At 40.9% G+C, this 144179-nt stretch overlaps 3 protein-coding genes and 1 long non-coding RNA gene across 5 annotated transcripts in view; 2 read left to right on the top strand and 2 right to left on the bottom strand.

Annotated features, from left to right (window-relative positions):
- Window positions 1–23433, top strand: part of LOC128695599 (uncharacterized) — a 108871-nt gene extending 85438 nt beyond the window's left edge. Inside the window, exons 2-3 of the mRNA XM_070084868.1 lie at window positions 21218–21874; window positions 22287–23433. Coding sequence (XP_069940969.1) covers window positions 21703–21874; window positions 22287–22594 — 480 coding nt within the window. The 5' untranslated portion in view covers window positions 21218–21702 and the 3' untranslated portion in view covers window positions 22595–23433. The remainder of the gene's footprint in view (window positions 1–21217; window positions 21875–22286) is intronic.
- A 9802-nt stretch (window positions 23434–33235) lies between these two features.
- On the top strand, window positions 33236–35609 carry LOC138852679 (uncharacterized). Its single transcript, XM_070084865.1, has 2 exons — window positions 33236–33889; window positions 34307–35609. The coding sequence occupies exons 1-2, from the start codon at window positions 33718–33720 to the stop codon at window positions 34612–34614; spliced, it is 480 nt and encodes a 159-aa protein (XP_069940966.1). The 5' UTR covers window positions 33236–33717; the 3' UTR covers window positions 34615–35609.
- Window positions 35610–40104: 4495 nt separating this feature from the next.
- LOC128698738 (nucleolar protein 11) lies at window positions 40105–112124 on the bottom strand. 2 transcript variants are annotated; one of them, XM_053791069.2, is made up of 11 exons: window positions 111947–112124; window positions 110381–110551; window positions 100283–100483; window positions 99395–99530; window positions 99006–99173; window positions 94221–94415; window positions 90928–91096; window positions 72589–72797; window positions 59850–60010; window positions 47222–47383; window positions 40105–40503 (listed from the first exon to the last, which is right to left on the bottom strand). In XM_053791069.2, the coding sequence occupies exons 1-11, from the start codon at window positions 112070–112072 to the stop codon at window positions 40378–40380; spliced, it is 1824 nt and encodes a 607-aa protein (XP_053647044.2). In that variant the 5' UTR covers window positions 112073–112124; the 3' UTR covers window positions 40105–40377. The 2 variants fall into 2 exon arrangements, with proteins under 2 accessions (XP_053647044.2, XP_069940967.1); XM_070084866.1 differs by lacking the exon at window positions 100283–100483 and having other exon boundaries at window positions 40235–40503.
- Window positions 112125–141908: 29784 nt separating this feature from the next.
- Window positions 141909–143122, bottom strand: LOC138852706 (uncharacterized). The gene is made up of 2 exons (XR_011392017.1): window positions 143075–143122; window positions 141909–142400 (listed from the first exon to the last, which is right to left on the bottom strand). It is a non-coding gene; the product is annotated as an uncharacterized lncRNA (long non-coding RNA).
- Between the last annotated feature and the right edge of the window lie 1057 nt (window positions 143123–144179).

Here is a 144179-nt window from a genome sequence, read left to right as displayed (position 1 = left end):
ACAGACTAGAATTACTGCCACAACATTGTTATTGTTGGATCTCTTCATCTTGCAAGCAGAGACGCAATAGATGTGTTAACGGGACCGTAACTCTTTGAACACGGACACGGACGCGCGCACACACGCACAGTTCTTGAGAGGCGAAGATAAGTATCCAAATTTTAGAAAGCAGAGGACGGAAGTTAATATTATTCTTATTGAAATTATCACAAAACTCACGGAGATCAACAGAACAGCGAGCGATCACACGTGAACAATAAGAGGACGGAACATTATGGAAATAATAGTGCCAAGAGTCAAGTCAGAATCAAAATTCTACTGACGTTTTGCATGTGACGTCTTGGGAATACTTGTCGGCCATATTGGACGTCAAGCTGTAGTGACTACCACGTAAACTTACCTCGCATATATGAGATATCTCTCGTATTTTTAAGCCTCTACGATGGTTGTTGCTTTTTGTAATGTTGCACGTAGTAATCGGCAGGGTAAGTCAAAATCAAACATCTGGCTCCAAGAATTTTGAATCCAGAAATGTCCTGCATCACTAGGAACTTTTTCACAACGTATGAAATAAATGTTGCCCAACTTTATAACACTTATGTGTATTTTAAAAATTAAATTCGTTGTTTGAAAGACAAGAACGAAGTATTTCTGCGGTGAGGCAGCAAGACTAGGAGCCAACACAAACATTACTTAACGTTTATGCTTGTGAAGAGATCTTGATCCAGAGATTTAGAGCTACTCTCCCCTTTCCTCGGATCAAACTTGATTACCTCGTAGTCTCCATGCCCTCTACGTTATCTACGGATTTAGTTCTTAATTAATATGTAAAAAAATAATGTTAATATTAAGTATGACTATTATTACGCAGCTGTGTATAACCCGTGCGGGTTTATTCAAATTTTATGTAGTATTATTATTACATTCATGGAGAAAGCACTAAACCCACAGGGGCGCTACAGCGGCTGGGAAATAGGAAGTAATCAGATTTGACTCAAGGGACGGCAGCTCCAATTCCTTAGATCAAGAGCCTTTCACTTGAACACTGAGTGAAGGAAAAACGTAGTGAGCATTTAATAGGAATATTCTAGATCATCATACCACCTTTTGTTATATTTACCATTGTCATCACATTGTCACCAGTTGCTTATAAAGGTGGATGATATAAATGATAAAAAGATTACACTCACCATATAAGTGTATTTTAAACTACATACTGTTATCCTTGACTTGCATACTGAGGTAACAGTGGCAGAACACCAGCGAGTCAGGGACGACAACCAGCATGGGTCTAGCAAATTTAAATCTCAGAAACGCACTTGAGTTTTACCAGAGTAAGCGAGTCTAAGCTAGAAAAGATTATTTTTTTATTAATTTCATAGGGGCCCCTTCAAAGGTAGGGCGGAAAGAGATACAAGATGAATTGACCTCATACTTTCTGGTATTGTAAGAAAGTGTCTGGCCTGGCGAACAACAGCCAGTGAGCTTCGATGGCCCAAGCAATATCTTAGGGACAGAAAACAGTAGACCTGCGTATCTGTTGGTTTACCTGTCTATGTAACCCATGCTGACATCATGATTAATAATACATACGTCGAATTAAACGTTTCATCCTACTGCTCAGTCACTGTGTGATGAATATATATTGAATATTTATTATGCAAAGAGGCATTCATCACAAGCGCAGTGCCAGACATGTCGCGGTATTTCTTTTATAAATTTGCTTAACTGGGGTTAAATATAAACATTTCACAATACATGTAGCTTAATAAAGTAAATTTTAACTGAAACAAAAAAAAATTGTATTAGTAAGTTTATAACGAGAGTAAGATATTGACAATGAACATTAAAGACAGGTTGGTTTATTTATGCTTGATTGCTTTGAGTGCTCCCTGCCAGCACCTTCCCGCTACACACCTCAGTCTTACACAGCACTAGAATTAACTTGGCCGAGTGACACGCCCCCAGGGCGTGTCGTCCCGCTCTAGTAAACAGAGCACAATAAATTATGTGACAGTTGCGAAGTCGAGTGCCAGAGCCAATGAAGCGAAAATCGAAAAAAAATAAGAAGTGGTTGAAGAAGCAAGGGAAGAAAAATAAGCAAATTAATTAGAAGCAGCAGCAGCTTTTGAAGAAAACTGTTGGTCTGTGTTAGAGGGATTAAGAGCCCAGCTGAGAACATGGTTCTCCCCGCCCCCGCCCCCCAAAAAAGGGTTTAAAACACTTCAAGTCAAACTAGAGACCCTCGACCATGCATCAAGATCAGAGTTCTGGAATAAAACAGCCTTGTAGCGACAACCTCGCCTGCTAACAAGGACCTCGTTAGGCATCAGCACACAGATATTCATCAGCTGTACCTTGGCTACCTTACCAAAAAGAAAATAACTGAGAACGCGGCGGAGCAATATCAGCACTGCTATTACATTACACTGCCAGACAGCCATTAATACACTGCCTGATAGACTCCCAGGTGACACTACCAAGTCGCCTGCTACTCCCATAATCATGGCACCGAGAGCCTACCAAAACTGCTATTTCGCTGGCATTCCTGATGTTAGATGATCTAAGGACACCGATGCCCATCATAACTGCTTATCTACCCCTTAAAAAAAAGCGGGATTTGTGTTTAGTCAATGAGCAGAGATACACACCGTCTCAGTAGCTACACACCGGTGCCGAAAAGAGCCAAGTGCCCTACTACGGACACTATGACTTGAGTTTTTAAAAACGTAAGTAAGTATTGATACGGTTTTCAAGATGCTCAAGTCATATATATTTACAACATAGGACTGCTGGCTAATACTTGGCCCACGCATCCCAGATCCACATGAAAACTAATGAAAACTGGGTCTCTACTATTGATGTTACTTATACAACACATTGTTGGTTTCATATTACAGAACAGAAATAAGATGAGCTGGAGAACTTACAGTGAAGTATGACAGAATTAATCCTCTGTATGAGTAACGTTTCCTGATCCTACACTCTGGAAAAACGTAGAATTACGATAACTGAATTGACTTATGCAGCTGGAAAATAAGAAACCAGTATTATGGAAATAAAATGGCAGGTAAGTGAAACAAGCTGCAAAGTGGTGTCACTGAAGTGAGCAATTTAAGCCACTTTAGAAATAGATTAGCCTAGTATTGTACGAAAGCTAGACTTGTTGGCTGAGCATGACCTGCTTAGCATGAGCCAGTACGTATATTGCAATGCTCCTTTAGTCTTTAGTTTCTACACAAGGTGGCTACATTAGAAGACAATATGACTAACCCTTCACTCTGGGCCTGTCAATACTCACTGTCCAAAAAGCTTTATCAACTATGAAATCAGAAGGAATGAGCTTAAAAATTTAGAGATGATAATAAAATACATGGATGGCCATTGTCACAAAATTTTAACACATGACAGAGGACGGAGTGTTGAGCTGAATCCCAGGTCATTTGTGTTTAAGTAGAGTAAAAGTATATCATGAATAAGAAGTCTCACTCACACGGTAGGCGTTTTTTATATAAAGATATCCTGCTGTTGCACCATGTCTTATTAGCCACTGTGTTCTTGTACTGTATCAGGATGTGGCACCGCAGCCTTTTGACAATAATGTAAACAGTACTCAATGGTTGGCGGCGTGCCACAGGGCATTATCCTTCGTCATTTTGTCACAGAATACCCATTTTAACCACCTATTAAACACAATGAAGAATAAGGTCACAGAACCATTAATGAAATAAATCACACAAAAAAAGTGTAAATAAACCTGGCCGATGTTTAGGTATGTCCTGGACCATGAACAAATCACGGGTAAAGAAAAGGAAAAACCAGAGGTTAGGCCAAGACAGTGAGATATAAGAAGAGTCATCTGTGGTCTGAAAAAAATGAGCATTAAACAAGGAATTGGAAGAGGTAAGCATCTTTAAATGTAAGTAGGGTTAAGAGGCACGTAATGGATGTTGGATGTAAGGGCAGATTCACAATAAGGCAGCTGTGAAGGCTCCGAGAGTCAAAAATACTTTTGGAAGTCGACCAGTTTATGGGCCTATATATGGTATCTAACATGGCAGAAAAGGAATTCGGGTTTTGTGTTTTAACTCTTTTGTAAAGGTTGTTGCTAATTTCACTAATTTCTGGAGAGAGCAAAAAGAGAATAAACATCCCAGGTACGAGCATTGGCTACAGGACAGGTATGAACCACGTGATGTTAAAACTGCGTAAATCAGAAACGGAGGGACAGTAAGTTACAAGTGTTTTCACTGGAAAAGTGAATTTTAGGACAGGCGAAAGTACTTTTAGCACGCGAGTAGTCGAAATTTGTGAAATTAAGGAAAATCTTGTACATCACAAGTAACTGAATAATATTATACAGAAACAGAGATACTTGCTTCCTTGAGGTTCGTCAATCACCAGCGTCCAGCTACATCGTCTTGGGACAGTTGATGAACGGTTATATTTCTTCAAGAGATAATACGAATGATGATCACAGACAGCAAGATCTAACTACTGAGACTTGTATGAAGATGAATGGAAGAAACACTAAGCACTCTGAGGTCGGGGATAAATTTGATAAAGCGGAGGTTATGAAAAAGAAACACATTCTGAACCTTGCAAGTAAGGCGACCAAGGAACTTACATTTTTAAAGTGCCTCACTTAACAGCTTGATAAATGGAGAAACTTTATTTCTATAAAGAACGGTTTATTAATGGTACAAAAAATATGATGCTGACATACATTACAGAGCATTACGGGCGGTGAGATTTAATCTCATCCTATTAGGGATCAATATTTTTCGCCAATTTTTGCATGTTAGCTGCTTACCCTCCTTCTGGGTGGCAGAACCTTCATCACCGGAGCAAAGTCGACATTAATCTTGCCGTTATATTCAGGACAATGTTCTGAAGGTCCTCGTAGCACCTGGCTTAGCTTCGTAAACAAGACATATTACATCACAACTTGGGCAATCCATCAGCCGTTTTGTTCTATCTGGATCTTTCTTAGTAACATCACTTTAATAAAGTGACATCATTCCAGTCTTTAGTTAAAGACAGTTTTTTCGCCCATACAAAAACTTAAGTCACTGACCGGATAAAGCTTATGTGTGAGCGAAACGTTATCTTCGAACAAAGGTTTGCTCTGCAGATAGTATGATGCTTAAAATTAATCTGTAAACCTGTAAAATATCTTTCTAATGAAACAGCTAAAAGGGAGAAGCTTTGAAGAAAGAAAGAAAAATGACAAAAGAGAATGAAAAAGAGAAAAAAAAGATAAAGAGAAAGAAGAGAGAGAGAGAGAGAGAGAGAGAGAGAGAGAGAGAGAGAGAGAGAGAGAGAGAGAGAGAGAGAGAGAGAGAGAGAGAGAGAGAGAGATAGAGAGAGAGAGATTATTATTATTATTATAATCAAGGGGGAAGCGCTAAACCCGGAGGATTATACAGCGCCTGGGGGGGATGTGGAAGGCATTCAGGCTTAATTCGGGGAACTGGAGCACAGATCCAATTCCCTAAATCAAGAGCCCCTCACCAACATCAAGGAACCTTCCTTGAGGGGAGAGAGATAAAGAGACGTTGAATCTGCCCCCAACCTTTCACTTGTCACCTGACTGGGAAAAATTATGTATGCACCACCGCATGCCTTCACAGTTTTTCCCGACATCCTCCCTACCTCCCTCTTTCCTCTATCATGCACTGTCATTCAGTTTGGCTGCGTTGCGCTCGGGTAAGGATGCGCCATTTACAAGTTCTTTGCCCGCTGCCTTGGGAGAGGTCAGACCCACGTGACAGGTAGCAACACATGTTCATCTATTTAAGGAGGACCATCAAAATAAACAAGACTTTCCTGTAGGTTGTCTGCCAACAGCGCCGACGGATATTTTAAGGTACATTACCTAAATGTTACTTAAAATATCCAATGTAGCTTCTGGGGAGTAAGTTCTGAGTGTCTTATCGTTCCTTTATTACTTAGGTCTTTGTAGTTACTACGAAGCTGCTACCCGTTTCTGTTGCCTCTAGTTACTACTCCAACTGCTACCACTGTTACTACTGTTGAGTCTAGTTACTACCCCAGCTGTTATCACTATTACTACTTCTGTTGCCTCTGGTTACTACCCCAGCTGTTACCACTATTACTACTTCTGCTGCCTCTAGTTACTACCCCAGCTGTTATCACTATTACTACTTCTGTTGCCTCTGGTTACTACCCCAGCTGTTACCACTATTACTACTTCTGCTGCCTCTAGTTACTACCCCAGCTGTTATCACTATTACTACTTCTGCTGCCTCTAGTTACTACCCCAGCTGTTATCACTATTACTACTTCTGTTGCCTCTAGTTACTACCCCAGCTGTTATCACTATTACTACTTCTGCTGCCTCTAGTTACTACCCCAGCTGTGCAGTATTAAAGTGATTCTGTTGAAACATTGTTTTAAATAATCAAAATGGAATCATGTTTTATTTTTGTCTCGGCGCAAGATGTAGAGAGTATTGCACCTCTGAGGAACGATTCAGACCAACAGTAGGTTGAGTTTTAAGGTTACAAAGGTTAAAAAGAACACAGTGACTATCTTTGTTTTTAGAGGTGATTAATGTTGAAATAATAGGTGACATCTTTGCCTGCCTATTTTTTTGACAAAGTCAAGTATACGTCATTTATGTACGCAGGAATGGCTAGGTGTTTCTGTCCCACTCCTTTACGAGAGGTGTCTTCTTGCTAGTGAAGCTTTTCATCCAACGATTTGGTTCTACCCTAATCTTCCTAAATACCTTCCAGTCCCAGGCGTTCTTGATCCTTGCGAGTTTAGCCTTTCCCCATGAAAAGAACAATTCTGCTCCGCTGGATCTTCCGGTGTTTTTATGAGTGGTATCATGCTGGGCGACGTTAACGAGCAGTGACTGTGTCATGTGTTAGCATTCAACCACTTGGCTGACACTTCCCTGCTGGCGGGTGTCAGGTTTCGTTGCTTAATAAGACCAGAGGTTGGCTGAGGTGTCATGAGTACTGAGGTGAAGTGGTTGTACGATTATTATTCACAGAGAAGCGCTAAACCTACAGTACGCACCAGGGCCGGATTTACGCATAAACTAAGCAGCAACCTAGGCTTGTTTCATTTAATATTCAAGGCACTAGACTGATTGGCTACTGAGAGCTTGAAACCTTCTATTTATAACATTATTAAATTTACTTGCTACGGTCGTCAGCGGTTCACAATCGTATTACATAAATCATATTCACAAATGAAATAAAACAATTCGAATTGTTTCTCACACTTCATAATCCATAACTTGTTCCGTAACATCGGTCACAAGTGTCAGCAAATTTAGACAAAACAGGAAATAACCCTACCATTTATGCTGAGAGATGCTGGGTTCTTTGTCAAGCAAACAGTTGCTAAAAGGCACAAACTACTCAGTCATATCTCCACTTAAGATGACCCAGCATCAAGGGCAACTACAGCTTGCAGCCTCACTGTACGAGGAAGCTAAAAAAATCCCCCCCCTTTCCATACAATATTCAATATTGTCTCTATTTTTGTAATATTTACTGCCTTTAGACATAGTTTAAACCCTCGGAGATCAAAGTCCTGGGCGTTATACAGTACCTAAGGAATTGTACTGTAATAGGTTCGCCGGTCGTGTCCCGGCCCGGGTCTTTTCCAGATGGTGACCCGACGACCTAAGGAATGAAAGTCAATTTGGTCTGGTCCGAGAAAAGGAAGGATAGCTTCAATTCTCAGTATCAAAAGCCCTTCACTGGTATCAAAAATCTTCCATCCTCTCCCGTGAAGCGCGGTGGTTGCAGGAGGCACCATGACCTACACTAATAAATCCTTCCGTGCCAGCATCTCCTCCTGCCAGACACACCCCTCCTCCTGCCAGACACCGGTGTAGTTCACATGTTGATGTCCGTGTGGGTGTAAAATGCTGCGGGAGGAGGGGAGGGGGAGTTTATGTACTCAATTATTCTGGGTTGAGTCCCAGCTCCTTGGGTGGTGTAGTGGAGGGGGTGCTAGATGCGCTGTGTGGGTGTTGAGGAATGACAGGGCGTGGGAGTGATATATAATTTGGAAGCACAAGTGTTTTTGCAAGTGTAGGTGTGTTATTGATAGGTGGTGTGGTACCTGCCACCTGCATGTTGGCGCAGGGTACGAGCTTCCTGGGGCAGGTACCTACATCGTGCTTGCTACTGCATACGACTTATTATTACCTCAGTCTCTTGCATTATTGAGTACGTATCCCTACTCAAGTGTTGTTTCAGACTCGAGTATTATTATGAAGTCTCTTATCGTCTGAATATTCATGAACGTACGTGGCAATACGCACATAACTGTCTGTAACAGTGTGGAGCAAATGCGCTGGAAAACAGAGAAGAATGACGAAGTTGATCCCATGTATCGGAAATCTTTCCTACGAGTATAGACTGAGGGCGTTGAATACAGGCAATTGCAGTGCTGAAGAAATATAATTTGAAAAGTAATTTTGAGATAAGGGACGTCCCTCACCCTTGATAGACGAGGCTCAGTCTCTTAGCCAGGCCAAGGTATTCTATAAATGTATAAATGGTTTACAAAACCGACAAGTTGATAAATGAGACACTTGTGCCACATTTGGGTATCGTTATTTAAGAATAAAGATACCCAAATGTGGCGCAAATCTCTTGTTTATTTCATTATTGCTGCTAGTTAAAGATCATACTGTTGCTTTTACCTTTCCCTTATCTCTACCGTATGTGATGAATTCCTAGAGATTAACCTTCAAGTTGCAAAATTAACCTTTTCAAATGTTATTCTAACTTTTTTTGTATACCTTTCACTCTGTAACTGTATATAGGTAGCATGGTTTGCGAGGCTACTTGATATTGAGATTCATTGTATGTATGCCTTATGTATTTTACGTGCGATCTCAACTATTCGTTTCGTCATGTCTATTTTGGTTTCATTCTTAGTACAGAATTATGCTTTTAAACTTATTCTATATTTCCTCTACACTCTATCTGGTAGATCGATCAAGCTTATGATATCTTGATGCTGGCTGATCTTCACATGGGAATTATTATGAATCTTCAAATCTTGTTTGTTTTGAATCGGTTGTTGTCGCTGTCTCGCCTCACGTGACAAAAGTGATCAGAGCAAAACCCAGTGTATTGTTACCTTAACAGATAGCTTTTTTTTTTGGGGGGGGCACATAAATCATATGCCTACCTGTTCTCTGTCTTGCTGACAGGTACGCAGGCACGGGTTTACAAAATAATCGGGAAACTAGTTCACAAATTAGTCCACCAAATGAGACTGCAAAAAATTTAAAATAAACTCAGTGAAAACAAGGGTATCATGGGCACACTAAAAGAACATTGTATCAACATCCCTGGGCCCAGACTACTGAACATCTCACGAGAAGATATCAGAAATACTTCTGAAACAAATGTAGAATTCTTCAAGGGATAAACTCAACACGTACCTCCAGCAAGTGCCCGATCAGCCAGACTTTGATAGATATGTGGGGTCAGTAAGCCGCCAGCAGTAACAGCCTGATAACCAAACAAACACGCTATCAAACGTCTTGCCGGCAAGACGTGATTGTAAGTCTAACAATAAGGAAGTGTAAATGTATTTTTTTTAGTGCTCTAATAAATTCATCTATATGATTCAGTGCTGCTATATATGATAATTCTATGTAACTGTATTTGTGTATACCTGAATAAACTTACTTACTTACTTACTTACTTACTTAATCAGTGGTTATAACAGCCAGGTATTTGGAACACGCAAAAGGTGGTAGAAAAAGTGTTCCCTACTTTTTCGGGATAATATATTTTCAAATAACTTTGTAACTTGTTGCTTTGTTAACTCTTTTTATTGTGATTAATGACACCAGGTTCTTTGTTACGATAAAAACAATAAAATGATAATCAATTCCCATGTACAGGAAGTTAAAATGTTATTTTACATTATGCGTACGAACACAGAGGAATACAATAGATCTTTATGTAGGCTTAACAGAAAGTCAGTTAATTTATTTGCCTTCGCTAAAAAAATCAATTCCAGTACCAGGCTATAACGGCGCCACAATACATACCTACCCGAGGCGTCCAAATTTCTGTCTGGCGCTTGGCTTCAGAAGTACATCAGTAGAACATCGTAATTGTCTTAACCAGACTGGCAAACATAATGATAGTGTTCAGACAGCTAAGGTTCAGTGATGAAACAAAACGTAGTTTACAGATGAAGGCCATTCAAATAAACATTGGAGAGAAAAATATTTAGTATGGAAATAATGAATAATGTCAAGAATAAACAGTGAAGGAGAAAAGTTGATTAAAAACTGACAAAGGCTTTAGGATTCAGCATAAAGGAATGCAATGTCAGCAATAAAAAAAAATATGAGGTAGGCAATTTGTCCTTGATGTAAATTTATATGTACCCTGAGGTTTATAAACAAAATATGAAGAAATGTTAAAACGGGATTTAAAGAAGTAAAAAGAATATTTTTTTTTAGCATTAGGAAAGATATATCAAATGAAAACAATTAAAATGAAGGCAAATGCAGGAAAAAACAGTTAACTATATAAAAAATCGAAGAGAAACGAATGAAGCCAATATCTGGGAATATGCAAGATCAACTCAGAGAACAAAATAGTGACAGATTTTGATCCACCAGTGTGCTTACTAGTTTTAGTGCTGTGGTTAAGGAGAAATTAGGGAGAGACTTGTGTGTTTACTTGGAGTTTACCTGGAGAGTTCCTAGGGTCAACGCCCCCGCGGCCCGGTCTGTGACCAGGCATCATGGTGGATCAGAGCCTGATCAACCAGGCTCTTACTGCTGGCTGCACGCAATCCAACTTACGAGTCACAGCCCGGCTGGTCAGGTACCGACTTTAGGTGCTTGTCCAGTGCCTGCTTGAAGACTGCCAGGGGTCTATTGGTAATCCCCCTTATGTATGCTGGGAGGCAGTCGAGCAGTCTCGGGCCCCTGACACTTATTGTATGGTCTCTTAACGTGCTAGTGACACCCCTGCTTTTCTTTGGGGGGATGTTGCATCGTCTGCCAAGTCTTTTGCTTTCGTTGTGAGTGATTTTTGTGTGCAAGTTCGGTACTAGTCCCTCTAGGATTTTCCAGGTGTATATAATTATGTATCTCTCCCGCCTGCGTTCCAGGGAGTACAGGTTCAGGAACTTCAAGCGTTCCCAGTAATTGAGGTGTTTTATCTCCATTATGCGCGCCGTGAAGGTTCTCTGTACATTTTCTAGGTCAGCAATTTTACCTGCCTTGAAAGGTGCTGTTAGTGTGCAGCAATATTCCAGCCTAGATAGAACAAGTGACCTGAAGAGTGTCATCATGGGCTTGGCATCCCTAGTTTTGAAGGTTCTCATTATCCATCCTGTCATTTTTCTAGCAGATGCGATTAATGCAATGTTATAGTCCTTGAAGGCTAGATCCTCCGACATGATCACTCCCAGGTCTTTGGCGTTGGTTTTTCGCTCTATTTTGTGGCCGGAATTTGTTTTGTACTTTGATGAAGTTTTAATTTCCTCATGTTTACCATATTGGAGTAATTAAAATTTCTCATTGTTGAACTTCATATTGTTTTCTGCAGTCCACTGAAAGATTTGGTTGATGTCCGCCTGGAGCCTTGCAGTGTCTGCAATGGAAGACACTGTCATGCAGATTCGGGTGTCATCTGCAAAGGAAGACACGGTGCTGTGGCTGACATCCTTGTCTATGTCAGATATGAGGATGAAGAACAAGATGGGAGCGAGTACTGTGCCTTGTGGAACAGCTTTTCCCCGTAGCCGCCTCAGACTTTACTCTGTTGACTACTACTCTTTGTGTTCTGTTTGTGAGGAAATTATAGATCCATCTACCAACTTTTCCTGTTATTCCTTTAGCACGCATTTTGTGCGCTATTACGCCATGGTCACACTTGTCGAAGGCTTTTGCAAAGTCTGTATATATTACATCTGCATTCTTTTCGTCTTCTAGTGCATCTAGGACCTTGTCGTAGTGATCCAGTAGTTGAGACAGACAGGAGCGACCTGCTCTAAACTCATGTTGCCCTGGGTTGTGTAACTGATGGGTATCTAGATGGGTGGCGATCTTGCTTCTTAGGACCCTTTCAAAGATTTTTATGATATGGGATGTTAGTGCTATCGGTCTGTAGTTCTTTGCTGTTGCTTTACTGCCCCCTTTGTGGAGTGGGGCTATGTCTGTTGTTTTTAGTAACTGTGGGACGACCCCCGTGTCCATGCTCCCTCTCCATAGGATGGTAAAAGCTCGTGATAGGGGCTTCTTGCAGTTCTTGATGAACACGGAGTTCCATGAGTCTGGCCCTGGGGCAGAGTGCATGGGCATGTCATTTATCGCCTGTTCGAAGTCATTTGGCGTCAGGATAACATCAGATAGGCTTGTGTTAACCAAATTCTGTGGCTCTCTCATAAAAAATTCATTTTGATCTTCGACTCTCAGTCTGGTCAGCGGCTTGCTAAAAACTGAGTCATATTGGGACTTGAGTAGCTCACTCATTTCCTTGCTGTCATCTGTGTAGGACCCATCTTGTTTAAGTAGGAGCCCAATACTGGATGTTGTTCTCGACTTTGATTTGGCATAAGAAAAGAAATACTTTGGGTTTCTTTCGATTTCATTTATGGCTTTTAGTTCTTCCCGCGATTCCTGACTCCTATAAGATTCCTTTAGCTTAAGTTCGATGTTTTCTATTTCTCTGACCAGTGACTCCCTACGCATTTCAGATATATTGGCCTCTTTTAGCCGCTCTGTTATTCTTTTCCGTCGCCTGTAAAGGGAGCACCTGTCTCTTTTTCTTTTACATCTACTTCTTTTTCTTAAAGGAATAAGCCTTGAGCATACATCGAGTGCCACAGAGTTAATCTGTTCTAGGCATAAGTTGGGGTCTCTGCTGCTAGTCTATCTTCCCAGCTTATATCGTTTAGGACTTCGTTTACTTGGTCCCACTTTATGTTCTTGTTATTGAAGTTGAATTTGGTGAAGGCTCCCTCGTGACTAATCTCATTATGTCGGTCTGGGGCTCCGCGCATACATGTCTGAACCTCGATTATGTTGTGATCTGAGTATATTGTTTTTGATATGATGACATTTTGTATCAGATCATCATTGTTAGTGAAGATGAGGTCTAGTGTATTCTCCAGTTTAGTAGGCTCTATTATTTGCTGGTTTAAGTTGAATTTTGTGCAGAGATTTAAAAGCTCGTGTGTGTGTGAGTTCTCGTCAGAGCTGCCTCCTGGTGTTATAGATATATATGTGGACAGATAAACACTTCTGCAGTATATGTAAAGTTCCTCGAGCTATGCCGAGGTCAGCATTTTAATGAAAATCAACGTTTTGAAGCATCACACTCTAGCGGAGGGAAACGTGCTTATTATTCCCACCCCATCAACTAACTACACTACACGAATACCACCTGGTGGTTCACACTTACACTCACTCACCCATTTGACCATAAACAGAAATATTAATCTCAATCTTAAAATAATGAATCCTATAATACTCCAATACTGAAACTATGTACTGTGCCAAAACAAAAGCATTCACATTGCTAAACTCACAAACTAGTATTTAGTCACTTAGCCATAATACCAACTTACCTCATAATTTGTAATATTTTAAAATAAAGAATTAATTAAACTAAGTCTGCCCGAAATGCCTAGCCATGCTAGGCGTTCTAGTGGTACACTCTGTAATCATTATTTAACTACATGTAAACCACACAACAACCAAATTCTGTAAATTTAACATTGTAATCTTTATAGAGAATAAACTTTGAATTTGAATTGAATTTGAATCTCAGAAAACTCTAATTATTATTATAATCAAGGGGGAAGCACTAAACCCGTAGGATTATACAGCGCCTATGGGGGGATGGAAGGCATTCAGGCTTAAGTCAGGGAACTGGAGCACAGATCCAATTCCCTAGATCAAGAGCCCCTCACCAGCGTCAAGGAGCCTTCCTTGAGGGGAGAAAACTCTAAAACCCAGACGGATCATTCAGCGAGCGTGTAAAACCCACTATACAATGAACAGAAGATCTGAATAACTTACAGAAGTTGCCAAACATCTTAGGACAAGTTTTTTAACATCACTGAATTTACAAGAATGTTATTCTGCCTCAGAATAACTAAAGTATATCAAGGCCAGAGCCCCTTCACCTTACCCAAGCCACCAGCAACAACACTCTCCTAACATTCAACCACAACACCAGAAGAAGCAAGATTAACAAAGAAAAACAAAAACTACAACCAGAAAAAAACAAAAACAATGAACAACAAGCATGGATAACCACAACACGAGGAGCAAGAATAATAGCAACTCACTAATACCTTTAAGACTTACCTCTTTTCATCCATCTGAAGTAATGACACAAAGAACTTTACAGGTGGAGTTTCTTTGAGTAGAATATAGAAACTCTATTTAAAACTAAACATCTAGTATTTTGCTAATAAAGGTTTACTCTGCACATACACGTCGGAATTATATTAAATCTTAGTACACACACGAGATATACATCTTGTGGAGTGTAGTGACCGTTGTCCAGTTACTCTGCCAAGCTGCTGCTCCATTCTTTAACGGAAGTTAATGAATTATTTACCCTTTAAGGGAGGAGAATGTGCTTTAATAGCGAAGAAAACTTTATCAAAGGAAATGGAGCAATCTTTCCTTTCCTTGGGAAAAGCTTTATTTTTTTTATTTCTCCTTGACGGGTATGTTTGGTTAAGGAGCAATAATGTGAGGTTATATTAGATTAATGAACACTAGGTTATGTCTGATCTAATTATAAAATTCCTTTCCTTGAACTATAAAAAAAACTGCGTCTCTGTACCTAACCCCGAGAGGGCCACTGTTTTCAAAGCTATACAGATTTTACAGATTCACAGGATCATGTGGTTCCTGGATGCGAGAGGAAACCATACCACGGGTGGGGTTAGAACCCGCGATCAGAGTCATACGAGAGGAAGGTTGTCTCACGTTCAGCTGATGGTAGATCGAGCCACCAATACTCCCAAAGCTGAATGACCCACGCGGGTTTTACGCTGCATATAAATAGTATAATAATTTACCTTAACCCATATTTTCTCGTACAGTGTGGGAGAAATGAGAGGCATTATTATTATTATTATAAAAAAGAAGCGCTAAACCTACAAGGGTCATACAGCGTAAATGGGATGCAATTAGGTTTGATCCAAGGAAGCGAAGCGTAGCTCTACATCCCCTGATAAAGAGCCATTCACAGGCAGCAACACACCCCTCCCTTTCCTCATATCACATATACCCCAAACCCCCTCCTCCATGACGCATCCACACGGTTTTTACCGCTTATATCCAGTTTATGAGGAACTTGCGAGTCACTACTGTACTCAAACAACACCCTCACCCCCACCACGGCTCCCACCCCCAGCTACTCTCTGGCTAGATACCAGCTATAACTACTTCATCCCAGCCCTCCTCCTCCACCACCGTCCCTGGCGAAATACCAGCCAAACCTACCTCAACCTTCCCCTCTCTCCTCCTCCACCACCCCATGCGTCTCCCGCGCCCACCCCAAGCATCTCCCGCCCCACCGTCCCTGGCAAGAGATCAGCCAACATCCCCCATCCCCTCTTCGTGCTGTTACCCCCTACTCCCTTTCCCCATCTCTACCATCCTCCTTCTCCTACCCCGCGACACTAACACTATCCCACCATGCAGACCACCCCTGTTCTACTCACCAAGGCCCTCACCCCACCATCAGACTGGGACGTCTGGCCTCACTACCATTATGCGCGTCAAACTAACCTAGTAAAAGTCAAGACTGTTCAGAGCCATTGTAGTTTTATCCGGTTTGTGGTCACTGAAAGCTTGTGGCTTTCCAAATCACAAAACGGGTAGGATTCGAACCCATCGTAGACGAATCCTGTAACTTGATCTGTACAAGCATATGTACAGATCTAGCTGATATCAGTAACGTACTTTATAGAAAGCCCCTGGTTATGAAGAGCATTTCGGGCTAACACCCAGGTACCTAGGTGAACATGGACATCAGGTGTCGTAAGAAAACGCCCTAATGTTTTCACTCTTACCGGGGATCGAACCGCCGACCTCAGTGTGTGAGCTGAGTGCGCTACCAGCGTAGGCGCCACTGCGACCACAAGACGAATTCTACGCCATCATGGCTGTGACGCGCTCTAACTCAAGTCCCCCCAAAGCCTACATATTAGATTTTTTTAGAATCTTCAGCCTACATTTTCTTGAAAGACGTAAAGGGAATATTACTAAAATATAATAATTAAAAATTAGTATGCATATAAAGCTGATGTGGTGCTAAAAAGATTACCAACACAGAACTCGAAACAATGAAGTCAAGCTGGGTGAATTTAAAGGTAGAAGCAACATAACATCGATTTGGTAATACAGCTGCATACGAGTGGACCAAACTGCCAAGTAGTGTCGGTGGAGCTCTCTAGCACTTTGTAAGTCTTCAAGAATATGGCCTACTTCAGAGCTCTTTTTTCTTTCTTACGTGACATTAGTTAGCTAAGATGGGTCGTTCCCTAAGTACGCACTGCAATACAAAATTCGAACCAAGCGCCACCAGCTTGTTCCTGCTCTCAGCTGGTGTCTTCTGCAGTAAAGATGAAAACATTGTTCTTAATATTAATTTGGAGGATTAATAAACCAGCGTATGACGCACCCAATATTAGACATTCTCTGTAACAACATCGCATTTTTTTTTTTAATAAACTTGTATAAAACCGTCTTTAAGATTCTCCCCAGGATGTGACTCACGACATCTTGCTAACTTCTGGGTATCTATTTGCTGCAAGTTTGGTAATAGGTGCAGAAGTTCTAAGGATGGAGGAGTAAGACATGTGCAACTCACACAACTCTTTGGTATCGTTATTGTCGAAACGTTTCGCCCGCGCAGTTAGCCTCTTCAGTTGAATTTAGACGATTATAACAATGGAGACAGGAGAAGTAGAGGAGTAATTTTGAAGTGATCAGTGTAAATCTCCCACCTTCTGTTAAGGTTGAGGGACTGATTACTTCAAAACTGACAGACAGGCAACAGAGAGTTTACATAAACGGAGAGAAATCTGAGCGGGAACGCGGTGTTCCGCAAGGGTCAGTGACGGGCCATTTGTTGTTCACAAGTTACATAAAAAACAGATGAGGGAATAAATAGCGACATAAGCAAGTTTGCCTATGACACCAAAATATGCCGTCGAATTAATTCTGACCAGGACACCAGAGCGCTACCGGACGATCTGAATAGACTGATGCAGTGGTCGGAAAAGTAGCAGATGCAGTTTAATGTAGACAAATGCAAAATTCTAAGCTTTGGAAATAAAAATAACTGACACTTATAAACTAAATAATGTCGAGTTTAATATCACTGATTGCAAAAAAGACTTAGGAGTTCTGGTTAGCAGCAATCTAAAGCCAAGACAACAGTGTAAGTGTTCGCAATAAAGCGAATAGCATTCTTGGGTTCATACCAAGAAGTATAACAGGAGTTCTCAGGTTATTCTTTAATTCTATATATCGTTGATTAGGCCTTATTTAGATTATGCTGAACAGTTCTGGTCACCTTATTACAGAATGGATATAAATTCTCTGGAAAGCGTACAAAGAAGGATGACAAAGTTGATCCCATGTATTAGAAGACTTTCCTACGAGGATAGGTAGATTGAGGGTCCAGAATCTGCACTCTCTAGAAAGGCGTAGAATTAGAGGGGATATGATTGAATTATATAAATGGAAAATAGAAATAAATAAAAGGGGATGTAAATAAAGTGCTAAAAGTATCTAACCAAGTCAGGACTCGCAACAATGGTTTCAGGTTGGAAATAATGTAGCTCTTAACATTACTGGTTGCGAAAAGGATTTGGGAGTTCTGGTTAGCAGTAATCTAAAACCAAGACAAAAATCCACAAGCGTTCACAATAGAGCGAACAGAATCCTTGGCTTTATATCAAGAAGCATAAATAATAGAAATCCTCAGGTTGTTCTTCAACTCTATACATCCTTGGTTAGGCCTCATTTAGACTATGCTGCACAGTTTTGGTCACCGTATTACAGAATGGATATAAATGCACTGGAAAACGTACAAAGAGGATGACAAATTTGATCCCATGTATCAGAAATCTTCCCTATGAGGATAGACTGAGGACCCTGAATCTGTACTCTAGAAAGGGGTAGAATTAGGGATGACATGATTGAGGTGTATAAATGGAAAACAGGAATAAATAAAGGGGATGTAAATAGCGTACTAAAAATGTCTAGCTTAGACAGGACTCGCAGCGATGGTTTTAAGTTGGAAAAATTCAGATTCAGGAAAGATATAGGAAAGCACTGGTTTGGTAACAGAGTTGTGGATGAGCGAAACAAACTCCCCAGTACAGTTATAGAGGCTAAAACGTTGTGTAGTTTTAAAAATAGTTTGGATAAATACATGAATGGTTGTGAATTGGACCTGGCTAGCTTGTGCAACTAGGTCAGATGCCGTGCTCCTTCCTTAAGTGAATGTGACCTGACCTAACTAGATTAGGGCATTGGCTTAAGCCGGTAGGAGACTTGGACCTGCCTCGCATGGGCCAGTAGGCCTTTTGCAGTGTTCCTTCTTTCTTATGTTCTTATGTTTGGGCCAGTAGGTTACTTGGATCTGCCTAGCAGATCCAGTGTGAAGAGCAGACTTTGGTGCTCTTCACACCAACTCCAAGACTGAGGGACTGATTACCCCATCTTTTGTATATAGTTCTTCTGTCTTTAAATTATGTCCTTGAATTTGTATTGATAAAGCCACTGGATGGCGAAACGTCTACATTAAAGATATCCAGAAGTTGAATATGTGTCTAATTTTCATCATGGGCCAGTAAGCATGCTACAGTGCTCCTCCTTTTTACTTATATTCTTAAGTATTCAAGATTGAGACACTTATGCAGCATATGGAAATCTTTATTCAGGAAACGTTTCGCCACACAGTGGCTTCATCAGTCCAATACAAAGAGGAAGGCGTAAGGAGAGGAGGAGAATGAGGTAATCAGTCCCTCAACCTGGAGTCGATGTGTTCAGTCCATCAATCTTGTAGAATGTACATTCTACAAGATTGATGGACTGAACACATCGACTCCAGGTTGAGGGACTGATTACCTCATTCTCCTCCTCTCCTTACGCCTTCCTCTTTGTATTGGACTGATGAAGCCACTGTGTGGCGAAACGTTTCCTGAATAAAGATTTCCATATGCTGCATAAGTGTCTCAATCTTCAACTTGTCCGTTTTTCAAACCATTCATCACACACTTAAGTATTCAATCGAAAAAGCTTGTTACACAGGTGAAATGTTTCGACAATAAATACAGATACCTAAGTATTGCTCATGTGTCTTACTCATCAATTTGATCATACATACCACCGTGCTCCCGTGTTCAAACAGTGATCCTCATGACTTCTTATATCCAGACAATGGCGCTCCTGTGTTCACATGTGGTAGGAAGTAGAAGAGTCTTTTCCTCAAGAAGCTGGAATGCACCTGCCTAAATAATTACCCAGCGCGGACTACTACCGCTGGTAGCAGTAGTAATGTTAGCAGTTAGCAGTGCAGTAGTAATAGTAATGTTGAAAATGGTATACAATACCAACAAGTTGAAGATTAAGACACATGTGCAACAATTGGGTATCTTGATCGATGAAACGTTTCGCCTACACAGTAGGCTTCTTCAGTCAAATATAGAGGCAGCAGTAGCAATAAAATAAATATGATGGAATCATTTCATCAGCCTTGGAGAAAAAATATTTATTTCATTACTACTGCTGTCTCTGTATTTGACTGAAGAAGCCTACTGTGTAGGCGAAACGTTTCATCGATCAAGATACCCAATTGTTGCACATGTGTCTTAATCTCCAACTTGTCGGTATTTCATACTATTTTCAGCAATACCGTCAGACACTGCAGCACAACATTATCTTGGTACAGAGGACATCTTCCTTGCCATATATAGTAGTTATGGTTGAGGAAGGTTGGAGTCCAGATGGATCTGCCTTCTTACTTCTACTGGTGAATCCCGTCCCCTACAACGTCTTCGAGATATTCACCTCACCTTCGACAGTATTTAAGCCTCAGTTCTCATGCTTCAGCTTCATATCCTTCCAGACCACGGAGCTGAATTTTTCTCCAGGCTCAGGAATTGACCCCCTCAAATACTTTTTCTCCAAGGTTGATAGACTGATTACATAATCTTTATTTCATTACTACTGCTCCCTCTGTGTTTGACTGAAGATACCCATTTGTTTCACATGTGTCTTAATCTTCAGCTGTAGTAGTAGTAGTAGTAGTAGTAGTAGTAGTAGCAGTAGTTGTTGTTCGGGGCGGGGTTGAAGATGTCTGAGGGTATATAAGGTCATGTATAGTACACAGTCATGCGTAGTGACAAACAGCGTCTTCTCCGCTCATCCCATTGGGATCTTACCTGCACTTGTTCGTTCGACAAACAGCGGGCAGAAAATAGTAGGGATTAGGACTAGAGGAGACGGCGAAATGACTCAAGCAGTGCACTCTGATGGTTGACCTTGGTGGAGTGTATGGTTTCGAAAGTATTTTATCGGTAATTCTTGAATGCCTCCCGACATAATTTTTCTGTTCCATGTATGGGGGCGAATCTAGGGTAAGTGGTTACCTTACTGTGGTTTATTTACATGTCGTTAATTTATATTTTATATATTGTGTATGTAATCCAATAGCTTTTATGTTGGAGGCTGCATCATTAGTAAGGTAGACGTGCGACACATATTCGTAAATAGTAACTTACCTAAATAGGATTTTATGAAATAATCATCATGTTCATGGTTTTATCCACCCTTGTTGGGCCAGTAGACCTACTTCAGTACTATATGTATATATATATATATATATATATATATATATATATATATATATATATATATATATATATATATATATATATATATATATATATATACATATGTCTATGTTAGAGTTAAAATTTCAGAATTGGTAGGCGCAGTGATTTTTCACACGAAGGGTGAAAGTTGTGGCGTACATGTTCTGAAAGCTTACTGGAATGTTCTCTCATGGGGCACATGCTGTTGTATGCTTAAGCCTAGCTCATGGTACACCACAGAATTAGGAATAGGAATTTTTTCCTTCTGTGCTGTATTACATTTTAAGTATTTCTGATATAACATCACCTTGTTGTTCCTTTCCAGGACTTGACACGCCATCTAGCCAGCCAATGGCGCAACAGATTTGTTCTGACGTCATTGTGGTAGTGGTCATCTAGCCAACCAGTGGCATAACAGAATTGCTCTGACGTCATTCGATAAGTGACCAATCAGAGGCAGTCTGTGGCCCAGCCTCCCAGCATCTCCCACTCACGACTCTGTATATAATCAGACACGCCGGGGCCCAACACCAGTCAGCCCTGAAACTCAAGACTCGGGTGGACGGTCTTCTTACAAGCTTGTGCTTCAGAATTACTGAAAACGTACAGCAGATTAATAGAAGAAAAACACGTAATTGTTTTAACCAACAGGACATACTTTTGGCACATCAAATCTGATCATACAAGTATACTGAAGTGAGCATTGGAATTTTCCACGCGCACTACTGCACAGGTGACATAACTGCGCATAGCGTAAATAGCACAAGAGTTGGTTCTTGTGTGTATCAGCTCCTAGACAGAACCCCAGGAATGTGCTTCACAAATATGGGAGGTCCTGAAGTTGAGATTACTGGGGTGGCGACCCTGTGCTTTGAAGAAGCGGGGACCTGGTTTCAAGGGTCCATTACTGCTGAAGACGACACACAATATGTCATCCATGGTACTAAGTCTAAACGCCTGAGTCAACCTCAACTTAGCCCAGGTGAGTCACAGCAGCGACAGCTGGGTACCTTTACTGTCGTATAGACTAACATACGACTTGCTTGTTAGCAAGGTTAGCCAGCCTTCGTGGAAGGCCTAAACTATGTACTGTATATATAAAATTTAGTTTCATACATGTAATATGGAAATTTTGGTTAGTTTTCGTAGTTAATTTGCTGAGCAGCATAATTATTTATTGTTCAGAGCTTTACGCTGCCATTAACATTTACTACTAAATGACTTGTCCATATATCTACGCCCCTAGATTAAACCTGGGTGTACTAAGGTGGTAACGCCCTCAGTTCAACCGAACTTTGGCAGTTTCAACGATAGGTTGGATATATTGAATGGTTGGGCGTAATCATATGTTGGTAATGGGTCGAAGCATTAATCTTTAAATTTTTCTTTATTAGATGGTTGTGAGTGTGATCTGGACAACGGATCTGGAGTTCCCGTTACCTTTGACATACGTGTTATGGATTGCGAAGTTGGGGAAGAATACGTGCTCAAGCGAGTTCATGGCAGGAATGGTGAACTGTGCACCTTCGCATGTGCTGCCGTCAGCTTCACCACAGAGAAGGTATATCGGGGCCAAAAGGCCGACATGATTACCCAGCGGTGTCTTGGCCACAAGATGAATGGACGCCGCAACCTGGTATACCGGGGACCCATCAAGCTGCGCTGTGTGCCTATCCGTCGCAACACACAATGGGTGTTGTGAACTGTGCCTGCATAGGGCTATCAGGCCCACGCAGGGGACCAAACTCCAGGTTGCTGTCACTTCTCTGCACCAGTGGCTCCTTGCTGCATCGAGGGCAGGTGGTGACCGACTGAAGACTCGGTCGTGACACGCCGTAGACCATATTTCCTTGGCGGAAGTTGCTCAACCATGTGACTCCTGCAGCCATGGTCTGCGTCTGCAGCATAGCTAGTCCGAATTGGGACAGTCGGATGACACTTGGCTGGTGTCATCTGTAAAGGGCAAAGTCAGACCACAACAGAGGCAGGTCCTGAATTACTGCATGTATCCTGTAGGAAAAGGTCCTGTACTCAGGGAAATATTCTCAAATCCAAACGAGGTAGAAGCATTGTGGAGAAAGTGTCAGACCATGTCACATGTTCGCACATGCCACCACTTCCAAATATGTTTTTATTTCATCATACGTCATCATAATCTTGACTCATAAGCATCATACAGAGTTCATCATACAACCCATAATCGTGTTGCTGTTACTGTGACTGCTCTGTATACATGTACCTTTACACCATTAAGCATAGTTTAACCATGTATCCTTATACTGATTTGCGAAATAGCACATCATTGTCAGCAACTCTGAGTGCAGATTTGAACCCATGGTACGCCAACTAGCCTTAAAGTTTTAGGCTTGGTTTACGATGGGTTCAAATAATGCCTGTTCCTTGAGCCTTGTATTTTCAACCTTATTATATTGGTGGGGAGATACAGACAGCTTGTTGAAATATGTCTCAGCTGAAAAATCTGGTTCATATTTATTATATTAATGATTATGAAGTGTCAGTAAAGGTCAACACAACAAAAAATTGTTTTAAATCCTTTAACATAAATTGATGATTGTAAATTTAATTGTAATAATATGTAAATTACAATTACCTACGTGCTGCACTTATTCATTTGTATAGGTATGTATTCATCCATACATATGCTTTCAATACCCCATGACTTGGTATTGAACTCAGCTCATTTAATGAGTGTTCACGGTTCGATCCCTGGGGGGTGGGATGCTAGTGTTACCTTAGCATTGTTGGTGAAAGGCTCTGGGTCCAAGGAATTGAAGCTACCCTTCACCTTATTATATTCAAAGGGGGAGCACGTACCCGTAGAGGTCATACATTATTATAATTATGGGGTGCTAAACCTGTAGGATTATACAGCGCATGTGGGAGAGGAATGGAAGGTATTCAGGTTACTGGAGCACAGATCCAATTCTCAAGATCAAGAGCCCCTTACCAGGGTAGATTATACAGTGCTTTGATTCAAGGAACTGGAGCACTGGTCAAACTCCCTAGGCCCCTTGGATAAAACCTTACCTCCCATTCTCATGAGATGTATGATTTGTACAGGTTATTATACAGTAAAGAGTATTTTAATTTACCTGTATTAAATATCCATTCTTGCAATAAGTCTGAAAAAAATTGAAACCTGTTTGACTCTTTATGAAGTGCAGGATAGATTATACTAACAGCATGGTAAACCAATATGGGTTATTGGATGCTTTATTCATTTCAAGCTCCAAAATGCACTACGTTTTGTCCAATGAACTAATAAAGAAAAATCATTAAGCGTATTTATTAATTAGGGGTTGCCAAATGAATTGCCTCTACTATTACTGTTGTAACTATTTTACACAATATGGGAAGGAGCCTTGTCTGACAGTCTTCTGTTGCTGGATAAACTGTGTAATTAAGATAAAATGGTCTGCTAATAATATTAATACAATCAGAATTAAGCACTTAACCTACAAGGGCCCATGCCCATAAACTGGTAAACTTACTAAGGACTGAAAAAGGGTAAAAACAATAAAAAGTGAAACATTCTAGTGCTGCTACTATTGAACATGCCAACACAACTTACTAAAACAAAGTAGAACAAGTAGGAATTGAAAAGTAGAGGATTACATCAAATTTGGTTTTACAGAGACCATGAACCAGTTAGATTGTTGAACATACACAAGCATTATTTTTTTTAACACATCGGCCATTTCCCACTGAAGCAGGGTGACTCCCCCAAAAAAGAAAAACTTTCATTAACATTTAACACTTTCATCATTCATACATAATCATTGTCCTTTCAGAGGTGCTCAAATACAACAGTTTAGATGTCACTCCAAACAGCTAAAGTGCAAGCATTGTATTTCCCATTTCCAGGACTCGATTCCGGCTAACCAGTTTCCCTGAATCCCTTCACAAAATAACATGCTCACACTCCAACAGCTCATCAGGTCCCAAAATCTATTTATATCTATTCACTCCTATCTAACATGCTCACGTACACTTGCTGGAAGTCCAAGCCCCTCACACACAAAACCCCCTTTCCCCCCTCCCTCCAACCTTTCCTACTCTGCCTTCCTTCCACTACAGATTATTATTATTATTATAATTAAAACTAAGTGCTAAACCACCAAGTGCTGAGTAAAAGTAGCTTGAATCCCATGAAATAACATCCTGACATGAAAGAAAAAAATTAGGAAAAAAAAAAAAAATTCCACCTCCATAAGTGATAAAACCATGTGCAGCTCTGGTAAAATATCTGATAGATGAATTTTCTTTTGCAGAAAAAATTGTGCATTAAGTAGGCCTTAGACAAGGATGTGTGATGTCACCGTGGTTGTTTAATATATTTATAGATGGGGTTGTAAGAAGTAAATGCGAGGGTCTTGGCAAGAGGCGTGGAGTTAAAAGATAAAGAATCACACATAAAGTGGGAGTTGTCACAGTTGCTCTTTGCTGATGACACTGTGCTCTTGGGAGATTCTGAAGAGAAGCTGCAGAGGTTGGTGGATGAATTTGGTAGGGTGTGCAAAAGAAGAAAATTAAAAGTGGATAACAAAAAGATTAGGTGATGAATGATTGGATATCAGATTGGAGGGAGAGAGTATGGAGGAGGTGAATGTATTCAGGTATTTGGGAGTGGACGTGTCAGCGGATGGGTCTATGAAAGATGAGGTGAATCATAGAATTGATGAGGGGAAAAGGGTGAGTGGTGCACTTAGGAGTCTGTGGAGACAAAGAACTTTGTCCTTGGAGGCAGAGAGGGGAATGTATGAGAGTATAGTTTTACCAACGCTCTTATATGGGTGTGAAGCATGGGTGATGAATGTTGCAGCGAGGAGAAGGCTGGAGGCAGTGGAGATGTCATGTCTGAGGGCAATGTGTGGTGTGAATATAATGCAGAGAATTCGTAGTTTGGAAGTTAGGAGGAGGTGCAGGATTGCCAAAACTGTTGTCCAGAGGGCTGAGGAAGGGTTGTTGAGGTGGTTCGGACATGTAGAGAGAATGGAGGGAAACAGAGTGACTTCAAGAGTGTATCAGTCTGTAGTGGAAGGAAGGCGGGGTAGGGGTCGGCCTAGGAAAGGTTGGAGGGAGGGGGTAAAGGAGGTTTTGTGTGCGAGGGGCTTGGACTTCCAGCAGGCATGCGTGAGCGTGTTTGATAGAGTGAATGGAGACAAATGGTTTTTAATACTTGACGTGCTGTTGGAGTGTGAGCAAAGTAACATTTATGAAGGGGTTCAGGGAAACCGGCAGGCCGGACTTGAGTCCTGGAGATGGGAAGTACAGTGCCTGCACTCTGAAGGAGGGGTGTTAATGTTGCAGTTTAAAAACTGTAGTGTAAAGCACCCTTCTGGCAAGACAGTGATGGAGTGAATGATGGTGAAAGTTTTTCTTTTTCGGGCCACCCTGCCTTGGTGGGAATCGGCCAGTGTGATAAAAAAAAGAAAAAAAAAAGTTTCAAGATACATCAAAGATATTGATTTTTTGTGAAGCAGAGCTAATGAGTAAAACTTGTTTGTGGGCTACATACATGAATCTTCTATTGAAGAAGATATGCTTATTTGTCAGTCTCTTTTACCAAACCCATGGGTATATTTTAACTATTTTGCAGTTAATGAAAGCTGCTAATTTCATCTGTTCAAGATACTTCAAGTCACCTTAGAGAAAGGTTTTACATCAGGGATAAAGGTCAAACAGCACATGGAAAATAGGAGTTACTTGGCTTTGGTCCAAAGAAAAATCAAGTACATTCCTTGAATCAAGAACCTCCTGCCAGTATCAAGGCACCTCTTGAGGGGTACAGATACAGTAAAATAATTATAATCATCATCACACTTATGGGATGAGTGGTAAACCTGCAGTGGTCTTGCAGCACCAGGAAGGAATGGAAGACAAGTAGTGTTCAGTTTAAGGAAGGCTTGATAAAAAAAATTAACAATTAAATTAACATTTAACATCAAAATGTTAATGTATCTTGGCAAGTGAGATGAACCCAACTGTGCACTGTGTAAAAAGTACTGTTAAATTAACATGTAATACTAAGGGTAAGGATTAAGTATTGTACAAAGAACAAGCTGGTATAGCTGTGAATGAGTACACAAATACATCAAAATTTCTGGGAAAATTAACCAGTCCATCCTTTACCAGAGATCATAATGTTTTTTTAACATAGTCAACTAGGACACTTTAATGAAATAACTTCAAAATTAACTAATTTGTATTTCAATGTTTTTCAAGTTTTACATAAAATATCATTACTAAAATACATTATATACTTAACACTAGTAAGATCTGACAGTAATAAATTTCAAGCTGTCAGTCTACTAGTAACATTCTTGTTAGCCACACAGTTAAAAACTACCCAAAATACCACTGGTCAAAAAACAACTAGATAAGCTTCTTCAGAGGATGCCAAATTATTATTATATTCATAGGCAGTCCTAAACCCACAGGGATGTTAGGGTAATAACTGTGTAAGCTTGCGGGACAGAAGCACCAAGGAGACTTGACTCGGTAGAAAAAACTCTAAATTAATCACAATTATATATCAGTATCATCCACTTTATTTATGCAAACATATTATTTATAGGTTTGATTTTAAGTCAAGTTGCTTGCAGGTTGCTTGTAGTCAGTTTTAAGGGTTACTGTCTTTGCAGCCCAGTGCCAGACCAGGCTTTCAGGTTGCTGACCTGAGTAACAAGGCTGTTGGTGCCAGCCACATCCAATTCCTAGGATCAAGAGCCTTTCACCAGGATCCATGGTTTTTACTGTATGCTGTTTGAAACTGTAATGATTCTCAATCATTTTCAGTGCAGGCGCTGTACTTAACAGCTTTTAAAACTTCAGTCCAGGTATCCAGTTTCCCTGAATTTCTTCGTAGATATTATCTTTCTAACACTTCAACAGCATATCAAACTAAACTTCCTTTGTTAATTTTTTTTATTAAAAACTACATGCTATTTGCTCTCAATTCTAATTTCATAAACAACTACACCTACCACTGATATTAATTTTCAGGGTTACTTTTACGAAGTAGATCAGGAGATGGGATGCATACTTTATAGAAAGCCCCTGGTTATGAAGAGCATTTCGGGCTAACACCCAGGTACCTAGGTGAACATGGACATCAGGTGTCGTAAGAAAACGCCCTAATGTTTTCACTCTTACCGGGGATCGAACCGCCGACCTCAGTGTGTGAGCTGAGTGCGCTACCAGCGTAGGCGCCACTGCGACCACAAGACGAATTCTACGCCATCATGGCTGTGACGCGCTCTAACTCAAGTCCCCCCAAAGCCTACATATTAGATTTTTTTAGAATCTTCAGCCTACATTTTCTTGAAAGACGTAAAGGGAATATTACTAAAATATAATAATTAAAAATTAGTATGCATATAAAGCTGATGTGGTGCTAAAAAGATTACCAACACAGAACTCGAAACAATGAAGTCAAGCTGGGTGAATTTAAAGGTAGAAGCAACATAACACCGATTTGGTAATACAGCTGCATACGAGTGGACCAAACTGCCAAGTAGTGTCGGTGGAGCTCTCTAGCACTTTGTAAGTCTTCAAGAATATGGCCTACTTCAGAGCTCTTTTTTCTTTCTTACGTGACATTAGTTAGCTAAGATGGGTCGTTCCCTAAGTACGCACTGCAATACAAAATTCGAACCAAGCGCCACCAGCTTGTTCCTGCTCTCAGCTGGTGTCTTCTGCAGTAAAGATGAAAACATTGTTCTTAATATTAATTTGGAGGATTAATAAACCAGCGTATGACGCACCCAATATTAGACATTCTCTGTAACAACATCGCATTTTTTTTTTTAATAAACTTGTATAAAACCGTCTTTAAGATTCTCCCCAGGATGTGACTCACGACATCTTGCTAACTTCTGGGTATCTATTTGCTGCAAGTTTGGTAATAGGTGCAGAAGTTCTAAGGATGGAGGAGTAAGACATGTGCAACTCACACAACTCTTTGGTATCGTTATTGTCGAAACGTTTCGCCCGCGCAGTTAGCCTCTTCAGTTGAATTTAGACGATTATAACAATGGAGACAGGAGAAGTAGAGGAGTAATTTTGAAGTGATCAGTGTAAATCTCCCACCTTCTGTTAAGGTTGAGGGACTGATTACTTCAAAACTGACAGACAGGCAACAGAGAGTTTACATAAACGGAGAGAAATCTGAGCGGGAACGCGGTGTTCCGCAAGGGTCAGTGACGGGCCATTTGTTGTTCACAAGTTACATAAAAAACAGATGAGGGAATAAATAGCGACATAAGCAAGTTTGCCTATGACACCAAAATATGCCGTCGAATTAATTCTGACCAGGACACCAGAGCGCTACCGGACGATCTGAATAGACTGATGCAGTGGTCGGAAAAGTAGCAGATGCAGTTTAATGTAGACAAATGCAAAATTCTAAGCTTTGGAAATAAAAATAACTGACACTTATAAACTAAATAATGTCGAGTTTAATATCACTGATTGCAAAAAAGACTTAGGAGTTCTGGTTAGCAGCAATCTAAAGCCAAGACAACAGTGTAAGTGTTCGCAATAAAGCGAATAGCATTCTTGGGTTCATACCAAGAAGTATAACAGGAGTTCTCAGGTTATTCTTTAATTCTATATATCGTTGATTAGGCCTTATTTAGATTATGCTGAACAGTTCTGGTCACCTTATTACAGAATGGATATAAATTCTCTGGAAAGCGTACAAAGAAGGATGACAAAGTTGATCCCATGTATTAGAAGACTTTCCTACGAGGATAGGTAGATTGAGGGTCCAGAATCTGCACTCTCTAGAAAGGCGTAGAATTAGAGGGGATATGATTGAATTATATAAATGGAAAATAGAAATAAATAAAAGGGGATGTAAATAAAGTGCTAAAAGTATCTAACCAAGTCAGGACTCGCAACAATGGTTTCAGGTTGGAAATAATGTAGCTCTTAACATTACTGGTTGCGAAAAGGATTTGGGAGTTCTGGTTAGCAGTAATCTAAAACCAAGACAAAAATCCACAAGCGTTCACAATAGAGCGAACAGAATCCTTGGCTTTATATCAAGAAGCATAAATAATAGAAATCCTCAGGTTGTTCTTCAACTCTATACATCCTTGGTTAGGCCTCATTTAGACTATGCTGCACAGTTTTGGTCACCGTATTACAGAATGGATATAAATGCACTGGAAAACGTACAAAGAGGATGACAAATTTGATCCCATGTATCAGAAATCTTCCCTATGAGGATAGACTGAGGACCCTGAATCTGCACTCTAGAAAGGGGTAAAATTAGGGATGATATGATTGAGGTGTATAAATGGAAAACAGGAATAAATAAAGGGGATGTAAATAGCGTACTAAAAATGTCTAGCTTAGACAGGACTCGCAGCGATGGTTTTAAGTTGGAAAAATTCAGATTCAGGAAAGATATAGGAAAGCACTGGTTTGGTAACAGAGTTGTGGATGAGCGAAACAAACTCCCCAGTACAGTTATAGAGGCTAAAACGTTGTGTAGTTTTAAAAATAGTTTGGATAAATACATGAATGGTTGTGAATTGGACCTGGCTAGCTTGTGCAACTAGGTCAGATGCCGTGCTCCTTCCTTAAGTGAATGTGACCTGACCTAACTAGATTAGGGCATTGGCTTAAGCCGGTAGGAGACTTGGACCTGCCTCGCATGGGCCAGTAGGCCTTTTGCAGTGTTCCTTCTTTCTTATGTTCTTATGTTTGGGCCAGTAGGTTACTTGGATCTGCCTAGCAGATCCAGTGTGAAGAGCAGACTTTGGTGCTCTTCACACCAACTCCAAGACTGAGGGACTGATTACCCCATCTTTTGTATATAGTTCTTCTGTCTTTAAATTATGTCCTTGAATTTGTATTGATAAAGCCACTGGATGGCGAAACGTCTACATTAAAGATATCCAGAAGTTGAATATGTGTCTAATTTTCATCATGGGCCAGTAAGCATGCTACAGTGCTCCTCCTTTTTACTTATATTCTTAAGTATTCAAGATTGAGACACTTATGCAGCATATGGAAATCTTTATTCAGGAAACGTTTCGCCACACAGTGGCTTCATCAGTCCAATACAAAGAGGAAGGCGTAAGGAGAGGAGGAGAATGAGGTAATCAGTCCCTCAACCTGGAGTCGATGTGTTCAGTCCATCAATCTTGTAGAATGTACATTCTACAAGATTGATGGACTGAACACATCGACTCCAGGTTGAGGGACTGATTACCTCATTCTCCTCCTCTCCTTACGCCTTCCTCTTTGTATTGGACTGATGAAGCCACTGTGTGGCGAAACGTTTCCTGAATAAAGATTTCCATATGCTGCATAAGTGTCTCAATCTTCAACTTGTCCGTTTTTCAAACCATTCATCACACACTTAAGTATTCAATCGAAAAAGCTTGTTACACAGGTGAAATGTTTCGACAATAAATACAGATACCTAAGTATTGCTCATGTGTCTTACTCATCAATTTGATCATACATACCACCGTGCTCCCGTGTTCAAACAGTGATCCTCATGACTTCTTATATCCAGACAATGGCGCTCCTGTGTTCACATGTGGTAGGAAGTAGAAGAGTCTTTTCCTCAAGAAGCTGGAATGCACCTGCCTAAATAATTACCCAGCGCGGACTACTACCGCTGGTAGCAGTAGTAATGTTAGCAGTTAGCAGTGCAGTAGTAATAGTAGTGTGGAAAATGGTATACAATACCAACAAGTTGAAGATTAAGACACATGTGCAACAATTGGGTATCTTGATCGATGAAACGTTTCGCCTACACAGTAGGCTTCTTCAGTCAAATATAGAGGCAGCAGTAGCAATAAAATAAATATGATGGAATCATTTCATCAGCCTTGGAGAAAAAATATTTATTTCATTACTACTGCTGCCTCTGTATTTGACTGAAGAAGCCTACTGTGTAGGCGAAACGTTTCATCGATCAAGATACCCAATTGTTGCACATGTGTCTTAATCTCCAACTTGTCGGTATTTCATACTATTTTCAGCAATACCGTCAGACACTGCAGCACAACATTATCTTGGTACAGAGGACATCTTCCATTCTTCCTTGCCATATATAGTAGTTATGGTTGAGGAAGGTTGGAGTCCAGATGGATCTGCCTTCTTACTTCTACTGGTGAATCCCGTCCCCTACAACGTCTTCGAGATATTTCACCTCACCTTCGACAGTATTTAAGCCTCAGTTCTCATGCTTCAGCTTCATATCCTTCCAGACCACGGAGCTGAATTTTTCTCCAGGCTCAGGAACTGACCCCCTCAAATACTTTTTCTCCAAGGTTGATAGACTGATTACATAATCTTTATTTCATTACTACTGCTCCCTCTGTGTTTGACTGAAGAAGCCTACTGAGTAGGCGAAACATTTCATCAATGAAGATACCCATTTGTTTCACATGTGTCTTAATCTTCAGCTGTAGTAGTAGTAGTAGTAGTAGTAGTAGTAGTAGTAGTAGTAGTAGTAGTAGTAGTAGTAGTAGTAGTAGTAGTAGTAGTAGTAGTAGTAGTAGCAGTAGTTGTTGTTCGGGGCGGGGTTGAAGATGTCTGAGGGTATATAAGGTCATGTATAGTACACAGTCATGCATAGTGACAAACAGCGTCTTCTCCGCTCATCCCATTGGGATCTTACCTGCACTTGTTCGTTCGACAAACAGCGGGCAGAAAATAGTAGGGATTAGGACTAGAGGAGACGGCGAAATGACTCAAGCAGTGCACTCTGATGGTTGACCTTGGTGGAGTGTATGGTTTCGAAAGTATTTTATCGGTAATTCTTGAATGCCTCCCGACATAATTTTTCTGTTCCATGTATGGGGGCGAATCTAGGGTAAGTGGTTACCTTACTGTGGTTTATTTACATGTCGTTAATTTATATTTTATATATTGTGTATGTGATCCAATAGCTTTTATGTTGGAGGCTGCATCATTAGTAAGGTAGACGTGCGACACATATTCGTAAATAGTAACTTACCTAAATAGGATTTTATGAAATAATCATCATGTTCATGGTTTTATCCACCCTTGTTGGGCCAGTAGACCTACTTCAGTACTATATATATATATGTCTATGTTAGAGTTAAAATTTCAGAATTGGTAGGCGCAGTGATTTTTCACACGAAGGGTGAAAGTTGTGGCGTACATGTTCTGAAAGCTTACTAGAATGTTCTCTCATGGGGCACATGCTGTCGTATGCTTAAGCTTAGCTCATGGTACACCACAGAATTAGGAATAGGAATTTTTTCCTTCTGTGTTGTATTACATTTTAAGTATTTCTGATATAACATCACCTTGTTGTTCCTTTCCAGGACTTGACACGCCATCTAGCCAGCCAATGGCGCAACAGATTTGTTCTGACGTCATTGTGGTAGTGGTCATCTAGCCAACCAGTGGCATAACAGAATTGCTCTGACGTCATTCGATAAGTGACCAATCAGAGGCAGTCTGTGGCCCAGCCTCCCAGCATCTCCCACTCACGACTCTGTATATAATCAGACACGCCGGGGCCCAACACCAGTCAGCCCTGAAACTCAGACTCGAGTGGATGGTCTTCTTACAAGCTTGTGCTTCAGAATTACTGAAAACGTACAACAGATTAATAGAAGAAAAACACGTAATTGTTTTAACCAACAGGACATACTTTTGGCACATCAAATCTGATCATACAAGTATACTGAAGTGAGCATTGGAATTTTCCACGCGCACTACTGCACAGGTGACATAACTGCGCATAGCGTAAATAGCACAAGAGTTGGTTCTTGTGTGTATCAGCTCCCAGACAGAACCCCAGGAATGTGCTTCACAAATATGGGAGGTCCTGAAGTTGAGATTACTGGGGTGGCGACCCTGTGCTTTGAAGAAGCGGGGACCTGGTTTCAAGGGTCCATTACTGCTGAAGACGACACACAATATGTCATCCATGGTACCAAGTCGAAACGCCTGAGTCAACCTCAACTTAGCCCAGGTGAGTCACACAGCAGCGACAGCTGGGTACCTTTAATGTTGTATAGACTAACATACGACTTGCTTGTTAGCAAGGTTAGCCAGCCTTCGTGGAAGGCCTAAACTATGTACTGTATATATAAAATTTAATTTCATACATGTAATATGGAAATTTTGGTTAGTTTTCGTAGTTAATTTGCTGAGCAGCATAAATATTTATTGTTCAGAGCTTTACGCTGCCATTAACATTTACTACTAAATGACTTGTCCATATATCTACGCCCCTAGATTAAACCTGGGTGTACTAAGGTGGTAAGTTAGCCCTCAGTTCAACCGAACTTTGGCAGTTTCAACGATAGGTTGGATATATTGAATGGTTGGGCGTAATCATATGTTGGTAATGGGTCGAAGCATTAATCTTTAAATTTTTCTTTATTAGATGGTTGTGAGTGTGATCTGGACAACGGATCTGGAGTTCCCGTTACCTTTGACATACGTGTTATGGATTGCGAAGTTGGGGAAGAATACGTGCTCAAGCGAGTTCATGGCAGGAATGGTGAACTGTGCACCTTCGCATGTGCTGCCGTCAGCTTCACCACAGAGAAGGTATATCGGGGCCAAAAGGCCGACATGATTACCCAGCGGTGTCTTGGCCACAAGATGAATGGACGCCGCAACCTGGTATACCGGGGACCCATCAAGCTGCGCTGTGTGCCTATCCGTCGCAACACACAATGGGTGTTGTGAGCTGTGCCTGCATAGGGCTATCAGGCCCACGCAGGGGACCAAACTCCAGGTTGCTGTCACTTCTCTGCACCAGTGGCTCCTTGCTGCATCGAGGGCAGGTGGTGACCGACTGAAGACTCGGTCGTGACACGCCGTAGACCATATTTCCTTGGCGGAAGTTGCTCAACTATGTGACTCCTGCAGCCATGGTCTGCGTCTGCAGCGTAGCTAGTCCGAATTGGGACAGTCGGATGACACTTGGCTGGTGTCATCTGTAAAGGGCAAAGTCAGACCACAACAGAGGCAGGTCCTGAACTACTGCATGTATCCTGTAGGAAAAGGTCCTGTATTCAGGGAAATATTCTCAAATCCAAACGAGGTAGAAGCATTGTGGAGAAAGTGTCAGACCATGTCACATGTTCACACATGCCACCACTTCCAAATATGTTTTTATTTCATCATACGTCATCATAATCTTGACTCATAAACATCATACAGAGTTCATCATACAACCCATAATCGTGTTGCTGTTACTGTGACTGCTCTGTATACATGTACCTTTACACCATTAAGCATAGTTTAACCATGTATCCTTATACTGATTTGCGAAATAGCACATCATTGTCAGCAACTCTGAGTGCATTATTATTATTATTATAATCAAGGGGGAAGCGCTAAAACCGGAGGATTATACAGCGCCTGGGGGGGGGGATGTGGAAGGCATTCAGGCTTAATTCGGGGAACTGGAGCACAGATCCAATTCCCTAAATCAAGAGCCCCTCAACTCTGAGTGCAGATTTGAACCCATGGTATGCCAACTAGCCTTAAAGTTTTAGGCTTGGTTTACGATGGGTTCAAATAATGCCTGTTCCTTGAGCCTTGTATTTTCAACCTTATTATTATATTGGTGGGGAGATACAGACAGCTTGTTGAAATATGTCTTAGCTGAAAAATCTGGTTCATATTTATTATATTAATGATTATGAAGTGTCAGTAAAGGTCAACACAACAAAAAATTGTTTTAAATCCTTTAACATAAATTGATGATTGTAAATTTAATTGTAATAATATGTAAATTATAATTACCTACGTGCTGCACTTATTCATTTGTATAGGTATGTATTCATCCATACATGCTTTCAGTACCCCATGACTTGGTATTGAACTCAGCTCATTTAATGAGTGTTCACGGTTCGATCCCTGGGGGGTGGGATGCTAGTGTTACCTTAGCATTGCTGGTGAAAGGCTCTGGGTCCAAGATATTGAAGCTACCCTTCACCTTATTATATTCAAAGGGGGAGGGGGAGCATGTACCCGTAGAGGTCATACATTATTATAATTATGGGGGAGTGCTAAACCTGTAGGATTATACAGTGCATGTGGGAGAGGAATGGAAGGTATTCAGGTTACTGGAGCACAGATCCAATTCCCAAGATCAAGAGCCCTTTACCAGGGGAGATCATACAGTGCTTTGATTCAAGGAACTGGAGCACTGGTCAAACTCCCTAGGCCCCTTGGATAAAACCTTATCTCCCATTCTCATGAGATGTATGATCTGTACAGGTTATTATACAGTAAAGAGTATTTTAATTTACCTGTATTAAATATCCATTCTTGCAATAAGTGAAAAAAATTGAAACCTGTTTGACTCTTTATGAAGTGCAGGATAGATTATACTAACAGCATGGTAAACCAATATGGGTTATTGGATGCTTTATTCATTTCAAGCTCCAAGATGCACTACGTTTTGTCCAATGAACTAATAAAGAAAAATCATTAAGCGTATTTATTAATTAGGGGATGCCAAATGAATTGCTTCTACTATTACTGTTGTAACTATTTTACACAATATGGGAAGGAGCCTTGTCTGACAGTCTTCTGTTGCTGGATAAACTGTGTAATTAAGATAAAATGGTCTGCTAATAATATTAATACAATCAGAATTAAGCACTTAACCTACAAGGGCCCATGCCCATAAACTGGTAAACTTACTGAGGACTGAAAAAGGGTAAAAACAATAAAAAGTGAAACATTCTAGTGCTGCTACTATTGAACATGCCAGCACAACTTACTAAAACAAAGTAGAACAAGTAGGAATTGAAAAGTAGAGGATTACATCAAATTTGGTTTTACAGAGACCATGAACCAGTTAGATTGTTGAACATGCACAAGCATTATTTTTTTTTTTTAACACATCGGCCATTTCCCACTGAAGCACGGTGACTCCCCCAAAAAAGAAAAACTTTCATTAACATTTAACACTTCCATCATTCATACATAATCATTGTCCTTTCAGAGGTGCTCAAATTCAACAGTTTAGATGTCACTCCAAACAGCTAAAGTGCAAGCATTGTATTTCCCATTTCCAGGACTCGATTCCGGCTAACCAGTTTCCCTGAATCCCTTCACAAAATATTAACATGCTCACACTCCAACAGCTCATCAGGTCCCAAAATCTATTTATATCTATTCACTCCTATCTAACATGCTCACGTACACTTGCTGGAAGTCCAAGCCCCTCACACACAAAACCCCCTTTCCCCCCTCCCTCCAACCTTTCCTACTCTGCCTTCCTTCCACTACAGATTATTATTATTATTATTATAATTAAAACTAAGTGCTAAACCACCAAGTGCTGAGTAAAAGTAGCTTGAATCCCATGAAATAACATCCTGACATGAAAGAAAAAAATTAGGAAAAAAAAAAAAAATCCCACCTCCATAAGTGATAAAACCATGTGCAGCTCTGGTAAAATATCTGATAGATGAATTTTCTTTTGCAGAAAAAATTGTGCATTAAGTAGGCCTTAGACAAGGATGTGTGATGTCACCGTGGTTGTTTAATATATTTATAGATGGGGTTGTAAGAAGTAAATGCGAGGGTCTTGGCAAGAGGTGTGGAGTTAAAAGATAAAGAATCACACATAAAGTGGGAGTTGTCACAGTTGCTCTTTGCTGATGACACTGTGCTCTTGGGAGATTCTGAAGAGAAGCTGCAGAGATTGGTGGATGAATTTGGTAGGGTGTGCAAAAGAAGAAAATTAAGTGAATACAGGAAAGAGTAAGGAAATGAGGATAACAAAAAGATTAGGTGATGAATGATTGAATATCAGATTGGAGGGAGAGAGTATGGAGGTGAATGTATTCAGGTATTTGGGAGTGGACGTGTCAGCGGATGGGTCTATGAAAGATGAGGTGAATCATAGAATTGATGAGGGGAAAAGGGTGAGTGGTGCACTTAGGAGTCTGTGGAGACAAAGAACTTTGTCCTTGGAGGCAAAGAGGGGAATGTATGAGAGTATAGTTTTACCAACGCTCTTATATGGGTGTGAAGCATGGGTGATGAATGTTGCAGCGAGGAGAAGGCTGGAGGCAGTGGAGATGTCATGTCTGAGGGCAATGTGTGGTGTGAATATAATGCAGAGAATTCGTAGTTTGGAAGTTAGGAGGAGGTGCAGGATTGCCAAAACTGTTGTCCAGAGGGCTGAGGAAGGGTTGTTGAGGTGGTTCAGACATGTAGAGAGAATGGAGGGAAACAGAGTGACTTCAAGAGTGTATCAGTCTGTAGTGGAAGGAAGGCGGGGTAGGGGTCGGCCTAGGAAAGGTTGGAGGGAGGGGGTAAAGGAGGTTTTGTGTGCGAGGGGCTTGGACTTCCAGCAGGCATGCGTGAGCGTGTTTGATAGAGTGAATGGAGACAAATGGTTTTTAATACTTGACGTGCTGTTGGAGTGTGAGAAAAGTAACATTTATGAAAGGGTTCAGGAAAACCGGCAGGCCAGACTTGAGTCCTGGAGATGGGAAGTACAGTGCCTGCACTCTGAAGGAGGGGTGTTAATGTTGCAGTTTAAAAACTGTAGTGTAAAGCACCCTTCTGGCAAGACAGTGATGGAGTGAATGATGGTGAAAGTTTTTCTTTTTCGGGCCACCCTGCCTTGGTGGGAATCGGCCAGTGTGATAAAAAAAAAAAAAAAAAAAGTTTCAAGATACATCAAAGATATTGATTTTTTGTGAAGCAGAGCTAATGAGTAAAACTTGTTTGTGGGCTACATACATGAATCTTCTATTGAAGATATGCTTATTTGTCAGTCTCTTTTACCAAACCCATGGGTATATTTTAACTATTTTGCAGTTAATGAAAGCTGCTAATTTCATCTGTTCAAGATACTTCAAGTCACCTTAGAGAAAGGTTTTACATCAGAGATAAAGGTCAAACAGCACAAGGAAAATAGGAGTTACTTGGCTTTGGTCCAAAGAAAAATCAAGTACATTCCTTGAATCAAGAACCTCCTGCCAGTATCAAGGCAACTCTTAAGGGGTACAGATACAGTAAAATAATTATAATCATCATCACACTTATGGGATGAGTGGTAAACCTGCAGCGGTCTTGCAGCACCAGGAAGGAATGGAAGACAAGTAGTGTTCAGTTTAAGGAAGGCTTGATAAAAAAAATTAACAATTAAATTAACATTTAACATCAAAATGTTAATGTATCTTGGCAAGTGAGATGAACCCAACTGTGCACTGTGTAAAAAGTACTGTTAAATTAACATGTAATACTAAGGGTAAGGATTAAGTATTGTACAAAGAACAAGCTGGTATAGCTGTGAATGAGTACACAAATACATCAAAATTTCTGGGAAAATTAACCAGTCCATCCTTTACCAGAGATCATAATGTTTTTTTAACATAGTCAACTAGGACACTTTAATGAAATAACTTCAAAATTAACTAATTTGTATTTCAATGTTTTTCAAGTTTTACATAAAATATCATTACTAAAATACATTATATACTTAACACTAGTAAGATCTGACAGTAATAAATTTCAAGCTGTCAGTCTACTAGTAACATTCTTGTTAGCCACACAGTTAAAAACTACCCAAAATACCACTGGTCAAAAAACAACTAGATAAGCTTCTTCAGAGGATGCCAAATTATTATTATATTCATAGGCAGTCCTAAACCCACAGGGATGTTAGGGTAATAACTGTGTAAGCTTGCGGGACAGAAGCACCAAGGAGACTTGACTCGGTAGAAAAAACTCTAAATTAATCACAATTATATATCAGTATCATCCACTTTATTTATGCAAACATATTATTTATAGGTTTGATTTTAAGTCAAGTTGCTTGCAGGTTGCTTGTAGTCAGTTTTAAGGGTTACTGTCTTTGCAGCCCAGTGCCAGACCAGGCTTTCAGGTTGCTGACCTGAGTAACAAGGCTGTTGGTGCCAGCCACATCCAATTCCTAGGAACAAGAGCCTTTCACCAGGATCCATGGTTTTTACTGTATGCTGTTTGAAACTGTAATGATTCTCAATAATTTTCAGTGCAGGCACTGTACTTAACAGCTTTTAAAACTTCAGTCCAGGTATCCAGTTTCCCTGAATTTCTTCGTAGATATTATCTTTCTAACACTTCAACAGCATATCAAACTAAACTTCCTTTGTTAATTTTTTTTATTAAAAACTACATGCTATTTGCTCTCAATTCTAATTTCATAAACAACTACACCTACCACTGATATTAATTTTCAAGGTTACTTTTACGAAGTAGATCAGGAGATGGGATGCATTAGTACCTGCACTCTGAAGGATGGGTGGGGATGCTGTGTGGTTTCAAGTCACTGGAACAGTAATATCCAAACATTTTTGGAAACAGCTAGAGAATGAGTGGCAGTGACTATTTCTTTGGGTCACTACTTTAGTGGAAAATGGCTAGTGTAATGTTTTTTTATACGTACTGGACTTCAAATTTTGTGTTACAATGTGTATTAAAAATTATGGATTAACTGATAATTAGACGTTCAAGTGAATAAAGGGCCGAGCTGTGTGTTCGTTTGGAGAAACTCTTGGCTTCCAAAATCCGATTAATCAAAGGCTCTATGTCCTCCAATCCTTCCAGGAACTTGCGCTGTAGAAAGAAAAAGTTACTAGAACGGAGGTAAAGAACATTAATTTATGTCTTAATTATAAATAACTTTACAAATCACACAAAGAAATATTTGCTGTAACTAAACATACTTCTGTATGTTTAATTACAGTGCTTACGAAAGATGTTAAACATTATATATATATATATATGTCATGTTAGAAATCGTTAAAGGCATCACATTTAACCCCTAAACGGTCCAAACATATACAGTGGTCCCCCGCTTTTCGTAGTTCCCGGCAATCGTAAAATTCGCCAATCATAGAGGTATTTTCGTATAAACATGGACTCTCTTTTCATAGGTTGACTCGCGAGTCGTAGTTTGTCCGGGACGCATACCCACGGCGTGAGCCAGGGCGGCAGCCAGTCTGGCATTGTTTACCAGTGAGTGAAGGTCCCCTCACGTGCTCCAGCAAAATATTTCATAATATTCCATTTATTTTAGTGCTTGCAAGTACTAAATAAGCTACCATGGCTCCAAAGAAAGCTCCTAGTGCCAAGCCTGTGGTAAAGAAGGTGAGAAATACGATTGAATTTAAGAAAACCATCATTGAACAATATGAAAGTGGTACAAGTGTGGCCGAACTGTCCAGGATGTATAAGAAACCCTACACAACCTTATGTTCCATAGTGGCCAAGAAAAATGAAATAAAGGATGCTGTTGTTGCAAAGGGAGTAACTATGCTGACAAAAATGAGATCACCAGTACTGGAAGAGGTTGAGAAGTTATTATTGGTGTGGATAAATAAGAAACAATTAGCAGGAGATACTCTTATGACTTCGTTTATTTGTGAAAAGGCTAGGCAGTTGCATGAAGATTTGGTCAAGAAATTGCCTGCAACTAGTGGTGAAGTGAGTGAATTTAAGGCCAGCAAAGGCTGGTTTGAGAGATTTAAGAACCGTACTGGCATACACAGTGTGGTAAGGCATGGTGAGGCTGCCAGTTCGGACCACAAGGCGGCTGAAAAATATGTGCATGAATTCCTGGAGTGCATAGAGGCTGAAGGACTGAAACCTGAACAAGTGTTCAATTGTGACGAAACAGGCCTCTTTTGGAAGAAAATGCCAAAGAGGACCTTCATTACACAAGAGGAAAAGGCAATGCCAGGACACAAGCCTATGAAAGACAGGCTGATGCTAATGTTCTGTGCTAATGCTAGTGGGGATTTCAAAGTGAAGCCATTACTAGTGTACCATTCTGAAAATCCCAGTGTGTTAAGGAAGAACAACGTTATAAAGAGTAAATTGTGTGTGTTTTGGAAATCTAATAGTAAGGCATGGGTCACGAGGGAAATTTTCGTCGAGTGGTTCAATGAAGTGTTTGGCCCTAGTGTGAAGGAGTATCTCCTGGAAAAGAAATTGGATCTCAAGTGCCTGCTAGTAATGGACAATGCACCTGCTCATCCTCCAAACTTGGATGACCTAATTTTCGAGGAGTTTGGGTTCATCACAGTAAAGTTCTTGCCCCCGAATACCACTCCTCTCCTCCAACCCATGGACCAGCAGGTTATTGCAAACTTTAAAAAACTCTACACAAAAGCAATGTTTCACAGGTGCTTGACTGTGACCACAGACACTCACTTGACCCTAAGGGAATTTTGGAGAGAACAATTCAGCATCCTCCACTGCATAACCCTTATAGGTATGGCTTGGGAGGGAGTGACTACCAGGACTTTGAACTCTGCCTGGAGAAAATTGTGGCCAGATTGTGTCGACAAGAGGGATTTTGAAGAATTTGGGACTGACCCTAATGAGCCTATGTCTGTTGTAAAATCAATTGTGGCACTGGGGAGTTCCATGGGGTTGGATGTGAGTTTGGAGGATGTGGAAGAATTGGTGGAAGACCACAATGAAGAGCTCACCACTGAGGAGCTGCAAGAGCTTCAGCAGGAAGAGCAACACATCGCAGCTCAGAATCTTGCTGCAGAGGAGGAGGAAGAGAGTTGGAAGAAGGTGCCTTCTTCAGAAATTAAAGAGATTTTTACTATGTGGGGTAAGATGGAAAGCTTTATGGAGAAACATCACCCTAACAATAGGTAGTAGGTTGGTAGACAGCAACCGCCCAGGGAGGTACTACCGTCCTGCCAAGTGAGTGTAAAACGAAAGCCTGTAATTGTTTTACATGATGGTAGGATTGCTGGTGTCCTTTTCTCTGTCTCATGAACATGCAAGATTTCAGGTACGTCTTGCTACTTCTACTTACACTTAGGTCACACTACACATACATGTACAAGCACATATATACACACCCCTCTGGGTTTTCTTCTATTTTCTTTCTAGTTCTTATTCTTGTTTATTTCCTCTTATCTCCATGGGGAAGTGGAACAGAATTCTTCCTCCGTAAGCCATGCGTGTTGTAAGAGGCAACTAAAATGCCGGGAGCAAGGGGCTAGTAACCTCTTCTCCTGTATATATTACTAAATGTAAAAGGAGAAACTTTCGTTTTTCCTTTTGGGCCACCCCGCCTCGGTGGGATACGGCCGGTGTGTTGAAAGAAAGAAAGAAGATCACCCTAACAAGGTTGTTGCAAGCCAGGTTGGCAACATGTACAGTGACAAAGTCTTGGGCCATTTTAGGGAAGTGTTAAAGAGATGCCAGAAACAGAGCTCTCTCCACAGTTATTTTGTGAGACAGGACTCCAGTGACTCTCAAGGTGGTCCTAGTGGCATTAAGAAACAGAGAAGAGAAGCAACCCCAGAAAAGCAAATGGTACCTGAGGTGTTGATGGAAGGGGATTCCCCTTCCAAACTATAAACAATCCACTCTCTCTCCTCATCCAGTCCCCCATACACTAAGAAGAATCTCCAATAAAGGTAAGTGTTATGCTGTTAATGTTTCATTCATCATTTCCCATTGTATTGTTTATGTACTACATGCATATTTCATGTTAAAAATTTTTTTGTTTTAATACTTCTGGGTGTCAGGAACGGATTAATTGTATTTACATTATTTCTTATGGGGAAAATTGATTCGTAAATCGTAAATTTCGTTTATAGTAATGGCTCCAGGAACGGATTAATTACGAACAACGAGGGACCACTGTATATACGTTCTCTCCCCCAGTGCCCTGAACATTTTGAAAAATAAAAAATAGTTTTTTTTTTTATTGAAATACAGAGAAAATTTTTCTAAGTGTATGAGGATTAAAATGAAAAAAAAAAAAATAGGGTCAGTACTTACTGAGATATGAAGCGGCAATGTTGGCACTTAACCCTTTGACTGTCGCAACCCCCAATCCTGAGGTGTCTCCTGGTGTCGCAAAATTTAAAAAAAAAAAAAATTATTTTTTCTTATGAAATGATAGAGAATCTTTTCCCGATTGTAATGACACCCAAAAAACGAAATTTGATGGAAAACTGACGGAATTATGCTCTTGCAAAGCTAGCGACCTCGGCGCTGTTTACAAATCGGCGATTTCGCCCACTTTGAGCCCTATTTTCGGCTAATTCCGTTGTTCCAGTCACCCAAACTCATAGCTATTTCTTTAGAACTCCATTCTTTCTATTGATTGAGTACAAGAAACTGCCCATTTACCGATTTCAACTACCTAATAATGTGGTTAGAAATTTGCAATTTGGCCAATTTCACGAAAACTAAAAAAATGACAATTTCAAAATAAGGTCCAGAATGAACAATGCAGACATTCCTGGCTCTAAAATAACATTTTCTTTGCTCATCAGTCATGTCTCCAGGCCCCTCTGATATTACTCTTGCTTTCTATTTTGAATTTTTATTCAAACAAAAAATAGAAGACTTACTATTATGCAGACTACTGCAATACTGTAATAATTGTATAAATAACATCAACCCATTCATGACTGCATATCAGAATGGCTAGTTGGACATTTATTGGGCAATGGCATCATTTGTTTACTTTTGAACATTGGCAAAAATCAAACATTTCCCCTACTTTGAGCTCCATTTCTAGGTTCTTTTTATAGTAAAATCAATCAAAATCACCTCTATTTCTATAATATGTTTTCCATTCTATCAAATGAGACCAAGAAAATGAGAATACAACCATAAATACTATATGAAAATAGACCACAAATTCGGCATTTTAATTAAAAAAAAACGGTCGGAGTTTTTTTTTCTCATTATGCACTGCGTGCTCCAGGATTTTTTTTTATATGGTGCACACTGGCCACACAGACCCATTCTCTCACATGTGGGCCTATCAGCTTTCTCCTGCTTGATTTGAAGCCGCTAGAATTTATGAGTACATATACGTCAAACACGGTACCTCGTAAGACGTATATATACGGCCGCGACAGTCAAAGGGTTAATGCCCACCTGACGGCAACATCGAGTCCTGCTCTTGAGGAAGTGTTGCCGATATACCATTTTTCTCATTTTTATATTATTTTATATAATTTTTATGTTCTGATAATTACAATTTATTGTATTTCTTGGCATTTCATAACCAATCTTTGTTCTGACACTAATATTAGCTACTGAGATTGCACTCAAATTGTCACAAACACATTGACAAGTGGACATTTACACCTGCCTTGGTCATTTACTATTGTCTAGGAATATATACAAAGTATTTATAGGTCCCAGCAATGTTTTGGATACATGGGAATATAGAAGAAGGAAGGAGGAGGAGGAAGAAGGAAGAAGCTCCCTTGTAGCAATGTGACAAGCATCTGGGACGGCAATGATGAGATATGGGATGACATTTGATGGGTGCCAGCTAGGGTGTAGAGATAAGAGGAGATAAGCTATGACATTTGATGGGCACCAGCAAGGGTGCAGAGATAAGGGATGACATCTGATAAGCTCGTATCTCTGTCTCTGATTATCTGTCTTGTCTCTCTGTCTGCTTGTCTCTTTCCGTCTCTCTGCTTGTGTGTCTCAGAGAGAGCCACTGTAAACCAACAGGTATTCATATGCATTATATCTACAAGCATAGTATAGCACTTCGGATTTTTTAGGTTAGCCTAGGTAATTTACACTATGTATAATCGTATTTGTGTGTACCTGTGAGACAGATAAAAAGAGATAGAGAGACGTAGATGAATGGTTCAGAGAACCGACATGTTGATAAAATACACACATGTGCAACTCTTGGGTATCTTTATTGAGGAAACGTTTCGCCACACAGTGGCTTCATCAGTCCATACAAAGGAGAAACGTGAAGAGCAGGAGGAGAATGAGGTAATCAGTTCCTCAACCTTGATTCGATGTGGTCAGTCCATCAATCTTGAATAGAATACAGCATATAAGCGGAGAAGTGGCTTATATACCGTAGGCAGGAGAGGTGCAGCAGTTGTAGGTGGTGTCACATTTGTCCATGTGGAAGTAGGTCGTGCCCAAGGGTTAGGCAAGCGAAGAATTCCCAAGTATTAAGATCCCAAGAAGTTGCAGTGTCTGACAGGAATGCAGATGAATGGTTCAGAGAACCAACATCAAATCAAGGTTGAGGGACTGATTACCTCATTCTCCTCCTGCTCTTCACGTTTCTCCTTTGTATGGACTGATAAAGCCACTGTGTGGCGAAACGTTTCCTCAATAAAGATACCCAAGAGTTGCACATGTGTCTATTTTATCATCAGATAGAGAGAGAGATAGACAGAGACAGACAGAGATAGACAGACCCTAAACTTGGGGTTAACATCACTTTCCTCTTAAAAGGGGAGTGTTAATATGACATTACATCAGTGAATCCTTGGTGTTTGCCACACTGTTTGCTTGAGCTGGTGCTCCCACAAGGTACTAAGTGGTCCCAAATTTTTTTAATATAATGCACACCGAGTGTTAAGACCCATTCTATGCTGACCAGGCATCTCAGGCCAATCGTGCCAAATTTGGAGGCAGGAAAAATAAAACGTATATATGTTTGGGGCACTAGCAGTATATATGTATATATCTGAACAGTTTAGGGGTTAAAAAAAATATGTGAAGAACTGTATCTATATCTGAATACAGTGACCCCTCTCTCTAAATCAAGTACCAAATTATTAAAAATTATTTTATTTATAATTAGAGTAGTCTACAAAATTAAACTTTTTATTCAGTTCAAAAATCAAACTGGATGTTTAATGCTAACTTTGGTGTGTTGATCACAAATCTTAGCTTGTTTAGTCACTTTAACATTTTTTTTTTTTGAAGTCTTATGATTAATAATTTCGATAAATAGGTTTGAAGAATCACATGATAGTGTATGTTTCTTAACAATCATAGGTAATAAGATATTAAGTGTGGTACATGTAATGAGAAAACTACTACTTAATGTAAATTTATTATACACATGCATAACAAAACTAACTGAAATTTCCAGTCATAAAAACATATTTTACACCAGTTTTCATAATTTTTCACTTGTCTTCAGTATCGCTCTTCTACACCAGTGTCTAGCAGTAGTCTGCCATCAAACTGATCAAACTTGATGGTTATGTTTTGGTGAAATCATTCAGTGTGTTCATCACCAAGGTTTGGCGGGAGCAGGTCAAGGTGAGAACGGTGGAAATGAATCTTGAGGGACATCTAATATACCAGTAGACATGCTGTCAACAGGTCTTCTACAATATTTCTGTAATCATCATACTCCAACAGCATACCCATTAAAAACCAATTGTCTTCATTTATAAACACTTATTTTTTAACCTGAAGAATTTTTTTTTTGAGATCAATTAAAAAACAAACTTACTTCTGTTGTCTGGCCTTAAAGAGCTTCACATCCATAAAATAAACTTACTAAGTTTGTAATGTGAGTGAAGCAGGAGAGGAGGTGGCGGTGAATGCTGACCTCAGATGTCATGACCAGCTGATGATAATTAGCATCAAGTAGCATGCTGAGCCACAAGCTGGCTTGACACAGTGAGGGTACTCTTACTTGGTTGTCTGGGATCTCTTCTGCCTGAAAGTTGATAAAAAACAGTACTTGTTTTATAAGACAAAAAAGGGCAATAAAAATAAAAAATATCCGCTGGGAATCAAATAATGCTTTTATCATTTAGCAACACAATATTTATAGATGGGGTTGTAAGAGAAGTAAATGCGAGGGTCTTGGCAAGAGGCGTGGAGTTAAAAGACAAAGAATCACACACAAAGTGGGAGTTGTCACAGCTGCTCTTTGCTGATGACAGTGTGCTCTTGGGAGATTCTGAAGAGAAGTTGCAGAGATTGGTGGATGAATTTGGTAGGGTGTGCAAAAGAAGAAAATTAAAGGTGAATACAGGAAAGAGTAAGGTTATGAGGATAACAAAAAGATTAGGTGATGAAAGATTGAATATCAGATTGGAGGGAGAGAGTATGGAGGAGGTGAATGTATTCAGATATTTGGGAGTGGACGTGTCAGCGGATGGGTCTATGAAAGATGAGGAGAATCATAGAATTGATGAGGGGAAAAGGGTGAGTGGTGCACTTAGGAGTCTGTGGAGACAAAGAACTTTGTCCTTGGAGGCAAAGAGGGGAATGTATGAGAGTATAGTTTTACCAACGCTCTTATATGGGTGTGAAGCATGGGTGATGAATGTTGCAGCGAGAAGGCTGGAGGCAGTGGAGATGTCATGTCTGAGGGCAATGTGTGGTGTGAATATAATGCAGAGAATTCGTAGTTTGGAAGTTAGGAGGAGGTGCGGGATTACCAAAACTGTTGTCCAGAGGGCTGAGGAAGGGTTGTTGAGGTGGTTCGGACATGTAGAGAGAATGGAGCGAAACAGAATAACTTCAAGAGTGTATCAGTCTGTAGTGGAAGGAAGGCGGGGTAGGGGTCGGCCTAGGAAAGGTTGGAGAGAGGGGGTAAAGGAGGTTTTGTGTGCGAGGGGCTTGGACTTCCAGCAGGCATGCGTGAGCGTGTTTAATAGGAGTGAATGGAGACAAATGGTTTTTAATACTTGACGTGCTGTTGGAGTGTGAGCAAAGTAACATTTATGAAAGGGTTCAGGGAAACCGGCAGGCCGGACTTGAGTCCTGGAGATGGGAAGTACAGTGCCTGCACTCTGAAGGAGGGGTGTTAATGTTGCAGTTTAAAAACTGTAGTGTAAAGCACCCTTCTGGCAAGACAGTGATGGAGTGAATGATGGTGAAAGTTTTACTTTTTCGGGCCACCCTGCCTTGGTGGGAATCGGCCAGTGTGATAATAATAAAAAATAATAAAATAGAAAGGCAAAAGAAATGTAAGAAGGCATAGTGCAGTCCCAAAATATGAACAAAATATATTCCTAGAAATCATTTATAGCTCAAAACTTAATTTCCCAATTCAATCAAATTTTATGTATTTTTCACTGTGAAAAAAAAAGAAGTGTTACTTAATCCTTTGACTGTTTTGGTCGTATATATACGTCTTATGAGCCAGTGTTTCAGATGTATATATAATCAATAATTCAATAATTCATGACAGAAATGTTAAAAGCAGAGGGGGATATAGTGTTGGAGTGGTTGGTACTTTTGTTTAATAAATGTATGAAAGAGGGGAAGGTACCTAGGGATTGGCGGAGAGCATGTATAGTCCCTTTATATAAGGGGAAGGGGGACAAAAGAGATTGTAAAAATTATAGAGGAATAAGTTTACTGAGTATACCAGGAAAAGTATACGGTAGGGTTATAATTGAAAGAATTAGAGGTAAGACAGAATGTAGGACTGCGGATGAGCAGGGAAGCTTCAGAGTGGGTAGGGGATGTGTAGATCAAGTGTTTACATTGAAGCATATATGTGAACAGTATTTAGATAAAGGTAGGGAAGTTTTTATTGCATTTATGGATTTAGAAAAGGCATATGATAGAGTGGATAGAGGAGCAATGTGGCAGATGTTGCAAGTATATGGAATAGGTGGTAAGTTACTAAATGCTGTTAAGAGTTTTTATGAGGATAGTGAGGCTCAGGTTAGGGTGTGTAGAAGAGAGGGAGACTACTTCCCGGTAAAAGTAGGTCTTAGACAGGGATGTGTAATGTCACCATGGTTGTTTAATATATTTATAGATGGGGTTGTAAAGGAAGTAAATGCTAGGGTGTTCGGGAGAGGGGTGGGATTAAATTTTTGGGAATCAAATTCAAAATGGGAATTGACACAGTTACTTTTTGCTGATGATACTGTGCTTATGGGAGATTCTAAAGAAAAACTGCAAAGGTTAGTGGATGAGTTTGAGAATGTGTGTAAAGGTAGAAAGTTGAAAGTGAACATAGAAAAGAGTAAGTTGATGAGGGTATCAAATGATTTAGATAAAAAAAAATTGGATATCAAATTGGGGAGGAGGAGTATGGAAGAAGTGAATGTTTTCAGATACTTGGGAGTTGACGTGTCGGCGGATGGATTTATGAAGGATGAGGTTAATCATAGAATTGATGAGGGAAAAAAGGTGAGTGGTGCGTTGAGGTATATGTGGAGTCAAAAAACGTTATCTATGGAGGCAAAGAAGGGAATGTATGAAAGTATAGTAGTACCAACACTCTTATATGGATGTGAAGCTTGGGTGGTAAATGCAGCAGCGAGGAGACGGTTGGAGGCAGTGGAGATGTCCTGTCTAAGGGCAATGTGTGGTGTAAATATTATGCAGAAAATTCGGAGTGTGGAAATTAGGAGAAGGTGTGGAGTTAATAAAAGCATTAGTCAGAGGGCTGAAGAGGGGTTGTTGAGGTGGTTTGGTCATTTAGAGAGAATGGATCAAAGTAGAATGACATGGAAAGCATATAAATCTATAGGGGAAGGAAGGAGGGGTAGGGGTCGTCCTCGAAAGGGTTGGAAAGAGGGGGTAAAGGAGGTTTTGTGGGCGAGGGGCTTGGACTTCCAGCAAGCGTGCATGAGCGTGTTAGATAGGAGTGAATGGAGACGAATGATACTTGGGACCTGACGATCTGTTGGAGTGTGAGCAGGGTAATATTTAGTGAAGGGATTCAGGGAAACCGGTTATTTTCATATAGTCGGACTTGAGTCCTGGAAATGGGAAGTACAATGCCTGCACTTTAAAGGAGGGGTTTGGGATATTGGCAGTTTGGAGGGATATGTTGTGTATCTTTATATGTATATGCTTCTAAACTGTTGTATTCTGAGCACCTCTGCAAAAACCTGTGATAATGTGTGAGTGTGGTGAAAGTGTTGAATGATGATGAAAGTATTTTCTTTTTGGGGCTTTTCTTTCTTTTTTTGGGTCACCCTGCCTCGGTGGGAGACGGCCGACTTGTTGAAAAAAAAAAAAAAAAAAAAAATTCTAGCTGCTTCAAATCAAGCGGAAGAAAGCTGGTAGGCCCACATATGAGAGAATGGGTCTGTATGGTCAGTGTGCATCACATAAAAAAAATCCTGCAGCACAGTGCGTAATGAGAAAAAAAAACTCTGATCGTTTTTTTGGATTAAAATGCCGACTTTGAGGTGTATTTTCGTATAGTATAGGTAGTAGGTTGGTAGACAGCAACCACCCAGGGAAGTACTACCGTCCTGCCAGATGACTGTGAAACAAAAACCTGTAACTGTTTTGCATGATGGTAGGATTGCTGGTTTCTTTTTCTGTCTCATAAACACGCTAAGATAACAGGGATATCTTGCTACTCCTACTTACACTTTGGTCACACTTCACAGACACGCACATGCATATATATATATACATACATCTAGGTTTTTCTCCTTTTTCTAAATAGCTCTTGTTCTTTTTTATTTCTTCTATTGTCCATGGGGAAGTGGAAAAGAATCTTTCCTCCGTAAGCCATGCGTGTCGTATGAGGCGACTAAAATGCCGGGAGCAATGGGCTAGTAACCCCTTCTCCTGTATACAATTACTAAAAAAGAGAAGAAGAAAAACTTTATAAAACTGGGTTGCTTAAATGTGCGTGGATGTAGTGCGGATGACAAGAAACAGATGATTGCTGATGTTATGAATGAAAAGAAGTTGGATGTCCTGGCCCTAAGCGAAACAAAGCTGAAGGGGGTAGGAGAGTTTCAGTGGGGGGAAATAAATGGGATTAAATCTGGAGTATCTGAGAGAGTTAGAGCAAAGGAAGGGGTAGCAGTAATGTTAAATGATCAGTTATGGAAGGAGAAAAGAGAATATGAATGTGTAAATTCAAGAATTATGTGGATTAAAGTCAAGGTTGGATGCGAGAAGTGGGTCATAATAAGCGTGTATGCACCTGGAGAAGAGAGGAATGCAGAGGAGAGAGAGAGATTTTGGGAGATGTTAAGTGAATGTATAGGAGCCTTTGAACCAAGTGAGAGAGTAATTGTGGTAGGGGACTTGAATGCTAAAGTAGGAGAAACTTTTAGAGAGGGTGTGGTAGGTAAGTTTGGGGTGCCAGGTGTAAATGATAATGGGAGCCCTTTGATTGAACTTTGTATAGAAAGGGGTTTAGTTATAGGTAATACATATTTTAAGAAAAAGAGGATAAATAAGTATACACGATATGATGTAGGGCGAAATGACAGTAGTTTGTTGGATTATGTATTGGTAGATAAAAGACTGTTGAGTAGACTTCAGGATGTACATGTTTATAGAGGGGCCACAGATATATCAGATCACTTTCTAGTTGTAGCTACACTGAGAGTAAAAGGTAGATGGGATACAAGGAGAATAGAAGCATCAGGGAAGAGAGAGGTGAAGGTTTATAAACTAAAAGAGGAGGCAGTTAGGGTAAGATATAAACAGCTATTGGAGGATAGATGGGCTAATGAGAGCATAGGCAATGGGGTCGAAGAGGTATGGGGTAGGTTTAAAAATGTAGTGTTAGAGTGTTCAGCAGAAGTTTGTGGTTACAGGAAAGTGGGTGCAGGAGGGAAGAGGAGCGATTGGTGGAATGATGATGTAAAGAGAGTAGTAAGGGAGAAAAAGTTAGCATATGAGAAGTTTTTACAAAGTAGAAGTGATGCAAGGAGGGAAGAGTATATGGAGAAAAAGAGAGAAGTTAAGAGAGTGGTGAAGCAATGTAAAAAGAGAGCAAATGAGAGAGTGGGTGAGATGTTATCAACAAATTTTGTTGAAAATAAGAAAAAGTTTTGGAGTGAGATTAACAAGTTAAGAAAGCCTAGAGAACAAATGGATTTGTCAGTTAAAAATAGGAGAGGAGAGTTATTAAATGGAGAGTTAGAGGTATTGGGAAGATGGAAGGAATATTTTGAGGAATTGTTAAATGTTGATGAAGATAGGGAAGCTGTGATTTCGTGTATAGGGCAAGGAGGAATAACATCTTGTAGGAGTGAGGAAGAGCCAGTTGTGAGTGTGGGGGAAGTTCGTGAGGCAGTAGGCAAAATGAAAGGGGGTAAGGCAGCCGGGATTGATGGGATAAAGATAGAAATGTTAAAAGCAGGTGGGGATATAGTTTTGGAGTGGTTGGTGCAATTATTTAATAAATGTATGGAAGAGGGTAAGGTACCTAGGGATTGGCAGAGAGCATGCATAGTTCCTTTGTATAAAGGCAAAGGGGATAAAAGAGAGTGCAAAAATTATAGGGGGATAAGTCTGTTGAGTGTACCTGGTAAAGTGTATGGTAGAGTTATAATTGAAAGAATTAAGAGTAAGACGGAGAATAGGATAGCAGATGAACAAGGAGGCTTTAGGAAAGGTAGGGGGTGTGTGGACCAGGTGTTTACAGTGAAACATATAAGTGAACAGTATTTAGATAAGGCTAAAGAGGTCTTTGTGGCATTTATGGATTTGGAAAAGGCATATGACAGGGTGGATAGGGGGGCAATGTGGCAGATGTTGCAAGTGTATGGTGTAGGAGGTAGGTTACTGAAAGCAGTGAAGAGTTTTTACGAGGATAGTGAGGCTCAAGTTAGAGTATGTAGGAAAGAAGGAAATTTTTTCCCAGTAAAGGTAGGCCTTAGACAAGGATGTGTGATGTCACCGTGGTTGTTTAATATATTTATAGATGGGGTTGTAAGAGAAGTAAATGCGAGGGTCTTGGCAAGAGGCGTGGAGTTAAAAGACAAAGAATCACACACAAAGTGGGAGTTGTCACAGCTGCTCTTTGCTGATGACACTGTGCTCTTGGGAGATTCTGAAGAGAAGTTGCAGAGATTGGTGGATGAATTTGGTAGGGTGTGCAAAAGAAGAAAATTAAAGGTGAATACAGGAAAGAGTAAGGTTATGAGGATAACAAAAAGATTAGGTGATGAAAGATTGAATATCAGATTGGAGGGAGAGAGTATGGAGGAGGTGAATGTATTCAGATATTTGGGAGTGGACGTGTCAGCGGATGGGTCTATGAAAGATGAGGTGAATCATAGAATTGATGAGGGAAAAAGAGTGAGTGGTGCACTTAGGAGTCTGTGGAGACAAAGAACTTTGTCCTTGGAGGCAAAGAGGGGAATGTATGAGAGTATAGTTTTACCAACGCTCTTATATGGGTGTGAAGCGTGGGTGATGAATGTTGCAGCGAGGAGAAGGCTGGAGGCAGTGGAGATGTCATGTCTGAGGGCAATGTGTGGTGTGAATATAATGCAGAGAATTCGTAGTTTGGAAGTTAGGAGGAGGTGCGGGATTACCAAAACTGTTGTCCAGAGGGCTGAGGAAGGGTTGTTGAGGTGGTTCGGACATGTAGAGAGAATGGAGCGAAACAGAATGACTTCAAGAGTGTATCAGTCTGTAGTGGAAGGAAGGCGGGGTAGGGGTCGGCCTAGGAAGGGTTGGAGGGAGGGGGTAAAGGAGGTTTTGTGTGCGAGGGGCTTGGACTTCCAGCAGGCATGCGTGAGCGTGTTTGATAGGAGTGAATGGAGACAAATGGTTTTTAATACTTGACGTGCTGTTGGAGTGTGAGCAAAGTAACATTTATGAAGGGATTCAGGGAAACCGGCAGGCCGGACTTGAGTCCTGGAGATGGGAAGTACAGTGCCTGCACTCTGAAGGAGGGGTGTTAATGTTGCAGTTTAAAAACTGTAGTGTAAAGCACCCTTCTGGCAAGACAGTGATGGAGTGAATGATGGTGAAAGTTTTTCTTTTTCGGGCCACCCTGCCTTGGTGGGAATCGGCCGGTGTGATAATAATAATAATTTATCGATGTATTTGCGTTTTCATGGTCTTAAGTGATAAAACGGAAAACATATTACAGAAATAGAGATGATTTTCATTACTTTGACGATGAAAACGTCCTTGAAACTGAGCTCAAAGTAGCGGAAAAGTTCGATTTTTACCAATGTTCAGGAGTAAACAAATCACACCACACGTCCAATACACGTCAACTGGGGAGTCTAATATTCTTTCACTAGTGCACTGATATTATTTATACCATTTTTACAATAATGCAGTAGTCTGCATAACAGTAAATTTTGTATTTTTTTGTATGAATAAAAAATAAAAATAGAAAGCAATAATAATATAAGAGGGGCCTAGAGATGTGACTAATGAACAGAGGATATGTTATTTTAGTGCCAAGAATGTCTACCTTGTTTATTCTGGACCCTATTTTGAAATTGGCATCTTTTTAGTTTGCGTGAAATTGGCCAAATTGCCAATTTCTGACCACAATATTGGGTAGTCCAAATTGGTAAATGGGAGGTTTCTTGCACTCAGCTGATAGATAAAATGGAGTTCTGAAGAAATAGCTATGAGTTTGGTCAACTGGAACAACGGAATTGGCTGAAAATAGGGCTCAAAGTCAGCGAAATCGCCAATACGCATATGTCGCTGAGACCGATAAATTCGCGGGAGCGTAATTCCATGAGTTTTCGACCAAATTTCGAACTTTTGGTGTCATTACCATCAGGAAAAGATTCTCTATCATTTCATAAGAAAAAAATTTTTTTTTTTTTAAATTTAGTGACATAGAATGACAGTTTCAGAAAGGGGCCTGAAACAGTCAAAGGGTTAACCCTTAACCCTTTCAGGGTCCAGAGGCCAAATTTCAAAGTGCGCACCAGGGTCCAAGAAATTTCCCCCCAAAATTTTGTTATTTTTTCTAATGAAATAGCAGAAAATCTTTTTCTGAAGATAATAAAACAAAAAGTACAAAATCTGATGGAAAATTGACAAAATTATGCTCTCGCAAATTTTGATGTGTCAGTGATATTTACGATTTGGCGATTTTGCCGACTTTAACTCCCATTTTAGCCCAATTACATTATTCCAGTCGACCAAATTCTTAGCATTTTCACTAGTATTACTTCTATTCTATCGATTGAGCACAAGAAATCGCCCAGTCAACTGTTTCAACTACAAAATAAAGTGATCGGAAATTGGTAATTTGGCCAATTTAACACAAAGTGAAAAATATTCCAATTTCAAAATACGGTCCAGAATAAACAATGCAGGCATTCCTGACACTAAACTAACATTTCCTCTGTTCATTAGTTATGTTTTCAGGCTTTACAAATGAATTCCATTTTGATTTTTTATTCACATAATGAATTTTTATTCAAACCAAAAAATAGAAGATTTACTGTTATGCAATAATTGTATAAATCTCATCACCACATTTGTGAATGTATATCAGACCCACCAGCTGGCGTGTATTAGAAGAGTGAGGTCGTTTGTTTACTCTTGAACATCGACAAAAATTTAACATTTCTGCTACTTTGAGCTCAGTTTCAAGCCATTTCCAGTACTAAAACCAATCAAAATCATCTCTATTTCTGTAATATATCTTCCATTCTATCAAATGAGACCAAGGAATCCCAAATACAACTATAAAAAACATACAAAAAACACTGCAAAGTCGCTGGTTTAATCGAAAATCACAGTCTTAGCCTTTTTTTCTCTCATTATACACTGTGCTGCAGGATTTGTTTTATGTGGTGCACACATACCACATAGATGTATTCTCTCATATCTAGGCCCAAATTTACCATTCACAGCTTATCAGAGAGAGCTGAGCACATGGCGTAGATCTACGGTTTGGACCCTGAGCGTAAAGCCGTAGATCTACGGCACGGGCACTGAAAGGGTTAAACTGTCCAAACAGATTTACGTTTACATGCGTAGTGCTCCAAAAGTAGAGCTACATTTTTTTTTACATTTTTTTTTTTTTTTCAACAAGTCGGCCGTCTCCCACCGAGGCAGGGTGACCCAAAAAAGAAAGAAAATCCCCAAAAAGAAAATACTTTCATCATCATTCAACACTTTCACCACACTCACACATTATCACTGCTTTTGCAGAGGTGCCCAGAATACAACAGCTTAGAAGCATATACGTATAAAGATACACAACATATCCCTCCAAACTGCCAATATCCCAAACCACTCCTTTAAAGTGCAGGCATTGTACTTCCCATTTCCAGGACTCAAGTCCGACTATATGAAAATAACCGGTTTCCCTGAATCCCTTCACTAAATATTACCCTGCTCACACTCCAACAGATCGTCAGGTCCCAAGTACCATTCGTCTCCATTCACTCCTATCTAACACGCTCACGCACGCTTGCTGGAAGTCCAAGCCCCTTACCCACAAAACCTCCTTTACCCCCTCTCTCCAACCCTTTCGAGGATGACCCCTACCCCTCCTTCCTTCCCCTATAGATTTATATGCTTTCCATGTCATTCTACTTTGATCCATTCTCTCTAAATGACCAAACCACCTCAACAACCCCTCTTCTGCCCTCTGACTCATACTTTTATTAACTCCACACCTTCTCCTAATTTCCACACTCTGAATTTTCTGCATAATATTTACACCACACATTGCCCTTAAACAGGACATCTCCACTGCCTCCAACCGTCTCCTCGCTGCTGCATTTACCACCCAAGCTTCACACCCATATAAGAGTGTTGGTACTACTATACTTTCATACATTCCCTTCTTTGCCTCCATAGATAACGTTTTTTGACTCCACATATACCTCAACGCACCACTCACCTTTTTTCCCTCATCAATTCTATGATTAACCTCATCCTTCATAAATCCATCCGCCGACACGTCAACTCCCAAGTATCTGAAAACATTCACTTCTTCCATACTCCTCCTCCCCAATTTGATATCCAATTTTTCTTTATCTAAATCATTTGACACCCTCATCACCTTACTCTTTTCTATGTTCACTTTCAACTTTCTACCTTTACACACATTCCCAAACTCATCCACTAACCTTTGCAATTTTTCTTTAGAATCTCCTATAAGTACAGTATCATCAGCAAAAAGTAACTGTGTCAATTCCCATTTTGAATTTGATTCCCCATAATTTAATCCCACCCCTCTCCCAAACACCCTAGCATTTACTTCCTTTACAACCCCATCTATAAATATATTAAACAACCATGGTGACATTACACATCCCTGTCTAAGACCTACTTTTACCGGGAAGTATTCTCCCTCTCTTCTACACACCCTAACCTGAGCCTCACTATCCTCATAAAAACTCTTTACAGCATTTAATAACTTACCACCTATTCCATATACTTGCAACATCTGCCACATTGCTCCTCTATTCAAATATAACAAAAAAAAAAAACAAAAACAAAAACAAAGTAGATCAAGTTTTTTTTACACGTTTTCAAATGTAAAAAAAAAAAAAAAAAATCTACATTTTTTACATACTTTCAAATGCTGAAAAAACGTAGATCTACGTTTGGACAGTTTAAGGGTTAAGGACTGAGGAATTGAGGGAGAGGAAAGGATAGGCAGAAGAGATGGGAAAATATATAATCCAGGCAATGTACCAACTGACTGCAACATGGCTGGTTAACTTCACTCTTTTCATCAGCAAGCCCAGAAGGTGACAGATACAGGCATGATTCCTACTGTTCAACATGGGACTGATGAAGCCTTATACTTTTTCTTAGTTATTACGGGTTATTATGGGGAAATACCATACTGCAATATCATTTACACTAGGTTGAGTTGTATTAGTTGCACAGGTTTAGACCTGATAGGTTATTTAGCAATTTTAACATGAAAAGTTATTAACAACACTAAAAGCCCTTTCACTGTCCAGACCTCAATCTGAAACTTGTCTAAAATGTCCAAGAATTTTCAAAAATATATTTTGTTAATTTTTCTTATGAAATGGTAATCTTTTTCTGAAGGTTATCAAACAAAAAGTACAAAATTTGATCGAAAATTGATGAAATTACACTTTTGCGAATTTTGCTGTGTCAGTGATATTTATGTATCAGCGATTTTGTCCACTTAGAACAATTACATAGTCCTAGTTGACCAAATTCTTAGCTATTTTACTAGTATGTCTTCCATTTTATCATTTAAGCACAAGAACTTGTACAATCAACCATTTCACCAACTCAATAAAGTGATCAGAAATTGGTAATTTGGCCCATTTCACACAAATTTCAAAATATTCCAGTTTCAAAACAGGGTCCAGAATAAACAATGCAGGCATGAATTCCATTTTTCTTTTTTATTCACATAAAAAATAGAAGACTGTATAAATAATATCAGAGCATTCATGAACACATATTAGACACAGCAATTGACTTGTATTGGACACATGATGTGATTTGTTTATGCTTGAATATTGGCAAAAATTTAACATACCTACTACTTTGAGTGCCACTTCAAGCTATTTCCAATCAAAATGATCTCTATTTATATATTTTCCATTCTATCAAATGAGACCAAGAAACCGAGAATAAAACCATAAAAACTAAGAAAATACAGTGCAAAGTTGCTGTTTTAAACCAAAAACGTGGTCTTTCTTTTTTCTCATGCAATGTGTGCTGCAGGATTTTTTTTTATATGGCCCAAATTTACTGCTCACAACTTATCTGAGTGAGCAGAGCTCATCATGTAGTACTATGGTATGGCCATTGAACTCAAAGGCATAGCATTACGGCAGTCAGCGAAAGGGTTAATCCACTGCCATCGTTAGTAATGTTCAACTAACTTATCTTAATTTGCTATGATCTGTGCCAATTTGTTGTTAGCATGACTAATTTACAATCACATTACAGACATTATAATTACAATATTCTTCTCAATGAACTGGCCATATCCACTGAGGAGAATCACAATATATTTAAAATAATTCTGAGTCCATTACTCAATCAAAACAATATCTGTAATTCTAGCAATGTTTCATTCAGTGACAGGGCATCCAACTTCTTTTCATTCATAATATTAACAATTCTTTCTTCTCACACATTCAAACTATCCACTTCAGAATTTTGTTCTGTCTTTATTAGTAATTCATACAGGAGAAGGGGTTACTAGTCCCTTGCTCACTCCTGGCATTTTAGTTGCCTTTTATGACACACTGCTGATGTAGGAAGAATTCTCACCCACTTCCCATGGAATGGAAAGGAAACATTAAAAGGACACAAACTATTAGGAAAATTAGAGGGAAACATCAATATATTATACGTTATTCAGGTAACAGGAACAATAGACACATCTGAAAATGTAATCTTGCCACAGGTTTAAAGCACTGCATAGAGAGCAAAAATTACATTAGAGATTAAAATTTAAACCTGTGATATCAAAGAATACACTGTTCATCAAAATTCCAACTTACTTCACCAGTTGTAATCAAGTAATGCAGATACTGTATGAGAGAGAGGGCATGGCTGAAAGACAGTCTTGGTAGATCTATGAGTAATTGCGTGTCTGTAAATGGCTTCTGCAAAACTCCATTTATGAAATGTGCCTTGCTGGAGTTAAAAGGACACAAGATTTCTGTAAAGATAAAAATACACTTGTCTCTTCCCTAATTGATGAATTCTTAATGTTTCACCAAGATTGATTTTAGTGATGATTATTATATAATAATAGAAGGCAGATGGGGCAGCATAAATAAAATCCAGCAGCATTTGAAAATGGTCATCACATACCAAATTTAGTGGTTCCAGATAAACCATACACTAATTTTATAAAGTACTATATCTCATATTTATAGTTATTGCATAATAATCTCATTTTGTTAGTCAGTATATTTATCAATCTCTCTTTCAGTTTTTTCCAATTCAAACTTGAAATTTTAAACCAAATGACCATCTGAAACATGGGATAAAGGATGCCAAGTTCTCCACAAAGGCTTGCTAATGAATATGATGCCCTCACAAGCAAGAGGTGACTGGGTATACATACATTATACAACAAGCTCCAACCCAAGCTGAGTATTATAAAGACAAATAGTGCATGGTATAAATTTATGGCATTTTTAGAAGATGTCTGAAATTATAAAAAGAATTTGTTTACAGTATGTAGAACAGATGACTACTAAATGATGAAACTGATTTAAACTGGCAAATAATATACATTTCTGTCAGATAAAATGGTAGTTACGTAAAGTTCCAAAATACAGTGTGCAAAAAAAAAAAAAATGCACGTAAACTGAATTGAAGAACAGATGTGAAAAATAAGGCTACATTCATTAAAGCCCTCCTAAAAAAAAAAGCCAACCAAATATAATGGAGGTCAATGTGGTGATGTGTATGTCAATCAAAGATACTATAAATCACATCTCTGCTAGCAGAGAAAGGGTTTCCTACTCATTACAACTGTATAGGGGTTATAAAGGGGGGTTAGAGTGGTTGGGGTGTACACAGGAAGGGTAAGCAGTCGGGGTTAGTAGGTTTGATGTGGGGGGTGGGGACTGGTGGACTGCTGTTGAAGGAGGTGGAGACTGAATGGTGGAAGGGCAGAGGCAGGAAACAACGAGGCAGTGTGATGGTGACTGTTTGGGGAGCAGTGCTGGTGTCCTGATATGGGTACTGGGTGACTGAGTGAGTGGCTACATGACTAGGTGTGTGTCGGGGCCATGAAAGCATGGGTAAGGTGTGGGCTTGGGGCTGTGTGTGCATGAAGTTGTGGGGCAGTGGTGTAAGTGACAGCATGGATAAATATGGGAGTGGAGCAGTGTGGGCTTGAAGCTGTGGGGAAGCAGTGTGGGTAAAAGATGTTGTCAGTGGCCTGGTGTGGATGGTGATTGGATGATGGGTGACTGGATGGATGTGTGGGTGGTGACGATGATGGGTGACTGGGAGAGTGAATGTGTGGTTGGTGGTGTAGGTAGTAATGAGGGTGGTTGGTGACTAAGTGATTAGATAAGTGCAGCACGTTAGGGTGAAAGGTTGGGTAAAGTTGTGGGGAAATGGTGTGAGTGAAGATGTGGAGCTGGGCAAGGTGTGGGCTTCACCTATCCCCTCGCCCACATGCCCTCAACCTCCTGCAATATATCAGAGGGCTGGGTGGCTTTGGACTGACATCACTTATCTCCCACAACTGCCCTTCACCCATACTTCCTCTCCATGCTTCCGTTATTATTATTATTATAATAAAAAAGAAGTGCTAAGCCACAAGGGCTATACAGCGCTGCAGGGTAGGGAAGGAAGCGAGGGCATTGGGCGGTAGAAGGGGGGGAGGGATGATCAGTAGGTTACAGAAAACAGTGGGGCAGGGGATAGTGCGGGGGTAGAGGGCAGCAAGAGATTGAGGTAGAAAGGGCTGAAGGTATCATCAGAGTTTGTGAAGTAAGTCAGTTGTCAAAAAGTCAATGAGAGAGTCCGGATGAAAGGTGGGTCCATCAGTGAGAAGGGAAGGTAAAGAGAGAGCAGCGGAGCGAAGACGACATTGGAGGTATATACTGCGTGCTCGTTGATGAAGTGGGCAGTCTAATAGAATGTGGCTAACCGATAATGGAACCTGACAATTCTCACAGAGAGGAGCAAGGTGCCTCTCCATGAGATAACCATGAGTAAGACGAGTATGGCTAATGCGAAGATGGGAGAGAGTAGTCTCCCAACCTCGACACTGGTGACAAGAAGATGGCCAGTAACCTATACTCGGTTTAATAGATTGAAGTTTGTTACCGAGCAGAGTAGACCAACGTTGTTGCCAACGGGTGTGAAGGTGGGTAGCTATTGCAGCAAAATAGTCCGTAAATGGAACACCTCTATTTGAAACTGGTAGGTCATGTACTGCTGACCGCGCAGCAGTGTCTGCCTGTTCATTGCCTTGTACGTCAACATGACCAGGGACCCAACAAAAAACAATATCTTTATGCTTGGTAAAGATGTGGCATAGCCAAAGTTGGATATGGAGAACTCAGGGGTGAGGTGTATCAAATTTCTGTATAGCCTGTAAAGCACTAAGGGAGTCTGAGACAACCACAAATGATGACACAGGCATAGATGCAATACGGATAAGTGCTGCAAGAATGGCATACAATTCAGCAGTAAAAATACTAGCCGAAGATAGTAAATGCCCTCGTACGACGCTGTCTGGAAACACTGCTGCGAATCCTACGCCATCAGAAGACTTAGAGCCATCTGTGTACACTGCAATGGCATGAGAATGAGAGTGGAAGTGGTCAAGAAAAAGAGAGCGGGAAGCGACCGTAGACAGTTGGGCTTTCAAGCAAGGGAGAGAGAAAGAACAGACTCGAACAGCTGGAACTTCCCAGGGGGGTAGGGAAAAGTGAGATGCTACATGAACATAGAAAGGTGGTAATTGAAGAGAAGACAAGAGCGAATGAAGGCGAAGAGAGAAAGGACGGAGTAAACAGGGGCGGCGAACAAATAAAGAATGTCTACTAATATCAGTGACCATTCTATAAATGGAAGGATTGCGGAGATCATGAGAGCGTACATAGTAGCGAAGGCAATGGGCATCACGGCGATCGGATAAGGATGGAACATTCGCTTCTGCATAGAGGCTCTCAACAGGGGAAGAGCGAAAAGCACCAAGGCATAAACGTAATCCTTGGTAATGAATGGGGTTAAGGCTAGAGAGAGTAGCAGGAGAGGCCACTGAATAGATCTGGTCACCATAATCAAGTTTCGATAAAAGGAAGCTGAAATGTAGGCGAAGGAGAGTTTGACGATCAGCTCCCCATGAAAGATGAGCAAGGGTTTTAAGAAGGCTCAGTCGGCTGTGACAAGTTGCCTTCAGAGAGGTAATGTGAGGTTTCCAGGATAACCTACGGTCAAAGAGGAGGCCTAGAAACCTGACTGTATCACGTTCAGGGATACGGGAGCCATAGAGGTACAAAGGATGATCGGAGATGACAGAGCATCTAGTGAAAGTAATTTGGTGAGTTCTGGTGCTGGAAAATTTAAACCCATGTGTGGTGGCCCAATTGGAAACACAGTCGACCGCATGTTGGAGAGAAACTGTAATGAGGTGAAAGTCAGCGCCTGCACAGGCAATAGCGAAGTCATCAACATAGAGTGATGACCAAATATTTGATGGAAGACTAGAGGCCAAATCATTTATAGCAAGGAGAAAAAGTGTTGTGCTCAGAACACATCCCTGAGGGACACCTTCAGCTTGGATAAAGTCCGGGGAGAGCACATTATTAACCCGAACACGGAAATGTCTGTCAGTTAAAAAGTTCTTAAGGAAGGATGGTAGACTGCCTCGGAGGCCTAAGGAGTGGGCTTGGGCCAAAATATTATACCTCCAAGTTGTGTCATATGCCTTCTCAAGGTCAAAAAATATGGCAATAACCGAGTGGTTATTCGCAAAGGCATTACGAACATACGTATCCAAGCGTAGTAAGGGGTCTATGGTAGAACGGCCCTAACGAAAGCCATATTGACGAGTGGAGAGACTGTTGTGTGTCTCTAAATACCACACTAAATGTCTATTTACCAGGCGCTCCATCACTTTGCAAACTGCACTGGTAAGAGCAATGGGACGATAGTGGGAGGCTTCATGTCCCGTAGTACCCGGTTTGCGGAAAGGGAGAACAATGGCAGATTTCCACAGCTGTGGAAGAACTCCTTGTGACCAAATAAGATTGAAAAGGCGTAATAGGACTGCAAGGGCTGACTGATGTAAAAGTTGTAGCATATGAATATGAATGTCGTCGGGCCCAGCTGCCGATGATCGGCAAGCTGAAAGTGTTGCCTCCAGTTCTTGAAGTGTAAAAGGCACATTATACTGTTCTTCTCTGAGAGATGAAAAGTCCAAGGGTGCTAACTCTCTGGCAGACTTTGAGGAAAGAAACGAGGGGCATAGATGGAGCCCCTAAGAAATACGGACCAGATGATTGCCAATTTCATTGGCAACATCTAGTGGGTTTGCTATATCAACACCGGCAACCCGCAGAACAGGAGCCGGGTCAGGAGAATATTTACCACTCAGTTTTCGTACTTTTTCCCAGACTGCACTCATAGAGGAAGCAGAGGTAATGGTGGAGACATAATCTCACCAGCAAGTGCGTTTAGCATCACGGATGACACGGCGAGCGATCGCACGCTTCTGCTTAAAATCAAGAAGTCTCTCCGTGGTTCTATTGTACCGGTACCTGCCCCATGCAGCGCATTTCAAACGTACTGCATGAGCACAAGCAGGAGACCACCAAGGCACGCATTTCTGAAAATGCCTGCCCGAAGTTTGGGGTATAGAATGAGAAGCAGCGGTTAAAATGGAGGACGAGAAGAGGTGTAAAAGCTCATCAATGGAGGACGAAGAAGGAACCTCACTAAAAACAGTTAGTTGTGAGTAAAGGTTCCAATTTGCCTGATTGAATTGCCAGCGTGGGATACGAAGAGGTGGTGAATATGAAGGGAAAGTAAGAATGATTGGGAAATGATCGCTGTCATGTAAATCCGGGAGAACACACCAGGTGAAGTCTAATGCGGCGGAGGAAGAGCAGACTGAGAGATCGATGCAAGAGAGAGTGTGAGTCCGAGGATCAAAATGGGTGTGAGTAGCTGTATTTAAAACATGGAGGGGCTGGGTAGCAAGAAAAGCCTCTAACTGAATGCCACGGGAATCACAGTGAGACCCCCCCCAGAGGAAATGATGGGCATTAAAATCGCCAAGTAACAGAAGCGGTGGTAGTAATGATGAAACAAGAAAGGCAATATCCGGGATAGATAATGCCCGAGACAGAGAGAGATATAAAGAACAGAGCGTATACCACCTATGCAAGTGGATACGGTCTGCTGTGTAGTGTAGTGAAGTACGAAGAAATAGCTGATGGTACGGAATATCAGAGCATAGAAGAAGGGCACTTTCATTAAAGGTCCCATCAGGAAAAGGATCTGAAGAATACAATAAATTATAGCCTGAGATGGGAGAGATAACAGCAGAGTGTAATTTTGGTTCCTGTAAGCAAACACCAACAGGGGAAAACTGGGAGAGTAACATCTGAAGCTCACCCCGATTACCCCTGAGGCCGCGTATATTCCACTGTAAATAGGCCATGATTGGCAACGATAAAGATACCTGAAATCCGCAGGTAAGGGTTCCTACGGACTAGAGGGGCTAGAAATGTCCACATGCGGTGGCAGCAGAAAACGTTTAAGCAGCGAAGGAATGGTGCGCTGCGAAGAAAGGAGTTGCGCAGATGGAGGAGAGGAGAGAGAAGGAACAGAGGGTGGATCAGTGTCCATTGATGGTTTGGTCTCTGCGATATATTCAGAGATTGCTTCAAGTGTTTCGGAATTCAAAGACGTCGTATGGGAGACAATATTGGAGATGGTAGGGGAGGATGAGTAAAGATTGGAACTGTAATGGTCTGTACCAAGGTAGGGGGGGTGTGAAAGGGTGGAGGGAACTGGAGAAGAAGCGTGGAAGGGGACAGAAGAGGCAGAAACCTGGGAGGTGGCAGAAGAGGAAGAAACTTGGGAGGGAACAGGGGGAGGAAGGTACAGTACGAAGAGGAGGGTGAACCTCTGCACTTGTAACAGAGCCAGTGAGAGGGGAAGTACCAGGTACAGAGACAGGGAAGGTAAAATGAGGAGGTGGAAGAAGGGAAGGAGGGGTTAAAGGAGGTTTTTTTGGCTTCTGAGAAGTAGAGGGATGATTGGGAGGAGGTGTCGTACGAGATCTCGTCAATACCGAGGCTTGTGAGGGAGAACACGAAGAAGCGAGAACAGACTGAGGCGCTGAAGTAGGGACGTCTGAGCCCAGGACAGCAAAAGAATTAGATACAGGAGTGACTATGGGAGAGGTAACCACAGAGGAGGCTGCAGAAGATGGGACCCCAGAAGTGGGGGGACGTTTTGAAACACAGGAATAAGAAACACGAGGTAGTCTCCCTTGGAGGCGGAGATGAGAAACTGCCATGGCATAAGGGAGACCTTCTGCCTCTTTGAGGTAACGGATTTCCCGCTCATTTAAGTAGACTTGGCAACGGCGAGAGTACGAAGGGTGAGCCTCATGACAATTAAGGCAAGAGGGAGATCGATTGCAAGACATATTAGAATGGTCATCGGCACCACAGACTGGGCATTCGGCTATAGATCTGCAATATTTCGCTGGATGGCCAAATCGCCAGCAATTTCTACACTGTTGTGGTGTAGGGATCATCTTTCGAACTTGTAACCAATGTCCTGCTACATAAACTGAGAATGGGAGTTCACGGCTGTCAAAAGTTAAACGAGCCACATTGCTAGGGTATCTTCTCTGCCCGCGGGCAGGAAGAACATAAGTGTCTACCTTGAGGATTGGGAGATCTTGGAGTTTCAGCTGTTCAAGAATGTCATTGCCACATGTCTGGAAATTTTGTTGAACTATGGTATGGGGTAGAATGACGGTACCACTACAAGAATTGAGGGAATGATGTTTTTCAATAGTGACAGGAACAGTATCGATATGGGAAAGAAGAGAAAGATCATGAGCTTGGGTAGCATTCTGTACAGTGATGATGCGCGTACCGCTCTTAAGAGCATGAAAAGAAATATCTTTACCAACAAGGCGTAGGAGTGCCTTGCCAATATGGTCGGAAAGATGGGCAATAGAGGAAGTCAGTCGTAAAGTGAAGAATTTAGTCCATTGTGCATTCTGAAACTGAGCGTGGAAAGGGAGTGCAGGACGTTTCGATCTTTTCTGAGAAGAACGAGAAGGTGGAGAAGTATCATCAGCATGTAATTGTCGTTGGCATTTAGGTGTGGGACCAGAGTTGGTCCGACGTTTAACAGGCCAGCGATTCGAAAATTGCTGCACCGTAGAGGGAGCGGCCGGAAGCATAGTCAAAGGAGAGTGGAGGTCAGATAAATCGAAGGAGTCAGTCAAAACCTCAGTACCTGAAGCGGGTGAAGAAACAGCACCGGCAAGAGGTACAGAGGCATTAGGAGTGTCCGAAGAGTGGTCCAAAGACGAGGCGGGGTCAGAACGGGGTGCGGTATCAAGAAGGGGCCCGGGGGTAGCAGGTTCATGGACTAGGGCTTCCATGGTTAGGTTACTTCTTTCTTTTTGTTTTTAAGAAAAAAAAAAGAAAGAAGACAAGAAAATAAAAATAAAAAAAAAAGAATAAAAAAGGGGGGACTGGGGAGGGATAGTTCCTGGGAGGAATGAGAGGGCCAGAAATCTCCCTCCGCGCCCAAGAGGACCTCAGCACCGCAAGTAGTGCAGATGCAGCATGGAACCCGTGCCATACCCTACCCATCATGCCAGTAAACCAGCAATCCGGGATAGCAACCTCACATCTGCCGAGCTACCTCGGTGGACAAAAGAGAGCGGCCGGATATCCGCCACAAAGCATACCTCCTTTGGCCACCACCCCCGGAATCCAAAAGTCAGCCTCCAGAGATACACCCGTCGCCCGAAAGATACCCAAAGCCACTCCCCGGGAGACCGGAGAGGGATTGGGACATCCCCAGGCGATCCAGATTCCATGTCAAACTACACCACCCCCATGAACCTCAACGGAATGGGATGAACCCCAGTACCCTTTCCCCTACCCAGGAACTAGCGTGCTTGTGGTAAAAAAAAAAAGAGGAAGGGTAATAGGGAGGGGTGGGGAGGAGGAAAAGAAAAAGGGAGGATGGGATAAGGAAGGGGGGATTGGGGGGCAATTAAGTTCGGTCTGAGGAAGGAGACCAACAGGTCTAATTCCTCAGACCAAGAGCCTCTTCACCACGCCAAGGAGCCCCCTTTGAAGTTTTCCATGCTTCCAGCCACCTCACTTTCATGGATGTCCCCCCACATTTGTACCCAACTCTCCCCCAAACACTTTGTTCTCACCTGTGTACCTCACTCACCTACCTCTACCAATCTGACCATACACTCTCGTGTCACATGGGACATACAATGGGCGAAGAGAATGTGGGACAGGAGAGACAGATGCACCCATGGGCCACTCTCACCCTTTCACTGAGGCTCACCGTGAGACTGAGGGGAAAAAATGTGGCATGAGCCACTTATTCCCTTACGTGCACTCCACTGTGTAAACCGATATTTTATGGTGTGTTCACCAAAAATATGCCACAATTTTCCAACTGTGTTTGAGCAAAAATGTGTAAACAGACTGCGCATTATCTGGCAGTCCACAGTGCCAAATTTTGAAAAGCTATTAAAATAAGTGAGGTACAAGACATCTAGTGTTTTATATTATATGTAGCTTCATATACCATTTGCTGCATCATCAGGGCTACCAGCTGCCATTATCTACTAACAACAACAAACTTATGTACTGAATGAAAAATATTCTATGATACAGATGGCAAACTATTTATAATGCATTATAACTTAAGCTTCAGAAAAAGCTAGGACAAACTGAAAGCAGTTACTAAATCTGCATATCATACTCACAATGAAATTGGAAAAGCTAAAATATTTTTACTTAGAATTATGTAAAAATAAGAGAAACCTTAACCAAATTATTCCAGAAATTATGTTCTAACAGCATTCCAGTTTATTTTTGTAAATGATGTTACTGTATTAACAATCCCAAATACTGGTATTTGTGAAGTATATAGTATACTCAATTAGAATGAGTTATGAATGACAGAACAGTAAATTATGATATGATGGGGCCAGTCATAATACTTAAAAAAGGAAGTCAATAAGTGAAGTTAGTGGATGAATTTGGGTGTGTAAAGAAAGTTGAAAGTGAACACAGATAAGAGAATGGTGATGAGGGTATTCAACAAGTTAGGTAAGGAAAAATTGCATATCAGATTGGAGGGAGGGAGTATGGAAGAAGTAAATATGTTCAGAGAGTTGGGAATGACCTAGGTAGTAGGTTGGCAGACAGCAACTGCCCAGGGAGGTACTACCATCCTGCCAAGTGAGTGGTATGTCTTGTTACTTCTACTTACACTTAGGTCACACGACACATGCATGTACAAGCATATATATACACACCCCTCTGGGTTTTCTTCTATTTTCTTGCTAGTTCTTGTTCTTATTTCCGTGAGGAAGTGGAACAAAATTCTTCCTCCGTAAGCCATGCGTGTTGTAAGAGTTAACTAAAATGCCGGGAGAAAGGGGCTAGCAACACCTTCTCCTGTATACATTACTAAAGTTAAAAAGAGAAACTTTTGTTTTTCTTTTTGGGCCACCCTGCCTAGGTGGGAAATGGCTGATTTGTTGAAAGGTGATTTGGGAATGAATGTGTCAGTGGATGGTTATATGAGAGACAAAGTAAATCATAGAAATGATGAGGGGAAAAAGGTGGGTGACGTATTCAGGTATCTATGGAGACAAAGAAATGACTGTATCAGAGTATAGTGGTACCAACACTCTTATATGGGTGTGAAGCATGAGTTGCGAATGTTGCAGCGAGGAGGAGGCTGAAGGCAGTGGAAATGCTGTATCTGAGAGCAATGTGTGGCGTAAATATTATGCAGGGAATTAATAGTCTGGAGATTAGAGGGAAGTGCAGAGGTACTAAAAGTATTGTTCAGAGGGCTAAGGAGGGGTTGTTGAGGTGGTTTGGTCATTTAGAGACGATGGAGCAAAATAGGATGACTTGGAGAGTATATAAATCTATAGTGGAGGGAAAGTGGGGTAGGAGTTGTTCTAGGAAAGGAGGGAGGGGATAAAGGAGGAGGTTCTGTGTGCAAGGGGCTTGAACATACAGCAGGCACATGCGTGTTAGATAGGAGTGGAGACAAATGGTTTATGGGACTTGATGAGCTGTGGGAGTGTGAGCAAGGTGTATTTTGTGAAAGGATTCATGGGAAACTGGTTAGCAGGACTTGAGTCCTGGAGGTGGAAAGTACAGTGCCTGTACTATAAAGGAGGACTTTGGGATATTTGATGTTTAGAGGGACATCTAAACTGTCATATATGTACACCTCTGGCAAGGCAGCAATAGTGTGAATGACAGTGAAAGCATTTCTTTTATGGGTCATCTGCCTTGGTGGGAGATGGCCAGCATGTTAAAAAAAAAAATTGGAATAACTTTTCACTTTCCCCACCTTCTGCCCTATAATTAACGAGGTGGTGATGCAGATAATATATAGAAATAACAAAAAGTGATTCTAGATAGTAGGCTGATAGACAGCAACTTCCCAGGGAGGTACTACCGTCCTACCAAGTGTATAACAGAAACCTTTAATTGTTTTACACAATGGTAGGATTGCTGGTGTCTTTTTTTCTGTTTCATACACATGCAAGGTTTCGGGTACGTCTTGCTACTTCTACTTGCACTTAGGTCACACTGCACATGCATAGACAAGGATATACGTGTATATACATACCCCTCTGGGTTTTCTTCTACAGTGATACCTCTCTTATCTGAACTATATGGGCCGAGACCAGTTCAGAAACATGAAGTTTCTGGATACATGAGAGGGAAAAACTGCGCATCCGTACCATTATATCGCCATCCGTACCCCGTTATATCGCCATCGGCAATGGTGCTGTAGGTTTACAAAACGAGTCCAACATTGTCTGGCGGTGGGACCAGACACACTGAGCTTGAATAACAGCCTCCTGGATTTCACAGACCACAGGGCCATAACTTTTCAAATGGGCTGTGGACAGTGGATGCTCCAAATACTCTAAAAGTATTTCGACACCTGCCTTTGCTGCTCGAGTTTTTGGATTGAGAACAGTGGGAGGTGGTGACGGCAAAAAGCGCGGCTCCTAGTGGCCAACTGGTACACTAAAGTGCGTGCCAAGTTGAGTCAGCCTTCTACTGTATCCTAACGACTGTTCGGATGTTTCTGTAATAGTTTTAGAATTTTGCCCCTTCCCAGAGCCTGTTCAGATATTGGCGAGGTTCAGGTAATGGCAGGCTGAATATGCGAGGTATCACTGTATTTCCTTACTAGTTCTTCTTGTTTATTTCCTCTATGGGGAAGTGGAACGGAATTCTTCCTCTGTGAGCCATGCGTGTCATAAGAGGCGGCTAAAATGTTGGGAGCAAGGGGCTAGTAACTCCTTCTCCTGTATATACAGTGGACCCTCAACTAACGCTATTAATCCGTTCCTGAGAGCTCATCGTTAGTCAAAATTATCGTTAGTCAAGTTAATTTTCCCCATAAGAAATAATGGAAATCAAATTAATCCGTGTAGGACACCCCAAAGTATGAAAAAAAAATTGTTTTTACCACATGAAATATTAATTTTAATACACACAAACTGAAGAAGACATGCACAGTTACATGGCACTTACCTTTATTGAAGATCAGGTGATGATTGATGGGATGGGAGGAGGGGAGAGTGTTGATGGTCTTAGTGTTTAGAAGGGGAATCCCCTTCCATTAGGACTTGAAGTGGTATGTCCTTTTCCGGGGTTACTTCCCTTCCCTTTAAATCTCTCAAACCAACCTTTGCTGGCCTTAAATTCACTCACATCACCACTAGTTGCTGGCATTTTTTAATTAAATCATCATGCAACTTCCTAGCCTTTTCACATATGATCGCTTGAGAGATGTTATCTCCTGCTATCTGTTTTTCGTTTATCCACACCAATAACAGTCTCTCAACATCTTCGAGTACTTGCGATCTCAGTTTTGAAAACATAGTTGCACCTTTGGCAAGAACAGCTTCCTTGATTGCTGTTTTCTTGTCCTCAATAGTAGCGATGGTTGATTGGGGTTTTGTGTACAACCTGGCCTGCTCGGAGACACACACTTTCATACTTAGCAATGATCTCTTTCTTCATATCCATAGTAATTCTCACCCTTTTTGCTGCAGGGTTGGCACTAGAAGCTTTCTTGGGGCTCATGGTGACTTATTTTGCAGGTGCAATCACTAAAAAGGCTGTGATAATATGAAATGTTCCGATTGTATGCTTGGAAGCGACCGCGGTGGCTGGCTGGCTTGTAAACACTGGCCAGAAGTGGACGCGTCTCAGACGGAACGAATAGTGTTGGTCGAGTTTTTTAGCGCTAGTCGAGGCAAAATTTTTGCGTTAAAATGTATTGCTAGTCGGATTTATTGTTAATCGATGCCATCGTTGGTCGAGGGTCCACTGTATTACCAAATTTAAAAGGAGAAACTTTCGTTTTTTCTTTTGTGCCACCCCACCTCAGTGAGATATGCCCAGTTTGTTGAAAGAAGAAAGAAGAACAAAAAGTGATATCTCATATGTTAATCACAAATTAACTTCTCCAAGCACCTACTCTCTGCATCTTCCTCGTAGGGTTCAAACTCCATCTGCAGGATAGGACACTGACATAGGCCCTCAAATTCCGTATCTTTACATTGTAAGTAGAGGCTGAGAACATCAATAAGGCAAGTCTCAGGGACATTGCTGAATGAAGTTACTGCTTCATCCAGGAGTAGTATATCCTTCTTTTGTATTAAATGTGTCATCACATCTGTCACAAGTCTGAAAATAAACACCACTGTAAATTGTAATTATCTGACCCTGAAGCTAAAGACAAAGACTAATTAGTGAAGAGAGTCTTTGCATACACTCTTCAAGTTTAGATTGGCACCCTTGATCCAAGAATTCACAATTACAATATTTAACCATGAGCTCAGCTCATTCAGATAAGGTGTGAGCGGTAAATCTGGGCATAGAGAATGGGTCTATGCGGTAAGTGTGCACCATATAAAAAAAATCCTGCAGCATGCAGTGCATGACAAAGAACTGCAACCGTATTTTTGGTTTAAAACAGAAGCAATTTTATGGTATATTTTCGTATGGATTTATGGTTGAATTCTCAGTTTCCTTGTCTCATTTGATAGAAAGGAAGATATATTACAGAAATAGAAATGATTTGGATTGATTTCTGGACTGAAAGTAGCTTGAAACTGAGCTCACAAGCAGCGGAAATGTTCGATTTTTGCCGATATTTCAGGGTACACAATGTGTGTCCAACTGGCCACCCTAATATGCATTTAGGAATGCACTGACATTACTCATACAATTATTACAACAATGCAGTAGTCTGCATAACAGTAAATCTTCTATTTTTTTGCGTAAATAAAAATTAAAATGGAAAGCAAGCATAGCACATGACTAAGGCACAGAAGAAATATTTTTAGTGCCAAGAATGTCTACAGTTTATTCTGGGCCTTATTTTGAAACTGGCAATTTTTAAATTTTGTGTGAAATTGGCCAAATTACAGATTTCTGAACACTTTATTGGATAACTGAAATAGTTAAATGGGCAGTTTTTTGTACTCAATCGATAGAATAGAAGGAATACTAGCAAAATAACTAAGAGTTTGGTTGATTGGAACAATGGAATTGGCCAAAAATAGGGCAAAATTGCCAATGCATAGATATTGCTGAGACTGCTAACTTTGCGAGAGCATAATTCCATACATTTGGTTTCATTACTTTCAGAAAAAGATTCTCTATTATCTTTTAAGATAAACTTTATATATATATTGTTTTTAAATTCTTCAACCCTGAGAACAAGTTTGAAATCAGGGGTCTCGAACCTGAAAGGGTTAAATGAGACAGAATTACTTCTTGGGGCAAACATCTGTGATAGTATAATAATTAAATTTATTACCATTTTACTAACTAAAACTTTATGTCTAGTATAATCTTGATCACTAACAATAAATATGAATAAAATTCATAAATTTTTATCGTCAACCATAAATATTAATAAGTAATTGGCGGTGTATAATTAGGCTATTACAATACAGGAGATCCCAATTTCCAAATTTCCAAAGTTCTTCACATCCACACTTACAAACAAGTCCCACTGGAACAAATTAATGTCTATGCAAACAAATTACAAACTGATAAGCCAGGAGCTTAACTTCTCTAAAATGTAAATTGAAGCAACTCAATGCCTTACAAGAGATGAAAGGCAACTGAGAAAATTAGGAGAAACTAACACAAATCAAAGAATACAAGACCTCGTTAAGTGTGCATCACTAAAATATCCTTTTTTATAATGGTTATAAAGCTACAGACTTTTTTTTCTTTTTTTTATTATCACACTGGCCGATTCCCACCAAGGCAGGGTGGCCCGAAAAAGAAAAACTTTCACCATCATTCAGTCCATCACTGTCTTGCCAGAAGGGTGCTTTACACTACAGTTTTTAAACTGCAACATTAACACCCCTCCTTCAGAGTGCAGGCACTGTACTTCCCATCTCCAGGACTCAAGTCCGGCCTGCCGGTTTCCCTGAACCCCTTCATAAATGTTACTTTGCTCACACTCCAACAGCACGTCAAGTATTAAAAACCATTTGTCTCCATTCACTCTATCAAACACGCTCACGCATGCCTGCTGGAAGTCCAAGCCCCTCGCACACAAAACCTCCTTTACCCCCTCTCTCCAACCTTTCCTAGGCCGACCCCTACCCCTACAGACATATGGGATGTAAGTCTACGTTTGAATGGTCAAAAAACTACTAGATATATACAGTGAGCCCTTTTAAAATGAGACTTCACTCAACTCGATTTTTGTTTCAAAGTGGTTCACAAAACATGTCACCAAAAATTTTGAAAGAGCAAAAATCTTGATACTATGTAAAGCATGAATCAACGAATGAGCAAAATTTTGTTATTACCCACTGTAGGTTTGCAAGGCATTAAGTTATGAGCTAAATCCTTCCCTCCCCACTGCTACCTATGCCACCTACAGTTGCTTTCTGGGTTGCTTTCTGGGACTGTAGTCTACCTTACAAGTGTTTTATCAAATGATTTTGCATATTTTCATCACCTATCACTTAGTGCTGAGTATTAGAAGAATAAGCACAAATTTCCTAGGTAGTAGGTTGGTAGACAGCAACCACCCAGGGAGGTACTACCATTCTGCCAAATGAGTGTAAAACGAAAGCCTGTAATTGTTTTACATGATGGTAGGATTGCTGGTGTCTTTTTTCTGTCTCATAAATATGCAAGATTTCAGGTACGTTTTGCTACTTCTACTTACGCTTAGGTCACACTACACATACATGTACAAGCATATATATATACACACCCCTCTGGGTTTTCTGCTATTTTCTTTCTAGTTCTTGTTCTTGTTTATTTCCTCTTATCTCCATGGGGAAGTGGAACAGAATTCTTCCACCGTAAGCCAAGCGTGTCGTAGGAGGCGACTGAAATGCCGGGAGCAAGGGGCTAGTAACCCCTTCTTCTGTATATACAGTATTACTAAATTTGAAAGGAGAAACTTTCGTTTTTCCTTTTGGGCCACCCCACCTCGGTGGGATACGGCCGGTGTGTTGAAAGAAAGAAAGAAGCACAAATTTATGATGATGATGATGAAGAAAGTGGAAGTCTTAGATATGCTTTGAGGCAGAGCACATATGATGGTGACTGCCCATCCACCTCAGTCCATCAGACCCATACATTAACCTCTCCACACTCTTCCATGTTGTCTCCATATAAATACACACATTGATATACTGTATTACATGCATATATTTCTCAGTGGGGTATGGCTGGTTTATTGAAGAAAAAATCTATCTATATATCACTGTTATTTTTGTTAAAGCTAAAATAAAAACATCATGCTTTATAATTTTTTTTTTTAACACTTTGGCCGTTTCCCAGCAAAGCAGGGTGACCAAAAAAGAAACACTTTCACTATCATTCACACATAATCACTGTCTTTGCAGAGGCACTCAGATATGACAGTTAAGATGTCACTCCTAACAGCCAATACAGTAGGGTCCCTGTATCCATGGGGGATACGTTCCAAGACATACCGTGGATAGTAGCGAACCCTATAAGCCATTTTTTGTTTACATGCCTATGATAAAGTTTAACTGGTAAACTATGCAAAATAAGTCTAGAATAAGCATTTTCTTAGGCTCTGAAGAACTGTCAGCTTTATAATTTTTTTTTTTAACACTTTGGCCGTTTCCCAGCAAAGCAGGGTCACCACTTTATAAGCCATTTTTTGCACTTTTTTCTTAGGGAAGAACCATTATTAAGCAAAATTAAGGGTCATTTTTGGGGCATGACTCAAATCTGGCTAACTGGTTTCCCTGAATACCTTCACAAAATATTACCCTGTTCACACTCCAACAGCTTATCAAGTCCCAAAAACTATTTGTCTCCATTTACTCCTATCTAACATGCTCACACATGCCTGCTGCATGTCCAAGCCCCTTACACACAAAACCTCTTTTGCCCCCTCCCTCCATCCTTTCCTAGGACGACCCCTACCCCTCCACTACAGATTTATACACCCTCCAAGGCAATCTATTTTGCTCTTAAATATTTAGCTACACTGATAGGATACCTCACACTACACTGGCAGATTCGAGGAGCTTTCAGTGGCTGCCCCATGCTGCTATATGCTTGTTCACTAGTTTGATAATTGTGAAGCACTATGGGACATTTGGCACACTGGGAGTGAACCTCATCTCACCTTTGATGATGAGTTTCGAGTCTTACTACTCCCAGAGATCGTCCACGAGCCAGGCTGTAGTTGCTACATTATTCACTCTCTCTCTGGCTGGACATTGCTGAGGCAACACCTCCCCCTTTCTCTGTCTACGAGAACTCTGTGTCCTTTCCTCGTCATGTAGACTCAGTTTTGTGGCAGAGTATGATCTCATTGGTGACTGAGCCATACATCTTGTTTTCTGTGGAACTCAATTTCCTGAGACTCATTTAGAATTAGTGATTTCTGGAATTTTGTGGTTGTGTGTTATGACACTCAACATGATTCTGGCCCTGTCTAAATCACAATCTGCCTTGCTATGCTGGCATCTACACACTGTCATAGTCAGGGCTTGGAAGTTGAACTTAGATTCAATAATTTGGAAGGTTTCTGCTTTTTACCTTGTATAAATGACATGTGAATTGTCCCCAGTTAGCTTGTTTTCCTTGCCCAATGTTGTGCTGTTTATGATTACTTTGTACAAATTGCTGTATAGCAAAGTAGCTGCTTCACTGTTCAAGCAAGCTGTGCAAATGTTTTTCTCAAAAGTTATTTTAATTAGGGACTTGATGGATTTTGTTAGTCATATTCTATGCCAATATGTTGCACATTATGTACACACACACGTTATCTATTCTAGTACTTTCGAGTACAATGTCATACAGTAACACGCCAGATACAATTTATTACTGCTACTAAATTATGTACAGGAGATATAGTAATGTCTAGGATTAGTTTAAATGCTATACAGATGTACAGACATAATAGGAATATTTAACCTTTTCACTGTAGGGACCCCCAAAATTAAAAATGCTGATAATATTGAAATTAAAAAAAAAAAAAATCTTCTAAGATGGCAGGGAACCTTTTTCTGAAGGTAATGACACCAAAAATACAAAATTTGATAGAAAACTTATGGAATTATGAAGGTGCAAAGTTAGCAGCCTGAGTACACTGAGTCCTATTTAAAGCTAATTCCATTGCTCAATTCAACAAATTCTTAGATATTTTGTGAGTTTACTTCCATTTTATTAACTGAGCACAAGAAAGCACCCCTTCAATTATTAGAATTACACTATTAGTGCACAGAGGTCAATGATTTGCATATTTTACAAATATTTCAATTTAAAAACAAAATCCAAAATAAACACTGTATGCATTCCAGCAACTAACCCATCCTGTCCTCTGTTCATTAATTATATCCCCAGGCATATCATATAATTACGCTTGCCCTACACTTTGAATCCATCATCACACAAAAAATTACTTCAGTTAATAAAATACAAGCAGGAATGAATGGTCATGGTTTAGAACATCCCAATAATTACTGAAGTAAAACTAGTAAAAACCCATAAAGCAGACCAGAGGGTAGGGGAATTGCAAGGGCTTTACCTTTCTTCAGGAAAATTGTCAAAAATCAAATATTTCTAGCACTTTCAGCCCTATGTGAAGCTACTTCTGGTCCTGAAACTAACCAAAATAATCTATATTTCAATAGTATTTTACCCATTCCATCAGCTAATACCAAGAAACTGTCAGTAAAACCATAAAAACCACTTTTGAACAAAACACCTCAAAATCACTACAGCCTCTTCTCACATAGCGACGTACTTGTTCACTGACGCCTCGGACTTACAATGGGCTCTCTGACAAGTATGCATGCCTAAATAATGCATATTAGAGCTGATTTCCTCTATTCTGTTTATTACAATATACAGTGGACCCCCGGTTAACGATATTTTTTCACTCCAGAAGTATGTTCAGGTGCCAGTACTGACCGAATTTGTTCCCATAAGGAATATTGTGAAGTAGATTAGTCCATTTCAGACCCCCAAACATACACGTACAAACGCACTTACATAAATACACTTACATAATTGGTCGCATTCGGAGGTGATCGTTATGCGGGGGTCCACTGTACAGTACAGTACCGTATAAACATTTAAAAGTATACTAGAAATGTTATAAATGGTGCAAAGGTGACATTAAAACATTATGAAAGATAGTTGACACAAACCCACTACCATTATAGTATGCTCCTCACTTGGTGACAATTAGTTTACCGATATGATCTTAGGAATGAAACTGTTATTCTGTGAGGAGAGGTTGTATTTTAACCCCTTGACTGTCGCAATCCCTAATCCTGAGGTCTCTCCTGGTGTCGAAAAAAAAAAAAAAAAAAAACCTTATGAATTGATAGAGAATTTTTTCTTGATGGTAATGACACCAAAAGTATGCAATTTGATGGAAAACTTATGGAATTACGCTCTTGTGAAGTTAGCGACCTCAGCGATATTTACGATTCGGCGATTTTGCCCACTTAGAGCCCTATTTTCGGCTAATTCCGTTGTTCCAGTCGACCAAAAACATAGCTATTTCTTTAGAACTCCATTTTTTCTATTGGCTAAGTACAAGAAACTGCCCATTTACCGATTTCAACTACCCAATAACATGGTCAGAAATTTGCAATTTGGCCAATTTCACGAAAATAAAAAAAATGTGAGTTTCAAAATAGGGTCCAGAATGAACAATGCAGACATTCCTGGCTCTAAAATAACATTTTCTCTGTCCATCAGTCACGTCTCCAGGCCCCTCTGATATTACTCTTGCTTTCTATTTTGAATTTTTATTCAAACAAAAAATAGAAGATTTACTGTTATGCAGACTACTGCAATATTGTAATAATTGTATAAATAACATCAACCCATTCATGACTGCATATTAGAATGGCTAGTTGGACATTTATTGGACAATGACATCATTCGTTTACTTTTGAACATCGGCAAAAATCAAACATTTCCCCTACTTTGAGCTCCATTTCCAGGTTCTTTTTATAGTAAAACCAATCAAAATCACCTCTATTTCTATAATATGTTTTCCATTATATCAAATGAGACCAAGAAAACGAGAATACAACCATAAATACTATACGAAAATAGACCACAAAGTTGGCATTTTAATTAAAAAAAAAAAAAAACAGTTGGAGTTTTTTTTTTCCCCATTATGCACTGTGTGCTGCAGGATTTTTTATATGGTGCACACTGACCACATAGACCCATTCTCTCACATGTGCGCCTACCAGCTTTCTCCTGCTTGATTTAAAGCCGCTAGAATTTATGAGTATATATACGTCAAACACCATGGCTCGTAAGATGTATATATACGACGAAACAGTCAAAGGGTTAAACCAAACACAAGGTCAGAGGTGTGCTTTCCCTATTATGTACCATGTGGGGCAGGATTTTCTTTCACATCCAGGCCAAAATTTACCACTTGCAGCATATTTGAGGATGCTCTGCATAAAACAGATTATGTGAGTGATACTGGTATCAGCAACATAGATCTACATAAACAACAGTGAGTGTTAAACAAACCATGAAATGCGTAGGATCTGAACCCATGGTGAATCCTTACACACTGGCCTGGAATTATAGGACTAATTTGCCATGGGTTCAAAACTCACCTGTTCAGTAGTTTGTCTGCATTCATGTTATTGCAATTTTGCGAGTCATAAAAGTGTTAATAATATGCACAAAATTATGTGTAGATGAATGGTTCAGAGAACCGACATGTTGATAAATTAGACACATGTGCAACTCTTGGCGAAACGTTTCCTCAATAAAGATACCCAAGAGTTGCACATGTGTCTAATTTATCAACAAAATTATGTGTAGCAAGTCCAGAATCATTCAAGTTGACTGTATACAATGCTAACCCATCATTTTTTAGTTCAATGAAGTTCTCAAACTTTTAGTAGCTAGTACTTGTTCTCCCAATTGTAATCCTATCATAAGAACATAAGAAAGGAGGAACACTGCAGAAGGCCTGTTGGTCCACACTAGGCAGGTCCTTTACAATGGCAATATAAACACAAATGCAGTATAATGTGATCCTTTATTGACTACGTTTCGCCCACACAGTGGGCTTTTTCAAGTCACAAACAGAACTACCTGGGGTGGAAGGAACGCGAGTATTTATAGTCCGGCTGAGGTCAGGTGAAGAATGCTGCATCTGATGATGTACCGAGTTGGGTTGTAGAGTCTAAAAACTTGGGTAGCTTGGAAAGGAGACTGGACAAGTTTGTGAGCAGACCTTCTACAGTGTTCTTATGTGGGATAGCGATGAAGAAGTTTCTTGGCAAGTGGTTCAGCTATGTTATAGAAGCCACTATTCTGGTTGAAGTTGTCGGATACAGAAATAAGTGATGATTCCAGGATTCTTCGGTATTGGGTGTTGTCTTCTGTGGCGATAAGTCTTGAGTTTCTGTAGTTTATCAAGTGGTTGTGTGAATTACGGTGTTGTACGCATGCATTCCTTGTGTCGTCAGACCTGCTTGCGTATTGGTGTTCTGAAATACGTGTTTGGAGGTCCCTTGATGTTTCGCCCACGTATAACTTGTTGCAGTCATTACAAGGGATTATGTATACCCCTGCAGAGGATTGAGGCTTGTCCTGCCTACTACTGGTGATGTCCTTGATGGTCGTGGTTGTGGAGGTAGATACTTGGAATGATGTTTTGGCAAAGATGTTGGAAACATGTTTGGCAATGGAGTTGGTGGGAAGGACTATGTATCTCTTCTCGGCAGTGTCTTCTCTGGGTGTGTTGAAGATGTTTAATGCTCGTCGTCTGCAGTCTCTGATGAAGTGACGAGGATAGTGGAGTTTGGAAAATACCTGTTCAATTCCAAACTCCACTATCCTCGTCACTTCATCAGAGACTGCAGACGACGAGCATTAAACATCTTCAACACACCCAGAGAAGACACTGCCGAGAAGAGATACATAGTCCTTCCCACCAACTCCATTGCCAAACATGTTTCCAACATCTTTGCCAAAACATCATTCCAAGTATCTACCTCCACAACCACGACCATCAAGGACATCACCAGTAGTAGGCAGGACAAGCCTCAATCCTCTGCAGGGGTATACATAATCCCTTGTAATGACTGCAACAAGTTATACGTGGGCGAAACATCAAGGGACCTCCAAACACGTATTTCAGAACACCAATACGCAAGCAGGTCTGACGACACAAGGAATGCATGCGTACAACACCGTAATTCACACAACCACTTGATAAACTACAGAAACTCAAGACTTATCGCCACAGAAGACAACACCCAATACCGAAGAATCCTGGAATCATCACTTATTTCTGTATCCGACAACTTCAACCAGAATAGTGGCTTCTATAACATAGCTGAACCACTTGCCAAGAAACTTCTTCATCGCTATCCCACATAAGAACACTGTAGAAGGTCTGCTCACAAACTTGTCCAGTCTCCTTTCCAAGCTACCCAAGTTTTTAGACTCTACAACCCAACTCGGTACATCATCAGATGCAGCATTCTTCACCTGACCTCAGCCGGACTATAAATACTCGCGTTCCTTCCACCCCAGGTAGTTCTGTTTGTGACTTGAAAAAGCCCACTGTGTGGGCGAAACGTAGTCAATAAAGGATCACATTATACTGCATTTGTGTTTATATTGCCATTGTGTCGGTATTTTATACCATTTATTTCCAGGTCCTTTACAATTCATCCCACTAACAAAACATTTGCCCAACCCAATTTTCAATGCTACCCAAGAAATAAGCTCTGATGTGCAAGTCCCACTCAAATCCAACCCCTCCTACTCATATATTTATCCAACCTAAATTTGAAACTACCCAAAGTCCTAGCCTCAATAACCCAACAAGGTAGACTGTTCCACTCATCAACTACCCTATTTCCAAACCAATACTTTCCTACATCCTTTCTAAATCTAAACTTATCTAATTTAAATCCATTACTGCGGGTTCTCTCTTGGAGAGATATCCTCAAGACCTTATTTATATCCTCTTTATTAATACCCATCTTCCACTTATACACTTCGATCATGTCTCCCCTCATTCTTCGTCTAACAAGTGAATGTAATTTAAGAGTCTTTCTTCATAAGGAAGGTTTCTAATGCTATGTATTAATTTAGTCATTCTACGCTGAATGTTTTCTAACGAATTTATGTCCATTCTGTAATATGGAGACCAGAATTGAGCTGCATAATCTAGGTGAGGCCTTACTAATGATGTATAAAGCAGCAGTATGACTTCTGGAATTCTGTTGCTTACACTTCTTGATATAAATCCCAGTAATCTATTTGCCTTATTACGTACACTTAGGCATTGCTGTCTTGGTTTAAGGTTTCTGCTCACCATAACCCCCAAGTCCTTTTTGCAATCTGTATGGCTAAGTTCTACAACATTTAACTTATAAGTGCTAGGGTTATGGACACTCCCGAGCTTCAGAACCTTGCATTTATCTACATTGAACTGCATCTGCCACTTTTCTGACCAAGAATAGAGTTTGTCTAAATCCTTCTTAAGTTCCCTAACATCTATGTTTGAATCAATTATCCTACCTATCTTTGTGTCATCGGTGAATATGCTCATACCACTAGTAATTCCCTCATCAAGATCATTGATATATATTATAAACAACAACGGGCCCAAGACTGATCCCTGTGGAATGCCACTTGTTACAGATCCCCACTCGGATTTAACCCCATTTATGGACACTCTCTGCTTCCTGTCTGTGAGCCATGACTCGATCCATGAAAGCACCCTTCCCCCAATGCCATGAGCTGCCACTTTCTTTAACAGTCTTTGGTGCGGAACTCTATCAAAAGCCTTACTAAAATCTAAGTAAATAATATCAAATTCTTTATCGTGGTCAACAGCCTCAAAAGCTTTACTGAAGAAAGTTAATAAATTAGTTAGACAAGACCGGCCTCTTGTGAATCCATGCTGAGTATCATTAATCAAGCTATGCTTATCGAGATGGCTTCTTATAATCTCAGCTATAATTGACTCTAGCAACTTGCCTACAATTGATGTCAGGCTTATTGGGCGGTAATTTGATGGTAACGACTTGTCCCCTGCTTTAAAAATAGGAATTACATTAGCCATCTTCCACATATCAGACACTACACCTGTTTGAAGAGATAAATTAAAAAATGTTAGTTAATGGTTCACAGAGTTCCATTTTGTATTCCTTAAGAACCCTTGAAAAAAGCTCATCAGGACCCGGCGACTTATTTTGCTTCAGTCTGTCTACCTGCTTCACAACCATTTCACTAGTGACTGTGATGTTACATAATTTATCTTCTTCTGGCCCACTATAAAAATTAATTACTGGAATATTGTTAGTGTCTTCCTGTGTAAAAACCGAGAGAAAATAATTATTTAAAATCGAGCACATTTCATTCTCTTTGTCAGTAAGATGCCCATAGTTATTTTTAAAGGGACCTATCTTATCTCTTAACTTTTGTTCTATAGACCTGGAAAAAACTTTTTGGGTTAGTTTTCGAACCCCTAGCAACTTTAATTTCACAGTCCCTTTTAGCTTTTCTTATCCCCGTTTTAGTGTCCCTCTTAATGTCAATATACTGATTCATAAGATGACCCTCACCTCTTTTGATACGCCTATAAATTCCTTTCTTATGCCCTAATAGATATTTCAGCCTATTATTCATCCATTTTGGGTAATTTCTATTTGACCTAATTTCTTTTTCTACGGGATAAACGTTCTTTGAGCAGCATGTATAGTGTTCAGAAAACTGTCATATCGATAGCTCTCTTCATTACCCCAGTCAACAGATGATAAGTGTTCTCTAAGCCCATTGTAATCTGCTAAGCGAAAATCTGGGACTGTTATGAGTTATCCCTACTATCGTACTTACATTCAATGCTAAATGTAATTGATTTGTGGTCGCTAGCGCTGAGTTCCTCTGAAATTTCTAAATTATTAACAAAGGATTCATTGTTTGCCAGAACTAAGTCAAGCAGGTTATTTCCCCTTGTAGGTTCTGTCACAAACTGCTTCAAAAAACAATCCTGAACTACTTCTAAGAAGTCGTATGATTCTAAATTCCCAGTCAAGAAATTCCAATCAATATGACTAAAGTTAAAGTCTCCTAGAATTACTACATTATCGTGCCTTGTGGCTTTAACAATTTCCTCCCATAGTAGTCTCCCTTGGTCCCTATCTAAGTTTGGGGGATGGTATATCACACCTAAAATCAATTTTTCGTGCCCCTCTGAAAATTCTATCCAAACAGACTCTGTATGTATACCCATTTTTATGCAACAGTTCAAGCGATCTCGGACATACAATGCCACCCCACCCCCATTCCAGATACTTCTATCTACTTGGAATAATTTAAAACCCTGAATGTGACATTCCGCAGGCATGTCCCGACTTTTTGAATTAAACCACGTCTCAGTTATGGCGAATACATCAATGTTACCTGCGCTAGCAACTAATCTCAATTTGTCCATCTTATTCCTAGCACTACGGCTATTAGCATAATATACATTGAAAGACTCTCCTTTCTCTTTACCCTTCCTGTGCATTTCTGTTTTTCTACTAAACTTATTACTGTCCTTATCACCTATTGTCACTGGCTTTCCAATATCTACCTCATTCTGCTTATTACTAGTTCCCCTAGAACTCATAATATTACTACACTTGGACTTCACTGTTTTCCTGCCAAAACCCATACCAAGAAAACCCTACTTAAAATCACTCTTCTAAGGATAATTGTTCCTGCTCCAATGAGATGAAGTACATGTATGGTAAATCTGTTACATGCCAGAAACAGACTAGATGTTAGACGGATATACTAACTGATATCGCATTCTAACATGTCAACAAGAAAAAACTACCAGAATGTACAGCAGCATTTCTACCTAGTATGATAGAAAAAAAAGTTCTCTGGCAAATTTATAGGTGTCCAGAAAGTAACCCTCTTTTTCCTGTGACTTCTTCATTTCATATTACAACAAAATTTTGACATAACAGTGGACCCCCGCATAACGATATTAATCCGTTCCTGAGAGCTCATTGTTATGCGAAATTATCGTTATGCAAATGAATTTTCCCCATAAGAAATAATGGAAATCAAATTAATCCGTGCAAGACACCCCAAAGTATGAAAAAAAAATTTTTTACCACATGAAATATTAATTTTAATACACACAAACTGAAAAAGGCATGCACAATTACATGACACTTACCTTTATTGAAGATCTGGTGATGATTGATGGGATGGGAGGAGGAGAGAGTCTTTGTGTTTAGAAGGGGAATCCCCTTCCATTAAGACTTGAGGTGTCAAGTCCTTTTCTGGGGTTACTTCCCTTCTTCTTTTAATGCCACTAGGACCAGCTTCAGAGTCACTGGACTTCTGTCGCACAACATATCTCCACAGTGGCCTGTACCTCTCGTTCCTTTATGACTTCCCTAAAGTGTTTCACAACAGTGTCAGTGTAATAGTCACCAGCACGGCTTGCAATAGCTGTGTTAGGGTGATTGTCATCAAAAAAGGTTTGCACTTTAAGCCACATTCCACACATTTCCTTAATCTTTGAAGTAGGCAACTTCTTCAATTTCTCTCTCCCCTCCTCCGAACCAGTTTCCTCAGGTCTGGCCTCTTGCTGTTGAAGTTGATCTAGCAGCTCATCAGTGGTTAGTTCTTCATTGTCCTCCTCCACCAACTCTTCCACATCATCCCCACTAACCTCCAACCCCAAGGACTTTCCCAATGCCACAATGGATTCCTCAACTGGCATACTCCTCTCAGGGTTAGCCTGAAACCCTTCAAAATCCCTTTGGTCTACACATTCTGGCCACAGTTTCTTCCAAGCAGAGTTCAAGGTCCTCTTAGTCACTCCTTCCCAAGCCTTACCTATAAGGTTTACACAATTGAGGATATTAAAGTGATCTCTCCAAAACTCTCTTAGAGTCAATTGAGTTTCTGAGGTCACTACAAAGCACCTTTCAAACAGAGCTTTTGTGTACAGTTTTTTGAAGTTTGCAATAACCTGCTGGTCCATGGGCTGCAGGAGAGGAGTGGTATTAGGAGGCAAAAACTTCACCTTAATGAACCTCATGTCCCCATAAAGTCGCTCTGCCACGTCTGTAGGATGACCAGGGGCATTGTCTAACACCAGGAGGCACTTAAGGTCTAATTTCTTTTCAGCTAGGTAATCTTTCACATTGGGGGCAAATGCATGGTGTAACCAGTCATAGAAAAAGTCCCTAGTGACCCATGCCTTACTGTTTGCCCTCCACAGCACACACAAATTAGCCTTGAGAATATTCTTTTGCCTGAACGCTCTGGGAGTTTCAGAGTGATACACTAATAAAGGCTTCACTTTGCAATCACCACTAGTATTGGAACACATCAACAGAGTAAGCCTGTCTTTCATAGGCTTATGTCCTGGGAGTGCCTTTTCCTCCTGAGTAATGTAGGTCCTGCTTGGCATTTTCTTCCAAAACAGGCCTGTTTCATCACAATTAAACACTTGTTCAGGTTTCAGTCCTTCACTGTCTATGTACTCCTTGAATTCTTGCACATATTTTTCAGCTGCTTTGTGGTCCGAACTGGCAGCCTCACCATGCCTTATCACACTATGTATGCCACTACGCTTCTTAAATCTCTCAAACCAACCTTTGCTGGACTTAAATTCACTCACATCATCACTAGTTGCAGGCATTTTTTTAATTAAATCCTCATGCAACTTCCTAGCCTTTTCACTTATGATCACTTGAGAGATGCTATCTCCTGCTATCTGTTTTTCATTTATCCATACCAATAAGAGTCTCTCAACATCTTCCATCACTTGCGATCTCTGTTTCGAAAACACAGTTGAATCTTTGGCAAGAACAGCTTCCTTGATTGCTGTTTTGTTGCCCACAATAGTAGCGATGGTTGATTGGGGTTTATTATACAGCCTGGCCAGCTCGGAGACACGCACTCCACTTTCATACTTAGCAATGATCTCTTTCTTCATCTCTATAGTAATTCTCACCCTTATTGCTGTAGGGTTGGCACTAGAAGCTTTCTTGGGGCCCATGGTCACTTATTTTGCAGATAAAATCACCAAAAACACTGTAATAATATGAAATGTTCCGATTGTATGCTTGGATGTTACCGCGCAGGCTGGTTGGTAAACAATGCCACCGGCGGAACATGTGAGGCTGGCTCAGGCCGCACATTAGACGCGTCTCGGACGAACAGTGTTGAGCAGGTTTTTTAGCGGTATGCAAGGCAAAATCTTAGCGATAAAATGTATCGGTATGCGGATTTAACGTTATGTAATGCCAACGGTATGCGGGGGTCCACTGTACATATTACACAAAATTTTTACATTACATTATGAGCTGATTTTCAGGAACATAACCTGCAAATCCACTGTACAGTGGAACCTTGGTTTTTGTATGCCCTAGTTTGTATGTAAAGTTATAGTTACTCTCTAAAAAATGTAATTTTTGTTAATGTTTTTGGGTGTCTGGAATGGATTAATTGAATTTAATTATTTCTTATGGGAAATATTAGCAAAAAATACATTTTATAGAGGCTAACGCGACTGGCTGGAGTTTTGAGACTCTCTGACCGCGGGTTCAATCCCGGCCGGGGTATGGTTTGGTTAGAATAACTGTAGTTTTACATACAACCTAGGGCATACAAAAACCAAGGTTCCACTGTACGTACATGTAAACCATGTGAGATGGTTGATAACTGTTGTACTGAAGCTTAACTATTGCACACACAATCTTCAAGATCATTTCCCATAGAATACTGTTAGTACTGTTAATCGATAGCCATTATAATATCTTAGGACAATGTACAGCCTTGTTTGGATTAAGTGGTCTTATGTCATTTTAATATAATTTGTATTTCTATTGCATTATCATTGTACAGTGGACCCCCGGATTAAGACACCATCGGATTAAGTAACCTTTCTGCGTCAAAATATTGGCTTGGTTAATGACACTGAACTCAGTAAAAGTCATTCTTCCTAAATGTGTCCGTGCCCCATGAGCGGGTGAGCGGCCTGGACAGTCCATTCCCAGCCAGTGTGCCATTGTTTACCAGCCAGTGTGCCATTGTTTACCAGTCAGTGAGGATGAGCCCATGCGTACATGCAATACATTTTGTATTACTCCATTGTTTTTAGTGCTTGTGACTGCTAAATAAGCCACTAGAAAGCTTCTAGTGCCAACCCTTTGGTAAAGAGGGTGAGAAACACTACTGAATTCAAGAAAGTGATCATCGCAAATTACAAAAGTGGAGTGCTCGTCTCTGAGCTGGCCTGGTTGTATAACAAACAAACCTCATACAGCCATTGCTACTATCTTGGCTAAGAAAAAGGCAATCAAGGAAACTGTTGTTGCGAGAGATGCAAATATGCTTACAAAACAGAGATCGCAAATACTCGAAGATGTGGAGACTTTGTTGTCGGTGTGGATCAATGAGAAACAATTATCAGGAGATAGTGTTATGCAGTCAATTATATGTGAAAAGGCAAGGCAGTTGCATGATGATCTCGTCAAGAAAATGCCTGGAACTAGTGCTCATACTGGTAAATTTAAGGCCAGCAAAGGGGGGTTTGAGAGATTTAAGTATCGTAGTGGCATACACAGCGTGATAAGGCATGGTGAGGCTGAAAGTTCTGACAAAAAAGCGGCTGAAACATATGTTCAAGACTTTCAGGAGCACATAGAGGCTGAAAAATGAAACCCCAACAAGTGTTCAATTGTGATGAAACAGGCCCGTTTTGAAAGAAAATGCCAAACGGGACCTGCATTCCTCAGGAGGAAAAGGCACTCCCAGGACACAAGCCTATGAAATACAGGCAAACTCTCATGTTTTGTAGTAATGCTAGTGGGGATTTGAAAGTAAAGCCTTTACTGGTGTATCATTCTGAAGCTCCCAAAGTGTTCAAGAAAAACAGTGTCATCAAGAGTAAATTGTGTTTGATGTGGAAGGGAAACAGTAAGGCATGGGTCACAAGGGACATGTTCCTTGATTGGTTCCATGAGGTGTTTGGCCCCAGTGTGAAAAAATACCTCCTGGGAAATAAATTGGAACTCAAGTGCCTCCTGGTAATGGACAATGCTCCTGCTCATCCTCCAGACTTGGAAGAGCGAATAGTGCTGGAGTTTCGTTTCATCGAAGTGAAGTTCTTGCCCCCTAATTCTACTCCTCTCCTGCAGCCCATGGATCAGCAGGTCATTTCAAATTTCAAAAAACTGTACACCAAAACAGTGTTTCAAAAGTGCTTGGAAGTGACCTCAGACACTGAACTGACCCTAAGAGAGTTCTGAAAAGATCACTTCAGTATCCTCAGTTGCATAAACCTTATAGGTAAGGCTTGGAAGGGAGTAACTTGCAGGATTTTGAATTCTGCTTGGAGAAAATTGTAGCCATAATGTGTACAAGAGAGGGATTTTGAAGGGTTTGGGGCTGACCCTGAGGAGCCTATGCCAGTTGTGGAATCTATTGAGGCATTGGGGAAGTCCATGGGGTTGGATGTGAGTTTGGAGGACGTGGAAGAGTTGGTGCAGGACCACGATGAAGAGGTAACCACTACAGAGCTGCAAGACCTTCAAGTGCAACAGCAATAGACCACAGCTCAGGAATTTGCTTCAGAGGTGGAGGGAGAGAGATGGAGGAAGTTGCCTTCTTCAACGATTAAAGACATTTGTACAGTGTGGACAAAGGTGCAAGCATTTATGGATGAACATCACCCTGACACAGCTGTTACAGGTCGTGCTGGCAACATCTACAATGACAATGTTGTGTCCCATTTTAGGGAAATCTTAAAGACATGCCAGAAACAGACCTCTCTGGACAGATATTTTGTGTGACAGGGGACCAGTGACTCTCAAGCTGGTCCTAGTGGCATTAAGAAACAAATAAGTGAAGTAACCTCGGAAAAGGAGTTGGTACCTGACGTCTTTATGGAAGGGGATTCCCCTTCCAAACAATAATACACATCCATCCTCTCCCCTCCTCCTATCTCATCAATCATCAATAAGTCTTCAATATAGGTAAGTGTTATTTTAGTGATGTTTTACTCAGCATGCCTCAGTGTTTTCCATGTAGGGAAATGTATATTTCATGTAAAAAATGATTTTGTTTAATACTTTTGGGTGTCTGGAATGAATTAATTGTATTTCCAATATTTCTTATGGGGAAAATTAATTCGGAATAAGTCAGATTCGTGATAAGACACTCTTTCTGGCACGGATTAATTACGTTAACCGGGGGTCCACTGTATAAAGATGCCTTGAGCTAATTGATTGTTCTTAAACATAGCTAGAATACTTACAAACTCTCAGATAAAGCTCCTCTGTTCAGACTCTGAATTAAATTGCCTAGTGCCCTGCTTTTATTAGAGAATATAGTTTGTGTTGCTTCTGCAGGTACTGGCTCTGGACAAGATCCAACAGCTTTCTTTAACCAGCTATGACAATCTTCTGAGGAAATTCCTTGTGTTTCTGAAAAGGATAATTTACTAATGAAATAGGAGAAAAATGGATGGACTGATGAATGAAAAGATAACTTTAGAGCGTCATTACATTTTTGTTGCCAAACCAGCCGATGCAAAAATTACTAAGAAACACTGCTGGGAGAAGTGTAGAAGTTTTCAAGAGGACTGGGGACCTGTTTAATGAACAGAGGATAGGTTGCTTAGTAACTGGAATACCTAATATTTATACATACTGGACTCCATTTTAAAATTGGAATTTGTTGAATTTTGAGTAAAATTAGACAAGTTACTCATTTCTTTGCAGTTCTGAGAGTTAAATGGGCATACTAGTGAAATAACAAGGAATTTAGCTGAAAATGAACAATGGAACTGGCTTATAATAGGGTTCCAAGTGAGCAAAATTGTTGATGCCTAAATTGAGTCCAGACTGCCAACTTTGCACCAGTGTAATTCCTTTAGTTTTCAATCAAATTTCACATTTTTGGTGTCATACTTTTAGAAGAAGTCTCTACTATTTCAAAAGAATTTTTTTATTAAACTGCGACTGTTAGCACTTTTAATTTTAGAGGTCGTGACACTGAAAGTATCAACAGTGAATACTATACTAAAAATAGGATTCAGTTGAAAATATGACCAGTTTAGTATGATATTTAGAGATCTGGTTAAAAAAATCAAGTGAACCTGTGTATACATATTTCGTCACTACTCTTTTCTACCTCATAGTGCCAAGACTCTCAAACTGAACAGCAACTGTAGGGTTTTGTTCAAAATAGGCTCATTGGATTCTCCCATGCTCAATTTTGTTATTCCGTCAAAGAATGTTAATATAAACAGTTTAGCAATATTTAAGACTAGGGGTGTGCCAAAGTATCAGTAAGGTTAGTTATCTGCTAATGTTGGTGGTATTGGTATTGGCATTGGCCTAAATTCGAGTACTGAAACTGATGAGGGACTGGCTAAATTTGATGGTACTGGTATGGTGAGTATCAGCATATAACAAAAATATTGGTGTTGGCAAAAATTTTGGTTTCATCCCACCCCTAAAAAGAGACATTGCCATAAAAGAAAAAAAAGCAATCATGAAAGGTTCGAGTGAACCATATACAGCCTCTCCTCACTTGATAAATTAGACACATGTGCAACTCTTGGGTATCTTTATTGAGGAAACGTTTCACCACACAGTGGCTTCAGTCCATATAAAAGAGAATCTTGAAGAACAGGAGGAGAATGAGGTAATCAGTCCCTCAACCTTGAGTCGATGTGGTCAGTCCATCAATCGACTTAAGGTTGAGGGACTGATTACCTCATTCTCCTCCTGTTCAAGATTCTCCTTTGTATGGACTGATGAAGCCACTGTGTGGCAAAACGTTTCCTCAATAAAGATACCCAAGAGTTGCACATGTGTCTAATTTATCAACGTGTCGGTTCTCTGAACTATTCATCTACTCTCCTCACTTAATGACGGAACTCCATGATTAAGTGAGGAAAGGCTGCAGTAATGTTTACTAACAGTCACATCATCATTTTCTGCTGTCATGTCTACCACAGCTGTAAGCATTCCCACATAGCAGAAGAGTGAGACAGTATTCCTAAGTCATTGACTGATTAAAAAATGCCAGTGTCATCAAAGCAGAACATTGCAAGTCGGGGTCCTACTGTACTAACTGAACTAGACAACAAATTAATGCCAATTTTTTTTTTTTTTTTTTAACAAGTCGGCTGTTTCCCACCGAGGCAGGGTGACCCATAAAGAAAGAAAATCCCCAAAAAGAAAATACTTTCATCATCATTCAACACTTTCACCTCACTCATACATAATCACTGCTTTTGCAGAGGTGCTCAGAATACAGAGTTTAGAAGCATATATGTATAAAGATATACGTATAACATATCCCTCCAAACTGCCAATATCCCAAACCCCTCCTTTAAATTGCAGGCATTGTACTTCCCATTTCCAGGACTCAAGTCCAGCTATATAAAAATAACCAGTTTCCCTGAATCCCTTCACTAAATATTACCCTGCTCACACACCAACAGCTCGTCAAGTCCCAAATACCATTCGTCTCTATTCACTCCTATCTAACACGCTCACGCATGCTTGCTGGAAGTCCAAGCCCCTCACCCACAAAATCTCCTTTACCCCCTCCCTCCAACCTTTTCGAGGACGACCCCTACCCCTCCTTCCTTCCCCTACAGATTTATACGCTCTCCATGTCATTCTACTTTGATCCATTCTCTCTAAATGACCAAACCACCTGAACAACCCCTCTTCAGCCCTCTGACTAATACTTTTATTAACTCCACACCTTCTAAGTTCCACACTCCGAGTTTTCTGCATAATATTTACACCACACATTGCCCTTAGACAGGACATCTCCACTGCCTCAAACCGTCTCCTCGCTGCAGCATTTACAACCCAAGCTTCACACCCATGTAAGAGTGTTGCTACCACTATACCTTCATACATTCCCTATATTTAAAAATTAAAACTAAAATTAAAACAAAGTATACCTCTCTCTATAAATGATTTTTTGTTTCAAAGATTATTTGTACAAAATATGCTTTCAAATACATTTTTTTTAGCAAGACTATGCTCAATCTTGCTTGTATTTTTGCTGTACAGTACAGTATACATACTTGCAAACTCTTTTAAAAGTTTAAAGTTTACTATTGAATATCAATGGTGAAACACACGAACAAGTACGTGAAAAAGACATGATATGCAGTTTTTTTTTTTAACAAACAGACTATATCCCACCAAGGCAGAGTGATACACAGTTAATGGTATTTAGTAAGAAAGCATTTCATCCATCAGATGGATTGATAAAGTAAATGGTGGATGAAAAGTGTTCTCAGAAAATGCCATAAGCTGCATTTTGTTAATGTCCAGCATTTTAGTTTCACCTTCTAAAAGAAATAACTTGTCTGGCTAGGAGACTAAGAATGAGAATATATTGTGTAGTATAGTTGATTAATTTTTTTAATAATTATGATATGGCTAAGGGTATCAAATATAGTTGCATACAAATTTTGTGTGCTAGTACCTAATACAAACTTTCAATTCATTTGTGTTTAACCATCACATGCTACTGATAAAGTAAACATAAGAAACCTGAAAGATGAGGACTCACCTGATACCTTGGTACCAAATATTGTTGCCAGGTTAGATTCTTGAACAATATATGGGATAAGAGCCAGCGACCCACCATCAAGGACTATGACTCCCTCAGTTGATACCCAGGCTAGGGGTGGATTGTGGTACATCTTGAGCTTACGACTGCTGGTCACCATAGCAAACTTAATATCCCAAAGAACTAGCAATCCACCTGTGGAATATTATACCATCCCAGCTCACATGTTCACTTCATTATCACACAATATTATTTTACACAGGAAGGTAAAGATAAATATAATTATGTCATTCAAAGCAAAAAATTTTTTTTCTGCTGTATAATATATAAATACAGGTAAAAAAAATTTCTGTGTAATAAATATCAAATAACATTTATTAGCCCCTAGTATTGTAAAACACTGCTGAAACTACTGTTAATAAATACATCCACTGATATACAAATACAGTGGACCCCCGCATAGCGAACTTAATCCGTGCAAGAGGGCTGGCTGTTATGCGAAATGTTCGCTATGCGAATGAATTTTCCCCATAAGAAATAATGGAAATAAAATTAATCCGTGCAAGACACCCAAAAGTATGAAAATAAATTTTTTTTACCACAAAAAAATGTTAATTTTAGTACACACAAACTGAAAAAGGCATGCACAATTACATGACACTTACTTTTATTGAAGATCTGGTGATGATTGATGGGATGGGAGGAGGGGAGAGAGAGTGTTAGTGTTTAGAAGGGGAATCCCCTTCCATTAGGACTTGAGGTAGCAAGTCCTTTTCTGGGGTTACTTCCCTTCTTCTTTTAATGCCACTAGGACCAGCTTCAGAGTCACTGGACTTCTTTCGCACAACATATCTGTCCATAGTGGCCTGTACCTCTCGTTCCTTTATGATTTGTCTAAAGTGGTTCACAACAGTGTCATTGTAACAGTCACCAGCATGGCTTGCAATAGCTGTGTGAGGGTGATTTTCATCAAAAAAGGTTTGCACTTCAAGCCATTTTGCACACATTTCCTTAATCTTTGAAGTAGGCAATTCCTTCAATTTCTCTCTCCCCTCCTTTGAACCAGTTTCCCCAGGTCTGGCCTCTTGCTCTTGAAGTTGATCTATCAGCTCATCAGTGGTTAGTTCTTCATTGTCCTCCTCCACCAACTCTTCCACATCCTCCCCACTAACCTCCAACCCCAAGGACTTCCCCAATTCCACAATTGATTCCTCAACTGGTATACTCCTCTCAGGGTTAGCCTCAAACCCTTCAAAATCCCTTTTGTCTACACATTCTGGCCACAGTTTCTTCCAAGCAGAGTTCAAGGTTCTCTTAGTCACTCCCTCCCAAGCCTTACCTATAAGGTTTACACAATTGAGGATATTAAAGTGATCCTTCCAAAACTCTTTTAGAGTCAATCGAGTGTCTGTGGTCACTTCAAAGCACTTTTGAAACAGAGCTTTTGTGTACAGTTTCTTGAAGTTGGAAATGACCTGCTGGTCCATGGGCTGCAGGAGAGGAGTGGTATTAGGAGGCAAAAACTTCACCTTAATGAAGCTCATGTCCCCATAAAGTCGCTCTGCCACGTCTGTAGGATGACCAGGGGCATTGTCTAACACCAGGAGGCACTTAAGGTCTAATTTCTTTTCAGTTAGGTAATCTTTCACATTGGGGGCAAATGCATGGTGTAACCAGTTATAGAAAAATTCCCTAGTGACCCATGCCTTACTGTTTGCCCTCCACAGCACACACAAATTATCCTTGAGGACATTCTTTTGCCTGAACGCTCTGGGAGTTTCAGAGTGATACACTAATAAAGGCTTAACTTTGCAATCACCACTAGCATTGGCACACATCAACAAAGTAAGCCTGTCTTTCATAGGCTTATGTCCTGGGAGTGCCTTTTCCTCCTGAGTAATGTAGGTCCTGCTTGGCATTTTCTTCCAGAACAGGCCTGTTTCATCACAATTAAACACTTGTTCAGGTTTCAGTCCTTCAGTTTCTATGTACTCCTTGAATTCATGCACATATTTTTCAGCCGCTTTGTGGTCCGAACTGGCAGCCTCACCATGCCGTATCACACTATGGATGCCACTACGCTTCTTAAATCTCTCAAACCAACCTTTGCTGGCCTTAAATTCACTCACATCATCACTAGTTGCAGGCATTTTTTTAATTAAATCGTCATGCAACTTCCTAGCCTTTTCACATATGATCGCTTGAGAGACGCTATCTCCTGCTAGCTGTTTTTCATTTATCCACACCAATAAGAGTCTCTCAACATCTTCCATCACTTGCGATCTTTGTTTCGAAAACACAGTTAAACCTTTGGCAACAACAGCTTCCTTGATTGCCGTTTTCTTGCCCACAATAGAAGAGATGGTTGATTTTGGTTTCTTGTACAACCTGACCAGGTCGGTGATACGTACTCCACTTTCATACTTATCAATGATCTCTTTCTTTATTTCAATAGGAATCCTAACCCTTATTGCTGTAGGGTTGGAACTAGAAGCTTTCTTGGGGCCCATGGTCACTTATTTTCCAGAAACACCACCGAAAACACTGTAATAATACGAAATATTCCGAGTGTATGCTTGAATGTTACCGCGGAGGCTGGCTGGTAAACAATGGCACAGGCGGCACATGTGAGGCTGGCTGAGGGCGCACATTGGACGCGTCTCGGATGAAGGCCGCTGAGCGGGTTTTTGTCCACTATGCGGGGCAAAATTTTAGCGAACAAAGCGTCCGCTATGCGGATTGTCCGCTATGCGGATTGTCCGCTATGCAAGGCGTCCGCTATGCGGGGGTCCACTGTATACCATTGTCCCATATTTTTCTAGCAAAATACTAATTGCTGTATGATACTTTTGAGCTTAATTTTTACCAACATTTTGCAAAATTATGTGTGCAGTTTTTTATTAAAATACAGTAGGGCCCCACTTATACAGCAAGTTAGGTTCCAGGTTACCGCTAGAAAGTGGACATCGCTGGAAAACAAAATGCCATATTTTTTTTTCCAGTTATGAATGATATAAATGCCAGATAACAAGTTTACAGTAGCATATATTTAGTTAGAAATAAAACTAGGCATTAAAAAACAATAAAAAGTAAAATACACACACAGTACACTCATTACTTACCTTAAAGTATTTGTAGTCTTAATATAGGGTGAGAGGTATGTATTTATTGAAAGGGGTCAGGTGTGGTAGGTTAGGTAGGTGTGGCCACCCCACCCATACATAATATACATTTAACCCTTTCAGGCTCCCCAGGCCCTCTCCGAGACTTGTTCTCAGGGTCCCCAAATTTAAAAAAGAAAAAAAAAAAATTTCTTATGAAAAGATAGAGAATCTTTTCCTGATCATAATGACACCAAAAGTATGAAATTTGATGGAAAACTTATGGAATTATGCTCTCGCAAAGTTAGTGGTCTCGACGATTTTTATGCATTGGCGATTTTGCCCACTTTGAGCCCTATTTTCGGCTAATTCCAGTGTACTAGTTGATAAAGATCATAACTATTTTGCTAGAACTCCATTTTTTCTATCGAATGAGTACAAGAAACCACCCATTTACTGATTTCAACTATCCAATAAAGTGGTCAGAATTTAGCAATTTTGCCAATTTCACACAAATTTCAAAAGATGCAAATTTCTGAATAGAGTCCAGAATAAACAAAAAAAGACAGTCCTGGCACTAAAATAACAAGTTCTCTGTTCGTTAGTCACATCCCCAGGCCCCTCTTATATTTCTTTAGCTTTCCACTTTGAATTTTTATTCTTACAAAAAATAGAAGATTTACTGTTATGCAGGCTACTGCATTAGTGTATAAATGGTATAAATAATATCAGCACACTTGTGAAAGAATATTAGACTCACCAGTTGACGTGTATTGGATGCTTGGCATGATTTGTTTACTTTTGAACTTTGGTAAAAATCGAACATTTCTGCTACTTTGAGCTCAATTTCAAGGTACGTTTCATTATAAAACCAGTCAAAATCATCTCAATTTCTGTAATATGTCTTCCATTCTATAAAATGAGACCAGGAAAACTAGAATACCATCATAAATACCATACGAAAATACAGTGCCAAAAACAGTCAAAATTTTTTTCTTCTCATTATGCACTGTGCTGCAGGATCTTTTTTATACTGCACATCCTGACCACATAGATCCATTCTTTCATATGTAGGCCTACCAGCTTTCTCTCACTAGATTTGAGGGCGCTAGAATTTAGGCATACTAGTACGTCAAAAATCCTGGGGTGTAAGCCGTACTAGTATGTCGGAAACCCTGAAAGGGTTAACAGAAACAGGAAATGATAAAGAGCATAATTGTATAGAAAAGAATAGTGATTGAAGATAACTGAAAACAATAAATATTAGTTTACTATATGGACAACAATGTATATGGTACAAGGCTTAAAAAAAAATTAGCTTATGCTGGGCTGAAACCTTCACATTAGAAAAATAAGCAAGGCAAAGCTGGAAGCCCAAACTGCTGCGAAGTAAATTACTTGTTAAAAAATGCAGATAATTTAAGCACAAGTATGAAAGCCATCTGTTTAGGGCTCTTTCTTTCTTAATAAATTTATTTTTAGTAAAAGCTTAACATTTAAAAAACAATTACACCATTACAATTAAGTAAAAAACTATACACTCAAGTAAATGCAGCAAATATTTGATGCGAGGCTAACGTGTACAAAAAAACGCTGAAATCTTTTCAAAATCACCAGCATTCTGAGCTGAATACATTCCCACACCAACCTACACTAAACTAACATTAATACATCATTTGATTACCTTCATCCCCCTTATCTAAGCCAATAATAGAAATATGGTTTGGCGACAGCTCCAAAATTTTTGAGCTTTTGGATGTTACTATCGACTTTTCCACTCCATGCTGCCGTCCAGGAAGTTTCTCAAGGTAGTCCTTCTGAAGATCAAAGCTATATAGCTCTCCTGAAGACCCTGGTAGACAATATTAATAAACATATTGAAAAAAAATATTATCCTGTATGCTATGCTATAATAAATTTTTGTGCCAATTCTTATGTCAATTTGTATTACTGATCACCAATGATTAACTCAAATTTAACCAAAATAAGGTATAGGTAGCTATAACATATTTCAAAATAAGTAATTTAAATTAAAAATTAATAAAAAATAATAAAGAAAAGCACTTTACATACAAAGTGTAATTAGTTCTGAAGATGATAGTGCACAGATTCCTGTGAGTTGAGCATTATTTAGAGCTAAGGTGAAACTACTGGTGGTACTAGAGACAAGTTCAGCCAGCGGCAATCGCAGTAACCTAAGAGGGCTGCCCTGTGGAAAGTATAAGAAGCTGGCTGAGTATACCATAATACATTCACCATCAATCGCTTTCTCCAGAAGTGCATACATCTCACAATTCCAACTGCAGTACAGCCTCTCCTCACTTAATGACGGAGTTCTGATCCTAAGACCACGACATTAAATGAATTCGTTACTAAATGAGGACATACTATAATGGTAGTGAATTTGTGTCAATCATTTTTGATATTGTTCTTATGTCACCTTTGCACCATTTATAACATTTCTGGTATAATTAGTGTTCCTTCATAATTTCTCTAACATTTGATAAGTAATACAGTGGAACCTCAGTACTCAAACAGATCCCTACTTGAACAAATCTCAGCACTCGAACAAACAAACATGACCTGCCAGAACTTCGCTGTAAACTATTTCGTGTTTCTTTGCATTTTTTGGCGCATGGGGCCTATGAAGATTAGTTGGTTGGGAAGAATTCGTTCAATACTCAAATGGATCGGCACTCAAACAGCCTTCCGGAATAAATTAAGTTCGAGTACTGAGGTTCCACTGTATTCCAACTGAATCAAAACAAATTTTTACTTGTTAGACAATATTATCATCTCTATTTTATGCTTAACCACTATTCACTGATTTGCTATATACAACCATATCTTGTACCATATTACTGTACTTTTTTTTTTTTGACCATAATAATAACCAGATACAGTCAGATTTTTCTGTGAAATACATAAAATGATACAAAGAAGTAAAATGCAGTATCTTACCTCTTTCTTCACCACCACAACCACTAGCTTGGTAGCCTCAATGATCTGAATGTAGCTGATCGACTCTCCATCAGACAGCAGCCCGGGTTTGAGTTTTTTACGTGATTTTATAGCCGTGGCAAGATCTTCTACTTGTCCAGTTGTGAAGACAACATACACACTATCTCCACTGACCATCAACTTATGAATTGGGGTTTCAAACTGTAGTAGACAGAGGTTTTTTGCGATACAAGTATTAGGCACAAGATTTAGAAAAGGCACGAAATAGATAATACAGTGGGCCCCCGCCTTAGGAACGCATCGCGTTATGTTAAATCCGCCAAATAAAGCATTCGAATGCAAAAATTTTGCCTCTCCTCACAATAAAAAACTCGCTTTACATGATTCGTCTGGGACGTGTCTCACGTGTGGCCTCAGCACCAGTGTTTACAAACCAGCCAGTGCAGTCGCATCTACGCATACATTCAGTACATTTCACATTTTCCCAGTGTTTTTAGTGCTTGTAACTGCAAAATAAGTCACCAAGGACCCCAAGAAAGCTTCTAGTGCCATCCCTGTGGTAAAAAGGGCGAGAATTAGTATGGAATTGAAAAAAGAGATTAAGGAAATGTGTGCAAAGTGGGTTGAACTGCAAACCTTTATGGATTTAATCACCCTGACACAGCTACTGCAAGCCGTGTTGGCAACCTGTACAATGACAATGTTATGGCCCATTTTAGGAAAGTCTTAAAGAACGGGAGGTACAGAGCTCTATGGACAGATTTATTGTGTGACAAGGGTCCAGTGACTCTCAAGCTGGTCCTAGTGGCATTAAAAGAAGAAGGGAAGTAACCCCGGAAAAGGACTTGCTACCTCAAGTCCTAATGAAAGGGGACTCCCCTTCTAAACAATAACTTCCACACACTCTCCTCCTCCCATCCCATCAATCATCACCAGATCGTCAATAAAGGTAAGTGTCATGTATTCTATTCTTAGTAGAGTAGTAATTGTGCCTGTCTTCTTCAGTTTGTGTGCATTAACCCTTAAACTGTCCAAACAGATTTACGTTCACATGTGTAGTGCTCCAAAAGTAGAGCTACGTTTTTTTTTTTTTACATATTTTCAAATATAACAAAAAAAAAAAAAAAAAAAAAAAAAGTAGGTCAAGTTTTTTACACGTTTTCAAATGTAAAAAAAAAAAAAAAAGATCAACATTTTTTTACATACTTTCAAATGTTGAAAAAACGTAGATCTACGTTTGGACAGTTTAACCCTTTCAGGGTCCAGAGGCCAAACTTCAAAGTGCGCACCAGGGTCCAAGAATTAAAAAAAAAAAAATTATTTTTTCTTATGAAATGGTAGAGAATCTTTTTCTGAAGGTAATAAAACAAAAAGTATGAAATTTGATGGAAAACTGACGAAATTATGCTCTTGCGAATTTTGATGTGTCAGCAATATTTACGAATCGGCGATTTTGCCGACTTTGACTCCCATTTTAGGCCAATTACATTATTCCAGTCGACCAAATTCTTAGCTATTTCACTAGTGTTACTTCTATTCTATCGATTGAGCACAAGAAATCGCCAAGTCAACTGTTTCAACTACAAAATAAAGTCATCGGAAATTGGTAATTTGGCCAAATTAACACAAAGTTCAAAATATTCCAATTTCAAAACAGGGTCCAGAATAAACAATGTAGGTATTCCTGGCACTAAACTAACATTTCCTCTGTTCATTAGTTACGTTTTGAGGCTTTGCAAATGGATTCCATTTTGATTTTTTATTCACATAAAGAATTTTTATTCAAACCAAAAAATAGAAGATTTACTGTTATGTAATATTGTAATAATTGAACAAATATCATCACCACATTTGTGAATGTATATTAGACCCACCAGCTGGCGCGTATTAGACGTGTGAGGTCGTTTGCTTACTCTTGAACATCGGCAAAAATTTAACATTTCTGCTACTTTGAGCTCAGTTTCAAGCCATTTCCAGTGCTAAAACCAATCAAAATCATCTCTATTTCTGCAATATGTCTTCCATTCTATCAAATGAGACCAAGAAATCGCAAATACAACTATAAAAAACATACGAAAAAACACTGCCAAGTCGTTGTTTTAATCGAAAATCACGGTTTGAGTTTTTTTCTCTCATTATACACTGTGTGCTGCAGGATTTGTTTTATGTGGTGCACACATACCACATAGATGTATTCTCTCATATCTAGGCCCAAATTTACCACTCACAGCTTATCAGAGTGAGCTGAGCTCATGGCGTAGATCTGCGGTTTGGACCCTGAATGTAAAGCCGTAGATTTACGGCATGGACCCTGAAAGGGTTAAGGGTTAAAATTAATATTTCATGTGGTAAAAAATTTGTTTTTTTTTCATATTTTGGGGTGTCAGGAACTGATTAATTTAATTTCCATTATTTCTTATGGGGAAAATTAATTCGGCTAACGATAATTTCGGCTTACGATGAGCTCTCAGGAACAGAGTAATATCGTAAGGCGGGGGTCCACTGTACTTATAAGACACTTCTGCTTAGGTCAATGAACACCATTTAAAATACAACTGAACTATGGTGTCCCATTATTAAATTTCTTGCTGTTAGTTACCATTTAAAATATAAATTAAAGATATAGTTAATCATACAATATTTGAACACCAGCTTCTTTCCTTACTGTCAGAATTTTGATAACTGCTCTGTGCAAATTAAAAATGATAAAAATGTGACTATGGTGTCACCACAACCTTCAGTGGTTAGGTTATTGCAGGCACTGTGTGCATACTCACCTACTTTCCTGGCTTTTTCTGATTTACAATTACTGGATTACATTTACAAGGATCTGAATATACGTAGTATCTGGTTAAACCACTGGCTGGAAATTTTTGCATAGTTTATGGATGTGGTTCTCTGATAAGAGTTCTAAAGCATGTACAGTATGGCCCCACTTATAAGCCAGGTTAGGTTCCAGGCTACCACCGCAAAGTGGACATCGCCGGAAAGCAGAACACCATTTTTTCCACTTATAAATGTATATAAATGCCAGATAACAAGCTTACACTAACATATATTAAGTTAGCAATAGAACTAGGCATTAAAAAACAAAAAAAAGTAAAATACACATACAGTACACTTATTATTTACCTCAAAATATTGGTAGTCTTAATGCAGGGCAAAAGGTGAGTAGTATTTACTGTAAGAAGTCAGGTGTGGTAGCCCTTCTGGCCATCCCACCCACACATAATATACTACGATGCTTAAAGCGCCCTAAAGTGATGAGATGCATATACAGTACACTCATTACTCACCTTCAAATATATGTGGTCTTAATGTAGGGTGAGAGGTATGGTAGCCCTCTTGGCCACCCCACCCACACGTAATATACTACAACGCTTAAAGCGCCCTAATGTGATAAGATGCACATACAGTACACTCATTACTTACGTTAAAATATTCGTAGTCTTAATGTAGGGTTAGAGGTGAGTAAGGAAGATAAAAATGAATAAACGAGAGAGAGAGAAGCAGTAAGAGGACAGAGCAACAGAGTACTTATGTAAACAAACACGTCTGGTTATTGTTGATACATGTTCATACAAACACCTTACATTGTGTGCAAGTTGTCTCCACAGTGGTACAGTAGAATAAATAAGACCAACACTTCCATTCTCGTGTAACATCATTTTTAGAAGGACTGATGCTCTGACAAGTTATTATTACAACTTATTATTATTACAACTTATTATTATTAAAAGTTATTATTATAATAATAATAATTAAAAAGAAGCACTAAACCCACAAGTTGTGAATAGCTATAGAGTGAAGGTATACGAAAGAAATATTTTTCTACAGTTAAGTAACTGGTGTTTGACTGGAGAAAACGTAATTCTTCTGACACTCTACAATCCACTTGGTAAACAAATCTCATATTTATGTCAATTTTTATACTGTGGGTGTATGAATCATGTGTATATGTTACATAGCGAGCCTATTATATAATTTTGAAAAAATATAGATGGATTAATGGAAATGTCTATATTAATGTAATATATGACATTTAACCCTTAACCCCTTGACTGTCGCAACCCCCAATCCTGAAGTGTCTCCTGGTGTCGCAAAATTAAAAAAAAAAAAAAAAAGATTTTTCTTATGAAATAATAGAGAATCTTTTCCCGATTGTAATGACACCAAAAACACGAAATTTGATGGAAAACTGAAGGAATTACGCTCTTGCAAAGTTAGCGACCTCGGCGATATTTACAAATCGGCGATTTTACCCACTTTGAGCCCTATTTTCGACTAATTCCGTTGTTCCAGTCGACCAAACTCATAGCTATTTCTTTAGAACTCCATTTTTTCTATCGATTGAGTACAAGAAACTGCCCATTTACCGATTTCAACTACCCAATAACATGGTCAGAAATTTGCAATTTGGCCAATTTCACGAAAATTAAAAAATATGACAATTTCAAAATAGGGTCCAGAATGAACAATGCAGACATTCCTGGATCTAAAATAACATTTTCTTTGTTCATCAGTCATGTCTCCAGGCCCCTCTGATATTACTCTTGCTTTCTATTTTGAATTTTTATTCAAACAAAAAATAGAAGATTTACTGTTATGCAGACTACTGCAATACTGTAATAATTGTATAAATAACATCAACCCATTCATGACTGCATATTAGAATGGCTAGTTGGACATTTACTGGACAATGACATCATTTGTTTACTTTTGAACATCGGCAAAAATCAAACATTTCCCCTACTTTGAGCTCCATTTCCAGGTTTTTTTTTATAGTAAAATCAATAAAAATCACCTCTATTTCTATAATATGTTTTCCATTATATCAAATGAGACCAAGAAAACGAGAATACAACCATAAATACTATACGAAAATGGACCACAAAGTCGGCATTTTAATTAAAAAAAAAAAGACGGTTGGAGTTTTTTTTCTCATTATGCACTGCGTGCTCCAGGATTTTTTTTATATGGTGCACACTGACCACATAGACCCATTCTCTCACATGTGGGCCTACCAGCTTTCTCCTGCCTGATTTGAAGCCGCTAGAATTTATGAGTATATATACGCCAAACACGGTACCTCGTAAGACGTATATATACGACCTCGACAGTCAAAGGGTTAAACTGTCCAAACAGATCTATGTTCACATGCGTAGTGCTCCAAAAGTAAATCTACATTTTTTTACATATTTTCAAATATAACAAAAAAAACGTAGATCAAAGTTTTTTTACACGTTTTCAAATGTAAAAAAACAAAAAGAAGATCTACATTTTTTTACATACTTTCAAATGTTGAAAAAAAACGTAGATCTACGTTTAAACAGTTTAAGGGTTAATGTGCCCAAGAGATTATTATATGGCATCAAGAGTAGAGAGACTCTTAATGATTTTAATGTGTACCTGCATGCCAGCACAGTGTGTAAGCACAGTATATTTAAGTACAGGTACACATAAGTATAATTATCAGGTAGTAGGTTGGTAGACAGCAACCACCCAGGGAAGTACTACCGTCCTGCCAGATGACTGTGAAACAAAAACCTGTAACTGTTTTGCATGATGGTAGGATTGCTGGTTTCTTTTTCTGTCTCATAAACACGCTAGATAACAGGGATATCTTGCTACTCCTACTTACACTTTGGTCACACTTCACAGACACGCACATGCATATATATATATACATACATCTAGGTTTTTCTCCCTTTTTCTAAATAGCTCTTGTCTTTTTTATTTCTTCTATTGTCCATGGGGAAGTGGAAAAGAATCTTTCCTCCGTAAGCCATGCGTGTCGTATGAGGCGACTAAAATGCCGGGAGCAATGGGCTAGTAACCCCTTCTCCTGTATACATTTACTAAAAAAGAGAAGAAGAAAAACTTTATAAAACTGGGTTGCTTAAATGTGCGTGGATGTAGTGCGGATGACAAGAAACAGATGATTGCTGATGTTATGAATGAAAAGAAGTTGGATGTCCTGGCTCTAAGCGAAACAAAGCTGAAGGGGGTAGGAGAGTTTCAGTGGGGGGAAATAAATGGGATTAAATCTGGAGTATCTGAGAGAGTTAGAGCAAAGGAAGGGGTAGCAGTAATGTTAAATGATCAGTTATGGAAGGAGAAAAGAGAATATGAATGTGTAAATTCAAGAATTATGTGGATTAAAGTAAAGGTTGGATGCGAGAAGTGGGTCATAATAAGCGTGTATGCACCTGGAGAAGAGAGGAATGCAGAGGAGAGAGAGAGATTTTGGGAGATGTTAAATGAATGTATAGGAGCCTTTGAACCAAGTGAGAGAGTAATTGTGGTAGGGGACCTGAATGCTAAAGTAGGAGAAACTTTTAGAGAGGGTGTGGTAGGTAAGTTTGGGGTGCCAGGTGTAAATGATAATGGGAGCCCTTTGATTGAACTTTGTGTAGAAAGGGGTTTAGTTATAGGTAATACATATTTTAAGAAAAAGAGGATAAATAAGTATACAAGATATGATGTAGGGCGAAATGACAGTAGTTTGTTGGATTATGTATTGGTAGATAAAAGACTGCTGAGTAGACTTCAGGATGTACATGTTTATAGAGGGGCCACAGATATATCAGATCACTTTCTAGTTGTAGCTACACTGAGAGTAAAAGGTAGATGGGATACAAGGAGAATAGAAGCATCAGGGAAGAGAGAGGTGAAGGTTTATAAACTAAAAGAGGAGGCAGTTAGGGTAAGATATAAACAGCTATTGGAGGATAGATGGGCAAATGAGAGCATAGGCAATGGGGTCGAAGAGGTATGGGGTAGGATTAAAAATGTAGTGTTAGAGTGTTCAGCAGAAGTTTGTGGTTACAGGAAAGTGGGTGCAGGAGGGAAGAGGAGCGATTGGTGGAATGATGATGTAAAGAGAGTAGTAAGGGAGAAAAAGTTAGCATATGAGAAGTTTTTACAAAGTAGAAGTGATGCAAGGAGGGAAGAGTATATGGAGAAAAAGAGAGAGGTTAAGAGAGTGGTGAAGCAATGTAAAAAGAGAGCAAATGAGAGAGTGGGTGAGATGTTATCAACAAATTTTGTTGAAAATAAGAAAAAGTTTTGGAGTGAGATTAACAAGTTAAGAAAGCCTAGAGAACAAATGGATTTGTCAGTTAAAAATAGGAGAGGAGAGTTATTAAATGGAGAGTTAGAGGTATTGGGAAGATGGAGGGAATATTTTGAAGAATTGTTAAATGTTGATGAAGATAGGGAAGCTGTGATTTCGTGTATAGGGCAAGGAGGAATAACATCTTGTAGGAGTGAGGAAGAGCCAGTTGTGAGTGTGGGGGAAGTTCGTGAGGCAGTAGGCAAAATGAAAGGGGGTAAGGCAGCCGGGATTGATGGGATAAAGATAGAAATGTTAAAAGCAGGTGGGGATATAGTTTTGGAGTGGTTGGTGCAATTATTTAATAAATGTATGGAAGAGGGTAAGGTACCTAGGGATTGGCAGAGAGCATGCATAGTTCCTTTGTATAAAGGCAAAGGGGATAAAAGAGAGTGCAAAAATTATAGGGGGATAAGTCTGTTGAGTGTACCTGGTAAAGTGTATGGTAGAGTTATAATTGAAAGAATTAAGAGTAAGACGGAGAATAGGATAGCAGATGAACAAGGAGGCTTTAGGAAAGGTAGGGGGTGTGTGGACCAGGTGTTTACAGTGAAACATATAAGTGAACAGTATTTAGATAAGGCTAAAGAGGTCTTTGTGGCATTTATGGATTTGGAAAAGGCGTATGACAGGGTGGATAGGGGGGCAATGTGGCAGATGTTGCAAGTGTATGGTGTAGGAGGTAGGTTACTGAAAGCAGTGAAGAGTTTTTACGAGGATAGTGAGACTCAAGTTAGAGTATGTAGGAAAGAGGGAAATTTTTTCCCAGTAAAAGTAGGCCTTAGACAAGGATGTGTGATGTCACCGTGGTTGTTTAATATATTTATAGATGGGGTTGTAAGAGAAGTAAATGCGAGGGTCCTGGCAAGAGGCGTGGAGTTAAAAGATAAAGAATCACACATAAAGTGGGAGTTGTCACAGCTGCTCTTTGCTGATGACACTGTGCTCTTGGGAGATTCTGAAGAGAAGTTGCAGAGATTGGTGGATGAATTTGGTAGGGTGTGCAAAAGAAGAAAATTAAAGGTGAATACAGGAAAGAGTAAGGTTATGAGGATAACAAAAAGATTAGGTGATGAAAGATTGAATATCAGATTGGAGGGAGAGAGTATGGAGGAGGTGAACGTATTCAGATATTTGGGAGTGGACGTGTCAGCGGATGGGTCTATGAAAGATGAGGTGAATCATAGAATTGATGAGGGAAAAAGAGTGAGTGGTGCACTTAGGAGTCTGTGGAGACAAAGAACTTTGTCCTTGGAGGCAAAGAGGGGAATGTATGAGAGTATAGTTTTACCAACGCTCTTATATGGGTGTGAAGCGTGGGTGATGAATGTTGCAGCGAGGAGAAGGCTGGAGGCAGTGGAGATGTCATGTCTGAGGGCAATGTGTGGTGTGAATATAATGCAGAGAATTCGTAGTTTGGAAGTTAGGAGGAGGTGCGGGATTACCAAAACTGTTGTCCAGAGGGCTGAGGAAGGGTTGTTGAGGTGGTTCGGACATGTAGAGAGAATGGAGCGAAACAGAATGACTTCAAGAGTGTATCAGTCTGTAGTGGAAGGAAGGCGGGGTAGGGGTCGGCCTAGGAAAGGTTGGAGGGAGGGGGTAAAGGAGGTTTTGTGTGCGAGGGGCTTGGACTTCCAGGAGGCATGCATGAGCGTGTTTGATAGGAGTGAATGGAGACAAATGGTTTTTAATACTTGACGTGCTGTTGGAGTGTGAGCAAAGTAACATTTATGAAGGGATTCAGGGAAACCGGCAGGCCGGACTTGAGTCCTGGAGATGGGAAGTACAGTGCCTGCACTCTGAAGGAGGGGTGTTAATGTTGCAGTTTAAAAACTGTAGTGTAAAGCACCCTTCTGGCAAGACAGTGATGGAGTGAATGATGGTGAAAGTTTTTCTTTTTCGGGCCACCCTGCCTTGGTGGGAATCGGCCAGTGTGATAATAAAAAAAAAAATAATAACATATAAAATATGCAATAACTTTAAAACACTTGAAATTTTGGAAAATTTCCAGATATAACAGAGATGTGTCCATGGAGAATATAAACAAACTGGGTGGGGCGCGCCATATTAGAAAGACCACTTGCTGTATAGCAAGTTTTGGTCATAATTTGAAATCGCCGAATTAGCAGAACGGTGCAAGGCAAAACGCTGTAAAGCGAGGCCCTACTGTATATATACAAGACGTGTCACCAGTAACTTTCATATAATGTTTTGCCAGGTAGATTTTAACCAGCAAGTAAATTAATTAAAGCACTTTAAATTTTTATTCTGTAAAATAAGCAGCAGTACTCATTCAAATAAAAACTAACTTAAAAGAAGTTTATTTTTTTAATTATCCAAAAGTAACACTTCGAATATTATAGAGACTTAATTTCCGTGTAAACTAGTACGTACTGTATAAAAGATAATCAACATGTTGCTACAAGACTGACATTACAAGCATCATCCCTTACAATAAGTTTTGGTCAGCAATCCATTAAATTTTATATGAGAAAATACACACATGTATATGTAAAGTAATGAAACTGCTTTAATTTCTGCCAGATTTCTAATCCTCGATGGGTACAAAAAACAGTAATTTTGTTTTACATGTGTTATTGGTTAAGTCCAAAATCAGCTTAATTAGAGTAACTAAATCAGAGTAATTAAATTTGTGCTTTTGTCTTTTTTATGTGCAAAATATACTGCAGTGGAACCTCGGTTTGCATATGCCCCAGTTGGAGAAAATTCTTGGAAAAAATTATCTATAAAATGTATTTTTTGTTAACATTTTTGGGTGTCTGGAACGAAACCAATTAATCCATTCCAGACACCCAAAAATATTAACAAAAAATACATTTTATAGAGAATTTTCTCCAACTAGGGTATACGAAAACCAAGGTTCCACCGTAAATGCATTCAGTAACGAAGGTTAATGAAAATATTCTAAAACAAATTACAATATTCGTGTACTTGGATAAGTGTAGAATAAAAGGTGCACTTACAATAAGTCGTTTGACTTTATCAACATCATCTTCATCATGTTTCCACCGAGATAATATTGTATTGTTGAAGACTGCTACAATGTTTTCTGTTGTCGGGTCATAAACTGCAGCTGAAGTGAAAGGATTCCAACTCTTTGTTGTCCAACTTCTTTCTTGTCTCCGATCAAGAACCTAGAAAAATGCACACAAGATCTTTTAAGAAAATAATATACATGACAAGCTCTTTTGCCTTCATTTGTCTTTGTATGGTATTCTTCCCATTTTTGCAGTCAACCCTTGCATCTACACCAAATACAACAATATGTCAAAGCTGGAGCCACTTTGCAAATCATGAGGAAGAAGGGAACATAAATAAGACATATGCAGTATTAGGATATTTACTGAGGGGTTTTACTGGGTTTACCTGGAGAGAGTTCTGGGGGTCAACGCCCCCGAGGCCTGGTCACAGACCAGGCCTCGGGAAGCTTTATCTGAATTGGCAAAGCTTCCTTGAGTGAAACATTTCCTCAGTAAATATCCTAATACTGTACATCTCGTTTACATTCCTGCTGGTATTTCACCTGGAAAGAGTTGGCATAAAAGAAGAATTTTTATACATATACACAATAACGTATGCACATGCACGTCGTCACACACACACAAAAAAAATGTATAATACCATAAGCAACCTTTCATAATTAAGGTGATACTTAAGGAATCCTATCAATCATCCCTGGAGAGAGTTACTAATGTCAGGATTTAAAGAAACACCTAGTCTGGATTTAGTTTTTCTGAATGGGTGTCTGGATCGGAGGATCAGTGTGAACCTATCTGTAAGATAAAATAATAGAACTTTGAAGAAGTACTGACCTTTGAGAGGAGCATTTTGAATACCTGGTAACATACAATTTACATCAGCAAAAAGCAACTGTGACAACTCCCATTCTTTTAATTACAAATTCTGAGTTCTACTTTTGCAGTTAGGCCTAAAGTCTGACTCTACTGCAGAAGACAGTAGAGTCAGACCATGAACCAGAATATTGTTGCATGTGACCTGATGACCAAAATAACTATCATAACTTGACTGATCTTGCAACTCCTGCAATCTTTTCTGGTTTCTATGTTTTCAAGCAAAACTGCATTATTTATTAGAAGTATAAAAAGTCGTGAAAAAAAGCTGATAGGATTTGTTTGGATTTTTAACTCAGGGTTATCCACCCAGGATAACCCAAGTCAGTGCATCATCAAGGACTGTCAGTCTTATTTAAATTGGGGTCCTTTAATCTTGTCCCCCAGGATGCGACCCACACCAATCGACTAACACCCAGGTACTTGGTGCTAGGTGAACAGGGACAGCAGGTGTAAGGAAACAAGACTATTTTTATAATCATGGGGAAGCGCTGAACACCTTCCATCCCCCACAGCGCCTGTGGGGGGGGGTGATGGAAGGCCTTCACGCTTAATTCAGGGAACTGGAGCACAGCTCCAATTCCCTAGATCAAGAGCCCCTCACCAGCATCAGGGCTTTATACCCCTCAAGGGGTATAAAAATCCCAGAGATTCAAGAGATAAATCGACAACTCTTACATTATAATCCTTTACAACACTTTTGCAAGTTATCAAGACGTGCTCCTTTATGTATGTAGTTACTCCTAGAATGTTTCTAGGATGACAGTCGCTACATAAAACACACGTGCGTGACAGAGAGGCCATCGTGGCGGGCTGTTGTTGTTGTACTGCTGCTGCTGCTGCTGCTGCTGCTGGGATGCTGCGTAAAGGCCACTAAAGCGTACGGCTTATTGAACCCTGCTCTACCCTGAGTCCCGGAGAATATGGTGCTCAAATATGGATCGGAAATTAGAAAGGAAATAAAGTTTCCTCCGAAAAGAGAAATATTTAAATGACAGTGATATTCCCCAGTTAGATCAGGTGGACTCTAGGCTTAAACACCGGCAGAGTCAGGAGACTCACTCAGACGCAGGTATGGTGGGATTGTGGACAGTAGAGTCAGAGTGCACATTCTGTGGATTCCGTCTCACATTAGTTCTCAGATGCATGATAGAACTGATGAATTGGCACAGGCATATCTTCAAAGTGGGGAGTAGATTACAATATTGGGCAATCAGCAGCTTGATAACAATAATACGAAAAGAACTGCCACTGACCTTCACTAACTTGAGACTGAAGGAGATTGACACCAGTCAGTCCACCAATCTCTCATTTATGTATAAGACGTGTAGATGATTCATTACTTGTGTAACTTGTGAGTTCATTACCTTTGTACCTTGTTCATCTATCAAAACTTTGGGGTCCAGTCCCTGGACCTATTATGTACCTCTGTAATCCTTTGACTGCCGCCCACAGGATGAGTATGGGGTGCATAATAAACATATTAAACTAACTATCATGCAGGAGGAGCCACATGTCTATGGTTCATCCAACAAAATAAGCAGACTCTTGGATGTCACTACCACCCGGCTCCGGCTGAGCTACAAGTATCTCAGGGAGGTACGTTTATTCAGGTACGGGTACACATAAATACAGTTACATAAATTGTTATACATAGCAGCGTATGTGTAGATTACCTAGGATAATCCCCCCAAAATTAGACAGTGACTTATTTCCATTGGGGTTCTTGTAATATCTTACTTTTTAAACCTTAACAGTTGAAAAATGTTAAATAACTCAACTATGTGAAAAGCAGTTACAATATATGGAGATAAATTATTTACATTAACACTAAAGGGAGGATCAAATCACAGTACTAGGTATATGAATGTTAGATATACAAGAAATCATTCTTCTCTCTTTCTGTAGCTTCATTCTTTAAGTACGCTTTAGCCCTCTTCTTGAAGTGACTCATGTTATTACAGGATTTGATATGTGCAGGTAGTCCGTTCCACTCCTTTATTGCTATACAATAAAAGGTGTTTGAAGCTTGACCACCTACTGTGGGTACTACAAAGTTGTGTTCCCTCCAGTAGTACTATACATGTTTTGGTTGCCAGCCTTGACAAACTTGGTAGCAAAATATTCTCGACTCTTGTTGTAAGAAATTTTAAATACATGATTAACTTCAGCTGTTTTACTTTGTTTTCAACATTCAGTATATCCTGGGTTCTTGTCCTACACGCTCTCTTGGACCCAAGTCCAGGATCAATCTCACTATTTTGTTCTGGGTGATTTGTAACCTATCTTTCAGTTTTTTGTTAAGGCAAAGAACCACGAAGAGCAGGAGTAATCTATATGGCATTGTATGAGAGCTAGACAGGGTCCCGCCAGCCTCAGTAGTAGACATTGTGACTATTGTAGAGGAACTTTAGCCAGGCATTCTCTTTCTTTACTACACTGTTCTCTATCAGTTCTCCTGACATGCTGGGGTCAAAGGGGATTCCCAGATATTTCACCGAAGATACTGAGGTGAGGAGTTCCCTATTACAATGAATATTAAAATTTACCCATTTCAGTTTATTTTTCGTACCAGAGTATGGCTTCCGTTTTCCCGAGGTGTAACGTTAATTTGTTGTCTACTAACCATTTGCTGCAAGACTTTAGTTCTAGTGACAGTACATTAGCTATATCTTGTGGGTCTTTACCTGACACTAACAAAGCACTGTCATCTGCATACAACAGAAACTTACACTTGACGATGATGAGCATGCCATTCACATAAAATAGGAACAGACCATACCACGGGTGGGGATAGAACCCGCGATTAGAGTCTCAAAACTCCAGACCGTCGCGTTAACCACTGGACCAGCTAGCCACAATAAGATTCGTCCAACTAGGTGTAGAAATATATCTAGTTGGACGAATCTTATTGTGGCTAGCTGGTCCAGTGGCTAACGCGACGGTCTGGAATTTTGAGACTCTTTGATCGCGGGTTCTATCCCCGCCCGTGGTATGGTTTGTTTGCAATCGTGTCATTAAGATTTCGTGAGTCAGAGAGGAACAGTAAAGGATCCAGAATACTATCCTGGGGAACATTAAATGCTATCGACAAGGGCTCTAATTCTGTTTTATTGATCTTGACAATTTGTTTCCTCGTGCAACATCTGGTTATCTTTATTGTAGACGTTTCGCCATCCAGTGGCTTCATCAATACAGATTCTTGGACATAATTAGAAAACAGAAGAACTATATACAAAAGATGAGGTAATCAGTCCCTCAGCCTTGGAGGTGGTGTTTACAGCACCATGGTTGTAGAGATTCTGAAGCACAGGTAAGGAGACAGGCGCTTATAAAGGCGTCAGTGAATAGGGACGTGTAGCAGTGAATAGGGACGTGTACATAGTTCTTCTGTTTTCTAATTATGTTCAAGAATCTGTATTGATAAAGCCACTGGATGGCGAAACGTCTACAATAAAGATAACCAGATGTTGCACAAGTGTCTTAACTTTTATCTTGTCGGTATTGTATACCTGTCTTGCACAATTTGTTTCCTGTTGCTCAGGTAGGACTTAAACCAGTCTACAGAACCTATGCCGATAGTTTGTGGTTTCTTATATATTATATTATGGTTGACCATATCAAAGGCCTTTTGCACCCATGAGATTACCTAGAGACAATTGAGTTCTCAGCTGACTCAGTGAGCTGACTCGGGTCAGCTCACCGACAGTGATCAGAAAATGTGTAGAATTTTTAACACTTATGTCCTCAGTTTTTACACAGGAAGATACTAGCGATATTCCAGAAATAATAAATTATGAAGAACAGGACGATAATAAACTATGCGCGATTAGGGTCACAAGTGACATGGTCCTTAGACAGATAAATTAAAACCTAACAAGTCCCCAGGCCCTGATGAACTGTATGTAAGGGTTCTAAAGGAATGTACAGAGGAGCTTAGGAAACCTTCGGCTAATCTTTTCAACATATCACTAAAAACTGGCATGGTGCCAGATAAGTGGAAAATGGCAAATGTGATACCTATTTTCAAAGCATGTGACAGGTCCTTAGCTTCGAACTATAGACCAATAAGCCTTACCTCCATAGTGGGAAAATTTGTGGAATTAATAATTGCCGAGGCAATTCGTAGCCATCTTGAAAAGCATAAATTGATTAATGAATCTCAGCATGGTTTTACAAAGGGGCGTTCCTGCCTTACGAATTTATTAACTTTTCACACGAATACGATATTGTGTATATGGACTTCAGTAAGGCTTTTGATAGAGTCCCACATCAGAGACTATTGAGGAAAAAATAAGGCACACGGAACAGGAGAAATTTTTTCCTTGATAGAGGCGTGGTTGACAGATAGGCAGCAGAGAGTTTGCATAAATGGGAGAAATCAGAGTGGGGAAGCGTCACGAGCGGTGTTCCACAGGGGTCAATGTTGGGCCCCTTGTTGTTCACAATCTACATAAACGACACAGATGAAGGAATAAATAGCGACATAAGCAAGTTTGCCGATGACACTAAAATAGGCCGTCGAATTCATTCTGACGAGGACATTAGAGTACTCCAGAAAGATTTGAATAGACTGATGCAGTGGTCGGAGAAGTGGCAGATGCAGTTTAATATAGACAAATGCAAGGTTATAAACATTGGACAAGAAAATAACCATGCCACTTATAAACTAAATAATGCAGATCTTAATATTACTGACTGCGAAAAGGATTTGGGAGTTCTGGTTAGCAGTAATCTAAAACCAAGACAACAGTGCGTAAGTGTTTGCAATAAAGCTAACAGGTTGTTCTTCAACTCTACATAACCTTGGTTAGGCCTCATTTAGATTATACTGCACAATTTTGGTCACCGTATTGCAGAATGGATACAAATGCACTGGAAAACATACAAAGGAGGATGTGATGAATGGTTTGAAAAACCGACAAGTTGAAGATTGAGACACTTATGCAGCATATGGGAATCTTTATTCAGGAAACGTTTCGCCACACAGTGGCTTCATCAGTCCAATACAAAGAGGAAGGCGTAAGGAGAGGAGGAGTATGAGGTAATCAGTCCCTCAACCTGGAGTCGATGTGTTCAGTCCATCAATCTTGTAGAATGTACATTCTACAAGATTGATGGACTGAACACATCGACTCCAGGTTGAGGGACTGATTACCTCATACTCCTCCTCTCCTTACGCCTTCCTCTTTGTATTGGACTGATGAACCCACTGTGTGGCGAAACGTTTCCTGAATAAAGATTCCCATATGCTGCATAAGTGTCTCAATCTTCACAAAGGAGGATGACAAAGCTGATCCCATGTATCAGAAACTTTCTCTTTGAGGATAGACTGAGGACCCTGAATCTGCACTCTCTAGAAAAGCGTAGAATTAGGGGGGATATGATTGAGGTGTATAAATGGAAAACAGGAATAAATAAAGGGGATGTAAATAGTGTGTTGAAAATATCTAGCCAAGACAGGACTAGCAGCAATGGTTTTAAGTTGTAAAAATTCCGGTTCAGGAAGGATATAGGAAAGCACTGGTTTGGTAATAGAGTTGTGGATGAGTGGAACAAACTCCCGAGCACCGTTATAGAAGCCAAAACGTTGTGTAGTTTTAAAAATAGGTTAGATAAACACATGAATGGGCTTGTGCTAATCAGGTCCGTGCCGTGCTCTTTCCTTAAGTGGATGTGACCTGACCCGACCAGATTGAGTGGTTGGCTTAAGCCGGTAGGAGACTTGGACCTTTGTCGCATGGACCAGTAGGCCTGTTGCAGTGTTCCTTCTGTCTTATGCTCTTAAATAGTCCATTAGATTAATTAAGAAGGTGTAGGTCGAGTAAGATCTGAAACCTGATTGGTAACTATGGAGAATATTTCGGTCATTAAGATACTACTACTTAACTACTTGACAGTACACAGCCTTCTCATGAATTTTGGACATCACACTGAGTATACTAACAGTGTCTATAGTTACTGACGTCAGATCTACTATTTTCTGGCCTCCTTGAACCCCCTTCGGAACAGTATTATCGGTGATGGACAAATTTATTATGGGATCAATGGGGGATTGGCAGTTCAGAGGCACCATCTTTTAGAAACTTAGCCGGATGTTATCTGGACCGGTGCTCTTAGTTGAGTTAACTTGCCTAGTTCTTTTTGCACGAAATCATAAGATACACCTACTAGTTGGCAACTGTTTGGGGTGACGCCTTTATTGCTGTAATAAGTTTTAAACTTATTGGAGTCTGTGTTAAAGGTATTCGATGCAACCGGCAGTTTACTTACTATTGTTAATGTAACAGTTGTGTAGTATGAATTAAAATAAGTTGCCACTTTAGTACTAATGTTTCATGGTATACCTCGTTATCGATATTTAACACTTTTTTTAGATCTATCTACGGGTTTATGCTATACCCCAGCTCTTTTAGTTGTTGCCAGAACTTTCTGGGGTTATTCTTGTATTCTTTGTTATTTGATCAATAGTGTCTTGCCTTTGCTTGTTTCACAAGCCTCTGCACTCTGTTTCTTACCATGTTAGAATTCATTTAGAGCTGTAATATCCTGTCTGTTTGCCTTAAATCTTTTTAGCAACTGATCCCTGAATGTGATATTATCTAATATCTCAGCAGTTATCTCAGTTCTTCGTTTAATCCTAACCTCTTTAACTGGTGCAATATTAGCAAGCATGGCAGTTTACCTGGAGTTTACCTGGAGAGAGTTCCGGGGGTCAACGCCCCCGCGGCCCGGTCTGTGACCAGGCCTCCTGGTGGATCAGAGCCTGATCAACCAGGCTGTTGCTGCTGGCTGCACGCAAACCAACGTACGAGCCACAGCCCGGCTGATCAGGAACTGACTTTAGGTGCTTGTCCAGTGCCAGCTTGAAGACTGCCAGGGGTCTGTTGGTAATCCCCCTTATGTGTGCTGGGAGGCAGTTGAACAGTCTCGGGCCCCTGACACTTATTGTATGGTCTCTTAACGTGCTAGTGACACCGCTGCTTTTCATTGGGGGGATGGTGCATCGTCTGCCAAGTCTTTTGCTTTCGTAGTGAGTGATTTTCGTGTGCAAGTTCGGTACTAGTCCCTCTAGGATTTTCCAGGTGTATATAATCATGTATCTCTCCCTCCTGCGTTCCAGGGAATACAGGTTTAGGAACCTCAAGCGCTCCCAGTAATTGAGGTGTTTTATCTCCGTTATGCGCGCCGTGAAAGTTCTCTGTACATTTTCTAGGTCGGCAATTTCACCTGCCTTGAAAGGTGCTGTTAGTGTGCAGCAATATTCCAGCCTAGATAGAACAAGTGACCTGAAGAGTGTCATCATGGGCTTGGCCTCCCTAGTTTTGAAGGTTCTCATTATCCATCCTGTCATTTTTCTAGCAGATGCGATTGATACAATGTTATGGTCCTTGAAGGTGAGATCCTCCGACATAATCACTCCCAGTGAACACGGTTTTGAATTTTTCCCAGGAATCATTTACGCCCTCGTAGCTTGTTATCACAATCCAGTCACAATTGTGTAGCCTGTTTATCAGTGCTTCTTAATTGTAGGTTCCAGTTGACCCAATTTTTATTGTCCTGTGCAGGCCTATCCGTTCCCTAATTATTTTTCTCGTGCAGTAAGTGATCAAATGATCACTAAGACCTGTGGTAATGACTCCTGACCGACTAATGTTATCAGAGCAGTTGCACAGTATGTGATCGAGCAGAGGTGTTGCTAGAGTTGGTGTCACCTGGGGCGGAATCTCTGGTGTCACACCCATGAAATTCAAGGGCGGGAGGATGGGAGGGGAGGATTAACTCCAGTTATGTCACTACTGCATGACCAATGACTAATGTTTAGCAATGGGAATGTTTAAGGGCCATAAACCAAATAGGAGAATACTTCTCAACTTTATTAATTATAAAATAAATAGTCGTATTAATATTGAGGAAACATAAACTCAAATACCACTTTGAATACAGCAACAGATCCTACATTTATTCATCTTCAACAATGCTAAAAAAAAAAACTGGAAAAATAAAAAAAAATTGCAATATCAGAGAAACACTAGTTCCGATATGACCTTGAGTACAGGTAACATCTCAGAAAATCTGATCTTACATTTCCTTACTTTCAGTTATGCAAAATCATCTATCACATCATCATAATCTATCAAATCATCAAAATCAACGAAGGATTCTTCTCTTATGTTGGAGCAGCACTGTTTTGTGCATTAGTGTCACCTTTAGAGGCTCTATGGTGTCACCCGGGGCGGCATCCCCCGGCCCCCTTACGACGCCTCTGTGATCGAGTATAATGATTGAGAACTGTGATCCGGGTTGTGCATTGATTAGCTGAGTGTACCTATTTAACCCTAGAAGTTGCTTATACCTATTACCTAGTCTTTTTTTTCTTGTTTTGCTGCTGATGGATATATTGAAGTCTCCCATTGTTACTGTCTCGCAGCTGTGCTCAGTTCTGCAGAAGACTCCCAAAAAGTTTTCGCAGAACTGATCATGGGTGGGATGGGGGGGGGGGGTAGGGGTTGGGAACTAGTTTCTACTAGGATGGGTTTGGTTTTGGGCAGCAGTACCTCAGACACCAACAAGCATCCAACTAAATAAGCAGAGTCTTGGATGTCACTACCTCCCGGTTCCGGCTGGGCTGCAAATATCTCTGGGTGGTTAAATCACCTCCACCAGATGATGTAAACCAAATTAAATGTAAACTTAGCCAAGATAATTGTCATACCTTGCGTTATCTGCTGGAATGCGATGAAATTACTGAATTCAGGGACAAAGTCACTGAAATGTTCAAGAAATGTCAAAGTATTTTATCCACATTAAAATATTACCAACGATTCTGGGAAAATGCCCTGACTTTGTTCACTGTCAGTAACACATAACTACTGGATTTTTTTTTAATTCAAACATGTCTTCCTAAATTATAAGGTCATGGTTTTGTGACCTAATTCATGTCTGTTTAAATAACTCATTACGAGGGTAAAACTTTGCAGACCAGTCCCTGGACCCAGTGTGTGCTACTGTAATATTTTGACTACGCCCAAAGAATGGATATGGGGGTGAATTATAAAGTTATTAAACTTAAGACGAGGTTATTAGCATCACTGATCTGTCTTTCTTATCAGTAAAAAGGAAGTGTTTACCACATCTTGTAAGCCTTGTTCGGAAGTGTCTCAGAAAGGCTGGATGTTTGGATACTGTTTAAGATATAGTGTTCCAGTGCATTATGGCCTTGTCTCTGTCCACACTCTCTGCATCTGGTGTCGTTGACATGTCTGTACACACCATACTGCCAGAAATACTTATAGCTTAACCTTAGTGTAGCTGCAACACCTTGTTATTATCTCTATAAATATGTTTAACTTGACACATTTCATTATAATAACAATTTATCTGCTAGTTCCTCTCGACATTGTTCCATTTTCTTCAAACTCGGTTGTCATTTCTTTTTTGGCAATACATTTATATTTTTAATTTCTATTTGAGAAACCAAAATTATATTTGATATTCTATTTATTTAATATTTCCTTAGCTAAGTTATCAACTTTATCATGCTCTTGGAGGCCTATGTGAGAAAGAATCTACAAAAGTATAATTATAAAATCTAATGGTCCGTGGCCTGTTAGGTAACGCTGTCGCTTCACACGCTGAGTGTCCATGGTTCGATCCCCGGCAAGGGTGAAAACATTGGGCGTGTTTCTTTACACCTGTTGTCCCGTTCACATAGCAAGCAGGTAGGTATCAGGGTGTTAGTCGACTGGTGTGGGTCACATCCTGAGGGACACGACTGAGGACTCCAGTGGAAATTGACAGTCCCCTCGATGAAGTACTGCCTTTCTTGGGTTATCCTGGGTGGATAACCCTTCTGGATTAAAAATCCCAACAAAATCTCATCTTGTCTGCCCATAATTTCAGATGACCGAAAGCTCCAGTGGCGGGTCATCACATGTTTAAGTCCCGCACCAGGAAATGTCTTATTTCCTGACAAACCTTACCTAACCTAACCTTAACTATAATCTCTTAATAATTTGTATATACCTGAGCCCAGCTTCACACACAGGTATGCTACATTCAGATCTCTCACTATCTAGAATTCAGTGATCTCGACCAGGAGTAAATTTACCCCTTGGGGGTAAAAGTTACATGGCAAGGGGGTAAATATTTGTGTGATTTTTTTGTGCAAAAACCTGAATAAATAATTTTTTCCTGACCTTGTTTTTCTATCCCGTTATGATGGGGATAATTTTTGTGTATGGAACTAAGGGGGTAAATGGAGAAATGCATCAAACCGAGGGTGTTAATGATGAAGGAAACGTAGAGGATCACTGAATTCTAGATGAACTAATGAGGAAAGAGTCAGCTGACGTCACTGTGCTGCTCACAGTATGACTACGTCTTCACCATCATCACGACTGGTTCATAAGGACGGCGCCTTGATGCTCAGATTCGTAGCTACCTTTCCATTGGTAAATGACAAAAAGGCGCTTGCTGCAGAGCCAACTTTTTTTTAACAGGCAACGTTTCGCCCTGCCTAGAGCTTTATCGTTCTAGCCAGTGATAAAACTCTACCCAAAGTGATAAAAGTGAAATTTACTCTATAACAGAGCTCTGGTGCGCATCAACTGTTATTATTATTATTATTATTATTATTATTATTATTATTATTATTATTATTAATATTATTATTATTATTATTATTATTATTATTATTATTATTATTATTATTATTATTATTATTATTATTATAATTATTATAATTATGGGGAGCGCTAAACCCGTAGGGATTATACAGCGCCTGCGGGGGGGGGGAAATGGAAGGTATTCCGACTCATTTCAGGGAACTGGAGAACAGATCCAATTCCCTAGATCAAAAGCCCTTCACCAGCGTCAAGGAACCTCCCTTGAGGGGACTACTACTACTATTACTACTAATAATTATTATTATTGCAATACAAAGCAATAAGAATAATTCTCTACACTGTCCCATCCTACGTGATGGAATGTGTCCCATCCTACGTGATGGAATGTGTCCCATCCTACGTGATGGAATGTGATAGGAAAACACAAACTACATTTTGTTCCCATTCTGTGATTATCATATATTATTATAATAAAAAAGAAGCGCTAAACCCACGAGGGTCATTGTGATTATCGTATACCTGGAGTTTACCTGGAGAGAGTTCCGGGGGTCAACGCCCCCGCGGCCCGGTCTGTGACCAGGCCTCCTGGTGGATCAGAGCCTGATCAACCAGGCTGTTACTGCTGGCTGCACGCAAACCAACGTACGAGCCACAGCCCGACTGATCTGGAACTGACTTTAGGTGCTTGTCCAGTGCCAGCTTGAAGACTGCCAGGGGTCTGTTGGTAATCCCCCTTATGTGTGCTGGGAGGCAGTTGAACAGTCTCGGGCCCCTGACACTTATTGTATGGTCTCTTAACGTGCTAGTGACACCCCTGCTTTTCATTGGGGGGATGGTGCATCATCTGCCAAGTCTTTTGCTTTCGTAGTGAGTGATTTTCGTGTGCAAGTTCGGTACTAGTCCCTCTAGGATTTTCCAGGTGTATATAATCATGTATCTCTCCCTCCTGCGGTCCAGGGAATACAGGTTCAGGAACCTCAAGCGCTCCCAGTAACTGAGCAGCACACTGTTGATGTATAAAATTTTGTTAAAAAAAAAAATTCTCCCCATCTCACTCTTTCTTCTTCCCAACTTTCTTCCTTCCCACCTTTCCATCCACACTCTTTCCTTCCCACCTCCTCCCTCTCACTTGTCTCCCTCCCACCTTCCCTCTCAGGCACAGTGTCTACCTACTGAGGTTCGCAGGATTCTGTGTCAAGTTCTCATACAGTGTCTTACAGATTCTTGTTCTTCATGGTACAAAAAAAAAGTCATGGGGGGGGGGTAGTGAACCAGGGAATAATAATTATGGGAATAAGAGGATAAGGAAGTAGAGGCAGGAGTAAGAGGGAAGGAGGTAGACAAAATGGTGAGATTTATCCTGGACCTGGTCCAAGACAACATGTAGGCCAGGATGAATTACAACAACTGGATATACTGAGTGTTGAAGACAGAGTAAAACATCTCAAGTTAAATCATCTTTATAAAAGTGCTCACAAGCAGTGTCCAGAATAAACCACGGAACGGGTGGGGTTTGGATCCATGGCGAGTGAGTCACAATGTCCGGAATATATTGCTGTTAAGGTTGGGAGTCAGAATCAGTATGGTACTTGGGAAAGTGACCATAATTTTGTAGTACCTACGGAAGGTGGTTAGGCCTCAAACACCTTTTCTATACAGCAGTAACAGAGCGGAACGGACTTGGTGAACGTCTCAAAGACTGTCCTGGCGAGTACCAGTTCAGGAAGACAGCTAAAAGATACCTTATGAATGAAGCTACAGTTAGGGAGGAGAGTGACTGCTTGCATAGTTAACATTCGTGTACTTATTATTGTAAGCTGATCCTCTGTATTTAATGTTCATGTACGTAACTCAAGTCACTTTATTCCTGTTATAGTTCCTTGTACTGTAACTCATTTTTCACACAGCTGAGTTACTTGGCTGTTTAAATTTTTAAGGGTATCGTGACTAATTTTTACTGTAATTTACTGCTAGGCTTTAAATAATAAGATATTACAAGGACCTCAGTGGAGATAAGTCACTTTGAGTTTTTTTGGGAGTTATTCTAGGTAATTTACACATAATGTTCATATGTTAAACTATGTATGATAATTGCACTTCTGCGTCCCTGTATTTAAATAAACTTAGTTACTGACTCCCTTGTCTCCCATCTCCCTCCCGACCCTCCCACCTACCCTAACATCTCACTTGTCACCCTCCCACCTCCCCCCTCACTTGTCACCCTCCCACCTACCCCCTCACTTGTCACCCTCCCACCTCCTCCTCTCACTTATCACCCTCCCACCTCCCCCCTCACTTGTCACCCTCCCACCGTCCCCCCTCACTTGTCACCCTCCCACCTTCCTCTCTCACTTGCCACCCTCCCACAACCCCCCTTCTCACTTATCACCTTCCCCTCACCCTCTTCTCTCATTTGTCCCCTCTCCCTCCCCTCACTTGTCTCCCACATCCTTGTATCTCCACATTTGTAATATTTAACTTCGTTATCAAGGAACGAGAAGGAAAAAAAAAAAGAGAATCTACCATTTTCTCCCTGAGGTCGTGTTTGAAGTTCTATCACACTGAGTTAATATCAAAATCCGGCAAACATCCGCAAATGATATGCAAACGGCGCGCTGATCCGACAAATATTGACTGTTGAAAATCGTTCGCAAGAGAATACCTTGCCCGGATTTTCTTAAGCATACTGAGACAGGATCTTTCTTGGCTACGCTCAGTCGCCAGGAAAAAAAATGGGAAATGTTTCCTTTTAGTGAGAATTAGTAGGAATGAGGTTATTTTTTATTTTCTTATATTGTTTTTTTTTTCTGTCTCTCTCGTGTTTAGATGACCAGTGTGTGTTTGTTATTGTGTTTGTTATTGTGTTTGTTATTGTGTTTGTTATTGTGTTTGTTATTGTGTTTGTTATTGTGTTTGTTATTGTGTTTGTTATTGTGTTTGTTATTGTGTTTGTTATTGTGTTTGTTTTTGTGCTTGTTTTTGTGTTTGTTTTTGTGTTTGTTTTTGTGTTTGTTTTTGTTTGTTTTTGTGTTTGTTTTTGTGTTTGTTTTTGTGTTTGTGTTAGTTTTTGTGTTTGTTTTTGTTTGTTTTTGTGTTTGTTTTTGTGTTTGTTTTTGTGTTTGTTTTTGTTTGTTTTTGTTTGTTTTTGTGTTTGTTTTTGTGTTTGTTTTTGTGTTTGTTTTTGTGTTTTTATGTTTTTTTGTGTTTGTTTTTGTGTTTGTTTTTGTGTTTGTTTTTGTGTTTTTTTGTTTGTTTTTGTGTTTGTTTTTGTGTTTGTTTTTGTGTTTTTTTGTTTGTTTTTGTGTTTGTTTTTGTGTTTGTTTGTGTTTGTTTTAGTGTTTGTTTTTGTGTTTGTTTTTGTGTTTGTTTTTGTTTGTTTTTGTGTTTGTTTTTGTGTTTGTTTTGTTTTCTTTTGTTGTTTTGTTTTGTTTTGTTTTGTTTTTGTTTTTGTTTTTTTGTGTTTGTTTTTGTGTTTGTTTTTGTGTTTTTGTGTTTTTTTGTGTTTTTGTGTTTGTTTTTTTGTGTTTGTTTTTGTGTTTGTTTTTGTGTTTGTTTTTGTGTTTTTTTGTTTGTTTTTGTGTTTGTTTTTGTGTTTGTTTTTGTGTTTGTTTGTGTTTGTTTTAGTGTTTGTTTTTGTGTTTGTTTTTGTGTTTGTTTTTGTTTGTTTTTGTGTTTGTTTTTGTGTTTGTTTTTGTGTTTGTTTTTGTGTTTGTTTTTGTGTTTGTTTTTGTTTTTTTTGTGTTTGTTTTTGTGTTTGTTTTTGTGTTTGTTTTTGTGTTTGTTTTTGTGTTTGTTTTTGTGTTTGTTTTTGTGTTTGTTTTTGTGTTTGTTTTTGTGTTTGTTTTTGTGTTTGTTTTTGTGTTTGTTTTTGTGCTTGTTTTTGTGTTTGTTTTTGTGTTTGTTTTTGTGTTTGTTTTTGTTTGTTTTTGTGTTTGTTATTGTGTTTGTTATTGTGTTTGTTATTGTGTTTGTTATTGTGTTTGTTATTGTGTTTGTTATTGTGTTTGTTATTGTGTTTGTTATTGTGTTTGTTATTGTGTTTGTTATTGTGTTTGCTATTGTGTTTGTTATTGTGTTTGTTATTGTGTTTGTTATTGTGTTTGTTATTGTGTTTGTTATTGTGTTTGTTATTGTGTTTGTTATTGTGTTTGTTATTGTGTTTGCTATTGTTTGTTTTTGTGTTTGTTATTGTGTTTGTTATTGTGTTTGTTATTGTGTTTGTTATTGTGTTTGTTATTGTGTTTGTTATTGTGTTTGTTATTGTTTGTTATTGTGTTTGTTATTGTGTTTGTTATTGTGTTTGCTATTGTGTTTGCTATTGTGTTTGTTATTAATTTGTTTATTGCTGTGTTTGTTATTATTGTTTGCTATTAATTTGTTTATTGTGTTTGTTATTAATGTCTTTGTTGTTAATGTTTACCTGGAGTTTACCTGGAGAGAGTTCCGGGGGTCAACGCCCCCGCGGCCCGGTCTGTGACCAGGCCTCCTGGTGGATCAGAGCCTGATCAACCAGGCTGTTGCTGCTGGCTGCACGCAAACCAACGTACGAGCCACAGCCCGGCTGGTCAGGAACCGACTTTAGGTGCTTGTCCAGTGCCAGCTTGAAGACTGCCAGGGGTCTGTTGGTAATCCCCCTTATGTGTGCTGGGAGGCAGTTGAACAGTCTCGGGCCCCTGACACTTATTGTATGGTCTCTTAACGTGCCAGTGACACCCCTGCTTTTCATTGGGGGGATGTTGCATCGTCTGCCAAGTCTTTTGCTTTCGTAGTGAGTGATTTTCGTGTGCAAGTTCGGTACTAGTCCCTCTAGGATTTTCCAGGTGTATATAATCATGTATCTCTCCCGCCTGCGTTCCAGGGAATACAGGTTCAGGAACCTCAAGCGCTCCCAGTAATTGAGGTGTTTTATCTCCGTTATGCGCGCAGTGAAAGTTCTCTGTACATTTTCTAGGTCAGCAATTTCACCTGCCTTGAAAGGTGCTGTTAGTGTGCAGCAATATTCCAGCCTAGATAGAACAAGTGACATGAAGAGTGTCATCATGGGCTTGGCCTCCCTAGTTTTGAAGGTTCTCATTATCCATCCTGTCATTTTTCTAGCAGATGCGATTTATACAATGTTATGGTCCTTGAAGGTGAGATCCTCCGACATGATCACTCCCAGGTCTTTGACGTTGGTGTTTCGCTCTATTTTGTGGCCCGAATTTGTTTTGTACTCTGATGAAGATTTAATATCCTCGTGTTTACCATATCTGAGTAATTGAAATTTCTCATCGTTGAACTTCATATTGTTTTCTGCAGCCCACTGAAAGATTCGGTTGATGTCCGCCTGGAGCCTTGTAGTGTCTGCAATGGAAGACTGTCATGCAGATTCGGGTGTCATCTGCAAAGGAAGACACGGTGCTGTGGCTGACATCCTTGTCTATGTCGGATATGAGGATGAGGAACAAGATGGGAGGGAGTACTGTGCCTTGTGGAACAGAGCTTTTTACCGTAGCTGCCTCGGACTTTACTCTGTTGACGACTACTCTCTGTGTTCTGTTAGTGAGGAAATTATAGATACATCGACCGACTTTTCCTGTTATTCCCTTAGCACGCATTTTGTGCGCTATTACGCCATGGTCACACTTGTCGAAGGCTTTTGCAAAGTCTGTATATATTACATCTGCATTCTTTTTATCTTCTAGTGCATTTAGGACCTTGTCGTAGTGATCCAATAGTTGAGACAGACAGGAGCGACCTGTTCTAAACCCATGTTGCCCTGAGTTAAATCTACAGTAGAGTTGTTAAGTGTCAGAACCACACCCGCGGCCTCACCCGCGGCGACACCCGCGGCCACACCCGCGGCCACACCCGCGGCCACACCCGCGGCCACACCCGCGGTCACACCCGCGGCCACACCCGCAGTCACACCCGCGACCACACCCGCGGTCACACCCATGGCCACACCCGCAGTCACACCCTCGACCACACCCGCGGTCACACCCGTGGCCACACCCGGGGTCACACCCGTGGCCACACCCGCAGTCACACCCGCGACCACACCCGCGGTCACACCCGTGGCCACACCCGCGGTCACACCCGTGGCCACACCCGCAGCCACAGAGTCTTCAAGGCAGGGGGGTGGGGACCTGGGCGCTTGAAGGACTCTTAAATTTAAGAGTGCCTCATTACCTCCCAGTTCTCAGGATCCTGCATGACACTTGAGAGTTCACCGCTTTCCTACAGGAAGATAAAAAAAAAAGTTAATGAAGGATAATCTGGACCTATTGTCATTTGTCGCCGTGAATATAGGCCAATTTACGCTAATCCAACTTCTAAACTTCATCCAACCTAACTTTATGTAGACTAACCTAACCCTAACCTTACCTGACCTGACCTGACTTAACCTTATATAAATTAACCTGACCTTACTTAGCATTACCTTAACTGACTTAACCTTATGTAACTTAATTACAAAATAATTTTTTTCTTTGATCTATGTGCATCAGACATAACATTGTGACTGATGACGCGCGAGTATGAACTCTGAAAGCCTAGACGTAATCAGGAAGAAATTGTGGCCACCGTCAGTTATCCAGAGGATCCAGGGGATAAAGGATCCAGGGGATAAAGGATCCAGGGGATAAAGGATCCAGGGGATAAAGGATCCAGGGGATAAAGAATCCAGGTTCCAGGGGATAAAGAATCCACGTTATTATAAGCAAGTGTCTAAGGGATGAGAGGCGAAGATAAGTTCTTCAGTGGAGATGTACCTGGTTAAGTAGTGCATCTGGATAACTGGAGAAATATTACTGGCTAGGGGAAGTTGAAGACACTGCTAGGTGAAGAGTAGACTCTCAGTAGTCGGCTGCTACTGTCGTCAGTAATCCAGGAGCATCAGTACACTTGCTTATTACAATTTCAGCATTCTGCCGGCACTACCTCGGGTAGTTCTGCAAGTATTAAATAACCATGTAAATAAATGCAATAAATAATATGTAATTGGATAATTTTTCATGCAAGACCTGCGTGTTGGCAAATGCTTTTAGAGAAAGAACAACATTTGAACATTATAATATATAGCGTTTGACTTGATGGGTCAACTCCCTCCCGACGTGTTTACACAGCTTCATCACTCATTGTCCTTTATTGAGACTCGTTTCTCTCTTTGTTAGAAGCGACCATTGCTTCCTCTCACCGACAAGCTGTCCAGTGTCCCTCTTTAATTCTCTCTTTTTCTCTCACCGGGCTCACTCTCTTCGTCTTCAGGATGCGCACAGGTTACTTAGAGATTCCTTCCTTAACTGTTTTAACTTTTAAGGTTTAAATAATAAGATATTACAAGAACCTCCAATGAAAATTAGTCACTCTTGTCTGACTTCTTTTCTGGGTTATACCAGGTAGTTTACACTATGTATGATAATTGTACTTACGAATACCTATGCCTAAATAAACTTGCTTTTATCTCTTCCCATCGACTGCACGAGTCGGGAGTGAGTTTAGTTGTGTTGGTTCATTGATGTCTGTTGTCACTGCAGATGTTAGTGGGAGATTACAACGTCTGGCTGACTCGTGCATGCGGCGCTGACGGCGCTAATCCTGAATCCGCGTTGTATCCGCTAATCCGGATTCGCAAATGCAAGATACAAGAACAAGACATTCTCGACTTACGTGTTGATGGTACACTATTCTTGATAGTGTATTATTTTATTGATTTAGAAGCATCAGAGGAGAAGATAGGGACCCTTAGTGGAAATAAGTCACTTTGCCTGACTTTTTTTTTTAGGTTATCCCAGGAACTCTACAGATATGCTGCTATGTATAATAATTTATGTAAGTGTATTTATGTGTATAAGTATCCGAATAATCTTACTTACCACTTACTTATTTACTAGAGGTACGATAAAGCTCATGGAGCAGGGAGAGAGAGTGGACCTAGTGGCGACCAGCGAAGATGCGAGACCAGGAGCTGTGAATCAATCCCTGCAACCACAGTTAGGTAAACACAAATAGGTGAGGGACAGCAGAGTAGAGAGGAGAGGAAGAGAGAAGTCAGAAGAGCGAGGGAGAGAGAGAGAGAGAGAGAGAGAGAGAGAGAGAGAGAGAGAGAGAGAGAGAGAGAGAGAGAGAGAGAGAGAGAGAGAGAGAGAGAGAGAGAGAAGAGGGCAGATTGGTGAAGAGAAAAGAAGACTTGTGAGTCAGGAGAGAAGTGAGGGGAGATGGGTGACGAAGAGTGAGAGACAGGGCAGATAGGTGAAGAGTGGGGGGAAGAGAACACAAGGATGAGGAGAAAGGTGAGGGACAAAGTGTGTGAAAACAAGGGCAGGACAGTGTTGACAAAAGTCGGACGCAGGAGGGAAGGACCCGACGGTGTGCAGGCCAGTCTGTCTCCCTGCATCCTATCTTCATCCTAACACCATCATCCTATCTTCATCCTAACACCATCATCCTATCTTCATCCTAGCCCAATCTTAGCCCCACTCTAACCCCAACCTAGTCTCGACCTAGTACCATCATATCTTCATCCTATCCTCACCCTAGCCCTATCCTACCCCTAGGCTACTGCCGTCATATCTTAACCTAACTCAAACCTAACTTTAACCTAGCCCTATCCTATCTTCATCGCAGACCACTCTTAGCCTGAACCTATGCTCAATCTAGCCCCCCTGGCTTCTTCCTGGTCCCATCCTAGCTTTAACCAAGCCTCAATCTAGCCTCATACTAGCTAAATCCTAGCTCTAAACTAGCCTCTTCCAAGCCTTAGCCAAGGCTTAACGTAGCCCCGGCCTAGCCTCAACGCAGACCCTGCCTAGCCTCAACGTAGCCCCGGTCTAGCCTCAACATAGCCCCAGCCTAGTTTCAATGTAGCCCCAGTCTAGCCTCAAAGTAGCTCCAAGCCCGGAAGAAAGACACCGCCTAGCCGCAACCTAGCTACAGCCTAGTAACTCCTAGCCACAACCTAGTTACGTTCTCGCTACAATCTACTCCCACCGTAGCCAGAGCCTAGCCGCCTCCAAACCTCAAGGCGGGCGTCCCTAGACATACCCTGGCTCTCAACTGCTGGTACCATTGAACACACGTGCGTGGCAGAGTGTAAAAATCACAGGAGTGATGCCCCTGAAGTATGGCTTATTGCTAGGGGGAGTATGGTAATATGTAATACTCGAGGGGAAATATGCGTGTACGTATTCCCCTCTTCTTGCTCTCACTCTCTTTCCCCTCACTCTTCTGTCTGTATGTCTCTCTCCTTTCCTTGCCCTCTCACTCTCCCTGTTTTCATTCTCTCTCTCTCTCTCTCTCTCTCTCTCTCTCTCTCTCTCTCTCTCTCTCTCTCTCCACACTCACTCTTCTCTCTTTCCTTCCTTTGCCTCCTCACTCTTCCTGCATTTACTCTCCCCTTCACTTGCGCTCACTTTACTCCCCTAACTCTCCCCTACCCTCTCTTTCTCTCCCCTCGCCAAATCTCTCCCCGGCCGTCCCACACAGACACACACAGACACACACAAACACACACAGACACACACAGACACACACACACACACACACACACACACACACACACAAACACACACACACACACACACACACAAACACACACACACACACACACACACACACACACACACACACACACACACAAAAAAAAAAAAAAAAAAAAACAAAAAAAATCCATCTACCTTATCCACACTCTCCAATCCTCCACATCCAATTTACCACTCATACCACTCCCAAAAACAAATGAAATCATAACCCGTCAAAAAAAAAAAAAAAAAAAAACATCGGAGCACCTACAAACCAAATGACATCGAAGACTTCAAATAACAACTGACATCGTAGCCCATCAAAACCTCTTAAAGTTCTCCACACGATGCTGAGAGAATGCTCTACCAAGTGTTTAAATTAACATAGTTTAATATGTTTATTATGCACCCCATACCCATCCTGTGGGCGGTAGTCAAAAGATCACAGAGGTACATAATGGGTCCAGGGACTGGGCCCCAAAGTTTTGATAGCTGAACAAGCACAGTTCAGAGAAATGTGCCCAGACACATCAGTATCAAAATTATGAGGAACAATAACAGATACAATATTCCCTGGAAGTGAGCAGATAATAAGAAGATAAAGTGATGGCAGAAGGCTGAAGGAGGAGCCTCGTTACTCAGAAAAACACTGAATACTGAAAGAAACGGTAGCAGACTGCATAGAGTTGACTGGTTAGGTTTTAGGAAGAGGTGGAGCGAAGCAGTAATCTATAATTCCCTCAACAAGCAAAAGAAAACTCATATAGAAATATAGGAAAAATAAAGCCACAACAAAGATAATCGAGAGAGCAACACTACCATTTAATGAAGGGAAAGTAAGACTCGTAATCTCAGCAGATTTTAACCAGGCAGGAGAAGGAGACTGGGAGACAATAGATTTACATGTCCTGGAAGAGACATGGAGAGATAAGGAGAGTCTGTCAAGATCAGACTTAATATTCAGCCAGAGAGAAGCTGACTTTAATGATACGGGAGAGGGGGGGAAGAGGTTTTACACACGGAACCTCTAGGAACATCCGGCCTCCGCATTCTAGTGTGTGATTACATGATAGAAGTGAAAGTTAGAGAATGAAAGAAATGAAACGTAAGAGATTACTATACCGAGAAAGGAAGATGTAGGAAAACAAGAGTTCTTTGGGATATACAAGAATCAATTGACTAAATATATAAAAGCACAAGGCATGACGGACTTTTTATCCAGACATGCAAAAAAGCTCCTGAAAGATTCATTCCAACACATAATAACAGTGAGAAGCACAACAACAGCCATGTTTCAGTAAAGAATGTATGGAAGTAGAGAGCAGAAGAAAAGAGTAAAGTAAAAATGTAGATCAAGAGGAAAGGAAGAAAATGAGAATAACAGCCTGACCAGGAATACCATTAAATCAGAAGGAACGTACAAAAATAATACAATAATAAATAACTAAAGCGACTATACAATTACATTAAGATGAAAATTAAAGATTAATAATAGCAACATAATCGAATTAAAAAAAAAAGGAAATTCAGAGAAGACGCCAGGGAAATATGGAAGCAGCTCATTGACAGATTCAAAAAGTTTTGACGCGGGAAAGAAGACAGTTGTCAGAAAGAAGAAAGAAGAGGCGCCTTGACGCAAGACTCTGTACCACATAGTTGTGACAGTACAAGTGAACATGTTCACAGGTGGCAGTAATCTATATAATATTAATAATGACCCAAATCCCTGCCCTGCCTCTCCTCCATACCCAGCCCTGCCCTGCCTCTCCTCCATACCCAGCCCTGCCCTTCCCACTATACCGCACCCTGCCTCTATCCCATACCCTAATCTGCCCTTTCCACTATCCATACTCTGCCATTACCACTATCCCTACCCTGCCCTTCCCGCTATCCCTGTCCTGCCCTTCCCACTATCCCCGTCCTGCCGTTCCCACTATCCCTACCCTGCCCTGGTGTGCAACACAAGCACAGACAATATTCAGGTGAGGCTGGAGCAATTAGCCCAGGGAGCTGCAACAAGCTGCAACAGAGTGATTGTACCAGTGTCTCGCTCCTGCATATTGAAGACTCGCATTACACTATGGTGATGACCCGCCTGACGGACTCCCCAGCCGGGGGGACAACACCGTGGGTGAGGAGGCTAGGATGGTGGGTGGGGAGGCTAGGATGGTGGGTGGGGAGACTAGGATGGTGGGTGGGCAGGCTAGGATGGTGGGTGGGCAGGCTAGGATGGTGGGTGGGGAGGCTAGGATGGTGGGTGGGGAGGCTAGGATGGTGGGTGTGGAGACTAGGATGGTGGGTGGGGAGGCTAGGATGGTGGGTGGGCAGGCTAGGATGGTGGATGGGGAGGCTAGGATGGTGGGTGGGGAGGCTAGGATGGTGGGTGGGCAGGCTAGGATGGTGGGTGGGCAGGCTAGGATGGTGGGTGGGGAGGCTAGGATGGTGGGTGGGGAGGCTAGGATGGTGGGTGTGGAGGCTAGGATGGTGGGTGGGGAGGCTAGGATGGTGGATGGGGAGGCTAGGATGGTGGGTGGGGAGGCTAGGATGGTGGGTGGGGAGGCTAGGATGGTGGGTGGGGAGGCTAGGATGGTGGGTGTGGAGGCTAGGATGGTGGGTGGAAAGGCTAGGATGGTGGATGGGGAGGCTAGGATGGTGGGTGGGGAGGCTAGGATGGTGGGTGAGGAGGCTAGGATGGTGGATGGGGAGGCTAGGATGGTGGGTGGGGAGGCTAGGATGGTGGGTGTGGAGGCTAGGATGGTGGGTGGGGAGGCTAGGATGGTGGGTGAGGAGGCTAGGATGGTGGGTGGGGAGGCTAAGATGGTGGGTGTGGAGGCTAGGATGGTGGGTGGGGAGGCTAGGCAGGTGGGTGGGGAGGCTAGGATGGTGGGTGGGGAGGCTAGGAAGGTGGGTGGGGAGGCTAGGATGGTGGGTGGGGAGGCTAGGATGGTGGGTGTGGAGGCTAGGATGGTGGGTGGGGAGGGTAAGATGGTGGGTGTGGAGGCTAGGATGGTGGATGGGGAGGCTAGGATGGTGGGTGGGGAGGCTAGGATGGTGGGTGAGGAGGCTAGGATGGTGGGTGGGGAGGCTAAGATGGTGGGTGTGGAGGCTAGGATGGTGGGTGGGGAGGCTAGGATGGTGGGTGGGGAGGCTAGGATGGTGGGTGTGGAGGCTAGGATGGTGGGTGTGGAGGCTAGGATGGAGCGTGTGGAGGCTAGGATAGTGGGTGGGGAGGCTAGCATGGTGGGTGTAGAGGCTAAGATGGTGGGTGAGGAGGCTAGGATGGTGGGTGGGGAGGCTAGGATGGTGGGTGTGGAGGCTAGCATGGTGGGTGGGGAGGCTAGGATGGTGGGTGTGGAGGCTAGGATGGTGGGTGGGGAGGCTAGGAAGGTGGGTGGGGAGGCTAGGATGATGGGTGGGGAGGCTAGGAGGGTGGGGGGGGAGGCTAGGATGGGGGGTGGGGAGGCTAGGATGGTGGGTGTGGAGGCTAGGATGGTGGGTGTGGAGGCTAGGAAGGTGGGTGGGGAGGCTAGGATGGTGGGTGGGGTGGGGAGGCTAGGATGGTGGGTGAGGAGGCTGGATGGATGGTGGGTGGGAAGGCTAGGATGGTGGGTGGGGAGGCTAGGATGGTGGGAGAGAGGAGGATGGTAGGTGGGTGGGTGGGAAGGCTAGGATGGTGGGTGGGGAGGCTAGGATGGTGGGTGTGGAGGCTAGGATGGTGGGTGGGGAGGATTAGGATGGTGGGAGGGTGGGGAGGATAGGATGGTGGGTGGGTGGGGAGGCTAGGATGGTGGGTATGGAGGCTAGGAAGGTGGGTGGGGAGGCTAGGATGGTGGGTGTGGAGGCTAGGAAGGTGGGTGTGGAGGCTAGGATGGTGGGTGGGGAGGGTAGGATGGTGGGAGGGGAGGCTAGGATGGTGGGTGGGGAGGCTAGGATGGTGGGTGGGGAGGCTGGGATGGTGGGTGGGGAGGATAGGATGGTGGGCGGGGAGGCTAGGATGGTGGGTGTGGAGGCTAGGAGGGTGGGTGGGGAGGCTAGGATGGTGGGTGGGGAGGCTAGGAAGGTGTGTATGGAGGCTTGGATGGTGGGTGGGGAGGCTAGGATGGTGGGTGGGGATGCTAGGATGGTGGGTGGGAAGGGAGGCTAGGATGGTGGGTGGGGAGGCTAGGATAATGGGTGGGGAGGCTAGGATGATGGGTGGGGAGGCTAGGATGGTGGGTGGGGATGGTAGGGATGGTGGGTGGGGAGGCTATGATGGTGGGTGGGGAGGCTAGGATGGTGGGTGGGAGGCTAGGATGGTGGGTGGGAGGCTAGGATGGTGGGTGGGAGGCTAGGATGGTGGGTGGGGGAGGCTAGGGATGGTGGGTGGGGAGGATAGGATGGTGGGTGGGGAGGCTAGGATGGTGGGTGTAGAGGCTAGGATGGGGTGGGGGGAGGCTAGGATGGTGGGTGGGGAGGCTAGGATGGTGGGTGGGGAGGCTAGGAAGGTGTGTGTGGAGGCTAGGATTGTGGGTGGGGAGGCTAGGATGGTGGGTGGGGAGGCTAGGATGGTGGGTGGGGAGGCTAGGAAGGTGTGTGTGGAGGCTAGGGTGGTGGGTGGGGAGGCTAGGATGGTGAGTGGGGAGGCTAGGATGGTGGGTGTGGAGGCTAGGATGGTGGGTGGGTAGGCTAGGATTGTGGGTGGGGAGGCTAGGATAATGGGTGGGGAGGCTAGGATGATGGGTGTGGAGGCTAGGATGGTGGGTGGGGAGGTTAGGATGGTGGGTGTGGAGGCTAGGAAGGTGGGTGGGGAGGCTAGGATGGTGGGTGGGGAGGCTAGGAAGGTGGGTGGGGAGGCAATGAAGGTGGGTGGGGAGGCTACGATGGTGGGTAGGGAGGCTAGGAAGGTGGGTGGGGAGGCATATATTGTTGGTGGGGAAGCGAAGGAGAGAGAGAGAGAGAGAGAGAGAGAGAGACAGACAGACAGACAGAGAGAGAGAGAGAGAGAGAGAGAGAGAGAGAGAGAGAGAGAGAGAGAGAGAGAGAGAGAGAGAGAGAGAGAGAGAGAGAGAGAGAGAGAGAGAGAGAGAGAGAGAGAGAGAGAGAGAGAGAGAGAGAGAGAGAGAGAGAGAGAGAGACAGAGAAAGAAAGCATCAGGTAGGGTAGGCTCCAAAACCTGGTGGTCCCTGGTCAAGGACAGACAAGGTTATCTGCCTGATGAACTTATTCCACCTCTAAATCGACAGGATGGGACCACCTCTACTAGTAGTGAAGAGAAGGCGGACCTCTTTGCTGAACACTTTGCTACCAAAATGCAAGTTCCTGATCCAGCAAGGGACCCTCCTTGGCTAGCTGCAAGAACTGTGTCAAAACTGTCAGTGGTGACAATAAGGCAGGAGGAGGTGGATTTCCTTCTTAAATCGCTTGACCAAGAAAAGGCTGTGGGCCCAGACAAGTTGAGCCCAAGATTGTTGAGATGTGCAGACCAGCTAGCAGCACCTCTAACTCGCATCTTTCAGCACTGCCTAGTACAGTGTAAATGGCCCTCTCTATGGAAGGAGTCAAATGTAGTCCCTGTTCACAAAAAGAAGAGCAGAGCAGAAATCAGCAACTACAGACCAGTGTCACTCCTGTCAATCACTGGTAAGATCCTTGAGACAATAATTTCAAGACAAATGACAGAGTTTTTGACTACATTTCACTACTTTGTGATCGTCAATATGGCTTCAGGAAAGGTTACTCTGCTGCTGATCTGTTGTTAAACCTCTCCACTAAGTGGCACCAATCACTGGATGAATCCAAAGTCAGCTGTGTGGTAGCACTGGACATTGCTGGCGCTTTCGACCGGAGGTGTGGCACCAGGGCCTCATGCAAAACTTCAAGCACTGGGAATTGCAGGCTCTACGCTATGTCTCCTCAGTGATTACCTTCATGGTAGATCTCTAAGTGAAGTCCTCAATGGAACGGAATCAGCAAGGCATCCTATTGGGGCAAGTGTTCCACAAGGAAGCGTGCTGGGTCCATTGTTATGGAATGTTTACTTCAACGACCTTCTTCATCTCATCCCAGAATCACATGCATATGCAGATGACTGTACACTGACATTCACTTATCCAGGAGAAGAAATGCCAGCTGCTCTAAGCTATATCAATCACCAGCTGAGAGCTATATCAGCTTGGGGAAATAGATGGCAAGTAACATTTGCACCTGAGAAAATGCAAATGATGATCGTCTCTAGGCACCATGATGGTAATGCTGGTGCAGTAGTGAAGGATGAATGGGAGGATGTTGGCACCTGGAGAAGAAGTTGATATCCTTGGGGTGAAATTTGACTCCAAACTAACCATGAAGAACCATGTTGTAAATCTTGCAAACAAGGCAGCCAGGAAGCTTACAGCACTTTGCCGTATATCGCATCTGCTTGACAGTAGGGGTTGCAAGATCCTGTACAAGGCACAAGTACGCTTACACCTTGAGTATGCTCCACTTTCTTGGTTTGCCTGCCCCCTCTCATCTGCGACTGCTTGACAGAGTGAGAACAGAGCAAGACGTCTCATCTCTCGCCTGGACCCATCCTGGATAGATTTGTTATTTCACCAGAGCCTTCAATATTGGAGGATGTGGGTGGCCTTACTGTTATGTACAAGGCCAATATTGTCAAAATACCACACTTGGATCCACTTCGAGGACAGCGTGAAACAAGCTTTTATGCCACAAGACGGGCAGAAAGCAGCAACTTCACTCTGGCTGTACCCTTCTCCAGAACATCACTCCATCTGAGATCATACATACCCAGGATGACTGAGTATGGAACACATTCGTACAGCATAATGATGTCAACGAGATAAAGTCAGTTGATCAAATGAAAATGCTGGCCACAGATGGCTCAACTTCATCCTGTTCCCTACTTGTATGTCTCATAACAATAAAAATGCTTTCAAATGAGCTGATGTAGGTAACAGCTCTTAGCTTGCCAATAAAGTTAGGAATCCTTAACCTGTAAATAGCTGTCAATAAAGCTAGGGATCCTTAACCTTGTCAAACCCTGTGTAAAAAAAAAAAAAGATAGAGAGAGGAGAGAGAGAGAGAGAGAGAGAGAGAGAGAGAGAGAGAGAGAGAGAGAGAGAGAGAGAGAGATAGAGAGAGAAAGAGAGAGAGAGGTACAGAGGCCTAGGTCTGGGCGGTGAGGCAACAACAGCAGAGTTAGTTCACTTGAGAGGGGTGTTATGTAGCCAATGAATATAGTGGGACTCCTAGTGAGAGGATTACTGGACCCCATATTGGTCCAGGGTCAGGGGTCCATGTTGGTTCAAGGTCAGGGCTCCATGTTGGTTCAGGGTCAGGGCTCCATGTTGGTCCAGGGTCAGGGCTTCATGTTAGTCCAGGGTCAGGGCTCCGTGTTGGTCCAGGGTCAGAGCTCCATGTTGGTCCAGGGTCAGGGCTCCATGTTGGTCCAGGGTCAGGACTTCATGTTGGTCCAGGGTCAGGGCTCCATGTTAGTCCAGGGTCAGAGCTCCATGTTGGTTCAAGGTCAGGGCTCCATGTTGGTCCAGGGTCAGGGCTCCATGTTGGTCCAGGGTCAGGGTTCCATGTTCCAGGGTCAGGGCTCCAAGTTGGTCCAGAGTCAAGGCTCCATGTTGGTCCAGGGTCAGGGCTCCATGCTGGTCTAGGGTCAGGGCTCCATGTTAGTCCAGGGTCAGAGCTCCACGTTGGTCCAGGGTCAGGGCTCCATGTTGGTCCAGGGTCAGGGCTCCATGTTGGTTCAGGGTCAGGGCTCCATGTTGGTCCAGGGTCAGGGCTCCATGCTGGTCCAGGGTCAGGGCTCCATGTTGGTCCAGGGTCAGGGCTCTATGTTGGTCCAGGGTCAGGGCTCCAAGTTGGTCCAGAGTCAAGGCTCTATGTTGGTCCAGAGTCAGGGCTCCATGTTGGTCCAGGGTCATAGCTCCATGTTATTCCAGGGTCAGAGCTCCATGTTGGTTCAGGGTCAGGGCTCCATGTTGGTCCAGGGTCAGGGTTCCATGTTGGTCCAGGGTCAGGACTCCATGTTGGTCCAGGGTCAGGGCTCCATGCTGGTCCAGGGTCAGGGCTCCATGTATCGTAAGGGTTCTTGAATGGAGATATCACAGGTTGAAAGTAGACACACTTGTAGGATGGTAGATATATTGTCAGACTGAGATGGGAGATGGAGCCACAGTTACCTAGCCTGTTTACGCCTAGACGGTCTGCCGCTGAGAGAGTGCGGGACAAAGGGATCACTGCCCATGTGTATGCCCATGACGTCACTCCAAGCCAAAGGCCTACGAGGGATCTCGTGTCTAAAGCACATGGAGGATACTAATATGCTATGCTATATAATACAGGGAATACAGGGATCAGCAACTATGCTGACAGCTCGGTCATGTTACGTATGTCGTCCCGACATACACTACTATCTATAGGCTGAACAGGCAGGCGGATCTGGGCTGATTCTATACAATAACAAATTCATATATATCTTAGAACTAATGGATGGTATCATACATGGATTTTACGTAGATGGGTGTTAACGTAATGCATTACAAACTATAAGTACAAATCATTATACAATATGGATGGAATTGATCGATCGATCTGTATTCATGCACTCTACGGATTCTGAGGAAGAATAATTATATACAAAGAAGTGTTTAACAGAAAGGCAGATTCGGTGCACGCAAATCTAGACTGTTAATTCTCAGAATACGGAGGGAACGTGAACACGAAAATTTCTGACAAACTGATCAGCTAATAATAAAACACACAGTTGACACTTTCATTCATCTCGGACATCTAATTATACAGACTATGTACATTTAAACCCAATTCTGCGAGGGTAAGGTTTACATATGCAGAATGGTTATCATCTCTGGGAGGATCGAATTCCTCTGCAATGGCTAACACATGCCTTGACTGAGAGAGATCTGAACGAGTATCTACAAAAGATACAACTACAATCACTAGTGACTGTGGAATTACTAATTCATCTGCTAGGAGTACTCAACTCGACTATTCGATACAGTAATTCTTGGCTCATTACAAAGTCACTAATGGGTACTGGTGGCTTCACAGTAAGAATAAGCTCTTCCTGGAGCAGGAATCGAATCACACCAGAACACAAGGGATCGGTTCTTTGGGAATTTCTGACAACCTCGACAGTAAATGGAGGATCTGCAGTAACTACACTAACCTGTCGCGATAAAGCATCTGCGACTACATTTGACTTGCCAGGTAAATTTTCAAAAGTGGGATTGAACTCTTGGATAGTCAAGGTCCATCTGGCTAACCTTCCAGTAGGCTGTTTGTTCTGGAATAAAGGTAACAGTTCTTCCTTACTGGAGGAAAGAACAAACTCGGTGGAGTGGATGACTCCCCCGGTTGAAAAAAATTAACGCTATAACACGCAATATGAGCAAGGGAGAACGAATCTACTATCTCAAACTGCAAACACAGGAGAAAAGAAATGAACACGGTGAACAATGCTGATATTCAATCTGAGTCGCACACAGTGATACGGAGGTATCAGCTATAAAGAAACTACACTTACAAACGTTAACATGTGAAAGAAAGTTATTCGAGAAATAACTTCTTACAATGCACTGATTACTGTCAACTAGGATGGGATCACCATCTGGAACATTAGGAACAACAACAGACACTCTGGAGTAGAACACTAGCTGTAACAGAGACGTCTTTCTGCAGACAGCATGTCACATCAACAAGAGATGGCATTACTAGTTGCAAGTAATCGTTTTCTGACAAGGCATCCCCTGTGGAGAAACTACTACTCGAACTAGCAGTCATTGCAGGGATAGGCTGTGCACTCAAGGCAGTCTGAGTGTCCCCGGACACTTGAGGCAACAGGAACACTATCCTGCAAGTCTGAAGGTATAGGTGGAACACAGACAGGAATGACAGAATTACTAGTGCCTGACCGCTCGGCTACGTTAATAAGTAATTCACGGATCTATAAGAACTTAATCTGAACTTCACATTTCGCAGCACTTTAACAAATCTCAGATACAAGCTGTGAGAACAAACACATTGCTCAAGGGCTAGGGTATTGTCTTTCAGTCAGTAAGGGAATGTTGGTACTGTGGACTGATTCATATTGACTTTGACTGGAATGATACACTAAGTGAACGTTCAAAAGTGACTGGGACATCTTCTCAGTGAAAATACTGAAGGGCATAAGTCAAGAAAAATGGAGAGAATGACACAATAAGCTTAAATGGAAGAAAATGCTTAACTATTCTGCATAAGTAATTAAAAATTGACAAGTTACACAGTAAGCAAAAGAACTCACACAAGAATAATATGCAACTTAACAAACACTGAAAATCAAGAGAACTTGTACTTTGCTCAAATCTAATATGCTCAACTTTTACTTTAAATTGAATAAATGGCACAGTGAGTTGTCTTTACTTTCAATGCAACAAGGAAAATACACAATAAAATAATAAAATGGACTCAATAAACTTGTGCAAAAATTAAAACAAACACACAATTCGCTGAAATAAAAATTAAAATGACAGACAGAATAAAATACTATGCACAGAACAGAGCATAAGAAACTGCACTGTAATAAACTGTATTGCACAACACTGCATAAAATTTTCTGCAAGAAAAACTTTAATAGCAACACAATATTTGCAAGAAAATTATTGCAAAATGAGTCAATGTGCAATAATAAAAATTATAACACACAAGAAAAGAAATATATCAAGGAATGAACACTTTAACTCTTAACTGCACTTAAACAACAAGCAAAAGAACAATTTACTTTAAAAGGAGAACTTAAAAATTGCACTAAGAGTGAATTTGTTCAATAAAATATGAAAAAATAATAGGTGCTAAAACACACAACAAAAGAAATACAACACTTACAGTGATGCAGAGCACAAAACATCAACATAAACTCAGTACTAGAATTTTCTTGCAATGAAACTTGATGTTTTTAAAAAAATTTTGTAAACAGATTTCTTGCTGGAGCTTTAAAAATGGCACTATTGTCTGTGGAAATAAGACAAATTAAACACTGGCTGAATGGAAAAATATGAACACAAGAATGTTCAACACACAGGGAACAAACAAAAATACACAATTGCTAGGAAGAAAAAAAAAAAAAAATAACAGACAACACTGAGTTGTGATGCAGAATATGAGGTGAAAAATTTACTGAGTTAATTCACTGGAATTCTGAAGTTTAAACACAAGTTCTATACTGCTCATATGTTGCACACACAACAAAGGAAACACTAAGTACTTACTTCAAGTGTGTATAAAAAGAAACACAACACAACAGATATAAAATAATGCACGAAAATTAACACTCGAATTAAGGAGTTAAAGAAATTTATGCAATCATGCATGATAAACACTGAGTCTGATCAAGAGAGTCACTGAATGTCACTAAGAGAAAAAGTCACTGGGAACACAAAAGAAATGTCTCAACACTCGCAAATGTCTCTAAAAAAAAATATTATAGCTGTAACACTTGAAAAAATGAGATTGATGGATTGTTTATATCGTCTTGCTGCTGTCCTCTGCAGATGATCGTAGAATTGCGCTTAAATCGGCGAGAGACAACACACAGGAGGCTTTTAAAGATGGCGCATGCCACCTCTAGCTCTTGACCCCCTATGGTGGTCCTTAAAATATGGTGCTACAAGCCCTTAGCAGAGCACCAAAACACTGATGAGGTAGGTGAGTTGTAATGGCCGACTGTAGTTGGGTTTTGTGGTAAAAGGCTGAAGCGAGGCGTCTGGGGAGACCGGCAATGGTGCGACACGCTGATCGTGAGTGGCTGGGCGGGCTTATGGGTTGAACGTCGTAAGCCTCACTGAGAAAACCCACACTGCCGCGAAGATAATTCTAAGCCGGCTGGAGGCAGGAAACCCACGAAATACTACAACACCACAAGGATGACAAGGAGCACTCAGAATGCTTGGAACTTGAATCCTAAGCGATGAAGACTAGTCACATGGCTTGCCTGAGTACTGAGGTAAGACACCTGGGTTAGTTGCTAGCTGGCTTATCTTAACCCTTCACACAGAATAGCTTGTAACTTACACGATGAGCACAGCAGGGGTGGAAGCTGGCTTGGCAGGCAAAATAATTGGATGGAGTAGGCTAGGCTGGACTGGACTCGGGTGTTCTGACTCCCCACCACAGACTGGAAGCTGGCTTATTTTGCAAACTCAGGTCAACCCTCGGGAGTAATGCAAAAAAGCAGGAAACACTAATACAAAGAGACTGACCAGTGAATAATGTAGAAGCTGGTAGAGTAGCTGGACTTGAGGTAGCTGGATGGGGTGAACCTCAGTAGGCCTACTGGTAACACAGAAATGGCCGTCTTGCTGGTCGACAACTTTATCTCCAGAAATCGCTGTAATCGTCAGAATTACAGGCCCTCCGCTGTCACCATTTATCGTGAGGTTCTTGAATGGAGATATCACAGGTTGAAAGTAGACACACTTGTAGGATGGTAGATATTGTGCAGACTGAGATGGGAGATGGAGCCACAGTTACCTAGCCTGTTTACGCCTAGACGGTCTGCCGCTGGATGAGGGCGGGACAAAGGGATCACTGCCCATGTGTATGCCCATGCGTCTCCAAGCCAAAGGCCTACGAGGGATCTCGTGTCTAAAGCACATGGAGGATACTAATATGCTATGCTATATAATACAGGGAATACAGGGATCAGCAACTATGCTGACACATGTTAGTCCAGGGTCAGAGCTCCACGTTGGTCCAGAATCAGAGCTCCATGTTGGTCCAGGGTCAGGGCTC

This window comes from Cherax quadricarinatus, chromosome 14 (assembly GCF_038502225.1).
Source record: "Cherax quadricarinatus isolate ZL_2023a chromosome 14, ASM3850222v1, whole genome shotgun sequence".
NCBI classification, from domain to species: domain Eukaryota; kingdom Metazoa; phylum Arthropoda; class Malacostraca; order Decapoda; family Parastacidae; genus Cherax; species Cherax quadricarinatus.
The sequence above is the reverse complement of the archived record's forward strand: the minus strand, read 5'-3'. Positions and strand labels throughout refer to the sequence as shown.

Bases quoted from the DNA above. Each gene is read 5' to 3' on its own strand.
- LOC128698738 (XM_053791069.2), bottom strand. From the start codon at position 112,072: ATGGCCTCTCTGTCACGCACGTGTGTTTTATGTAGCGACTGTCATCCT. The intron at 60,011-72,588 runs GTAGGTGCTTGG...TTATCTTTACAG, and splicing joins CTACGAGGAAGATGCAGAGA to AAATCTTGTGTCCTTTTAAC. The intron at 47,384-59,849 runs GTAAGTTGGAAT...ATCAACTTTCAG, and splicing joins ACTTGATTACAACTGGTGAA to GCAGAAGAGATCCCAGACAA.
- LOC138852679 (XM_070084865.1), top strand. From the start codon at position 33,718: ATGTGCTTCACAAATATGGGAGGTCCTGAAGTTGAGATTACTGGGGTG. The intron at 33,890-34,306 runs GTGAGTCACACA...TTTCTTTATTAG, and splicing joins TCAACCTCAACTTAGCCCAG to ATGGTTGTGAGTGTGATCTG.